This window comes from Myripristis murdjan, chromosome 20 (genome assembly GCF_902150065.1).
Source record: "Myripristis murdjan chromosome 20, fMyrMur1.1, whole genome shotgun sequence".
NCBI classification, from domain to species: Eukaryota; Metazoa; Chordata; class Actinopteri; order Holocentriformes; family Holocentridae; genus Myripristis; species Myripristis murdjan.
Window position 1 is genome coordinate 8,293,898 of NC_043999.1, and position 144,179 is coordinate 8,438,076.

General features: G+C 43.9%; 2 protein-coding genes across 2 annotated transcripts; one reads left to right on the plus strand and one right to left on the minus strand.

Annotated features, from left to right (window-relative positions):
* The first annotated feature begins 2,333 nt into the window (after positions 1-2,333).
* Positions 2,334-63,984, plus strand: LOC115378962 (E3 ubiquitin-protein ligase RNF152-like). Its single transcript, XM_030079558.1, has 2 exons — positions 2,334-2,508; positions 61,977-63,984. Exon 2 carries the CDS (start codon positions 62,241-62,243, stop codon positions 62,880-62,882), a length of 642 nt encoding a protein of 213 aa, XP_029935418.1. The 5' UTR covers positions 2,334-2,508; positions 61,977-62,240; the 3' UTR covers positions 62,883-63,984.
* A 39,030-nt stretch (positions 63,985-103,014) lies between these two features.
* On the minus strand, positions 103,015-129,650 carry LOC115379120 (cadherin-20-like). Its single transcript, XM_030079824.1, has 11 exons — positions 129,432-129,650; positions 124,279-124,573; positions 123,560-123,679; positions 120,588-120,755; positions 119,406-119,593; positions 118,565-118,818; positions 110,880-111,016; positions 109,428-109,549; positions 108,025-108,142; positions 106,283-106,534; positions 103,015-103,535 (listed from the first exon to the last, which is right to left on the minus strand). The coding sequence occupies exons 1-11, from the start codon at positions 129,648-129,650 to the stop codon at positions 103,015-103,017; spliced, it is 2,394 nt and encodes a 797-aa protein (XP_029935684.1).
* Positions 129,651-144,179: the final 14,529 nt, after the last annotated feature.

The following is a 144,179-nucleotide window of genomic DNA, read 5'->3' on the forward strand; positions in this document are numbered from 1 at the left end:
AGTACTGATCCTGATATCCATGTGCTACAGGCTCCTGCTCGGCTACAACACCGCTCAATGTGGGCAATCATGAATGGCTTTGAAAAACTAAGATAACGTGGCTATATAACGTGAAATAGGAAGATTCATTGTAGACTCTAATGGCGCTTTTCCACTAGTACCTACTCAGCTTGACTCGGCTCGACTCTACTCAGTTTGAGAGCTTTTCCATTACCTGGTAGTACCTGGTAGATACTATTTTAGTACCTACTCGGCTGGGGTTCCAAGCGAGCTGAGTCGAGTCGAAATGTGACGTAAACGCCGTGCAGGCCACTGATTGGACAGGGAGTGATGACACATGAGAGCGACTCCTTCACGAAAAGAAAACGGCAATAGCGACCATGCGCATTGATCATCGCTGAAGTTGACAAAGTTGGAAAATGGCAAGCAAACCGGTACCGTGGTCAAATGAAGAGGTGGAGACTTTTCTGTGCTTGGTGGCGGGGCCGCCTTGCTATGACAACTCCACCGACGGCGAGGTGGTACTCAATTGTAATGGAAAACCACCGAAACCGAGCCGAGCCGAGTAGGTACTAGTGGAAAAGCGCCAGAAGAACGTTCTAAGAAAAAAGTTTGCACACCAGTCATTAAATCAACGGAACTACTTTATTTCACAAACCAAGCACCACCATTCCAACTGTAACCTTCCGCGCTACAGCTAGACCCTGCGCGGCCAACAGAGTCTATGCAGAAGTATCGATAAAATGTTCGATATGTGAGATCAACAAGAGTCTACAGGGATCTCCCTGTTTCAGAAAATCAACCTTATCTTGATTTCAAACCCATTTACGATTCCCCACACTGAGCGCTGTTGTAGCCGAGCAGAACCCGGCAGCACATCGATATCAGGATCAATATCAGGATCAATACCGAAACGTCTGATAAAATGATGATGCTCTCTACTTCTGAAGATGCTTCCAGATAATCTGTAAATAGGGCTTGAACTCCAAAATAGTGAACTTGCCCTTTAATGAAATACATTTTTTTTCATAAATGAGGGATATTTTCTGCTACAAAAATGTATCAGTAAGCCTTTAAAGGTGCACTACGCAAAACTGGGTCGGTTAGAGTCCATTGACAAAAGCATGGAAGAAGCAAATTATTAATTAGTGAATCCTGCAACTACGATAACAATATCTACTCAACCACCCAGTGCTTATTCCATTTTTTCCCCATTTTCTTTTCTCTAATTGATATTTGTGTCCAACCGTTTGTCACAACATGAACACTGAAAGACATTTCCCAAATCATTTTCATATCATTAACATCCCCCACCCGCCAATACCACCCTATAACTCCATAGCTAAACGGTGCAAACAATACTGATATTAAGCCGAAGTACAAAAAAAGATTTTTCAGCATACTTGGGCTATTTTGCAATAATGTACCTTTACAAAAATAGGTCAAATAAAAACGTAGAGGTGTTTAGCACAGTAAATAGCTTTATGTTATAATGTGGATCACCAGCAAAACAAAGCAGAATACCTCCTTATTCACTCCTTCGTGACTTTAACCCTCTTGTCTTTGGGATCGATTGGACCCCCATTCAATGCTTAACGCCTCTCCATACATAATTAACAGAGTTTCTTTTTTTCCCGCTTCCTATTTAATGACTTCTCCTAATTTAGTTGGAATAAATTTATAATCATCAGAAGACTTTCCTCTGCTTTATGGCCCTAACCAAACATAACCACACCTGTGCTAGTGCCAGAACCACCTGATAGTTAATGTGACATTTTGGAAGGAAAAACCTGATTCCCACAACAGCTTTGATGTATAAGGGGGTTTCATTTTTATTTAAAGGGATATTTAGGTCGTCATAGGTGCATAGAAAGCACCAGACACATCATTAGCTGTTATTCTAAAAAAAATTCTGGAGGTTTAAATTGCTGGAGATTTAAAACATATTGGTAACAGGAGGGTTAAAAGCTGGAGTGGGACTAAAATGACATTGTGAGGGGTAGATGGACATTTTTTGCAGTGCAGGGGAGCCACTGGAGCCATCAGAGCGCAGCGGTGCAGCAGGACTCCTGGCTGTCTGATCGGGCTCAGCATCACACACACACACACATTCACACACACACATGCACAGACACAGACACACAGACGCTCCGACTCATTATTACCACTATTATTTTAACCATGTTCCGTGCCGGAGCGGTGCAGCCTGTTGTGCGTTGCCCTTCCTCTCCCTCCCCACCTCCGGCGAGAGGGCGTCTCCGTTTTTAGAGGCAGGTTTGAGCTAATAAGGTGCGAGCGGAGCGGTGGGAGGGCTCTCGGCTCCTCGGCGCTGCCCTGAAATAGGAAGAAAACAGTGACAGCCGCGCCACCCGCTAAACAAGGCGAAGCGCACGGCAACAAATCTCGCAATCGCTGCCCCGTTTAAATGAGCGGAGGAGCCGGCGGGAGGAGAGCGGAGCCAGACGGCGCACAGGATCGCTGCTCTTATCCGACACGGGAACCACAAGGGTGAGTTTGATTCATTTTCCCATTTTTTTTTTTAATTTATTATTTTTTTTGCTCTGTCTTACATGGTGGATTTTTTTTACTGCCTTCATGTCCGCTGAAGGGCTTGTGTTTTAATGAGGAAACGGAACAAAGTTATTTCCCACACGGAGGGGTTTGCTTTGGCGTGTGTGTGTGTTTGTCTCTCTCTCTCTCTCTCTCTCTCTGTGCGTGTGTGTGTGTGTGTGTGAAGAAAAGAATGGGGCAGCATCACCTCTCGTTCTGATTCTTTGGCTTTTGTCCTCACACTTTTGCATGCATGTGTTCAGTCATAACGCGGAATACAGCGACATATGCAATTTTATTTTGCGGAACCGGACATCAATTTGTGCGGGCGCTTTTAGAACAGCGTTAATTTACGAGCAATTAGATGGATATAATTAACTTTTTTAGCCATCTGCATCCGTAGTTTTGCACAGATTCCACAAACGACATCTAGGTTTTTTTTTTTTTTTTTTTTTTTTTTGTGATATGCCTGCATACTGTTTAACACGGATATTTAAACCCTCTGACTGCTGGCTTTTAACCGAAGTCGTGTTTTATTCTAGCCAATATATTCTCCTCTAGTTCCCAGTCGCCTCCCAGCCTCCCTCCACTACAGAGCAGAGGTGATTACTTTCTTTGTCTTTGTATCACAAGCCGCTTCAATTGTCATTCAGATGCTATACGGCACCATTGTGGTCTAACAGCTCTGTCACATGAAAGGTGATGTGTGTATTCATCAGATACAATGGCCAGCCGGGGTCATTGTCACCCAGTGGCACAGTGGTTTGCTCCAATTATGCCAGGCGCAAGAACCAAGCCACCTCTTACCTTCATGTTGGGTACTTTGGGCATTTAATTGGCAGGGACTCGGAATGAGTAAGGTGGCTGGTTCACAGTCGTGCTCATGGGCACTTTGGCCACACCTTTTTCAAAGTTATTTGAGGTCTGCAAGGCAGGTTAACCCTCATCCGCCTCTAGGGCCAGGTTGAATGTAGTGATGTCATGAGCCTTGCTGTTGAGTGAGGCTTGTTTACTCCAGTTTGCTCGAGAGGGGGAAGCAGGATTGATAGCCAGATCCACAGCCAGCCACATACAACACTCTCATTGTTTTATTTTGGTGAGCAAAAATAACTGGGGCGCTATTAGGAACAGGATGAGGAGGAGATTTCTAGCACGAAGCTGCGTTGGAGAGTCTTAAAAGTCTTGGGTGCTGTTTCCCCACTAATCTAGGTTTCACATTTGGCAGAAACGAAGACGGACTTCTTTAACTTGCCTTTGTTTGCAGTGCATTAATATGTCATTTTATAGATTGCCTCGATGTTTTCTGCCTCTGTGAGCGCTGTATGGCATAATTTACCAGTGGAACTAACAAGCAGCAATTCCTTGTTGCCTTTATGAGCTTTCACATCTTTTCCCCGTGTCTATCAAATCATATTCCTCCATTTTGGTGTCATGCACTTGAAAGGGTGGCAGTGCACCAGGAACGAATTGGCATCCAAGCGTTGTGTGCATGTGCTTATAGCTGAACAGGCAGCAGCACGGCTCGCTTTCCCATTGTCTCTCTGACTTCCTGTGCAGCCTCTCTGCAGAGGCCTTCAGCATGGCATCTACCTTTTTTTTTTATTTTTTATAAATATATAAACACTTCTCTATTAAAATAAAACTGTACTACCAAAGGCATTTTGTGTGCTATCAAATGCATACAAGAAACTAAAAGGACAATGCGAGCGTAGTCAGAGGTGGCAGGCAAGACGAAACCAAGGCTGCTTGAAACAAATTTATAACAAAACATGGCATTTGCTACAAAGCTCGTGGGAGCTTTTCAGTCAGGTTTTTTTTTTTTTTCTGGTACTGTGCTGCAGTTGCATTCCTGAATAATGGCATTGTTGTACCATTATATACTTACAATCACGATGGTTTCTTTGCCAAGTAGTACAAATGTCCAGGAGTCTGTGTTGGTGACTCATATGGAGGACTGGTGTAGTAACAGAAGTACAAAGCGGCACACTCAGTACAGGAACAACAGGACCTCACACTGAGTGCAGGAGGACACATATATCACTCTGTGCATGTTCATGATGCACTCAATCACCATAGGCCCTATTGGCAGAATGGTATATGGTGTTGCTGCAGCTGAAGAGAAGGACGGAAAGAGTCCAGCAGTGCTTTGCACAGGGCTTCTCACTGACTCCCACGTCTTACCTGGAGTCACACGAAGTCTCTTCCACAAGCCCACGCTGGGCGCCATCACACCCACGGTTTGTTTTCTGTGGTGCAACCTGAAGAAGAAAAGCTGCAATTTTGGGATTTGTATTTTGCTCAGGATCACAGAAAGCAGGGCTGTTAAACAAAGGGGGCTTGGGCTCGCAGAGGGGCTCGGGTAGTAGAGTTTTCATAACCTGTCATCGCACCAGGTTAAGACTTTTTATATTTGCAGGTGTTTTTATTCCCTGTAGCTTCAGCTAAATGTGATAGACTTGTTTTTATGTTTATGCACTTGCACCCGTACACACTTTGCATTCTGGGTCATTTCTTGTAGCTGGCCTGCGCTGCGTTCTCCCTCCTAATGAAGCGCCCTTCAATTAGCCTCAAAAATGGAAGGAGCCCCAATTATTCGGTGCCACCTGAGCCCAAATGGCACAATTCTGCAGTGAACAAACTGAACTGAAGGAGTAAACGTGCAGGAGTTTGTTGCTTGTTGTGAATGAGCCCAGGCATGGTGAGCACCACAAGCCATTTAGACATTTCCCCCCAAGACATTTTAGTCTTTGTTTAATTATATAGAAGGACAAGGCTCTGAAACTCTTATCAGAGTGATCGTTGTTTATGTTTGTCTTAGTCATTCAAACACATTAGCAAGATTAATCTGCAATCATCGTTGGAACAAGATAAGGGATTTGACTTGCATAACATTATTCAGCGCTTGCATTCGTTGGCGGGGAGCACATGGTGTTGTGGAAGAAGGAGCCGTGCCATGCCAGGAAAGCTAATTTGGGACATTATAATAGAGAAGGTCAAATCAGTGCAATTTTTTTTTTTTTTTTAAAGTAAACTGTGCATGTGTCATGTAAAAGGCACACAGCTGAGCACCGTCCCGTCCTCCAACAACTTGGAAGAAGTCCAGATTATTCACGACGATGGAATTCAGCTGTTTTCGAGTCTCTAAATCCCCGGAGGATGTGTTTTCTGCACGTCACCTACACTTATCAATATTTACTCGGCTATATCTAACAGCTGTCTGATGCCTTTTGTGAACAGTCAGAGGGAATGGAAGTAAACACTGCCTTTTGAGCTGGCTGAGACGGGGGAAGCGTAGACACGTTCGAAGCTTTGAAATTGTCCTTTGGAGCTTAACTTGTACTGGCAGCTTATTCTAGCTTTTTTTTCCCTCACCGCTCCTCACTTTTGACGGAAGTGAGATATTTGAAATCTGATGCCACAATCCTGGCATCAGAAAAGATTACAGAAAAGGCTTTCTTCTTTGTCAAATTGAAATCGGCAGCTCTTTTTGTGGTCCCGGATCTTAATTTGAACATGTTGTCCGGCGTGTAAAGAGGGTTGAATCGGGGCGATTTTTTTTTTTTTTTTGGGTGCAGCGATTTTTAAGCACTTGTTTCAACCACAAATTAATATTTTGATGAGCAACAGCAGCAGCAGCTCCAGCAGCTTCTGGCCTAGTCACTGGATCAGCTAAGTGGATATGACAAGACATTCATTAAGTAGATAAATTGTTTTATGTCAGCTTCAAATTAAATATGTCTACTGATCTTATTTTACAGTGGGATTATACTGGTCGTCTGATGCTACAAGCAGATAGAGGATTCAGTGCCTGCGGGATTAGCCTAGATTACATCCTCCATGCTCAGACTTTTGCCTCTCAGGTTGGTGTTTGTGCAGCGTCTCCAGGGATTCCTCAATCCAACCCCCCCTCTGTCCTCCATACATCACCTCCCACTTTATTCTCTCTCTCTCTCTCTCTCTCTTTCTTTTCTTTTTTTTTTTCCAAAACTGCACCTCGTCTGTCTCCTTCATTAATTTTCCCCTCTCCCAAGACATCGGCAGGTCCGTTTCCACCTTTTTTCCTCTGCTTCATTTGCATCTTGGCTCCACACGGCTGCCCAAGTGTTTTCTGGGAGTCAGGTGGCTAATTGGTTCCCATCTGTTGGGAGAGAGCGGCCTGTATGGGATCTCGGGCAATTTGTGTCAGGAGTTTTACCATATTGATTCAGTTTTTCCTGGGCCCCCGAGTTCACAGCCTGCGTTAAGGCTTTGTTTTCCTCATGTTTTGGGAGGAGTCTGGCTCTATTTTTTTTTTTTTTTTTTTAATTTAAGACACTTTCGGACAACCTCTGGGTAGGGTTGGGCGATATAACAAAATTTTTTATCAATATTATGATATGAAATTAGACATCATCTGGGATTTCAGGTATGATGATGTCTTTTCTTGGTTTTAAAGTATGCATTGCAGTAAAGAAATGCAGTTTTCTTAACTTAGACTGTTTCAGCTGTTTTTATTATTTCTCTCCACCTCCTTTCTCATTATATCCACATTACTGATGATTGTATCGCAAAAGTCTCTCAGGTGTAAATATCTTATGGTCGTCACAATATTGATATCAAAGCATTTGGCCAAAGATGTCGTGATATTTGATTTCGTCCAGCTCTTCCTCGGGGGGTTTGCTCTTCAAAATGAGACAGATTGCAGAGTGCTGGGAGAGTCTGTGGAGTAGTGTTTGTGTCTTATGGCAATGCAGAAGATTTTGATCCTTCTCGTCCTGTAAAGTCCTTCAAAACTGACACAGTGTGTGTGTGTGAGAGAGAGTGAGAGAGAGAGAGAGAGAGAGAGAAATGAAATGCAGTGATCTGCTATCCTGATGCGGCACTTCTTTATCCTGCAGTCAGGACTTAAGAAGCACTTGAGCTCGGCGAAGATCAGGGTCTCAATTGCATATATTCAGGCCTGTTCTGGACGCGGAGGAATGAAACAGATAATGTGTGACCGGAGTCATTGCCTGTAATTTCGCGATCACTATCTTCAGCCCGAGCTACTTGCCCTAAAAGGTAAAAAGTGCAGAGGAAGTGGTCAGGTCTGGCACATGCACAGCAAACCCAAACAGGAAGTTGCAGGAAATAGCGACAACGGCGAGATACCTGCTCCGACAGACACAAGCCAGCGCGAACCACGGCTCTCTACTTCCTCATGTGAGGCACGCAACATGAAAACATTTTTTGTATGCAGAGGGCCGCGCGATGGGCAGGCCATGTACACAGTCTCTGCTGGCTCTCGGCCTTACAGCACTTACCGCACCTCCTTGGCGTTCAGTTTCAGTGACGAATTCGGCATCTGGCCTCCGTGCGGCTACATTAATGGCCCAGGCTGATTCGTTTTGTGATGAGATAAACCAAACGCCGGTATTTGATGATATCCAGCTCGTGTGCGTTGTTTCTTTTCCCGTGCAAATCGTCGCTTAAGCGGTGTCGACTCCACTCCGGGCGCGCTTTTGTCTTCATTTAGGCATTCGGCCGATGCTCGGTCCAGTCTTCCAGAGAGTGAGCAGGTGAGCATTTTTATAGTCTTGCTCAAGGACACGTCGTCAGCAGGACACGTGGCTGTTAATGGACATGCATGTTTGGGATGATTGACCCTGTGGCCTTCTTGTTACAGGGCGGGCGGGCGGTCTTGCTTTAAAGCCGCCCCGCTGCCAAAACCCGGTGGCCACCCAGAGCACAAATAAGTGGCACACAGTGAGCGAGATGGATGGATGGATGGATGGATGGATGGATGGATATATACTGTAGGAGCTCCCCAGGGAGGAATTCTCACAGCAGCTACTCACTTGAGACGTGGGGCACAACGTCGCAAATTGCTATGATAAAGCTAAATATAGCTGGACAGCAGAGATTGAGCGGGAAGGAGGAGGAAGTGCTCAGGGCTGAGGAAGGCTGCCCTTTTTTTTTTTTTTTTTTTTTTTTTTTTTTTGAAACTGACTGCAAGCTGTTGTGTTGGTGTCATTCTGACTTGAGCTTCACGAGAAGATTTTTGAAGGCTTACATCACGGACTATATCATGGCAGTAAATTTTAAAGGTGGCTGTTTTGAGTCCTTTGAGGCAGAATCACTCCGAATAATCAGCTACAAATGTTTGCCAAGGTGGTCTGGGCTCAATAATTGATATTATATCAATATCTTGATTTCGTTTTGTGGCATAAATGCTGCCTTTTTCTGGTTTTAAATGCTGCATTACGGTGAAGGGTATGTAGTTTTCTGAACTTATTAACACTGCTGTAGCCGCTCTGGTTATCATATTCAAATTACTAATGATTGTTCATCAGAAACTGTGTATGTAAATATCTTATGAGCGCACCAATATCTCCACAATCGATATCACGGTATCTGCTCAAAGATATCCTGATATTTGATTTTGTCCACATCGCCCAGCCCCAGTGCCAGGTTTCAAATATCTATCTGTAATGGTGAAATGGGGTGGAAAGAACGTCTCAATTGGCTACAATTCAAGAACACAAAAGGAATTATGAGGAGGTTATTTTAATTAATAAGCCGGGTCTGACCACACCCACGCATTTCAATCTGATTGATTACTGTGGCATGGTTTTACCAACCAGTTAAACCTTTTGTGCCAAAACTTCCAAAAAAAGAATCGGTCAATAACTAATGAATCAATAACTTTCCTTAGCTGCTACCTTAAATTTTTTTTGAGAGTTTTTTTTAAATTAAAGTTGCAGAAACTTTTAAAGCTGGTTTTTATGGGTCGTAGAGGCAAAATTACTCCTCATTATCACCAATTTATTTGTACCGATTTTCACCTCTCTGTAACTAATGGGATGATACGACTAAGCTGTGGAATTTGGGGCCTTATTGTAGCGCCCCCTATGGTCCCATCGCTGCAGACATATCTCCATAGCGGTTGAATGAGTTATTGCACAAATACAGGAAATGATAATAACGGTCATGATGATAGCACAGAGTCTATGATTTCTTGCACTTAAATAAAATAAAACCTAAAACATGAAACAATAAAAGCGTTGACGCAATCACTCATAAAACCTCTGACTGATGAAATCTCAGGGTGAGTTCTCCACTCTGACCTTTGCCATCCCTCTGTCTCCTCATCGCTCTGCATCTCTTGAATTTTTATTCATAATGTTTCTCGCACGATCCCCTCCGAGACAGCTGTTGGTAATAAATCAGTTTCAAGCGCTTTTTTGAGCCGTAGCTGACAACTGATGGGGTGCCAGTGATGACCTTCTGTAATGAGGTAAGGTCTCCATGAATCTGCCAGTGGGAAGGGGAGAGAGGAGAAAAAAAATAAATAAATAAGTGGAATTTTTTTTTTCCTTGGCAGCAGGAGAGGGCGAATGGGTAGAATGAGCTACAGGAATGCATTGCCTGGGTAAATTTCATTTCCCAGAAAAAAAAAAAAGGGGGGGATTGGGATGAAAGAGATGGGAAAGGGGGTGAGGTGGAAGCTTGAAGGGGCAATTGCGAGAAGACAGGAGGAACTTGGAACGCCCGACCTTCAAGGTTATCCCGCTCGGGAGAACTGAGCCACGGATTGAGACGTGGCCGGACGCATCATTGATGAATTATTTTCATTTATTTATGATGGTTTTGTTTTCAGTTTGCTGCTGTCGAGGATTTGGTGGTGATTGTCCGCAGCAGGCGTGGGGGCTGATACTGGCGTGTTTGTATTTGATTCTCTTTCCCGGTGCCTGACACTCAATTTGTTTAGCGTCTCTATCTAAAATGAGGCTTCTGTGCATACGTACCGCCTTATTGATACACCCACTGACTTCGCCATTTATCCTTAATGACAGTATTTAATGTGTTTTTAGGGAAACCTGTGGCACTTGTGTTTTTTTTTGTGTTTTTTTTTGACCCAGGATTCCTGACAGGGATCCAATTTGAATCGATCATCGCCTCTCTGGTGTTCCTGTTGTTTTGTGGGTGTCTTTTTTTTATTTTATTTTTTTTTCTCCTCTGATGAATGCTGTTATTTCAGCTTCCAGGATGGATTGTGAAGGGTGACGAATGGTGAAGGCTAATGCACGCGCTGTTGTCAGAGGAAAAATCATTTGCCTTGCTTCACAATCCATTAAGTCAATGAGGAGAAGGAAACTTAAATCTGCAGCGGTGGGCGCGTTCTGCACACGGCCGCCGCTGACAGGATGTGGGCAGGCTGTTATTTGTGGATACAACACACATACCATTATATACATTACCTGCTGTATTCAGAGTGGGGAGGGTTACAACTAGCCAAGTGGAGTAAATTGTGCCTGTGGCAGCTAAGTTAGCCCTCCTAACAGCCACGTTGGCAGGCCAGCAGCTGATAAATAAGTCCTACAGAGGAACGTCAGGACGTGTGAGTCGTGACACACTCCAGGGCGGCCATATTGGAGCCGTGTCCTCTGCGATAATAGCAAACAGCTGCTTGGTTTCTAAATGTGTCATTTCAGAAAATTTTAAAAGATGTGGCTAGGTTCTGTTCTTTTTCTTTATTATTATTTTTTGACTGTGTCTTACTGTATGTTTTTCTGTGGTTTCATAATCTCAGCTTGTCAGCGAGCGGCGAACTAAAGCCAAAAAGTGGATATTTGTGACTGAATTGGCTCTTGGTGGGTTCCAGAGGGTTTGGGCTAAAGAAAATATGGTAAAACCGAACTACAAAAAAAAAAAAAAAAAAAACATTTAATCCACAATACACCCTGCAAACACACCACTGTACGAGAGCCATACAACCACCCACTTAACTGAAGAATTAATGAAAGTACTGAAAGTATTTTTTTATGCTTGTTTTAAATAGACAAAGCAGCACTTACTTTGCCTTTGAAAGAAGATCTCATATTGTTTTCCCCAATCTCAGAATGAACAAAAGTTATTTTTGCAAATTACAGAGAATATAAGAAATGGTAGTGTTTTTTTTTCTCCCTAAGGTACAAAAGAAACCGAATAAAAGCTGAACTGTGGGTTTATTGAACCGTTACACTCCTAATTGGTTACCTGTGTCAGAATAACCTGAAATCACTTTGGGCTTCAGAAGCTAATCTCCTGTGCCCACATCCGTTCTAAATTCAATCGGACATCCATGAAAATTTCCATTATTTGTGAAGAGCTCATTCTCCAGTGGACCTCTGTGACAACACCAGATGTGTTTGCTGGAAGATTTGTGATGCAAAATCCAAAATAAAAGGCTCTGTTTAATACGAACGGTCTACCTTGGTTTGCAAAAGTAACTGGTGGATTTTGGTGTTTCCGATCATTATGGTGGACAAAATTCACCGGAAAAATATCGGAAGCCACGTATCGGCCGCCTAATAGAAACTGTTGGATGCTCAGGTGTGACAAAAGGTGGGTGAGGTGATGTTTTGGGCCCTCGGCAGTCTTCGGAAATATATCGATCTCTGTTACAATCACACATCCTCTTGTTGACACGAAAGGGTTGGGGGGGTCGCCTGTGGGAAAACCTCATGGTGGCCCCCAAAGGGTAAAACTGCTGTGGGACGCTGCTTCGGCTGAGCCACAGGGGTGTCCGTGTGGGTTTTCCGAGGGCGAGCCGCTGCGGGGTTGTCCTCGGAAAAACCTCACCGGGGCCTCAAGGGGCAAAACCGCTTGAGGGCCCCACATGAGCTGACCCACATGGGGCCCACGTGGGATTAGTGTGGGTTTGCCCTGCACACACTGTCCCATGGTCAGCACCAGGAGTTTTTTTTTTGGGTGGAAAATGATGCCATCTGAAATCCATCTAATCAAGAGAGCTCCTTCAAAAACACACATCTCTATCCCTGACAAAGACAACCGTTTCATGAACAAAGACGAGTAAGGATTTAAAAAGCGACCCGTAATTGTGCTTTTATCTCCGTCCCGACCTCCGTTCGGCGAGAATATTTGTCCGTGTTTGACATCTGGAAAGAAAACACTCTCCACCTTCCTTAAGTGGATTGAGAGCAAAATGAATAAGAGAGAGTTTTGGAGTTAGCGAAAACACAATTTGCCAGTCAGTCAAGCAGACATAGAGACAATTGCTCATTTGAACATTCGGTTTAAAGGGAGTACAATAAACTCACAGGAATTTGTCTTTGTGAAAGTTGGTGCAAAAAATGTAGTCATCTGAATACACACAGGCGTACACGGTGCTGGGCTTCAGAGCCAATCTAAGGCCACAGTACAAGATAAATTAGACTCTGCATATCTTATTAAACAGTGTATCTATTTGAGATTAGACAGCATGACACACACTGCGGTTGGTACATATAGTCAGGGGCATAAAGCCTTCGGAAGTCATTAATAATCATAGTTCTCATTATTGACCCGCATGTGTAATTGGGGTTTATGAGCAGGGGGAAAAAAAAAAAAAGACCAGAAACGACTCTTTATTTCTCGGGGTTGATTTCAATACAGTGAGAATTGTTGTTATTACCCCCAAACGAGGGGCTTTAATTTGTCACGGGTGGGGAGCGCGATTTGTCAAATGGTCCAGATACGATTGATGAGCGCGCCGGTGCACGGTCGATTAACGCCGGGACGTGCAGGCCAGACCTCGTAAATAGCTGCCCGTGTGGGATTTGCGTGCGAATGCGATGCCGCGAGCGATGCCGCCGCCGGCGCCGCCGGCCGGCCGGGGACGTATTTCACCGCCGCGCTCGCCGAGGCTCCGTGTGTCACTTCTGATCAGATGCCGGCGGGGGTGAGCGGCGCTGGACGAGGAGAATACATATCTGCGGCAGATAGAGCGTGATGGATGTCTGGCATTTTAGACGGATGAGTCTGTACAATATCCGTCAGCTGTGAAGGTCCACAGAACATAACTCCCCTGCACTATGAATGATGTATCGACAGAGATCTGAGCCCCCCCCCCCCCTCCCTTTGGGAGACGGGGGTCATTTACAACGCAACATGGGTGGCACAGCTCCACACCTGACTTCCTGACCTTTTCTGATCAGCCAAATGATGAACTGCAGCCACCACACTCAAAACACACACACACACACACACGTGCTTGCTTCATTGTGAATGGATACCTGTGTGATCTTTGCGTATAGATCGAACCAAAGGGGATTCCTGGAAAATGATAATCTTCCCCGTTCTTTTTTTTTTTTTTTTTTCGCTGCAATCTGCATGTTTCCGCCGCATCGCCTGATTAAGCAGACTAATCAGAGCTGTCGACCGGCTTGTCATGTCGCGCTGTGGCCGCGCGGTTAGCATCAGCGAGACACCTGACCCACTTTCTTTTATTCCAACATCTGGGGCTGTCTGCCTCGCTGGCTCTCACATGCCTCCATTATTTATAATGGGGACGTGACACAATCTGTGACAACCCCTCTTCATGAAAGCATCATGAGAAACATTAGAGGGAATGTCAACACTGGGATTTTTTTTTTTTTTTTTTTTTTGGCACCGGTGGCATATGGTAGCTGTAGGATTGCGCTCAGTTATGCAAGATGCAGCCACTTATTTTTTATTTCATATATATTTTTGTAAATTTTAAGATTTCTCTGCCCTGTGTTTTGTGGCCAGGTAAGCAGATACCCTCCTCCTCCTCCTTCTATCCACTCTGCCTTGCCATGGGCTGTCTAATTTTACTTGAAGATTTGACTTGGGGATTGAATCTGAAAGCTATTTCACCTCGTAATAAATGGCTTGCAGTGGTGGCTTGCTTGAGCCGGGGTCAGACGGGGTGTATTTTTTTATTTTTATTTATTTTTTTTAATAATCTATGTTAGGTTCCAGCATGCTGGGGGGCTGGGACGGGAGTCGTTAATATAGTTGTTATTTTTATTATTTTTTTATTTTTTCCAGGGTGACCTCCCCTGGTGAACCACGTGGTGCCTGTTTGGGGACGTCCTGTGGAAACGGCTGCATACTGTGTTGTGTCTGTAGGGTAGAGGAGTCACAACACACGCCTGCCGTGATTGAGATAATGTTTTTTTTTTTTTTTCTCCCCCCCCTTTTTTTTTTTCCTCCTCTGGTTACACAAGGACATGGCCCCCACAGGGACGAGGCTTGGTGGAGCCTTGGCAGTGAGTTCAAGTGAGGAAAGAGCAGAGACAGAAGAAAGAGGATGGAGGAAAAGACAAGAGAGAGGGCGGGCGAAGGAAAGAAGAAAGGGTACAAGAGGGAGCACGGAGTACACGGGCAGATGTGCAGGAGGGTAGAAAGAGTTTCTTTCCTTGTTTGTAAGTCTTTGTGGACTTTTGCAAGAGGCAAACCAGGTTTCCTGTCTCTTTCTCTCTAACGTCATCCTTAAAGTGCCAGTCTCTATATATCTCTTTTTATTTTATTTAATATTGTCTTCTATTTGGTGCAAATTAAGTGCTCATCATTGTGGTGTTTCTGCACTGCTCTTCCTAAACATCACCTGTCAATCAAAGAGTGTGGGCGGGGCTTGCATTTTCTCTTGATGGAGTTTGAGTTTGTCTTTTTTTTGGTGCTGCACTACCCAGCTCTTCCTCCTCTGTTTATTCCAAATAATCCTCTGTTGCTGCCAAAAACAAAAGCTGTGTCCCAGCAGCGAGCCAGAATGTCCAACATGTGTAGTGATGTCATTCGTGCCTCTTGGCGTCAGCTGGAAAATGTGAGCAACTTGCTGAAACTAGTGGAGATACTCTCTGTTCGCAGCGGCTGAACACAACATGGGGAGGATGTCAGTGTTTGGAAAATCCAAAAATCCACATATCAAACAAAAATCATGGCATTGCAGTGAGTATTTACTGAAAAAATAAATGTTTATAAGGCCCATTTTGGAGTGGCGTCTCGTGTCAAGATGTTAAATTTTGACTGAAAATAACGTCTCAGAGATTCACAGCAGGGAATAAATCACCAGTGTTGGGAAAGTTACTTTTGAAGTATAATAGGTTACAGATTAGTGGTCATCAAAGTAATGCAACTTAATGCATTTGATTACTTTTTGATTGCTTTTCCAGCAAAAAATGTGTTGGTAAACAAGCTGCTAAACAAGCTTCACACTGTACGGTGACACTCAAGCCCTTTTCTGATTCCAGAAGGAAAATATTGTTGAATTTCCAGAGCTGAAAGGTGTTTTTGTCCGACGACATGTCAGACCAGACCGGCTGCTCAGAGCGACGCGCTTTGATTTGATTGGCAGACGAGAGGCGGCGCCAGTTCAAACAAGAGAACCAATCGGAAACAACGCTCAAAAATTTTGAGATCATACTGTCAGATGAATGGAGCCTGTCTTTGATGGTTTTGCACTCAAATCTGTCCCACCGGCTTTACTGACCCGCTTCCTCGTCTGGAAATCTGCCAAATGAAGGTTTTCCTGCACAGAGAGAAGATGCAAATCAACAAAATGCACGTTGCATTCTACAGCTTTTGACCAAAAATAATATATTCGTATATTACCCCTTTGCAATCACCTAAATTTTGATTAGTAACTGCAATTTAATAACATTTTTTTCTCAGTATGTGTAAGTAGATGTAGGTAGTTACATGCGAGTTACTCCCCAACACTGTAACTCTGTGTAATGTTGACCGACGTTACTGCTAATGTAATGTTATGGACTGATGGGACGATCTCTATTAATGTTATTTTATGTTATCTATTGTGTTTGGTTGCTGCTGCTGTAAAAATAGTAAAAGTAAAATTCCTCCATCACACGAGTGTTTTGTAAAAAAGTTTTCACAAACTGGCTCCGAGGAGTGACAGATTATTTTATGTGAAAAATTTACTGATCCATTTTAGCTGTTTTATGCATAATTTATTGACTTGAGGTGACAGATAGTTGTTTCAGATCCAGATGAAACTTCCAAAGAACACTGCATAAAATCTTCTCTCTTGTCCTCATTTTTCCTTTGCCTGTTTCACCACTTAACATTTCCAATTAGATCGTTCGCCCTCTCTCTCTCTCTCTCTCTCTCTGTGTCTTGCCATTCATTCATACCATAATAAAGATGTACTGTTGTTGGATTTATCACTGCTGTCTGTGTGCTATGCTGCCAATGAGCCTGTCTTCACGGCCAAATTTATAAGCTTGGCAGTTCCTCCGCCGATCATTATTGGGCATAAAACAAGTCATGGGTGGTGGGGTTGGTGTTGGTGTTGGTGAGGGTTTGGAAGGGAAGGGGTGTTGAAATGAATCATTTTGCCTGTCCTCGTTTTTTTTTTTTTTTTTTTAAGCCGGTGAAGACACAGATCGGTGCAGATCGGTCGTAGAAATCAGATATCGTGTACGGTTGTATTTGTCTTTCTTGTGGTGTGTTTAAGCTGCATGCTGCATCTGTTTTTCTGCAATGTGCAAAGAAAATACATCTGGAAGTTCTGCACGCGCTTCTGTGCGGACACCCACTTAATTGCATAATGGTGACTGTGATTTTTGGCTCGTAACTAAATTAATGTAATAAAACCAGGAGGATTTACATGATGTTGCCTGCACTGCTGCTGACGAGAATCTTAGAATATTAGGAGCTGCACACTGGGAGTTGGTGTCAAATCATCGTCTGTTGTTGGGAAAAGTTTCAATCATGACCATTCAGTGATGTTGACTTGCCTCGATCCAGCGAGTGAATCACCACGGCCAGATTTTTGAGTTTTCCCGGGTTGAATCGTGACGTTCGGAACCGCTCTTGTTCCCGCGGGGCGGATTTGATCGGAATCTGTGCAAGATGCCTGATTGGCCGGCCGGCAAATTTTTCTAACGACAGGATGTGGTGAGAGCGAAAGAGACATGTTGTGATGCTCCAGACAGCAAAACTTATTTTGCCGATTTAGATAGATAGATAGATTGATAGATAGGTATACTTTATTGATCCCAGACTGGGAAATTCACACGTTACAGCAGCATCATCAATAAAAACAAAAAATTAAAAATTAAAATTAAAAGTATATACAATAGAGACTAAATATGCGAAATATATACACTAAAGACACTAAGGGCCCTATCTTGCGCCAGACTCCCTAAACCCGCTATTTGCGGATTTAGGATTTAGGAAGAGGCGTTCCCCCGTAAAAGTTGCTATCTTGTGCACCTCCCGCTATCCGCAAAACACCTCCGCTACCCGCTATATTATGAATAGGCGTGTTTTGGGCGTTATGCCAGTTAAACCAATCAGTGTGCCAGGTGCCATTGCCTTTAAGGGCAGGATGCGCTATCCTAAATCCTAAATCCTAAACCCGCGATGGAGAGAGGGAGGTAGATTTTCTCAGGGCTTCTACTGAGGCTAAAGCAAGTTGGCTTTATATACATATTATATATTATATTATAGGCGAGTTAATTCGGGAGGTGGAGCCACATGTGTCCAAGTGGACGTGTCACAAGGTTGTACTGATTGAGTAAAATCCCCGGCCACACCACACACACACAAGAGGCAGAGGTGGAACTATGTGTAAACTAATTTATTGACAAGGTAGATTGGGCAAATAAAATATTAAAAATAAAAATAGCCTATAGCACAGCTGCTGGCTTATGATAAAACAATAAAACGTGCTGGCGTAAGTGTCCAATTAAAGCAGTCTTTCCTCTAAACAGTCTATATGAGTAATATACTCAGTCGATTCCGGCGGCGTCCCGGTATCAGTCCGACCGTGTGCGTGACGAGGCTCCGTCGGGGCGCGCATTGAAGCCGCCTGGGCGCGCTCTCGTAACAGCCCAAACTTTAGGGATAGCGGATAGCGGGTGGTCCTGACCACCCGCTATCCGCTATCCCTAAAGTTTGTGCGCAAGATAGCAACTTTAGGGAAAGCGCATGAAACATGCCCACGAACACACCTCCAGGCGCAAATGACGGAGTCGGCATAAGGATAGCGGGTAGCGGGTGGCGCAAGATACCGTTTAGGGATAGCGGAAGCTCCTAAATCCGCAATTTGCAGGTAGCGGGTAGTGGCAGCGGATAGCGGGTGGCACAAGATAGGGCCCTAAGGGCTAAGTATATACAATAAAGTAGCCTGAGAATGTGAGATGTTTAAGTGTTGAAATGTAAGAAATGTAAGATATACTGATGAAAATAATAAATATGAAAAATGAAAAATACAGATAGTAGATTTCTTCTTCTTTGAGAAATTTAAGGCATTGATAAAGGGCGGAGGGCAGTGTGCCAGTGATCACTGATCCAGTATCATTGATGCGAAATGAATGAAGACATCAGTCCATAATCATTTTAATATGCTTTTATTGTGAAAGTCCCATGGCACATTCTTGTTACAGTTTCTGTCCTTTCCTAAAGAAATTAAAACAGACAGGTCAGCCAAGAAAAAGACAATCAGGATATTTACTCTCCGGATGGGAATAAAACAGTGTGGAAATATTTTGGATTTCAGTGAAAATTCTCCCGTCTGGACTGAATAGAAGCGACGGGTGACTCAAAAATCCCGCTTAGAAAAATGGGAAATTAAAGTTCTCTATAAGATGTTAAAACCTTAAAGCTCTCTAAACCACTGAGCACGCAGAAGAACCTTGTAAATGATCTTTCAAGGTCATCTCAGGGCTCTTAAGTTAAGAAATAAAACATTTCCACTGAAACCGGAGAAAAGTAGCACTTCATAGTGAACAACATTAAAAAGTTTTTCAGAGGTCTCTTTTGAGATCAGAAACAATCTGTTGTTTTCATTTAAATGTGCGGAAGAGTTCAGTGATGACATTGTCAAATCATATTTTGGTCGCTCTTTGTGTTTTGGTGTAAATGCAGCTGATTTTGTCAAACGTGCACATGACATCGTCTCATGTGGATCGTCGGCCTCGAAATTGAACTGAATTGAAATGGCATTGTGGCAGAGTTGATGTCGGCAAATATCGTGTGGTTGGTCAAAGAATGAATATCGTATTGCGATGAAGTTTCTGATTTACAGCCCTACTGATGATGCAAGCAGTTAAATCATTAAATGATCTCTGATACACACGTGACACTGAATTACAGCTGGGAACCAGGCTACATGTTGACCAGAAGAGATACCGTGCAAAATTTTCCTCTGCATTGTATTTGCGACTCAGCCTGTTCAACCTCTTGTCAAAACATCACCAAGTGCATCGCGTGTCTTTATTTGCTGACACTGCATCTTTGTCTCAAGTTTAATTCTGTGGTTGGGGTCCAGTTCTGTTTAGCTGTAAGTATAGGTTCCTCAGAATTGCATTGTGGTTAGAAAGGGAACTGAGAAAAAGGAACTGATTTTGCTCTGTAGTTTCTGTTTGAGAGAGAAGTTGCAAGAAAAGACAAAACATTCTGAACAATAGTGTTAAATCCTCATTTGGAAATCTAATATATGAACATATATGCCTCTGTACCAGAGTATGTCTAATGATAATTTTTCCATATATAGTCATGTATGAACCAAACTCATATACCTCCCTCTGTTATGTATATGTGTAGCCCAAATGTATAACTTACATATGTGCATATATGAAAACAACATATTGTCCTTATGTGGTCATATGTGCACCCATACCTGCAGCTGCTGACTCAAAAAATTAGAGAGGACACCTGTACTTGCAGTATGTTAATTATATGTGTCGTATATGAAAATGCACATATGCATATATGCATATATGCCTTATATGCACGTATATATTTCTGTATAATCAGGTTGTCAGTACCAAACATGTGGGATTAGGTCTGTAGTTTTAGCAGTAATGGTGCAGCCCTGTGCTTTTGTGTGGACAACTTAGAAATGCATTCAAATAAAAACTGTTATCCTCATGTCGTCTCGGCCACCAGGGAGTCTGCAGCAGCAGCAGCAGCAGCGGCGGCGGCGGCGGCGGCGGCATCCCATTTAGTTCATCTAGCAGAAATCCGCCGCTCGACGCCCGGGCCTCTAATGTGTCTTTACTGCTCCGGGAGAGCGCTTCATTGACTTTGCCTCCCTCTTTTCGCTCTACCTAGTTAGTAAGTCTGAATCGGGCACACGAACACAAGCGGCGGCGTGGGGGCCGCTCCACGTTCCCTTCTGCTACATTAGGCGCCTCCATGTGTGTGCATCTCCATGGCAGCCAGCGCGGCTTTGCCTGGTACCTTGCCAGGGGGGAGGTTGACAGTCACATGTGGAGCAGTGGGACCTGACCCTTCCAACACACACACACACACACACATGCACACACAAAGAGAATTTGTCATAGCCATGTTGCCGGGGCGATATCAAAGTCCCCGTGAAATGAACTCCACTTCCTGGAAAACAGTGTGTCTTTAACGGTGAGCTCATGCTGCACCAGTGGGCGTGAATAAAAATTTCAACCAATGAAACCTTCACAGATGTTGGAAGAATCCCGCCCACTCACCCAGCCCAGCGAATCAAACTGCCTCATTCCCTGACTTCCCATTGGCTCACACATATCAGTGATCTCTCCCTGTGATGTTTCCTGTTTTCATGCTCTTTGTTTTCAAATATTCCAGTAAGAACAAAGTGCTGTTCCTCACGTCAGGCCAATAAATTGTATTAAAAGTGCACGTCTGAAGAGTGGACGCTGATTGGCCAACCGCAGTAACTCCTTGAATTCAAATCATGCTGCGTTCGGGTCTTCCTTGTCAACTTACAAAGTCAGAAAAATGTCACGCCCACATTATATTTACACCAGGTGTTTGTGCTTGGATCGTAATTTCAGGTCATTTGAGGTGTCGAGAGGCTGGACCAATGATGTCGTCCTGAAAGTGAGCACACATTTTAATGGAAAAAAAATCCTAAAAAGTTACCATTTACCTGACTTTGTTTAAAACCTGTCCGCATGTTGAGGCGACCATTCAGATTTACAACTCAAATGTCCAACTTTTATGAGTTGACGAGGTCTGCATGAACGCATAATGAGGTAAACGCACCGAGTGGAGGCTTTTCAGTTCACAAATGCTGCAAACTGGCCTGATTAGACACTTGCATTTAACTGGAATTAATCCGAACCGCTCAAACTACCACTAAACTGATTTAAGCTGGAACCAATCCCAATCCTGTTTTTGACAGCGTCGTCATGAAACATCCCTGATCTCACACGTGTGATGGCAAAGGGACATTTTGGAGCCCTTTCATGTGACGTCGGTGGCACTCTAAATCACCGTGATGTTTTGGAGTCCCCCCCCCCTCTCGCCCCCGACTGTTCCAAAAAACCGTTTTGCCTTTTGTTAATGGAACAGGCAGTTGTTTTTCTCCATGTGAGCGTGTTTCCACACAATTTGAATTAATTGGATTGTAAATTGATCCTACTTCAGAGCTGAAACCCTGGAAGCCGGAGCTTTGGCTGCATACAACAGTTTAATCTGAATACTAAATGTTATTAAAAGCCCTCCCTGCTTCCCCTGTGTAGGACAGTGTGTACCTGGTAATGAGAAAAAGCCCCTAGGGCCTATTGCATTCATTGTGCACCAGCGTGGTATAATTCAGTAATTAATTGCCTTAGTGCCTGGATGGTGCTGTAATGGTTTGAAGATAAACAGTATGACTTGCCTTCACAAGGTGTTGTCAGCGCTCCCGTTCTCGTCTTTCCATCCGAAAATGTAAACAGGAGGAGACGGAGTCAAACCAGCAGTGGCTTTATAACGGAGCTCGCAGAGCGCTATGCAAAAGGTGCATGTTCGAGATGTCACACTGACTCTCTTCATCTAAAAGGCTCCATTCCAAAACACCATATATTGATTTTGAAACAACAACAACAACAACAACAACAACAACCAAAACCTGCCTTGAATTCATCAGTAAATATTCAAAAGCACTGCAGATGCTATAAAAGGCCTGAGGAGCTGGAATACGCGATTTCTGCAGCGACGAGTTAATTTAACCCGTATCTGCATTCAGATTAGACTGAAGTCGTCAGAGACAGGTGACGAATCTATATGACGGCGTCTTTGAGAGGGAGAACGGTGACACATCTGGCATATTTATAGTGGGAGAGTGGTAATAACCATAATCATCATCGCGTGGCAAGGAGGTCATTCAGTCTCTCCATCTTCTGTTTTTGCATTGGAGACGTGGTCTTAAAACGCTAGCTTTCAGGATAATTCGCATAAATCGATCGCTGACCACGTTAATGCGTTTAAAATATGCAGAACGTTTTGGAGTGAAACGTAGCTGCGAATGTTTAAAGACTGGATGCCACTTGTGAAATAGGAGACGTCTCATTAGTGGTTTCATAATGCATTCGAATGAATGAGTTGAGTGTTACACACACACACACAAAAACACACACAGTGATGCATGCTCTAGATAGCAAACAGACTTGGTGTAACGCTATAGTGAAGATGTAAAAGCAGTGATATTATGATATATGTTATGTTTTTAAAGACAGCACCTCCAGATGACTTTAATTATGAGCCATAATTGTTTTACATTGATCCAATCATTTTTAATGGCAGTTGTCCCTTTAAAACAGGAGATATCTCATTTTGCAGTGTTTTGATAATGAATTTTTAAGAGTGTTATGCAGCAGTGCATGAAGAGATGACTTTAATCGTGACCTATAATGTGCTTTGCTTTCATGCAAACTGTTTTTTTTTTTTTTTTTTCTAAGAGCAGTTGTCACTTTCACATAGGGGATAATCTCATTTCGCAGCAAACGTCTTGCTTTAGTGGATTCGTTACCGGCTAATTTTAATACGAGACGCTGCTGAAACGTGCTCAGCCGCTGTGCTTCACTATTCAGAGTACAGCGCCTCTGCCTCTGCCTCTGCCTCTGCCTCGGCGCCCGCTCTGCTTACACAGCCATGGCTCAGAGGAGCCCGAGACGCGTCGCACAATGTAGATGACAGGATAAAAAGAGAAAGAGACAGAGCGGTGGAGAATGAATGAGGAAGGGAAGCGGAGAGCAAAAGAATGGAGGGAGTGATAGAACGAGAAGCGAAAAGGCCAGGGATGGAGGATAAGCCATGTGTGCCTTGTCTTGACATTTCTCTCTGTCTCCCCTGGGAATGAATACCCGATATAAACGCTCCGAACTGATGATGGAGGGGGACGGGAGACGAGGAGGAGGAGGAGGAGGAGGAGGAGGATGGCTGAGAGTGGGGCTTGTTTGAGCTGCATTAGCTATTACACACAGCAGAGTTGGCCTATAATTTGGTTTTAAGTTGATGTAATTAAGGGGTTTGGGCCTCAGCAGTTTTCCCCGGGCTAATTTGTTTAGAAAAGCGCCGATTTCCCCGCCGGCAGCCGCTGACGACGGTCGGCACGGTGACTGCGCTGCTGCCGGTGGTGGTCATGGCAACAGGAGGGCCCACAGGTGTCCATATTGATATCTTTGTCTAGCTAGCTGCTCCCTGAGTGGTCTGGGTTTACCTGCAGCACCCTGCGCCGGCTGCTGTTTGTCCACACAGCGGCAAACGATGTCAAACCATAGCAGCTGGATATCGCATGCTGTTTTTTTTTTTTTTTTTAAAGAATCACTCCAAAATGAAATGTACTCCACCTCTGTGGGGGAAAAAAAAGGAAAAATCAAGGCACTCCACTTGAGACTTTAGAGAGAAATGCATTGCAGGATTTTTCAAAAACGTGCTTTTTCTTTCAGAATAAACTCCATGTCCTCCACCTTCTTCTCTGTTATCACTTTCAAGACGCTCACCTGTGTATGAAATGCCCTCTATTTCAGTGATATAACTTCTGCTGTTGTAAAATAACGGCGCCACAAAATAAAATCACAAGAAGCTGTGGGCCTGTGTGTGTGGGGGGGGGAGCATTCCAAAGCGGCTCAGAATATAATCAAAGTTACAAGGTTGGAAGCTCTTGCACATTCATTAAAGCTTCACTACAGCGCCATCGTACACAAGCACATAGAGAGAGCACAGGCGTGTGTGCTGTGTGCACCATAGTGAGGCTTTAATAACTGTGTGTTTGCAAGCAAGAGCTTCCAACCTTGTTATTCTGACAAAATAAAAACGCACCACTGTGGGTTTTTAAAGCTGCACAGAGCGAGAGAAGAAAAAAAAAAAAAAAAACCCCGACATGCTATCAGCCTAAATCACAAAGTGGGGCTGCAACAGAGAACAGTGTCCCATTTCCCCCCCTAATTGAGATGCAGTAGATTCACCCTACTTGGCAAAATGAAATCCTGGCACCGAGGATGGACACTTCTCCACTCGGAGGAAGTGACAAATTGAATCTTGAGAGTGAAATACAAACTGCTCCGTCCAGCGGAAGCCGGATTCGCCGGCGTTACATCTTCTGCCTTTCGGCCCCGTGGGATCCTTTTGATATAAAGTGATGACAGGCCGGCTCGGCTGGTAAACACGAGCGTGCTGTCTGCAGTTTGCCGACATCACCGGCGCGCTTTATGGCTCATTGAAGTGAAATTTTTCAAAGGCGCTGCGTTATCTCTCGCTCGTCTAAAGCTGCACTTTGCTGCTTAACACGTTAAAAGATATAACACGGATATGAGGCGTATTTCCTCGGATGAACGTATGATAACGTTTTTAAAGTCGGCTTCTTCTTCATTTCGGAGTTGTGGCTATGATATTTGGCCCCCGCGAAATGGAAATGTAGTGTTTTCAGAAAATGGACTCAATTTAATTTCTGAAAGCTCCTCGGAAAAGGCCTGGGATTATCCTCAGGCGGCGTCATGACTGTAACTGTGCCATTTCCCCATTTTTACCGGAGAGAATCGGTTAGCGCCGCCTCCCCACCTCCACACGCCGCCTTTCTCCGCGGCCTTTACAAATGACTGCCGACGCCGCTCTGATAATTTAACCACTTTTCTACATCAAGTCTGGCGGTTCACCCGTGCCACGCTGCAGTTTTTTTTGGGGGGGGATTGGTTTTTCCCGGGAAAGGGAGAAGCGTCTTATGAAAAAGGAAAGCATTATCTGCGTCCAGAGGGTGAAGGCGTGCGGGGCGGGAAGCGGCTGTGCGGCTTCTTCCTCAGACAGCCGGGGATAATCGGTCCTCCCCATGGGTGGTCGGGCTCACTCACAGCACGAGTGGGACGTCTGATTAGGGTTGCAAAGGTGTGGAAAATTTCTGGTAAATTTCTGGAAACTTTCCATGGGAAGTTCAGCTGGGGAATTTTGGAAATTTTGTTTTGTCATAAGCAGACATGCGTGCAAACTCATGACATTTTTGACTTTGACTTATTTTGAGTAGATTTTTTTTTTCTCAGTCCTTCAAGATTGATGGTGGATAAATGAATAGAAATAGGCTCAATGAATACATGAACACTCCTCAGTCAGCAGCTGAATCAAACTATAACCTCCATTCTTATATGAAAACTGTATTTCTAAGAAAAGTGGTTTGCAGAAGGCAGAAGAACCAGCATCACAGTGGAGCTCGCTGGCTGATAGAAAGCCTCTTAAATAGCTACTAAACACATTTTGACTTATTTTTTCCAGTTAAACTTTAACACCATAGGTCAAATATATTTACCCCAGTCATATCATCAAAACCTCCTTGACTGGATGTCGTCCGTGGGCTCAGATGGAGGCCGAGCCGTGTGGAAATTCAACTGAATTTGTATTAAATCGCGTTGTTTTAACCAGGATTATGCTGCAAGACGATTTTTCTTCAACTACATTAAGTTCCCGCTTGTAGGCCAACATGCAATTTTGCAAATTTCCATTTTATTCCTGTAAATTCCTGTTAATTCCCATTAATTCCCATGGAAAGTTTCCGACTTTGAAAATTCCCGGAATTTTGCAACCCTACGTCTGATCAAACAAACCATCTCTTCGCTCCCTTCCCGGTCTAATGGAAGATAAATAATTTAGATCCTGACCAATACGCCGTCCAGCTGCTAATATCGGCCCATACTGGCTCAGCACAGATATCAGTATCGATGAAACTGCGTTAAAAAGCACTTTAGGTCATTTAAATTCACTGTTTATCATGAAATCTTTGGTCCAGCAGACTCTTTACGATGCAGTTGTATAGCAGCGAGTTAGCAGCCAATCAGGTGGTGCTGCAGACTGTGTCGAAAGTTTAATGTTCAGCTGTGAAATATCATCATACGTGTCTCTATTACAACGATTCGATTGCCAAATTTGGCGTCTCCTCAACACAAATGCGTGTAAAAAAAAAAAAAAAAAAAAGAGATCGGCCAATGCAGTGTCAGCAGAAGTTTTTATACTTGCAGATGTTGGTGTCGGCATGGTATAGGCCGGGCTCTAATTTTATTTTTATTCAGTTTTGCTGCATTAACACCATCTTTCTTAGCTGATGGGTTCGTTTTGCTGGATGCCTGTCTGTGGAAGGGACGGGTTTGATTTATGTGAGAGGAACTGGAGGCTTGTTTCGGCTGCTCGTACACACCAAAGGCAGGACTTCATGATCTCGCCGGAGGGCATGTTGCATCCTTAACGTGATGTATTTCCTGGTGCAACATAACGTGCAGGGAGAACCGTCACAGAACAAAAAGTCATTATTTAATGGGCGGAGAGGATCGGCTAGGATTGTTCAAAAATAGATTAAAAAAAAAGTTTTCTTCTGTGTGATTTTTCTTTTCTTTATGCGTGCCTCCTGATTCTTTTCTTTTTTTTTTTTTCTCCATTTTCTAGCATGTACAGGTGAGATTTTGACATAGAGCTGCAATAAAATCAAATTGCTGTTGTTTTTTTTTTAACAAAGAAAACAGGATTCAAACTGGATCTGACTGAAAAACCCGGCTGACCTCAGGTGCAGTCGCTTGAGGTTGTAACTAATATGACAAAAGGAGAAATAACCTTCACACCAGTCTAAAGTCAGCTTTTTGTACTGTTGTGAGGCCGCACAGCCCTTCCAGCTTGGTGTGCAGGTTATTTTTCCTTCTCGACATTTATCTTTTTGCCACACATTGCCAAATAGGTGTTCGGCTTGATAGTTAAAAACATCATCTAAAAATTAGACGGTGCAGACTTTCTGTCTCAGTACAGTCCCGAGCACTACCATGAGCGTGCTGTTTTGTTGTTTTTGTTTTTTTTTTCCTTGACAATCCAATGACAAAAAAAAGATTTTTGAGCACCCAGGCTGGTGACTTAATGTGTCCTGGCATGATCAGATGATCAAAGTCGCTTTGAAACGACAGTTTCAGCAGAATTCGGCGGCGGGGAGCGATGGAGGGGGCAAAGGGCCCGCAGAGTGACAGGACTGATGAGCCAGAGGAGGAGAGAGAGGGAGATGAAGGGAGCGGCTGAGACGATATTCATGAGTGTGTGTGTGTGTGTGAGAGAGAGAGAGAGAGAGAGAGAAGGAGAGAGAGGGAGTCAGTGTGTTAAGGCTGCCATGATTATCAGCCCCAGAGATGTATGATCCTCGCCACCTCTCGAGAGGCTTTGTTTGCACATTTTCTCGCTATTTTTCGACCCGGGTTCATCCACCTCGTCTGGCTCGTGTCTCTCGCTCTCTTCCCCCTCTCACGCTGAAGCTGATGTATGGCTTCTCCTCGCCGCCTCGTATCTCAGCGGAGCCGGCTGAAGTCCTTGGGCGCCTCGGTCCTGCCTCCGTCCCGTCCCGTCAGCTTGTCCGTCGGCCTGTTGATTGAAACATGCCCGCGGTGTGACTGGGCCGCCTGGCCGGGGGCACGGCGAAGCCAAACTGCTGATTTATGACCCCTGTAGTAGAGCGACGCCACGCTCTCATTCTCCCCTCCCATCTGCTTCCGTTCGAACGGCACCACAGTGTTTTGTTTGGGCGAGTCAGTGCTTTTCGTTTGACATTGGCCATGTAAAACTGGGATTTTTTTTTGTGTGTGTGTGCCGCTGCTGCAGGCTGTGCGGCTCTCCCTCGCTGAGTTTGCATTGTGCTTTTCATTGACTGTGGCGTGAGTCCTTGCGCCTCCCATCGACTCGGCCTCCGCGCGTGTGTGTGTTTATCTGCCGCTTTACGACCGTCCCGTCGGCCGTCATTGTCATTGATTAACACCGCCGGCCTCATCAGAGCTTGTTAGCCTGTCAATTTTTTTCGCGCCAACTGCTCAAGTTATTAACATCTAGGTTACCGTGCAAAGCGGCGCACCAGGTGTTACTGTCGCTCATCTCATTCACCAGAGTCCGTCTACACCTGTGCTGCTGTCAGACTGTGGAGTGTGATGTGTGAATGAGATGGAGGGATGCAGCAGAACCAAAGCACTGGATGGTCTAGTCCCACGGGCCGCCCGGGAGAGACGTTTGGATTAAAGCTGCATCAAGGCAAGGGTTTATGTAAAAATGCGCCAGATTTTTTTGCAGCTTATTTCACAAAGTGGGGTTCATTAAAAAAAAAAAAACGTCCTGTCTTCTCTGACTGAGACTTCTCTCCGTTTGCCCAAATGAAATTCTGGCGCTCGGTTTGGACACAAGTGGGATTTCTTGGCATGCAGTCAGCCGCAATGACTGTATACTTAAGAGCAAAACATAAAAATTAGGTCATGTTCAGTGTTTTTTCACAGCTCTGTCTTTGCGTTTCGAAAACAAAACAAAACACGTTTTTTTGGCTGTTATATATAAAAAAAATTCAATGTAGCCTAATGTATTTTTATATCCAGTCTGTTTGTGATCGGTTGCCTAATGATTTAAAAAAGAAGGTGGTAGCAGTGGAGAAGAAAAAATGCAAACTGTGAACACAGCAGTGAAAAAATAGATAGATAGATACAATAGAGTAGGAGCTAGAGAAGGTAAAACAAACCAAACAATGCGAGCCGAGTACATCAAAAATTACGTAACGCACTAACTGAGCCAAAGAAATGTCGATGTCATGTAATACAGTGATAAGACCAATACAAGAAGGTAAATGGTAAATCAAATCCGATTGGGGCTTTTGAGAAAAGCCTTCCCAAAATACAAATGTGTTTTGTCCCTGCCTCGGGACTGCAGATGGAAATTAACCCTCTGCTGCATGGTGCTGCCATATGGCAACAATTACTTTATCTCAATTTTACTACAAAGCAGCAATATAAAATACTTTTTTTTTTTTTTTTTTTTACTGTTTAATTGTGAAAAGGGGGTCTTTTACTTTTAATTAATCACATCACTTGACCAGGACATCCTGTTTGCCCTCCTTTTCCATGGAGTCGTCCCAGATTTGACTGTTTGGTCAATGTTTAGGCAAAATTTCCTCACAAAAACAAAAATGAAATGCTATCTGGGGTGAGTTAGTTTAGATGGAATACTTTTTTTGTCAAGGGAATTTATTACAAGATAGTGACTCTGTGCGAATATGGAAGTGAGGCTGGAGGAGAGAAGATGCCCAGGAGGGAGTGGAGGGAGGTGGGCGGATGGCTGATGGTCAGGCCTGGCTCTCCGGCCTGGAGGTCCAGGACGGCTGGAGGCTGGAGGCTGGGTGGTGGAGGGTGAGTGGGTGGTGGTCAGTGGGGGTCTTAGGGTGTTAGGATCTTTTATTCATTATTATTTATTTTGTTAGTTTATTTTATCAGAGACGATGTACAGTCACATTAATCTCACAGAGGAGAGATGCTTCATGCTCAAGAGAGAAGTCCAAGCACTGGAGAAGGGGAGAGACGCAGGCAGTGCCTCTGTATTTTCCCTTCTCACAGTGAGTAAGTTTACATGCACACCATATTCCTGTATTATTCCGAATATCCGCAATATTCCAGTTGTGCACGAGTCATGTAAACACGCACCGAACCCGATTAAGGTGGAAAATCCCGAATCAGACCCCTGGCATATGCCTGTTCCAACCGGAATATTGGGGCATGTAAACACCTTACACTGCAAAAAGTCAAAATGTTACCAAGATGTCTTATTTCAAGTAAAAATGTCTTATTTCTAGTCAAAATATCTCATTACACTTAATTTTGCCAATGAAACAAGCAAATTTTTGTGAAAATTTGCTTGTTTCATTGGCAAAAATTGTTTCTTGTTTCAAGCTAATTTTCACTTGTTTCAAGTAAATTTTCACTTGAAACAAGTGAAAATCGTCTAAAAACAAGTTATTTCTGAGGTGATCATGTCTTATTTTAAGTGTAATGAGATATTTTGACTAGAAATAAGACATTTTTACTTGAAATAAGACAAATAATCTTGGTAAGATTTTGACTTTTTGCAGTGTAGTCGGAAAATGCCCCAAACCAGAATATTCAGTTACGTCTGTGCATGCTCGATTCACGATGAATTCTGGGGCGTCTTTGTTGCTATGGTTACTGCAAGCGGGGAAAACGACATGGTGCACTCTACAGCATGGCGAAAAGCAGCAAGAGCCAGGAGACTGCAGTCTGCCTTCAGCTAATGAAACTTAAATATCATGGAGTATATTGATGGGAGAAAACACAGAACTAGTGACAGAAGAAGAAGAAGAAGAAGACTTCTTCTGTATTTCCGGCAGACCAGACGCCTATATGCGTGCTGCTGGACCCCGCGGCTGAGTTTCGCATTACGTAAGAGAGTGGAATACGCCGAAACACGCGGGCATGCCAAGTAACATGTAAAGGGAATATTCCAGTTGCCGCGGCGCAGTTACCTTAGCCGGAATATTGAGCCGAACCGGAATATGGTGTGCATGTAAACGTACTCACTGACAGGCTAAAAGGTGCTTTGCTGGAGTGCGGTTGGTCTGATTAAAATCACTGGGAGAAGGACGATTACTAAATCAGCGGCTGCATATTTTCCCTGTTCCCAGTCTATTCCAAATAACAACTGAAATGATATTCATTTAACTGCGTAAATACTGGGTGCTACATTTCACCAAGTTGGTTTTGTTTTCTCTTGTTTGGAATAATGTTTTTAGAGAATGTTTTTAGAGAAATAAAAATAGATTTTCTGGTAGTTTCCACCACTGTGCATTGCTGCCATATGTTTGCCACATCTACCACCTACCTGCTTTAAAAAAACAGCAACTTTTCGTCTTTTATTTAAGCAATAAAAACACAATAAATGCCTTTTTCAGTCATGTTTGTAGTAATAATTCATGCAGTAGAGCTAAATCTGGTACGAAGCATGTCTCTAACCCTCTGTGAGTTTAATGTAATTCTACATTGTCCCTGATGCAATAAACAAACTGAATAAATAATAACGAATAAATACAAAGTAAAAGTGGATGAAAGTTTTAAAGATGGTTCCAGCAGGAGCTGTAATGAATTCATCTGACAGTGTGTGTGCGTGCCTTTGTCTCCAAGTGTGTAGGAGGAAGTGTTGTCTTCAAACACGGGGAGATTTATTTGCATGGTAACAACATGTTGTATAACCTCTGTCGACATGCAGCCTCCCAGTTGCGTGCATCAAGTTTCACATTTCAGTGTTTTCCTTCTCGTGTCAGCTCCATGTCACTGACCGCAAATGTGGCAACCTGAAACCAATTCTGTTTTTTTTTAATTTTTTTTATCAGCCACTCAAACACAGAAAGGCTACCGGTTTCAGCAGCTGTACCTTGAAAGCACGTGCACAAAGCCATCCATTGCGGGATGTGTGGTTGAACAAAGGTGGCCTTTCACATGTTGGGCCCCAGGGGAGCCGCATGTTGAAGGTCATGGGTGTCAGCTTTGTATGTACACTGATTGTATCTGCACATGTTTTTTTTTTTCTCCGTTCCAGGGCTCTCGTATCCGACAAAATGTATATGCAGAGAGGTGGGAGGGAGGTTCAAAGAGAGAGAGTGGTGATCATGTTGGTCTACTTTTGGTGGTAAACTAGGAATTGAACAAGCTACATTTTCAAATTAGACGATGCAGTTACAGGCGCTGAAATGTAGACAACACAGCCTGTTTTACGGATTTTGCGATTTATGATCCAACGCCACCCGGCTTTACGGCGACGCAACGAGTGAGTGAACCGATCAGTCAGGATTTCTCTGCACATGGCGGCTGAAGGTTCAGACATTATGGACATTATTATGGACATTATTTTTCCTTCCTTGAGATCAAGGGCAAAAATGCAGGTGTGAGAACTTTATTCACATCAAAACATCAGTCGTTCTAATCCTCTGTAGCACCTCGTTAATGGTGAATGGGCTGCATTTCTATAGCGCTTTTCTAGTCCACCGAGCCCTCCAAGCTCTTCACGATGTATGCCTCATGTTCACCCGTTCACGCGCGCATTCACACTCCGGGCTGCCGCGCAAGGTGCCAAGCTGAAGGTTCAGTGTCTCGCTAAAGGACGCGTTGCGAGACGACCACTCTGCCTCGTGGGCCGCGCCGCCCCGTTTCAAACAACAAAGCGAATCGCAAAAGGACGCCGTGCAGGAGCTACTCCATCCAAACAGCCAAGGCTGGATTTTAAACCCGTGAATTCGTCTGCACAGTCTGTGAGCCAGGTGCAGCTAAACAGGCTAATTGTCAGGTGTGCAACCTTTTGTTGAGCCCATTGACTTGCAAAACCTAATAAGCAAAATACCAGGAACAAACAGCATATGTGTACATTAATAAGAGACGTGAAGCAGACACTTAAAAGTAAGGCAAAAGCTCCTCCCTCTAATAACTAATTTCCTTTATGTGCATTAAATGGTTAAGCAGTTCAGTTACTTTTGAGAGAAGTAACTGGAGATGGAGTAGTCCAGTAATTTTAGGCCAAAATTGGGGTCAACCTAGGACAAATTGCAAGAGAAGCAAACTCAACTGATTTTGTATCCTCAGTTTGTCCTGAGTGAGGGGAAAAAAGTCCCAAGAAATCCCATTGGTGGAAAGTTTTGAAAATCACGTATTTATGACCACATATTACCAAAAAACACTGTTTTTAACACACAGGGGAAAGGGGTTCAAAATTTTACTTTCAGATATCACTATAAAAATTCACAAGTTGATTACACACACAAAGACAAGAAAAAAAGTCAATTACAAGTTCTTTGAATTATTCTGTTTACACATGCATATCACACATTATCTGATTTGATATGCGCAAATAAGGAATATAAGGGATAAATGCCAGAACAGATATTTAAACAGTGAATTAAAAGGTTACTATATGTATAGGTTTTTTCATAAAATGACTGGACTAGAGAGGAAGATGACGAGGGAGATTATGGCTGGCTCATGTTGTATGGAGAGCGAATCATCACTACAAAACATATCCATAACAAGTCATTTAATTAATATGAAGGCATAAAAAGAATATTTTTCTTGAAAAAAGTGGACAAAACTGCCAGTGGGTGAAATAATCTGACTTGTTTCCGATGTACGTCAACTTGCTAACATGTTCGGGTGGAATTATTTTGGAATTTTTCACATTTTTATAGAAATTGTAAAATTAAATATGAGGCACGCCAGTCGTCATGCCGTCACAAAGTGGCTGGCTCTGAAACGCATAATCCATTCAAGATGACTGAGCCTCCTTTCCGCATTAATATTAGTTGCATTTCCTGTATCGAGCCGCATTAACCCACTTTCATAATAATCAGAGCAATCATAATCAATGATTATCAAATGCAGCAGAGTCATGCAAACATTGTTAAGCATTTTAAACCAGCCCGAAGCCTTCACGACAGCTGCATAATGATTTTAATTGCCGGCCGATTTGAATAATCATCTGGCTTTGTCAGAGTAAATCTCTGATTTAATGACGCTTGTGTAACTAGAAGATCTAACAAGTCAAATTATTAAACAGCTTTGGCCTAAACTTGCGGTCGCTCCAGTGTTTCCACGCCTGTTTTTTTCCGAGGTGGCACGGCGGATGGAGCGTATTTTCAGCAGCAGCGACTCTATAATGAGTGACTATAGACACACTCCAGGAATACAACAGGCAGCGGTGTGTGTGTGTATGTGTGTGCTTTTGTCTCTCCGTCCATGACCACACGTTGTTCCTTGTGACTTTGAACATGAAGGCGCATCAAAAAACAGGACGACCGCTCGGCTCAAAGAACCTCAGTCGACGGAAAGATTTGACGAGTCACCTTTCGTTAAAACGGACATTCTTTTGCGGCGTAGCAGGGTTTTGACTGTGGAATTATCAGGATTATCTCTCTTTCTCTGTGTGTGTGTGTGTGTGTGTGTGTGTGTGTGTGTGGCAGGCCCATGCGGCTCAGCGTGGCGGATGAAAACTTGGCCTCAGATGGCCTCTGATTGCATACAGATCACTGGAATGTCCCCCCAACAAACTCAGGATAATGAACAACACCTAACGCCAGGACCTCACACACACACACACACACACACGCAGTGACAGACGCCATCCTGCTTTAATCCTGACAAATTGCTACCACGGGTACAGTCCCTCTCTAAAGCCCTTTATCTGTTTTGTCCCTCTCACGCTGGCATACAGGAGCTCAGAGATTCATTTTCCAATCTATATCCTCGCCAACAGCGCCCATTATCTTAAGTGCATGTCGATAGGATGCTAAGAGGCCGGCTCCTTCTCTTCCCCATGTACAAATGAGCCGGCAGAGTCATTCTCAAGCCACGGTGTGTGTGTATGCCTGTGTGTGCATGTGTGTGTATTTGCTACGGGTCTGATTCGTAACCTAACTCGTGTAAGCACCGGCGAATAACTCCAACTTCTGGCCTCGCTAATCTGCTCCAAATTTCCCCGTGTGCGTCTGTCGGAGCCGCGGGGCTTTGATGTTGAGCTTCTGTTGTCATCCCTCATGTTGTTACCGGCATCACAGGGTCTCGCTCATCTGTCAGAGGCACCGGCGCCGTGTTCCCTTTAAAGACTCCGAGCTTGCCAGTCAGGGATAAGGCATGTGAGGATATCAAAGGCTGTTTATTTGGTGACATCTGGGGACATTTTTTTTTTTTTTTTAAGGGATGATTGGAAGAGAAACTATTGAAAGGTGTCCTTTTTTTTTTTTAAGTAAGAATTGATTGGCTGGTGCATCTCCAGGGAGAGTTTGTCTCGGCATTTGAAAGAGCCAGCGTGGCTTATTTACCCGAATCTTATTTCCAAACCACCTCTGCATTTTCACTTCAGTGTCCTCTGGAGAGGCGGCGGACACTCTGCTGGTGTGTTTGCTGATAATGTGTGGAGGCTGAGAGCGTGCGGTGATAATGACGGCGGGTCCACACCCACAGTTTGTTGTCTTTGGTCTGAATCAGGATGGAAAAGTTTACTTTATTGCATTTTTTTTTTTTTTTTTTTATATGGTTCATCTGAGTTCACGCCGCCCAATTAGAAGCTGAAAAGGGCTTGTAAACAAAAGGCACTTGGGCTTGCAGGTAATTTGTTTATTGGGCAGAGTTTTGGTAATCTGCCTACCAGTAAGGCTACAGGAAAAATCCAACCAGGGCTGCAGCTAATAATCACTTTCATTGTCAATTAATGTAAATCAATTAATCAAGTAGTCCATGAAGTGTCAAAAATAATGAAGAAATGTCTTCAAATTGTTTCCTTAGTCTGACCAGCGACCAAAAAACCCCAAAGTATTAATTCTGTAATGTTATGAATAGACAGGGGAAGATCATCTTAGCATTTTGTGATCTTAGTGACGCTGGAATCAGCAAATGTTTGGCTTTTTTTTACTTGATAAACATCTAAAATTATTAATCAGTGATCAAAATATAATCTGGTAATTTTCTGCTGATTGGATAATCCCATGGTTTTCAATTTTTTCCTTGTTCTGGACCAACAAGTGGACTTTTGTCAGGCAGCAGACGCACATTTGAAGTGAATTTGCCCTGACAATTTGGTTTTTGGAAAGCATTAAATTGTTTATGTGTCGTATTTGAACACTGACAAATATGATTTATTGTGGTGAGATCAACAAATCGTATTTACATAAGCACTCATACTTTCAAGAATTCAATTATAATGGAATTAAACTAGTCCTGATTTTCCCAAGGACACCGTGGAAGCCCTTCAAAGACCCCAGAGGGTCCGTGGACCGCACTTTGTAAACCGCCATACCAATCAATCAATTGATTTATCATTTCAGCACTAATTTCAGAAGGACAGAAAACAACTCAAATCTCAACCAAGACAAGAAACGGCGCTCAGAAATGAAGCAATGAATATTCTTCTATATTAATTTACACGTCGCACTAATTTCCAACAGCGACACTTTGACACATTTCAGCTCTTCTTTTTATACTGATTTTATCATCATCAACTCATTTTATTGCTACCATTAAGCCATTTTTTTCTGTATTTAATCTTTTTAGGCTTTTATTGTCTCATTGTTTTTATTTTCCTTTGTACATTTTGCTCCTTGTATCTTCTGTTTTTTAATATGTGCATTTTTTTAAAATCACTGTCATTATTTTTTTCATGGCATGAAAGGTGCTATATAAATAGATTTTATTATCACGATCACAGGCTTGGTGTTAAGTGTTGCACTACTGATGATTGATTTGAGGTGGTTAAAAAAAAAAAAAAAAAAAAAAAATCTATCGTTGGGACTCAAATACCACAAATGCCACTGAATAAATGGCAGTAGAGCAGCTTTTGGAGGGAGAAATGAGGTTGTGGTTTCATAAGTGAGTCTATATGCGGCGCATCCTGATGGATTTGTCTCCGTCGCTCAGAGGAAGACCTGGCTCGTGACTTGGGAAGCTCTGCCAATCACAGTATTGATCCATTTGTGTTTTCGCCGGCCAGAGGTGTCCACGCCGACATCGGCCTCGGTGAAATATTCCTCTCCTTTGGCGGAGCGTCAAATGTCTCCTCGCCCCTTGAACGTTCCTTCCTCTCTGAAAGAGGCGAGGCGAGGCGAGAGAGGCGGTGTGTGAAAATAGCCGGCAAGAAGACATCGCATCCGCTCCTCAAACTCCAAACTGTAGCAGCAGGTGGCCCGGCGGCGTCCTCCTGGCACCGCGGCCTCGCTTCCTCCTCGCCGTTTTACAGCAGGCACAGGAAACGCTCGCCGCCCACCGTATCTGGCTGCACAGGCTTCCACCTCCGTCTAAAATGGCTGTTTAGTCCTTCAAATGTTTGCGGTAATGTGTGTTGGAGGCATCTCACGTCGCTTTAATGTCTACGCAGTGCGGTTTAACAGCACAGCCTGCCTCGCCGCGTCCTTCCAGGGACAAACACAGCTGTTACTTAATGATTTCTCCTCTCCAGCCCGGCATACTGTAACAGATTTTCCTGAGAAATTATTTATTAATTAATTTTTTTTAAGATTTCAATTATATAAATATATATTTTTTTAAACTTTAAAGCGGAGGATTAAATATTCTTAATTGGTTTATTCTCAAATGAAGTATTTCAACTTGCTCGACAAGATGGATTTATTTTTAAAAACTGAGCCAGCAGTCTCAAAGGACAGCAAAATGGGAACTTTCTGCAATTATCTTCAAGCACACAGAGACAAGCGACGGGGATTTTACCCTGAAACGGTCGCCCGCAATCCACTCGCTGCTAAGAAGCACCATTGATTGATAATTACTGTGCAATCCATGGCGCTATTTCATTGATTCCTCATTGATAGCTCTCTTTGAAGCCCCCCCTCCCTCCCCAGCTTGCACTGTCACTGTTAATAGCGGCCATATGGCTCATCCATTGTGTTGGGCTTGTGTGCTCGGATAAAGCCTGCTTACATGCTCTTTATGTGGCTGATCGCTCGTCAAAAAGAAAGCAGGCTAATTGTTTAGTCACTGCCTGCCTGGCTCCCTTTTAATGATTGGAGGCACGCTGTTTACAGAGTATGGATTACTGCATCTCCGCTGCCATTTGTGTTAGAGATACAGTGTGTTGCGGAGCTCGGGTCAGAACATTTCTCGTTTTTTTTTTTTTTTTTTTTTTTGGAGCTTTGTATTGCCTGGCAACAGCGCACACACTCCCATCGACCTGAGGCTTTTGTTGCGATCCTCAAACCCACTTGACCTTGAGTCCTCTTTCATGTCACTCACAACGATTTCCTGTTTTTAATTGGTGTTTTAAACTTAATTGTGTTGAATAAAAAAAAAAAAAAAAGCCTTTGTTATGCGCCGGGCTTAGCGGGGTTAGCAGGGTTAGTGGCTTTATGCGGATCGCAGCTAATGAGGGGGGGAAATGAGGGTGTGTGTTTGTGCTTTTCCACGGGCGCCCGCTGTCAGCTGATCACTGACTCCTTTTTAAACGGCAAGTTTTTGTTTGTAATGCGGCTTATTGACCTGGAAGTGATCACTGTATTGATGTCAGGAGCCTTGTAAATGCATATCAGATGCATCTAACTGTGTCAGCTCTTGGTTTCACTCTGTTGGGATTTGTTTAATCCTGCCTGTCCAATCAGTGGGCTTTTGACCTTAAAAATACAAGCTGGGCTGCAGAGCTTTGTCTGAACCCACAGAACTGTATTTTCACTTCTGGTGGAGATCCTAAAGTTTCCAAAGATACCAATGTGTCCTGTCGAAATACCGGAAAATGTGTATAAAATGATGTTTTCAGCTGTAATGGTGCAGCCACAAAACAATTGCATCTTGGGTTTGAATTTTTCAGTCTAAGTGTGATGCAGCTTCAGTGAAGACCTACAGAAAGAGAGAGAAAGAGAGAGTTTATCAACTGACCTGTGGCTCAAAAATCGAGGTTTGAACCGAACCGCAGATCTGGGGAATCGTCAAGTGCAATTAAGCAAACAACGTCCAGGCGATTAAAAAACTGCTTTTAAAGTACAGTTGTCCCTCGCTATAACGCGGTTCACCTTTCGCGGCCTCGCAGTTTCACGGATTTTTTGCAATTTTGCATGCTTTTTTTTTTTTTTTTAGCAGCTCATTGTGTTCTGCATCCTGATCGGCTAAGGGACTGTAGACCATTGTCAATCAATCCCCTCCGTGCCATGTCTCCTCTACAGAATGCGTTCAGCTTGCCAAATTTACATAAATCTTCGATCGCTATAATACTGGACTTATTTTTCTACGAAGGTTTGAACTTTGAGAGTGTTTAAACAAGAGAGAAAAGTGAGAAAATGTTAATGCCTGTCTGAGAAAAGTGTATTAAGTGTGTAGTGAGGGGTTTTACAGCCTTAAAACATCTATAATAATTGTAAAAAATAAAGCTGACTACTTCGCGGATTTCGCCTATTGTGGGTTATTTTTAGAACGCAACTCCCGCGATAAACGAGGGACCACTGTATTAGCCTCTCACCATCGATTCAAGGTCCGTTCACAACAAGCACATTTAAAGTAGTTTATTTATTATTTGATTTGATTTTTCTGGCCAGGTCAGAGTAATGCCATTTGGACTGAGGTGGCACCAAATTACCGCACAGAGAAGCATTAAAAGAAACCCTCTCAGTCTTCTTCCAAGTGAAGTTTAGGAGACAATAGAATGTAATATGCACCACTAAGAGGAAACAGCCCCGGAGCCAGATCAAATCAAATCAGATTGTCTCTGGTGTCACATTAAACTTCACATGAGCGTAAGGTGAGTAAAAACTTAGACCCACAGCTGTGCAGTGAAATACATACAGGTATACACACCGTACAGTCATATATTGTGGAGGATGCACCGTACGCCTTCTGTTTTGGTGAAATATAAAGGCAGACGTGCACAAAACATATAATTGTTGACATCTGATCTCCAGCAGCTCCTCGTAATTGGAGAGCTGAGCGTAATGAAAGAAGTCTGGGCTTGGTGACTCACATTCAGCCGTTTGTCCAGGTGTTCTTACCTGGGATGAACAGCAGAGAGGGTCAGGTACGGCGAAGAGCGGTGACAAATCCGTCTTGTTTAGCCGCAGTTACAAGGGACTGGGATCGGATTTACCTCTGCTGCCGAAAATCTCCATCTTTGGTCCAGATTTTTCTCCTTAACGTGCTGCTTGTGAGTCCGTGTGGCCTGGTTCACAGATACAAAAAAACGCAGCAAAGGAAGCATCCGCCAACTGTTTTTACACTACATCCTTTGTATTATACATATATATCTTTTGTTGTTTGTTTTCTGTGTCTACAACATCTATTGCACGTCTGTCCGTCCTGGGGAGGGATCCCTCCTCTGTTGCTCCCCTGAGGTTTCTTCCTATTTTTCTCCGTGTTAAAGGGGTTTTTTAGGGAGTTGTTCCTCATCCGATGTGAGGGTCTAAGGACAGAGGATGTTGTATTTTCCTGTAAAGCCCTTTGAGACAAATTTGTAATTTATGATTCTGGGCTATATAAATAAATAAAATTGAACTGAACTGAAATTGAATTGAAGCTTCCTGTTATAGTTTATGCCAAAGAATGCAACCTGCATATGTTTATACTGTACACAGATCCATGTTTCTCTGCTCAGTGTGCTCAAGACAAACAAGACTCTATAGAGACTCTTATCCAGACTACCATAGGCCCCCTACTTTAGGCAGGAGGATGGTTTGTCTTCTGTTATTAGGGCTCATGCCATCTGGTCGACTTTTTTGGGTCTTGGTCGAACAAAGCTGCTGATGACAGAAGAAAAGACACATGGAAGGAGCCTGGATGCATTTGACTTTGCGAGATAATAATGTGTATAATGGCACATCTGTGGAGCTAAATGTTGTTTTGATGTGTGACACGACAGCAGCTGAGCAACGGCAGCAAAGACTAAACACCGCAACGGCGGGACGCTGAGCTAAGTGGCACAATGTCACGCTTGCGCCTGTCAGTTTTATGCTTTTGTGTGTTTGGCGCCCGTTGAAGTCTGATTTTTCCCATGAGTTTCCCCTTAAGCGGCTTCGGAGTTTTTTTTCTGCATATGGTACGACTGTCACATCCATATTGTGTCTTTGCCATTTGCAGCTTCACAACTCAGTTGAGTGAAATGTTCAAAGCCGAGATGCCGTTGTTTTATGAAATAGAAAATGCCTACATGTCTTTTGCATCATTTTACACATATTTTCCTGGAGTTCAGCAGGACATGTTTGGTATCTTTGGACACCTTCACTGCAAAAACTCAAAATCTTACCAAGATTATTTGTCTTATTTCAAGTCAAAAATGTCTTATTCGTAGTCAAAATATCTCATTACACTTAAAATAAGACATGATTACCTCAGAAGTAACTTGTTTTTAGACAATTGTCTCTTGTTTCAAGTGAAAATTTGCTTGAAACAAGTGAAAATTTGCTTGTTTCATTGGCAAAATTTGTTGCTTGTTTCTAGCTAATTTTCACTCATTTCAAGTGAATTTTCACTTGAAACAAGTGAAAATTGTCTAAAAACAATTTACTTCTGAGGTGATCATGTCTTATTTTAAGTGTAATGAGATATTTTGACTAGAAATAAGACATTTTTGACTTGAAATAAGACAAATAATCTTGGTTTTTGCAGTGTTATGATGGCAACTGGAACCTCAAATGAAGTTCTGTGGGTTTGAACAAAGCAGCATGCATTTGTAACGATGCATCCTCCCTCGGGATCACCGTGGAGTCGAGTTGGAAGAGGTTGAAATTTGTTTAAACCGTTTTCCTTTTGGCAGAGTCCTTTGTGCACTTCTGGAAAGCATTGGTGTGTGTTAGAAAGAGAGAGAGGGAGGGAGAGAGAAAGAGGAAGAGAGAGATTGATTTGTGAAGTCTATCATGTTGCATGCCTCATTTGCTTGGCTTGGCCCCGTAATTAGCTTGCCAGAGCGCTGCCGACGACGGCGGTGACGTGTTGATGGTGACAAGGTGACACGAAACCGTTTGGGGGCACCTCTAAAAATGTGCCACAGCGTCAGCCCGCCCCCCTCCCATCACCTCCGGCCCTCTCCGCGCACCTCGGAGCTCGGTTTTGACAAAAACAGCAGCGGCGCGACAGCCTCCGTCTCCTAGCAACATGCCAGATCTCCCATCCGCGCTTCAAACGGACTGATTGGCTGTTGAAAGCGTCTCCTTGCAGCGGTGCCGTGAGAGCGATGGATGTCCTGGCGGAGGTGAATGTGTAATCGGGCTTTTTTTTTCTGAGCAGCGTGAAAGTTCAGGCAGAGAGCGTGCACTAAAAGTTGCCTGCCAACCCCTCACCACCACCACCCCGCCTCCCCCGGTGCTTTCCTGCTGTACTTCATAAAAACTCAAACTGGGTCTTTCCATGCTCGTATGCACAGAAAAACACACATACACCCCCGCATACATACACACACACACACACATATACACATTTAAATACAAATATGCACACGCGCGTGCAGACATCAATGCATGCCCACGCGCTCCTGCTGCGCTGCCTGCCGATGTGTGAATGATCTCACACTCAGGCAGAGGAACAGCGGCTGGTGTGTGTTGGGTGCCCGCTGCGTCGCTGCATGCTGGAGCGACAGGAGCGGCAGCAGGAAGAGATGCACAATGTTAAAACCTGTCCGCTCAGGCAGCAGCCATGAATCTTGTTTACCCATTCCTATCAGACTTAAAGGAATACTCCAACATTTTTTGGGGGGCAAAATATCCTTTTTCCTGATTTACCCAGACTGAGACAAGATGTTGGATATCATTTTCACCTCTGTGCATCCAGTTGGTTCGGTTCCTGTGGGCAGCAGTTTGTGTTAGGCTAACGACTCCCATACACTTCAAGTCTTTATGCTAAGCTAACACGAAATGCTACCCGTAGGAACTGAACCACCGGACGTACAGAGGTGAAAATGGTGTCCAACATCTGGTCTCAGTCTGGGAATTTGTCAGAGGAGTATTTTGCCGTAGATGTTGGAATCAGGGCTGTCACGATATCAGATTTTCACTTCACGATTATCATGGGCAAAAAATGTCACGATAACCATATTATCACGATATCAACAAAAATTTAAATAACAGTGGTGCAATCAATGAAATTCATCTTTAACTTTAATTAGGTGGTTTTCTTTATTTTGGCAGATGAACTGCGCTCAAAATGCATACAAAAACTGTAATTATGCTCAATAACCTCTAGTTAAAAGGTAACCAGATGAACTGATAAACAGATCAAGGTGCAACATCTGCTATATCTACAATATTAACGGAAATAAAACCATTTGTGGATAGCAGGGGGACGCAGAATTTGTGTACAACTGAAGAGTGACAACTAATAACTTTGGAATAATCCTGGCATAATTTTCTTTTTCCATTCTCTGCCTATGGAAGATTTTTATGAAGCAACTCACTCTCTCCGCTGTAGCAAAATCTTCAGGGTGATGCAGGCGAAGATGGGAGAACAGGTTCGTTGTATTCCCCCCTTTAGCCGACACTTTAGTCTGGCCTTTTTTGCAAACCGGCGTGTCGTCAAACTTCTCCGCTTCCATTTTTCGGAACCCGAAAAACTCCCACACCGGCGAGTTCACTCTATTAGGGTTATCACACACTGTGTTCAAGCGGCACTGGATAATTTACACGATATTATCATATGCACATTTTTAACACGATATTGATATTTCATTTTTTTAATCCCACGATTCTCATCAATACCGGTATACCGCGACAGCCCTAGTTGGAATATTCCTTTAAAAACCAGAATTTCAGAGGTGGACTCCCAGGTGAACTTGGGAGACTAAACCTTGTCCATAGTTTCACGTTTTCTCCACACACTTTTCTCTGTGAATGCTGCTGATTTGAATCCTCTGTTATTTTCCAAAGCTGTCATCATCAAAGAAACAGAGCCATCGGGGTGCGCTCGGTTATTAAATAAACTAACTGGAGTGTGGAGACCGGCTCTTTGCAAAATTAAATTACAATTAAAGTTATGAGACATCCTAAAAAAATCACTTTTGAGCAAGTGCTTCGGAGCAAAAGTTTTTTTTTTTTTTTTTTTTTTTTTTTTTTTGGTAACATTTTGCAGGCGGCAGTTGGTTTTTCCAAAGTGGATGTGAAACAGTTTGGAAGGTTTTGACGGCGCCATTGTGTTGCAGTTAATCGTTTTTAAGCACTGCTCATTTGCAGTTTTCATGAGCGGTTTCCTCGCTGATGAGCTTAATTGAAAGCATCAGCTCATTTGAGGTTGTGGCAGAGCTGCCGGCGCCTCAGACCCCCCCCCACCCCCGGTTCTGAATCTGAATGCGGAGATGGAGATCGGGCCTCCGGCTGCTGAACTCACCCGCTTCACCTCTTTTCATCCTCTCTGCAAACCGGCCTCTCGGTCTGCAGGCGCCTTCCATCAATGAGGGAAAGACTTCTGATTTGTTTGGCTCATGAGCACTTTTTGGACTCGGTGTGACCTCTCATAGTGGCTCTGTCCCAATTCAAAGGCTGTAAACTACCTAGGTCGTATTTGTAGGCTGCTTACGTCACGGCGGCGCGACAAGTGCTGTCCCAATTCAGTTTTACCGCGCGGGGTCCTGCAAATGCAGCCGACTGATCCAGCCTATTTTTGACTCATTTGCAGGAAACACCTCCACGATGCTTCACGGCCGACATTACAGCCTACTTCCCAGGGTATCTTTCGGTCCAGTTGAATTTTTGCATCAGCCACCATTCCTGGAATTATTAAGCATGTTTCAGACCGTCTTAATGTTTTTATCATGACGTTTTCATGCCTATAATTACCACCATAGACTCGGTTTAGCTGTTACCTGTATCTGAACAATGCCTGTAAATGCAAGTTTAGTTAGATGAGTTAGATCAGGCATTTTGCATGATGTTTCCATAGCAACCATCAGCGCATCAGGTGCGTTACAATGTAGCCGTGTGTACAGTTACTTTAATTGGGATAGTCTGTTGCAATTTGTGAGGTGTAACAATTATCTTAATTTTCTGCATCTTCATGAAGACAAAATAAAATAAAATACATAAAACGACAGAATCAATGTTGTCCATCTTGAGAGCGTTGAAGCTGCTTATCGTTTTGTTTCATGCACAGGTGTTCACTGACACACTTCCCAAACCTACTTCGGCATTTTACGCTGCATCACTCGAATGCGCTTCGGGAAGCCTCGATAATAATGACGTAGGAATCCTCCGCAGGCTACACCGTCCCAATTCACTAAATTTTTAGTTCCGGTAAACCTGATATCGGCACCTACGTCAGACGCCTCCTACGTGGGCACCGTGGGCTGCGACCTAGTTGTCATCTAGCCCTTCGATTGAGACAGACCCGTTGAGTGTGTGTGTCTGTGTGTGTGTGTGTGTGTGGAGGGAGCCTGAGCAGGTGCAGGCTTGTCATTGTCGAGCACACACGCATGCAGGTGTGTGAGCTCACGCGCGCACATTAACCTGCCAGAAACATCATAACAAGAAGAACAATACGATTGTGATGACGCATTAATATTTGGACAAACCGCTATTCTCGCTGTTAATAAAAAACTAAAGCCCAATTCGCACGGGACGACTGTGATACTGGGACCTCGTGAAATTAATTAATGACTCACCAGCCTCAAATGGGAAAATGAGATTTGGCCCCGGATGCAATTAGTATTAGTAATATGTTTAAGCAAAACGTGAATTTTGCACCAAAAATGTGTTGGAAAAACAACATCTTATGACTTCACTACTGCATCCTTTGAAACTGCACATGAAGAAGCAGAAGCAGAAAAATAAATTAATGAATAAATAAATTTTGTGCCAGAAATAGATTACAGCTGAAATGATCCAGGATTCGGTTTGCATGCAATTAGCAGTATCAGGGGACCTCGATACTCTGTACCAGAGGTTTTACAAGTTAGACATGAAGATTAGCTTTTGCATACTGACCCTGATCCTTCTCTTGTTATTAGGGTGGTCACTATTCATCCATTGCATCAGTGCATCAGTTGTAAATGCTGCAGGATTCAACTGCATCCATCTGCAAGAATAAATAAATTAAAAACTAGGATGAATCACTCTGATTTTGGCCTGCATTCATGTGAATTTTTCCAGAAAAAAAGGGATAATTGTTTATTTAATGGGTGTAGAATTGTGGCTGAAAATGCTGAATTGAAACTCAATCGGTTTTCAACCAAATCAGGAATTTCTTTGCACTTTCTCTGCTATGAAGCCACATTGTAGTGGTCCCGCTGTTGCAGTGTGTACAAGTTTGAGCAGTTCTCATGCCGAAAAAAAAAAGTAAAAGCAATAAAAAAAAATAAATCACGACTCAGCAACAAAAAAATGGACCCAGAAGTGGCAAAGTGCATCACCAGCAGCTGTTTTAAAGAAGTGTTTCAGTGTGGATTTTTCCTTGAGGAAGTTAGCCACAAAGTGTAAAGCCTCCACGACCTTGGGAATTACGTCGTGCGCGGTTATCACAGCAGCAACAACCGCAGTGTAACTCTTGCCCGAGAAACTGGGGAACGTGTCGGGGGAAGTATTTACTGACGCACCGGCCACATTCAATCAGCGCCGCCTCTGCTTTCTCCTCTTTGCTTTTCCGGACTTTCTGTTTAGGCTCCGGCCAGAAAAGATCATCCGTGGTCAAATATTGGCTTTGGAGAATGAGACGCCGAGTAACTGGAGAGATATAGTGGATGAGCAGCGGCGTTCTCTCTTAGTCCGGTCGCCTTCTCCGGATGGGCGGCGTCCCAGCGGCGTGTGCCGGTCACGCTCAGGCGGAGCGGAGGGACCGAGCCCGTGCAGCGGCCCTGCCAGCTCTGACGCTCGCTGGCTCCTCAAGCTGGAAATTGCCATAATGTGTCCTGCAGTGGTCCGCTGCACAGGCCTCTATCAGGGGTTCCATCTGTGCCAGGCACGCTCACACACACACACACAAACACACACACACACACTTGATGGTGCATGCAGAAGTGCACGCACACTCCAGTACATTCGCAGCAGCACTCACACACACAAACGCACATTACCTGCAACACACATGCACATTTTCTGCAATACATTCACACACACACACACACACACACAAGTGCAGAATATTCACACCAGCTCTGGAATGCATGACCTTAAATCCATATCATGATATATTGTCACCTTTACCTCCTCAGCCCTAAATTAATATATTTACATATGATATTTTTTAAACCTTGGTGAAGAAATACTGAGCGTGATACATTTCACAGCTGTTATGCAAAACCGCCGGCTCAGTTTAGATTTAACTGAAACATTCACAGTGAAATACATATATTTTTTTTTAAATGCATATATTAAAGAAAGGTCCATCTGCACTGTAACGTTTTATTTCTGGAGCGTTTCGGGGCGTTGACCTTGCTCAGGCGGCGCGCACCGAAACGCTGCATAAATAAAATGTTGCGGTGCAGATGGTGCGTGGGAGTGTGACCTTTGTGTGCAGATTTCATGCCGTTCTGTCATTCAGGTGCGCATAAGGAGGGGTGGGCATGAGTCGGTACAATGGGGTCAACACAACAACTTACAACTTAATGAATTCCACATGTACAGAAAAAAACTGCCTCGCTCGCTCCGTCTAATTGTAGCTAAAAATATGTGCTGGCAAAAATCTTTGTCTTGAAACACCGATGAGCAGGACTGTAACAACAAGTGAGCGAGACACTATCTGCCTATCCATCCGCCGTTCGCCGTGTCAAATACAGGGTGACACAAAAAAAAACGGGAACTTTTTAACAATCCAGTAAAACCAAGAGTGATGGAAGAAAAACATTTTATTCCTAGTAATTGAAACCTTAAAACATGCCATTTAAGAAACAATGATGGAATATTCATTTTTTTAAAAATTGTGCTGCCATTTGCTCATGTCTGCCAATACGCACTTCAAAGATTCCCGTTTTTTTTGGGTCACCCTGTACAAAATGCTTGTTGGCTCTCAAGGCAGGCGTGGTTGCAGCTAAAAAAATGTTAATATTATTGAACTGGAAATCTCCATCGCCCCCATGTTGCACGAGCCGGTTCAGTGAAAAGCTTTCTGTTGCTAAGACGGGACAGATTCCTTTCCTGAGGGCGTGGAGGCCGTTTTTCGGCGTTGCTTGATGGGACCCAACTGTGTAACTCGGCCTTGTTTGGGATACGGACTGATATTTTGTCAGTTCCCCACCCATGTGATTTTTTTTTTTTTTTTTTTTTTTTTTAAAATACCAGGTGCTGTTGTTAAAAAAGTCAGAAATAAAATAATAAAGAAAATTCTTGATGGAAAAGCAAATGACAAATAAACCCCCCCCAAAAGGCGACTACAAGTGTATAGTTTGAAGTGGATAAACTTTTTTTCAGACAAACGAAATGCGATAATTTGCAATGGCAACACATTTGTCAGAGGAAAAAACACCCCAAAAAAGAAACGAAAAACAAACAAACAAACAAACAAACAACGTCGACAGGTACAGGTAGACAGATCAAAATCGAGAAATCGAGACATTCCTTTGTGGAGCAGCAAAATCAGACGAGAAACAGAAGCTCGGTGTCACTTAGCAAACAAACCGGTTGCCCCTGACAACAGACAGAGGATGAAGATGTGCATATTTCAAAAGATTCGTCATCATTTGGCACCCACAGGAAGAATTTTAGTTGCCTGAACATTCATGGAAAAGCACCTCAGTACGCTCGTTTTTTTTTTTTTTTCCCCTCACTTGCAACTAATTCAAATGGTTTATGGAAACACAACTTGTGCTATAGTAAAAATAATTTGCCTCACACACACACACACACGCACACACCCGGCGTTACATATGCCCGTTCACATACCCTACATACTTGGTGGCCCATAGAGAAGTGCAGACTCAGGTACATACAAAGCAGCACTCAGTCATGTGTGCTCTCTTTCTCTCTCTCTCTTACACACACACTCTCACACACTCTCTCTCTCACACACACACACACACACACACACTTACTGTACACGATCTTTACCGTCACACCTCTCTCAAGGACAAAGTGCACTCTGTCCTGCTTGCTGTGCAGTTAACATAGTACGTATATGAAAAATGGGCCGCAATTTAAATTAATTGATGAGCGTTGGATTAACACAGAGGCTGACTACGGAGCGTAAAAAGCAATTGGCCACTCAGTCAAGGGTTCACCCGGCCTCTCCACTGCTTTGCTGTTAAATGCACTCAGGAGCAGATGTTGACTCCCGTCCAAAGTTTTCCTCCTGATAGGTGGGCGAGGGGAATCTGCACGCCAACTGTATGCAGATGCCGGCCTGGCAGGCTGCCCGCGGCGAGCGCCCCGGACTCGGGGAGCACGCTCGATTTGTGATGTTTTAATGTCGCCTGCTGCTTTTCGCTGCTGCAGACAAAGCGAAGCTCCCACTGCTCGACGTATCCAGATTCCATTGATTAGATGTGGTTTCTGATTGCGCTGTTACGGCATACATTTCCGCTGCAGCCTCGATCCCGTGATGATATTCATGGTGTGCATCACAAGAACAACGGGGGAGTTAATATTCGTTTTAGCTTATTGCATGCAGCGTCGATGAATATTTAGTGTGAAATCAACGCAGTGCAAAGGCGGCATCACAGTACAGTCCATCTGCACTGGAAGGGTTCAAGTCTGAGCCCGGTACCTGCAAATATAGTGCCTTCGCTGCAACAAACCTGTGCAAATTTTACATTGCACCAAGTATTATTGCAGCTATGACACAGTTTAATTATTAAGTCATTATTTTTTAAAATAATTATCAGAATTATTAGAAAATGATTCAAAATGGGCTCCTTTTAACTGGAGGCTGGTTATCAGTTTCAAGTTAATCAGAATCAGAATCTGAATCTAATTATTGATCCCTGAGGGGAAATTAGGTCACTTGCAGTTGCACAAATTCTCACGAGAAAAGTGTATGTAAGCAGAAGTGAAATTATAAGAAAATAACATGTGCATTAGAAATTTGTGAAAAAAATGATATGCATTGCGTAAAAATATATGAATTTATCCTACTTTGTGCATTTATCCTCATTTGTAAATATGTGCATCATGTAAAAATGTGCGCATTAATCCTACAATACAGTGGTCCCTCGTTAATCGCGGGAGTTGCGTTCTAAAAATAACCCGCAATAGGCGAAATCCGCGAAGTAGTCAGCTTTATTTTTTACAATTATTATAGATGTTTTAAGGCTGTAAAACCCCTCACTACACACTTTATACACTTTTCTCAGACAGGCATTAACATTTTCTCACTTTTCTCTCTTGTTTAAACACTCTCAAAGTTCAAACCTTCGTAGAAAAATAAGTCCAGTAAAAAAAAAAAAAAAAGCATGCAAAATTGCACTAAAAAAAATCTGCGAAACTGCGAGGTGAACCGCGTTATAGTGAGGGACAACTGTAATTCAAAAATTCAAAGTAAATTTCCAAACTCTGTCAACGTCACAAAATCATTTCGCTGTTTCTTGAGCAGCTGCTGCCGTGTCCCGGTCCCGGATGAGGCGCAGGTATGGCCGGTCAGCAGGACGGGGGGGAGGTGCATGTGCAGACAGGCCGTGTGAGTGACAGCACCAGGACATATTGGCACTCATCACAATGCCTCGCAGCCAATCAAAATGAGAGATTTGAAGTGACAGGCATGTACAAGCATGATTAATTTGTCTGCGCTCTGTGTCATAATTGACCTTCCTGTGACCGGAGTGATGTTCACACCGGCTAAGAACTCGCAGAGCAGCAGTCCAGACTTCACCGAGTTAGGACTTAGACTGTGTTTGAAGTAGAGTTCTCATATTCTGCCCGAACCCGACCCGACCCGGCCTAAAATTTACGTGAATTGGGCGGGTCGGGTCAGGCTTCAGGTTCTGTGGGGGATTTTTTTTTTTTCCCAAATAAAAAATAGAATTATGTGTTCTGTTATTGATTATGACGTTTCATTTTTATGTGACTGGTGGAGAGAGTGAGAGACTGGATTGGATTTGGAGGCTAAACTTTCAGTGACAAACAGACAACCAGCTGTGCGAGCGCAGCGCAAACAAGCGAGAGAGAGTTGCAGCAGTATCCCGCTGTGCTGGCAGACTCGGCAGCAGGGACGGTTTTTGCTATGGGCAGTGCAACTGCCCAGGGCGCAATCTACTTGGGGGCGCACGAGAAAAAAAAAAAAAAAATCGCCAGTTTTCTAGACTACCGTATTGACCCGCACATGCCGCGGCACCATCAGTCGGCATCAGGCGGGCCGGCCGCGGCACCGTCCGATACCACGCCCACCCGGTCAGGTCTGCCAGATCTGACAGGTGAGCGGCCTGATGCCGGTCGGTGTGGCGGCCGACTCGCCTGATGCCGACTGATGGTGCCCCGGTGCCGTGGCCGACTGGTGCCGTGGGGGCGGGGGGGTTGGAGTAGTAACATGAAAGGGCGCAAGCCAGTAATTTCGCCTAGGGCGGCAACTATAGGCAGAACCGCGACTGCTTGGCAGAGTCATAAATCAAAGACACTTTACAACAGAGAAGTAGAGAACGGAGAAATTAATAGCCTACTTTTCTGTTTTATGAACAACTGAACATTTGAAGCTGCCTTTCGCCAACTATTATGTCCATTCTCTCACTGCTACTAGAATTTGAGCCACCTGCGCTGCTAAATAATGGCGAATTTGGCGATTTTTTTTTTTTTCGGGCTTTATCGGGCTGTCGGGCCTAAAGTTTGGCTAATTAGTCGGGTCAGGTAGGGCCTCGGGCTGGCCCAGTCGGGCCCGGGTCAGGTCGGGTCTTAATTTTCAGGCCCGATGAGAACTCTAGTTTGAAGTCATTCACACTGAAGTATATGGCTAAGTATCCCAAAATGCATTTCACAGTGGCCGGCGTGACACTGGGACTCTAAACCAGGCTCCAAAAGCTGCTATACTTTTCATTCTGACACTGTAAATATGCCACTTTAATAAGTTTTTAAATGTTATCAGGTGACAAAGTAGCCATGTAGATGACCGATATGTGATCGGTTTATCCAAATAACACCTGTTTGGAAATTTGCGCCGATGTTTTCAGAGACGCCAAACAACTCTCAAGCTGTCCGCGGTACAAATTCAGCCAGTTGTTTACAAAATAAAAGCGTTATTCACAAACGATAACCAAGAGTTTGCTTTTATTTTGAAGGCAGGATGTAGGTCTGGTCTCAGTGAGTCGGCTGCTGCCAGTGTATTAATGTGATGTGAGCAGCTGAGAGCAGAGAAACACTCACTTCAGTCTGAAATCAGCATCAGCATCACAACACTGATCGCACAGTCTGGGCTGACGCAATGCATTCTGGGAAGCTGAGTATAACCAGTAAGCTCATATTACAGACACAAAAATATCTTGCAATTCTAGTTTCCGGGCATTTCTCACATGTTGGGGGTGTCCCTGTCTTTGAACACTTCAGAGAGTCCGTTCTGTCCGATGTTACCGACTCCTGTGGAAGGAAGGTCGCTATTGGCTGTCGGCGTCGCCATCTAATTTGCATACCAGGCTGATCTGCGTGATTGACAAATACATAGCGTAAAAACAAAATCATCATTTGTGATCGGCTATAATGAGCTGTGCATGCGCTGTTCATTAGACAGATAAATACTGGAGGAAATTTAGGCATCCAGTAGCTCAGTGCAGTAAATACAAACAATATAATGAATACACTCACTCCAAGTTAGAAATAAAAAATTAGAAATGCTCCATAATTAATTACACTTTCGCAGTTTTGGTGGTGCAGGATAGTCTCCCAGAGATCGGAAGAAGCCGCTCGATTTCTCACCGGTCGCTTTTGAGGACTTAAGTCGCCAAGAGGGTCTGAAAACTCGCTAAATCTAACGACAGTGACGTCAAGTCGGCAACACCGGTTCTGTCGCCTGTTGCCACTTTAGTATGATGTTAAACTGGAAGATGCTGTGACACCATGTGCATGAAAATCCCCTCGGAAACAAAATTGAGGCCGGATCGAGGTTGCAGTGTTAGTTTTGCATGGCTGAGTTACTGGCAACAGCCCAAAAAGAGGGGGTATTTTGCCCAAAATGGTGGAATAGTCCTTTTAACAGATGGGTTGTTAGGGAAAAATACCTCAATTTCCTTTTTTTTGGCATTTAATCCTCTTGCAGTTAATGAAGATGTTTTATGGAAATGCAACTACCGGGTTTGGCTCCTGGTGAACAAAGTTTGTGCTATAATAAAAAAAAAAAAATTCCCTATGAAATAAACAAGTAAATAAATAAAGAAATCTTCAGACGTCTCCGTTTGGTTATCTGCTGCTGCCTGATATTAAAGGGCATTGTTCACACCTGCCAACGTGTTGTTACGTAAGCTGCTCCGAGCGCGCGAGGTGTGAGCGCTTTTGATGATCTTTCTGAAACCTATATGCATATACTTTTTGCAGTTTTTCTTTGATATTTTCCTATGAATTGCCCGAGTGTTACAACATACGTCGTCAGCCAGACATTTCTCTGGTTCAAACCACCTCGGGGATTGGAGATTAGCGAGCTTCTCCTCCATGCTTCTCACCCCCCTCCTCCCCCTGCTTGTTCCAGGTAGTTTATTATATTGGCAGAGTTTGTGTTGAGCTGGGTGGAGTTGCTGTGTGTGTGTGTGTGTGTTGGTGCCTGAATGTGTGCTTCCCGCCGTGGCAGTTATTTTTAACTGCTGTCTGCTAGGACGAGTGCACTTTCTCCTCGGCTGATTGTGTGTGGAGGCCTAGAGGGACTGTGTGCGAGTGTGAGTGTGTTTGTGAGAGTGTGTGTGTGTGTGTGAGCCGAGTTCAGTCCTGTGTGTGTCCTTTTTGGTTAGTCCCAGCAGACCAGAGGCATGTCGGGGTTGTAGAGGCCACTGCAACGGCACTCTGCATCATTACTGAAACCTTCCGGTGAATTTCCATGGGAAGTTGAGCGTCGGGAGCGTCGCAGTGTTTCGCTCGATTTCAGTATAAAACGCCAGCTTGTAACAGCGCGCTCCAATTTATCTGGATCGCACTCGGTTCTAGGCAGCTCTAGGAGTCGCAGCGTGTTTGGGTTAAGTTGAACAGGACCCCTATTGAGCCCTTAGAGGAAGAAACCCATTTAATCTCCAGACTAAATGTCTTTTTTAGAAAGGCATTTTTGTTCCCCGTAGTTAAAGATCAGTTAAGTGGCTACAGATGGGGCGCCGTCCATTATTTCTTGCGCAATTTCCGAGCCGGTGCTGCTCGTTTTGGACTGAACCCGGTTGCACTGATTGACGTTGACGCTGGAGTGAATTTAAACCGGATTGTCCCAGCACAGCGCCACCACCAGGCCAACACTGCAGGGTCAGATTTGAGGAACCTCTGGGGAATGATGTGTTTTTAGTTTTTTTTTCTTACACTGATATCCAGCATCCACATGAAGGAAAAGTCTAAAAAAGGCTGGAAAGTCCCCAAGCTTCAAGTGGCTTTGCGCACACACACACACTCACACACACACACACACACACGCAGTAAAGATTCCACCCAGGGTGACTTGGATCGCTGGGAATTCATCCCTCGAAATCCCTGTTTTCTTTTGTGCAGTGAAAAAAGTCCCATGTTCAACACATAACTAAAATTGTTTTTAAGTCATTCATGTTAGTGTTTTGCATTTTTATTTAAAATAAGATAAGATAAGATAAGATATTCCTTTATTAGTCCCACAGTGGGGAAATTTCAAGCATTACAGCAGCAAAGTGGATAGCAAAATATGAAGCATAATTTACATTATAAACAGTATAAACAGATAATAAATAGCAAAAAGCAATATAAACACTATAAACAAGGAATATAGAAAAACCTGAGGAACAACCCGCTCCGATGGAGGTTCAGAGTTAGTGTGAAACCATGAGACCAAGTGACAGAACCCGACGCCCGGTACTGGGATTCAGTTTCCTTATGATAATAGATTTATGTTTCTATATGGATATGATACTGTAGAGCTTCTGCAAGGAGCAGCCACATTTCCAATGAAAAGCCTCCATCTCTTAATATTCCCAAAAATGTTGCAACCCCAGAACCCACTATTGGGATTAATGACAAGATGTTATGCATATGTCTGCTGGGAATAAGGATACATGTCATGTGTGTGTGTCCATCCTCGAAGCGGCCGAGCTGATTTATTCCCAGTTTTGACTGTAAATCGGCTCAGATTGAATTCCTTACGGACGCCGTTTATATTCAGTGGCTGCTCCTGGACCTTGTGGGGTTTTTTTTTGTTGTGGTTGTGTTGCTGTGTAGGTGTGATGGAAAATGGGTCACAAACTGAGCTTTTGCCGAAAAGCCAGGTTGCCCTGGTTACAGCTCAGTTGAACCGATAAATCATATTGTTGAGTTGCATCCATGGTTGCTCTTGGAGCCTGCTGTGTTTCATGACCTCGGAGCGCTCGGCGAGAGTAGCACTGTTATTATTAGTATTATTATTATTATTATGCTTTTTTTTTGTCCAATTCCAAAAAGAAATTTGAAAAAAATAATAATAAATGAGAGGAAATAACAGGGGACGACTGCGTTTGTTGGCCTGTTCCATGCAGCTGATTGGTGTGTCATCAAGGCTGCAGATGGTTGGAAAAAAAAGGTTGAAAGCAGCAGCAGCACTAAAGCTGAAAATAAATTCCCCAGCATTGAACGCTGCACTGTATCGACAAAAAAAAAATCTGCTTGAACATTTGCCTTAGTGAGATAAATTGTGACACAGCTTTTCCTGTGTAGTATCTTTTGCATTGCTTAAAAAAAAAAAAATGTCAATGTTGAGGATGAGGTGTGCATATTGATCGGCAGGCCTTGGGTTCTGCACGGCGCTTATTTAAGAAGTCTGCAACGACTTTCCCCCTCGGAGAGAAAGCGCTACCTCTTGTTCTTCGTAAATTGCAGCGGCCGATATTGCAGTTTCGATATTTTTTTTTTTTTTGCATTTACTGTGCAGCCCCGTTCGGTTCCTCTGCCTCTAAGCGTCCGAAATCCAAGGGAAAAAGCGTCGAGAGGGGAAGGGTGGAAGGTGGGGAAATACAGGCAAGGAGAGGAAATCACCTGGAGAAAAGTATGAAGAACTGATTTGAAGAAGCAGGGGAAAGGCTTTTCAGTCAAAAGGGAAGAAGAGGGAGCGAGCAGAGGATGGAGGGAAGAGAGAGAGAGAGAGAGAGAGAGAGAGAGAGAGAGTATGGGAATATTGAGCCACAAAGCATTTATGTCAGATCAAAGCTAATCCTTATCTTTGGGAAAAGGATTCAGTAATACCCAGGGCTGTCTCGCTCCCTCAAGGGCAGGTCTCTCTCTCCCTCTCCCCCCTCTCTCTCTCTTTTTCTCTTTCCATTTCCCTCCCTCTCTACATTTTCCTCTCTCCCCGTTCCCCCATGAAATGACAAGGATTTCTCTGCACTTTCTTCGACTTTGACTCGGCGAGGGTGTGGAGAAACTAGGTCAGGCAGGCAGGCAGCGCGGAGCGAGGCGCGAGGCGTGAGGAGCCGGGGAGGGTTTTTTGGCCTCCGGTCCTGGCCGGGGGAGGAGGTGTTTTGCCTCGGGCTGCTGGTGCTGATGCTGACGGCACAGGGGAAGAGATGCAGGTCTGGTTGCTGAAGCGGCTGATGCTAACCAACACAAATAGGTGGGACTCCTTTTGTGGCTTTGGCAGACGAATGGGGGTTCAGTGGGTCTGTGAGCAGCGTGCAGGGTGCAGTCAAATATAAAAGGAGCTCTCAATTAGCCTCCTCAAAAAGATAACAGTGAAGTGTTGATTTATAAATCAAGCCCATGTGTTCATAGCAGAAATCTCATTACAACACTGGGCTTTTCTTTGTGCATTATGGCTAATATCATTACTAGGCAGCTGTTAAAAGTGACAAGTTAATTAGACAACACAAGGCACATCCATCCCTTATTATTATTATGATTATTATTATTATTGTTTGGCTTTGGCAAGAAAATCATAGGTTTTCTGGTCCTCTGTTGCCAGTCATCCTTAAAATATGTTGAATCATGACGATAGGAGGGCCACAGGGTTGATCCATTGCATGTGTGACCGACTTAATTTATTGTTAAATGAGATATTTGCTGTTAAACTACTGAACTGAGATGTTAATTTCAGTGTCCAGTAGATTGCCGAGCTAACTAACGCATGTGATTTGTGAAAATAATAATAATAGTGCTGTCTTCAGACCTACTTCAAAGCAGGAGTTTTGCACCGCAGTGCTTTTTTCCCATTCTTTTACCAAATCACTTTAGTGGCCTATTATAAACAACATCAACATCCACAAAGTTCACTTCACAGAAAAATCGTTTCATGAAAAATCCCAATCATTTTTGACGTTTCACATGTTCTGGTTGCACGTGAAGAAAACACAATCGAGTCGCAGGTACAAGGAGGCGGCGGCTGATGTTTGGATAGCCTTGCACTGCACGCACCAGCCAGGCTAGTGTTGAGCACGTATTTTTTCCACCATGAAAGTAAAGGAAATGCAACCTAAAGCAGAGCAACGGAGCGCCTTTTAGATTTAAACAATATGACATGATACTGATTATCGGCACAGCTGTGATTACCTTCAGCACGATGTGGCCTGTGACCGAATCACAGCATGACCCTGAGTGTGATAACACAGCCGTTTTACAAAAGGCTCCATTTATTAGTTTATGGTAATAAGTGACAACAGCTTATGAAATCGTTGTTTAATCCATTTGCGGCCGCCGCCAACACAAATAACTCGAGTTTGCCTGGAGCGGCCACATTCGGACTTCTCCCCGCCGCGTCGTCGTCTTCTCCCGATGACCATTCGCAGCTTAACTCGGGCGCCGTTTTCAGACAGACGTGTCCGTTTTTGTGCCGTCGTGTTGCCGACCGAAGTTCTGGGTCTCAGAGGTTAACGAGAACAACGTTTACGGCCTGTAAAGCGGAGTGATAGTTAACGGCGAAAGGTCAAGAGTGCTGCTGTACAGAATATCAGCACTCTCGTCCATTGAAATCACTCGGTCGGATCTAAGTGTTGCGTAATTAACTGTAAATGTGAGAGTCGGGTGAGGGATTCGGCTCAATCTGACTCAAACGTTAACCAGAATAAACCTTTATCTAACCGTTGACCACCATCTGGTGTGGTCGGCCAATCGCAGCGTGCGGCGATGGAGGACTGGTCGAGGAAAAAAAAAAAAAAGATGCACCCCAGTTCTCTTGGAAGAGGATGAAGTTGCATTTCCAGGCATCTCCGGTGCCCGCTTAGCTCAAACGCCATTGTCCTCGGTCGGCCCACAAAGAGCCAAACTGCAGGAGTAAACGCTTCAGACGACGAATTAATTGCTGGTGCACATGCTTGGTGCGAACCGTGCTCTTATCTGTCATTTCTGTCGCTGGTGTCCCCGCGGGGAGCTGTGAGCAATTTAATTGGGTGAGATCTTGTTTTGATAAAGGACCGAGATGTACGGCGTCGCGGGGGCAGTCTGTGGTCACCTTTTTTCCGTTTCTATCACCACGTTTTTCTCTCCCTTCCCGTCCCTTCCTCTCGCTCAGTCTGCTCCATCTGTCTCGCCGTTCGCTCGAGCCATCTACCCACAGTTGTGCCCGGGGGGGACGTCGCCACTCTTGAGACGAGAGAGAGAGAGAGAGAGGAGAGAGGAGAGAAGAATCTAGACACACTTGTCCTCCCCCCTTCAGCAGTTTTCACACTTGACAATTTGGACGAAAAAATAAAACACAAAGCAGGGGACGGGCCCTCTTTGGTATTCATTGTTTTCTCGGTGCTATTTTGACAGGGTTTAATCATCTGTAAAGGCAAACTATCACAGCTTCCGCATGGATTAATGCCGTAGACGTGATTATGCAAGGGAAGTAGGAGGAGGAGGAAAAATGTTTATGGAGACCGCGTCCAAAAAGGAGACAGTTGAAAGAATTAAACGTACTTACCGCCGATATGGAGGCGAAGGGGGCCTCGCGAACGCACCTCTACTGCAATCAGCTGGCTGCTGATATGTGCGATATGTGCCTTACATAATAATGACTCCGATCTATCATGATGCGTGGCGGTTGCTTGACAACCGCCTCCCCGTCGTTGGGGGTCCGTGCGAGGCCCCCCGCCGTGAGATAAGTAGTCTGCACAGTGCCATTTGTTATTCCTGTTGGAGGTTTGGAGTGTTTGGCGTGACGGGGATGGAAACTGCAAGCTTAAAGGTCTCGTTAGCTCTGGCACGCTTTTGTGTCCACAGCGTGTGTGTGGGTGTGTGTGTGTGTGTACTTGTGTTGAGAAGCTTGGGAGAACAACTTTGAGTTTTTCAGCTTTTTTTTTTTTTTGTGAAGTGAGTTCATGCCGGTCGGTCTTTACTGCCTTTAAGGGTTATTTTTGGACTCACGGTTAAAAGGGTACGTCACCCAAGAATTTGATGTTATCTGTCACCAACACCCCCGCGCGAAGAGGGCGTTTGATCGCACGCCTCACGGAGGGCTGAGCGCCGACTTTGACAAACGGCGGCGAAAAGGAATGAAAACATTTTCATTTCGAATTCCTGACCCTCGATTCGGTGTTGAGTGCATTCCAAACCAATGTACTTTTGCTAAAATAACACACTTCTGTGAAATGCCTCATGCACGAGCAGCTGTGTGTGATTGGCCCGAACTGAAGCCCCGCCTCCGGCTGGTTTTACCAGACAGGCGCTTCATGCCTTTGTCCTGTTTGTCCAGTAAACCAGCTGGAGGAACGTCTTTTTTTTTTTTTTTTTTTTTTAAGGCAAAATACACTTTTTTGGAACATATTCAGCAAATGCATAGAGAGTCAAGTTTGAGAATTTGAAACAGACCTTTTCACATGATTTTTTTTTTTTGTCTTGTATGTCAAAGTTTCTGATCAATTCCGCTCGAACATGATTGACCTTTTTTTTTCAATCCCTCGTTTACAGTGACACACGCAGCTAAAACCCCTTTTCAATGCTGAGTAAATTTTATATTTTTTATGTTACTGTTTATTTGAGAAGGGACACTAATCAGCATTCAAAAATGTAAAATGCCACTTTTTGTCAGGCAAAAAATACATTTGAAGAGCTCATTTGCAAAAACAGATATCTCCATTTGAATTTATTAAACCTTTTTGAATTTTATTAAAATTTACTTTATATTTATTTCTATTTTTTATATGTTTATTTAGCCTGGCATAATGTTTATTATCCTAAATCATGCTTTGTGTGTGTGTATGTGTATGTGTGTGTGTGTGTACTCCAAGCAGTACCAGTGAAAAAGGTGTATTCATTTTAAGAATGGCTTTTATCTGTTTTTGCAAATGAACTCTTCATTTACAATTCTATGTTTTGGTAAAGAGTCCAATCCTAAATCCAATACAAGCTTCGGGCCAGTAAAATGGTTTTATACACCTACCACATAAATCATGCAACACAGAGATGTAAGACATAGCTATATAAGAACATACCAAATTGTTAATGAAATACTAGTAAATATTCCACTTATACCCTCTTGCATACACAATATGCAATACAATATACAGAGTTTTTTGGGGGAAGTATTCCTTTAAGTGCAGAGTTATGTGCAGATACTGGGTGAAGGTTAAGGTTAGGGATTAGAGAATGAACAGTCAGTGGAGGCTTTCACAAGTATAGCAATGCAAGCGTGTGTGTGTGTGTGTGTGTGTGTGATGAGCGATAGAGAGAAGATGCCTACTTTGCATCCTTCAAAAGTAAGCAGGCTTAAAAAGAACAAAAAGCAGCCTCCTCCTCCCCTCCCTCCCTCCCCACCTCCCTCCTGCCCGTTCGCCCGACTCTCTCCACAGAGTCAGGAGTGTGACAGGAGGGCTGTGATTCCTGCTGATGTGGCAGAGTGTTGATCGGCCCAGGGAAGCTCACTGACTAATCTGTGTGAATATGAATAAGAGAGATCCTGGATGATGAGACACGCCTGCAGTCTGCACACACACACACACACACACATGCTGTAACACCAGGTTAAATCAGATTAACCGTCACAAAACCTTGCTCTGTGTTTGCCTGGGCTGCAGTATTCCAGTTTTAACCCAGTTAAGACAAAACAAACAATAAGAAACGCCCGCCTTAACAGCCTCGCTTGATCGCCTTAAGTCCAATTAGGTCATAATCAGAGTGAGCAATTTTCAAATTAAGAGCACTCTAATTGTAGCCGGGTTATTGCAGGACATTGCAGACGTGCATGCGCTCGGATGACGAAGGTTGGATCTCTGTCGGGAGTTTTTGTGGCCGTTTGTGACGAACGTGGCCGGTCCATGTCTGATCTGGTTTTAATGTATGGCCGTAAATAAGCGACCTGAAGCGGCAGTGTTTTGCGAGATTTGCAAGAAAACAAACAGCCACAAGGGTAAACCGTCGCGGCAACCTTTACAGAGAGGAGGTCGAGTGCTGGAGCGAAATGTTTGCGGTGTCACATCGCATGTAGCGCCCGGTAGAGAGAGAGAGAGGCTGAATCGGCGTCGCTGCAGGAGAATATAAGCAAACATCTTAACCCTAATATTGTTTTATGTAGAACAAGGCGAATAGATTATTGTAGTTCATGTAAACAGTGATTCATTGATCCATTGAGCTCTCCTGTACAGTTTTGAATCGGGCATGAAAATTTGGACCTGCCTTTAACCCTATAAAGCCATTTGTATCATATATGATACACATTTTCAATTCCGTTTTTCGTTTTCAGTTTAATCAAAACTTGACCAAAACACTGTTGTATACCTTTGAACACTTTCCCTGTTCACCCTGGACCATACCATTGGCACTTCAAGTACATATCATAGATCATACACCAGAAAGGTCGTGTAATAACATATTTTTTGAATTTCTTTTTTTTATATATATATATTGTTATAGGACTAAATAAAGGGTTCAATTAAAAAAAAATGGAATTTTCTGCCAATTCTTTCATAGTTCAGGCTTTATAGGGTTAATTTTTGCGTGAAATTCTCCAAGCCCGAACAGCAAGTGCGTTTGATGATGTTTTTAGAGATGTAGTTGACGTCGTTGGCCTGTTTATCAGCCGAAAAGACCACCAAAGTCAGAAAGCCGCTCTACGAATTGAGCCCAAACACAGCCCAATTAAAAAATGTGGGGCTCCGAGCCCGAGCGGACTCTGACCAAGCCCCAGGTTCAGTGCGTGATTCAAAATTTACTCAACAGTATCCGTCTGCCGCGGTGCCCCTGTCACTGCCCGTATTGGTGCCCTTGCCCTCATCATCTCAACAGCGCTCTCCTCTCTTCTTTTTTGCAGATGAATCACCATGTGGCCACCAAAGGGCTGTGACATCACCGTGAATCTGTGGACGGAGGCCGAGCGTCGGGCGCCGGAGCTAACTCTGCTTTCCTAACCTCGCTTTGGGAATACTGCAACCCCTTATATTGGATTTCTTTGTTTGTTTTGCTGCTGCAAAATAGAGCCGTTATCTGCCAGCGTTCCCGTTGAGGTTCAGCTTTAAGATCAGGAGCCGGTGATCTTTAAAAAAAAAAAAAAGGACTGCCCTCCCTCACCTCCACAATGGAGACTCTGTCCCAAGATTCGATTCTGGAGTGCCAGATCTGCTTTAACTACTACAGCCCGCGGCGGCGGCCCAAACTGCTGGATTGCCGGCACACGTGCTGCTCGGTGTGTTTGACCCAGATGCGCAGCAGCCAGAAGGAGATCCGCTGTCCCTGGTGCCGCGGCGTCACCAAACTCCCGGCGGGCCTGTCCGTCTCGCAGCTGCCGGACGACCCCGACATCATCACCGTCATCGCCATCCCGCACGCCTCCGAGCACACGCCCGTCTTCATCCGCCTGCCCAGCAACGGCTGCTACATGCTGCCCCTGCCGGTCGCCAAGGAGCGGGCGCTCGGCCTGCCGGGGGAGCTGGGCTGCCGCTTCCTGCCCGGCGGCCAGCAGAAGGGCGTGACGGTGGTGACCGTGCCCGAGCAGCAGCCCCTGGGCCTGGGCATGGGCCTGGAAGGCGTGGCGGTCGGGCTGGAGGGAGGAGACGGCGAGAGGAGGAGCGTGGGGCCGGTGGGAGGAGGGAAGGGCTCCACGTGGTCCGGCGTGTGCACGGTGATCCTCGTGGCGTGCGTGCTGCTCTTCCTCCTGGGCATCGTGCTGCACAACATGTCCTGCATCTCCAAACGCTTCACCGTCATCTCCTGCGGCTGAGGAGGTGGGAGAGGCCGCCCGGACTGCCACGGATCCCCCCCTGGACTCCCCCCCCGTCTAGCCCCGCGTCTCCTCGGGTCGGGACTGTGCTGAGGAGAGGGGACTAAACTCACATCACGGGCATCCAAGGAGGCTACCGAGAGAAAAGCAATGAGACAGATGGAGTCAAAAGACGGGGCACGAAAGAAAACCACAAATTGGAAACCGGGTCCATCATTGCCTCCCCCTTTTGTTGTGATTTGGAGGATGCTTGACACGAAATGCATTGTAATATTTGAATGGAAATATACACACACACATGTCCCTGCCCACCTTGAACACCCTTATTTTCTTCTTGGACAGCAGCATTTTGCAGACCCTGAACCCTTTCTGATCTTTCCATTTTCTCAGAGAAAAGGCCTTGGTAATGACTCGAGATTTTTTTTTTTTTTTTTTTTTTAGGCTGCCTGTGGCTAAGGGTTGGGCTCACACACACACACACACACACACACAGTATCGGTGGGTTGCCTGTTTAGTCTGTGGTCTGTAGAAGTACATCCGTTATCGTTGTGTTGTTTAGCCGAGTGTCGGATCCCAGAGCGGTGTCTCCAGCTGGTGCTGCAGTACAGAGTGTCTGGACTTGGCTGCGCTCTGTTCTCTGGCGCTGCAGGAATTAACTATGTAGAGTCCACCTCTGGCCCCGGCTGAATCACCGGGGGGACTCAGCAGAATCAACACCGCTTTCATTTTCTCGCTTCTCACGCGCTCACAAACTGTTTCTGCGGTGGGTCCATGTAGTTTTGTAGAGCAAAAAAAAAAAGAAAAAGAAAAAGACACACGGATCGTATTGTGATTCATGCCAGCGTAGTGTGTAGACCCACCCTGAAAGCACAGGCCTTTAACGGACATGCAGAGGTAACACGTATTGAATCGCTTGTATTGAGGCTTTAAATGTTTTGAATATAGGGGCAGATGTGCCACTTTGTGTAGCCGTCTGGTCGGGTGCTCTGCCAGGAAATTAAACGCTCGCTGACAAAATATCCATGAAATGTCCTCACGCCCACAGAAAAAAAAAAAAAAAAAAAAAAAAAAAGGAAGCAGAGACATGCAGGAATGGTGGCACTCCTTAAAATGCAGCATCAAAACAAGTCAAAACCCGACCTCAGCTATGCGGCGTTTTTGATTTGTGCGGCCGCAGGGAGGACGGCGTCCCGTTGCCCCGCGTTTTCTCATGGATGTTTTGTGAGTAATCGCCGCTGTTACACACCGGGGTTTTATCGGCATCATCCGCCGGCCCCCCGCTTCACGACGTCTCCGGCTCCTCGAGATGGACTGTGTGACTTTGACCGGGTCGTCGCCGTGGCGCCCACACACTCACACACACACACACACACACGGCGAGATCCCATCACCCTGATACTTTCTTTCATCTATAATTGGAGGACGCTGCATCCACGGAGAGGTGGTGGGTGGGCGTGTACATGTGCGAGTGAATGTGTTTGTATACCGGAGGGGTGGGGTGGGTGGGGGGTGGTGGTGGTGGTGGTGGTGGTGGTGGGGGGGGGGGGGGGTCATTAGCAGGTTAGGAGTGGGCGGGAGCTGCGGGGTTAATGATGGCTGTATCGATTTATCTGCTTTTGAATATCCTTCACATGTGCAGAAATGGATCTTTTTTTCTTTTTTTTTTTTCCACTTTTATATGTTGTGGCAAAGCAATCCATCCATTTACTGTGTCATTAATTAAAGCAATGGAGTGTACAGTGCACACAAACAGGGTTGAACTAATTTTGTATAGCCTGGTCATGTACAGGATGATTGTAATTTCCTCGTCTTTTCTGATGACCTTTTTTTTTTTGTTTTTTTTTTTTGCTGACTTTGTTTAGCGATAGGAGCCTGATCTAAGATTAGGGCGCTCTCTGTGTGTATGTTTGCTCTGAAACATAACAAGCCAACTCATTCAGTACTCTTCAATAGGGAGTGGGCATGACACACCAGTGACACAACATGAAGAAAGCAAAATATTGAATCCTATATTACTCATTTTGGGTACTCGGCTTACCAAGAATTCTATACCAAAATGTTATTATATACATATATATATCGTATATATCCACTTGTAAAAAATAAAGATGAAAAAATATTTCCCAGAAGTTATTATTCAGTATCTCTAAGATGAGTCTGTGAAAGTGACTTAAGCAATCATCGTTTCCATCTGTCATTTGATTACAAGAGAAGGCGGTGACTTTCTGTCACATTTCGTTTTTTGGGACGAAATCCTCATGTTCTGATTTGGTATTCTGTCTCCCGCCTCCCCGCCTGAACACGCTCCACCAGGTTTCCTCCCTCCTCAATAACCAGACGGCTTGGATGTTTAAATAAGGATTTGGGATAAATGGGTTCATTCTGAGGACACGCTGTAGCCGTTTTGTGCGTCCCGCCGGAGCGAGGATCCTCGCTGGAGCCGGGATCCTCACTTTGGCAGATTATGTGCTGAAAAAGCACTCGGGGTAAGATGGTACATTTAGAGCCACCTTATTGGAGGATTAGTTGTTTTACAGATGTGCGAGACGGAGTAAGCCCCGGTCTCTGGTAGGGACCACTTTCTTCTTCTTCTTTTTTTTTTTTTTTTTTGGCAAGCGCCGCCAAACTGATGCATGTGGGATGAAATGAAACGCCGGTTGCGGCTCCTTCTGTTGCTATGAGACTTTGAAAGCCCCTTTTTGAAGCGGCGTGCTCCTTTGCTGAAAGTTGAAATATTGGTAGCTCGCAGCACTCAGTGTACCGAACACTAAAAACTTGCTAATTTCTCAGCACTTGAGGTGGAGAGATGGTTTTTGGCACACCACCCACTAACAAGACAAACACACACTGCAAAAAGTCCAAATCTTAACAAGATTATTTGTCTTATTTCAAGTAAAAATGTCTTATTTCTAGTCAAAATATCTCATTACACTTGAAATAAGACATGATCCCCTCAGAAATAACTTGTTTTTAGACGATTTTCACTTGTTTCAAGTGAAAATTAGCTTGAAACAAACAAATTTTGCCAATGAAACAAGCAAATTTTCACTTGTGACACGTGAACAAGTGAAAATTTGCTTGTTTGTCTTCATTTTCACTTGTTTTAAGTGAAAACTAGCTTGAAACAAGTGAAAATCGTCTAAAAACAAGTTATTTCTGAGGTGATCATGTCTTATTTTAAGTGTAATGAGATATTTTGACTAGAAATAAGACATTTTTACTTGAAATAAGACAAATATTCTTGGTAAGATCTGGACTTTTTGCAGTGCACAAGGTCCACGAGAAGAAAGCCCAACAAACCTTTACAAAAGGCCACATGCTCTTATGCAGCGGTTTTACTGATAAAGCTCAATGTAAACTGTTGATGCAATTTCCTCCTTCCCTTTTCATCACTGTCATCAACATTCAAGTGCGTCCTCTTTGTTTTAAAAAGCAGCCATATTGGAGGTCTTTCAGCCGAGGTCGACACTGGAGTGAAACTGTGATCCCGTCTCGCCCAATCTTGATTGATTTCTTCCTCTTCCACCCAGGATCCATGAATTTCACCATAGCCAATCCCGGTTCCATCCTGCTGACCCCCAAGTCCACAATCATCCTGATTATTTCATGCTTATAGTTACAAAGCTTCTCCTCAAACCAGATCCAGGTCTACAGAAGGGAGGTGGAGGCACACGTGGGTGTAGGCAGGGGAAATAAAAGATAATCAGTGACGGTTTTACAGATTTAAAACAACGTTCAGAGGCTTTATTCTCCTGGGATCCACTGGATTCCTGATCCAATGTCGTCCTCCTCAACCTAGTTCTTGGTAAAAAATGGCTGAAAACATCTAAATGTGCTTCTGAATGTACAATTTGGCCACATGGACAGAATTCAGTGGAGGTGGTTAACTCCTGCGCTATTCATGATCAGGAATAACTTCGGCACTGAGGTATTGATTGGTTTTTGTCAACTTGATAGCCATAAAATCATAGTATCTGGTCAGCCAACCATCACTGTCTTGCAAGACATTAACATTTCAAGTAGATAACCCATAGAGATTAGCATTCATAGTGGCTAGGGTTATTGATTGTTTGGTAAATTAACTTACTAGCTGATCTCTTGTCAAGGTACAACTGTTTTTTTCCAATATTTAACAGTAAACCCTAACCCTAACCCTAACCCTAACCCAAGGCAGTATAATGCAGCACAATTAACCTTTGGAAACAAATCCACCATATAGACTTGAAAGATTTACTTATTTAGCATTGATTGTACGCCCACTCCAGCACAGCGTTCCTCAGTCCATGTCCAGTTTTGATATATGTAGAAATACACAGCCGCCGATGCAGCTGCAAGGCTTCCTGTCACCGGCCGAGTGGATGTTTGGGGTGCGAGGGTGCGAACCTAACGTCTTCCATACGACTTGTTTCCATAGCAGCTGCTCTGAGGTCCCGAGGGTTGGCCCAAACAGGGGACGACCGTGTAATCTGATCGCGGTGTGAAAAGTTACAGGCTCTCGGTGGCTGTTCATGTGGTGGGGTGAACCTCCCGGGGGCCGTAGCCATGTCAGCTCATGATGGATGGGTAAAATGTTGGATGTGTTTTTGCAATTCATGTGATTTTGGCCTCTGAAAGCAACACACGCGGATGAAGACAGAAATGCACTTCCTCTGTTCGGTATTTTTTTTCCCACCAAATAATAGTGTCTGTGCGACGACTGAGCGATGAGATTATTGATCTTAAGGAAGGGAAATCCCGCGGTTGTCTTGAGGCAACACTGTCATGCACAAAGCCGAGGAATGTAGGTTTGAAATACCACTTTTTTTCTCCCCAAGTGCTTTGGTTATGACTCCTCTTTCTGTTTTATTTATTTTCTTTAAACCACATTCTGGGGCCAAGAGAGGATCTTCACAACCACCTCATTTTTACGATTCAGTTCCTGCCATAATCTGACCTTTCTGTCCATCCATCCATCCACTCACATGAGATTTGCTCGTGATTTGAAAATGATTGGGGTTTTTCTATTCACGGGAGAATATCGTGCCCTTGAATCTCCCGCCTGTCCAATGTGCTGTAGTTTATTTTCCTATTAGAGACGGGCCCTACGCTCCGTTGTACACAAACTATGAGTGACGGCGAGGGAAGTTCTGGAGGGAGGCTTGTCATTTCTGTGCCTGTGTGTTCGTCAATGCTGTAAAGTTCCTGTTGTAGTTTCCTGTTTGTGTCAGGTTGACGGCTGTGACGCCAGCAGCCGTTTCTTGGTGATCTATTAAAGCAAACGCTCTGAATCTGACCTTCAAAGACTCCAGCAGTCTTTATTTTTTTAGACACCATGCACCCATGTATTTACAAAGGTTTTCTATTCCAATATCATATATATATATATATATACTGTATATAAATATGTATGGATATATTCTGGGAGTGAGAGATGTCACTTATTTATGGCTCTAGCTGCATATTCAAACCCTGGGATGATGGAACACCAGATTTGGTGCAAAAAAAAAAAAAAAGTTTTTTGTATATCATGATTTTGTTCATAGCTTGATCATGATTCATTTGGTTTGTGCGTGGTTACGGTCTTAAATGTGGCAGGGTTTTTTTTTTTTTTTGGCTCCTCAGATAGATTTCTTTCGATTCCCAGAACTTCCTGTCCTGTTTTTTTTATCCTGTGCTATATATACATATTCATGTTGATATGTGATTTTCATTTTTCATTTAAAAAAAAAAAAAAAATAGAGGATATCTTCCTCTGAAATGCTGAAATGTTACCTTTTTTTTAAGTAAGCAAGGACAAACAGCTCCATATGGCTGCTAACCTCAACAGCCCACATTCCCGGGTTTTACTTTAATACTTTAATGCAAGAAATCATTTTGTCACCAGGGATGCCCGTGCAGAACGACAGCTGCACGGCTCTGGAAAGCCACACCACTTGAAAAGCTTATTCTCAGTAGCTTAATTTATCATAGTCCCATGTCTCATGGTTGGGTTAAACTGGTGGAAAGCAGGCTTTCTTTGTTTCCCCTCGGGAACCTCTTGTACTTTTCTCCTCAAATATTTATTGATATTATGTCTGCGAGGTAATTAACACTCTCCAGGGACCAATTGCAGCTAGCTTTGCTCTGGCAAAAACACCTCTATTTTTCACAGGCAGTGGCAGCCTCTAATGATAACCACACTCTCCCTGAGAAATCACGGCCTGCACAGCGCCGGCCACTCGGCTCCATTCAGCACTAATTACAGGTTCTTTATTCTGATGACTGTTTTTTCAACTACATCAATTGTTGTTCTTAAAAGATGTGACTCACATCTGGGAATAATGTCCATGTTTTCAATTTCATATTCCACCCTAACTCAAAAAATGGCCTCAACAGCTATTAAAAATATGTAAGTGTTTACAAGGTTCATTTTTCCCCACCAAATACTGTTATCAGGAGCTCAGGCAGACGTCTCTGAAGTGGAAAAAAGCCCACAGAAATGTGTTTTATATTTAACCTGGTGCAACACCCTTTTTTTCCCAAGCAAAAGACAAAGACTGAGGAAAACACCTCGGCGAAAAAAGCAAACAAACTAAAAAATGAACTTTTGAACTCTGCGGAGCAAAGGCAGAGTAACACACAACCAAAATATCACTGGATCGCTGGATCGAGTTTGTTTTCTCTAGTTTTCTCCGACCGCAGTCATGCACAGCCAATGACAGTTTCCATGGGAGAAATTGCGACGCCGTCAGTGGCCGCATTTGCTTTGCCGGTGATTATCTTTTACACGCCTCAACGGAATGACATTTCCTCAAATCCCACTCACATATTTACAGATCTGGTTGTTTAAATGCTGACTTTGGAGAGAGTCATGTGTAATACAAACAAGAAAAAAAACAACAACCTAGAAATAGAACAGCTGAATTATGATTGAATTAAAATGACACTGAGCAGATTTTTGCAAGTTGAGATTAACCCGTTCAAATCCGCTGTCCATTCCAATGGGCACGTCTTTTCTAGGATGTCTAGATCTATAACTACTTTAAGCCAATCACAGTGTCCCACATTATCATAAGCGGACCGCCGTGGTGCCACACCCCCTTTTTTTCAGCCAGCATGGCCGCCCATGTGCCGAGGAGGAAGCTTAAGGCAGATTTTAATCTATTAATTTTTAATCTAATCATTTGGTTAAAGTGCATAATTTGTGTTTGAAGTAAACATGATATGTGCCACTATTTGTACATGTTTAAATATCACATGAAAGATTTATAGCATCCGTTGGAACAGACAAGGATGTGAACTTTCACTTGAAAGGAAACCGGGAAACGAAAAGGCAAATATTACTTTGATTTATTCATTTATTCTGACTGTTCTGATTTGAGTTTCTAATAATACAATCGACTTTTGAACATGCTGCTTTCTGGAAACATTTTTTTAGACAATAATTTTGTTGAAATGATACAAAATATATGTGCAATGTGTTTTAAAGCACCACTTTAATCACTGATATCACCATTGATATAAAATAAATATTCATGTTTTTTTTTTTTTGTTATTGTTGAAAAAAGGGTCTCTTAGGACTAGTGTGGTCTTTACTATCAGGATAGAAAAAATAACACTTAATAAAATATTGTAATTAGTTTTTTTTCTTATTCCTAATGATTTATTAGTGCGTCTAGAGTAGAAATCCCCCATTACACAACAGGGCAGGACCAACACTAGCCATGTTGGATGACTGATTGAGACTGATTTGAAGCAAAAGACTGTGGCTGATGGTGTAACAGTAGCTCCCTCCTAATTTAAGTTCACCTCTCAGACACTTTTACTCACTTATATATTTGACCGAGACGTGCAAGAAGGCCTTGTATTGGCATAATCAATTAACTGATTTGGAGGCAGGCCAGGAGCTCATTCTTACATTACAATAGGACAGGCTACCAAGGACTGGAGGGGCACTAGAACACAGATCGGGCCGCATATTTTTGTCCGAACCCAACCCAAACCTGATAGGCATTCTTGTTTTGTCTCTGAACGTGACCTGAGCCTGAGATTTGGCTTGTCCTCCATCGCGAGGTCACATTTACCGCCTGAAATAGCCTGCGTGTCACGTAAACTGCAGCACTATGCAGGAAGTTACCAAGAACAGACAGTAGGTCCATCATTTTTATTCATTTTTCACTGGAGTTTCTCTAAAATAACGCCAAAGTGTCCAAACCTGAACATAATTTCAAAATTTTCATCCAAACCTGGCTTGGCTTGAGTATCCAAACCCTAATAAGTGCTATTTGTACTTTTTTTTTTTTCTAAATTTGATATATTTGGATGAATCTGATTATTCACAAAGAAGAGGTAATAAATGTGTAAAAGGTGTAAAATAAATAAATTAATTTAAAAAATCACTCACTGGATCAAGTTTAAAATCACTAACCCTAACCACCAACCCTAACCCAATGCCTTCGCGGACCATAAAGGGGCCATGGACCAAAGTTTTCTCAAGGTGCTTTATGGAGCGATTTTATTATTATTTTTTTTTTTAAAAAGTGAATGATGTTCTCCTCATAAATTCAAATATCATGTAGGCAAACATCTTAAAATACCTCGTATCTTCCCATAATGAGTTCTGCTTCAATGTCAGCAATAGAAAATAAAAGCCACTTATACGGTGAATTGTGAATGCCTCCTTTTGATTTGACGCTCTTCAGATGCAAGTTTGAAAGCACAAAGATTCAAGCCGAGTGGACGCTGTGGTTGTTAGCGTGGTGAAGTCCTTGCACATGGCAGGGGGATAATTTATTGCAGGGCCGCGGTGACGTGGCGGGGAGCCAGGCCGAGGCATAACGTGGAGGTGGTTTGTCACGGCTTGTCATCGTCCTGTTCTGTTTCAATGGGAGAGCGCACACAGAGCCTTGGCCGGACGCCGTCAGCGGCTCACACACGGCTGATAAGGCGGCCGCCTATGAAGCAGTCACAATAAAGAGGAACAGGAGCTGCCTTACATCTCTGTAACAAACACCGTGTCCCTGGCTGGGCGGCCGGTGCTCACACAGACAGAGATAGACAGACAGAGAGAGAGAGAAAATCCGGTAAACTCGGGCTGGGAATTAGAGAAAGAAGTGTCGTCTAAGTTGAAAATCACAGGTGCGATCGCCTTGGCAGCAGCTGGGGTTTCCATTCAAAGTGTCTTTGAGGAGGCTCTGAACCCCCCCCCCGACCTGCTGCCTCATTACCGCGGCTTCACCGTGCCACATAAATGAAATGAAAACCGTAACATCATGTGCTTTAATAATATGTTATTTTGTGTTCCGTTCAAAGTCAAAAGTAAAAAATACCACAAAGAGATTTTCTTTCTCCGATACCGTTCCTCGTCGAGAAACCAATGTTTGGATAACTAGTTAACATGGAATGTATGCAGCAAGTGCGACTTTTCATTTCAAAGGTAGATGTTTTCAAAAATAGGACAGCACTCTGATTTTTAATTAGTTATTATTTTTGCACAAACATAAGACTGCATAAAATCCAGATCATAAATTAAATTAAAAAGAGAGGGGTCAAGGATCCAAAGAAAGGACCTCCCCTCAAATTAAGCGCAGAAATATTCCTACATTTTTGCGGTTTAAAGAGTTATTAGGATGAACGAAGTCTTCCTCAGTGAGCCGATAAACCTTGAGACCACCAAAAATGCGAGTGCTGTCCTCTTACTTTTGAAGACATAGACCTACCTGGTTCTTTATGATTCAGTACCCATGAAAAAACATTTTTCCTTTTCTTTCAATTGAGCTTGTTTGAACTGTTTGCCTATAAATTCAGAGGGTTTCTGCTCTCAGTACACTGTGTATTGCCATGTTCAAAGAATACAAAAAGAGCTTTAAAATGAAAGCAGAGTGCCTTGGTAATTTTTCCACAGTTGTCTGCGCTGATATTCCTCCACCACAAAAGGTAAGACTTCCAGGATCTTGTATTTTTCTATATGTGCTGTTGTTTGGTGTATTATATTATTGATATGGGTTATTAAAATAACTTTTAGTTCTTTTTGATGTGAAATACTGACGTGCCAATTCTGGTGCTCTTGCCTCACCAAAAAAAAAAAAAAAAAAAAAAAAAAATGGCAAAACAAACTGGGCTTCAAAATTCCTGCTTCAAACTTCCTTTACTGAGAATCTCTGAGAAGTCGACGCTGAAGTCTTGGGACATGTGGCCAGTCCTAGTTTGATCGCAAACACATACTTAAAAATAGATTAGTTTGATAACACTAGTAAAAGATTCATCCTGTGGTCTTTCTAATGACAGTTTAATGTATTCAGGACAGAACTATTGGCATCCAGGGGCCAGCAATTCACTTTCACCTCAGACTAAATGAATAAATAAATAAAGGAGGCTGATGATCAATAATATTCCTATATATTTTGCACATGGATCCACACCCTTATTCCATTTTCCTCCTATTTAGATTCACATTTCTTTGAATCCAGTCTGTCATGTGGAGATGAATGTTGCATGTTTAATTATGCAGTTGCACATGTGCAGGACTCGTCTGTGTAGGTTCTCACTCATCAACATCACAGTTATTCACATGAGGCTGAACCGAGATCAACTGGACTATCTGTAGATTCTTGAGAACGTTTACCTTCTCGTCCAAGAAGCTTCTTCATTTCTGACCGACTGGTGGAAAGTCCCAGGCATTTGACTTGTGTGGGGATGTTCTTCAGGCTGTCGAAACTGGAGGTCCAACTCCTCAGGTCTTGACTCGGCAGTCTACCTGCACCTGAAAGAAAAGCGACACTCCTTCCAGGACCAGAATGTCCACATCTTGGATGGAGAGGACAGACGGTTCAAAAGAGGAGTGAAGGAAGCGATCAGTGTCCAGATATCCCCCCTTTCCACCAAAAAGAACCCGGTGCTAGTTCAGTGCTGGTGCTAGAGCCAGTGCTTAACTGGTTCCAACAAAGAACCGGTTTGCTTTTCCATCGGCCAAGAGCCAAGAGCCAAGCGGTGGAAAAACAAAGAACCGGTGCTAAGTCAGGCACTGGCTCCAAACCAGCCCTGGAACCTCTTTGGTGGAAAAGGGGTAATAGAGGAACCAGCTCTCAACAGAGGAGGAGGTCTCAGACACCATCTCACAACGCTGTCCTATCAACCTTTCACAAGACATTGAAGCACACACCCCTGACTTCTGGTGACCTCAACAACCACCATTCACTCCTGGACTTAACATGAATCCACCAGCGCCAGTGAGGGTTGTCTAAAATGGGACTAATGCAAATGACCCAGTGGTTTCAACACCTGCAGAACGTCCCCATACAGAAGAAGCTTCTTCAAGAATCCACTTATAGTTCATTTTTTCGTCCTTTTGTGCGCAGGAAGCTCCTTTTCTCTTTGAGCTTCTTTTGTTGCCGCACCTTTGAACGGCTATATGAAATCTACATTCAATTTACCACATGGACATTTCCATGGATTTAAGGTCATGCGATGCTCAACGTTGAATGAAGTGTATTTCAAGGAGTATGAAGCTGTTAAAATTCAGTGTTCACTGTGTGCTGCCATGCTACTGAGATCTGAGAAACCTCGGGGTTGAGAAATCTACCTCTGCTACTCCACCACTTGTAATTACAACCCAAGGCCATTGCATTTCTCCAAGTGAAAGTCAGAAAAATTCCACTTGCTGACATTTGTGGAGTGCCGTATTATACGCGGGCTTTATCACAGGAAAGCTATAGCACTTTGTTATGTGAGCGGTGTCGAAGATGTATCATGGGTTCTTGGCGTAAGCTTGGGAGGCTTTCATCCTTTTAAGTCTGGCAGTAGATGAGACTTCTCTTCCTCGTGCTGAAAAAGTTATGGTTCCTATTTGTAGAAGGCAGCGTTGGGTGACAATGTGCAATGGAGTGAATAAAAGCAATATCAATTTTTCAGAGAACACTCTTACAGTATGTCAGGTGGCTGAAAACTTAAATATTTGAAAAGATTAGAGGACAAAGTTCTGTGTTACTCAAAATGCACAGGAGGGGGAAGGCAGTCTATTGTGCTGAAATACATTTTTTTTTTTTTTTTGAACTCGGATCCTTTTTTGATGTGTCGTGCAGAAGTGAATAATGACTCAGAGTGACAGTTTTTTCCTCCGCCTCACCTTCTTATTCACGGATGTGTCGGTGACATGCTTTTATACGTGATTTCATATATTTTCATGTGTGCGGCACTTTGACTTTAATTACATGGCCTTCGTTGTTGACCTTACACAAATCCGCCAGATTGTCCTTACCATAGACTGCACACAAAAGTGTTTTGTGCCGCCGCGGTGATCCGCTTCTCTAATCAAGGGGGGAAAATGGCCCTCGCAAATTTGCATATTCATGTATTTCTGAGCTCTTGTTCTTGCTTCCAAGAGAGAAACTTGAGCAGGCCAGGCTGACCATGGATGATAAAACAAATTGAAATATGAAGGCCTCGCAAAATGACCCTCTCTCTGCTGGCGAATTCAGCGTACAGTGGAGGGAAAATCAATTCTGTTACTCGTTTGATCGTTCCTTCGGAGCGCAGGTGTGGATAATGACAGGTTAATTAGTGTGTGTGTGTGTGTGTAAGTACTGGGGGCAGCATGACCTGCTTGCAGTTCCAGGAACAGCAGGGTAACTGATGACTGGTTGGTTGCCAGAGTACGAACGCCCTCATTTAAATTTTGACAGTGTCCACCATGCACGAGAAGATTACCAATCAATTCTTGCTCATGAAATTCAGAACCCACCAATTTTCTGGAGGCTGATGCCCAGTGAAAGGCTTGATTGAGTGTGTTTTTTATAGAACAGCTTACGTTTGTTTGCGTGCGCGGCGCTATCAAAATGCTCTCTGGACACTCACTTTATCAAATAACGCAGCGGTACCTTTAGCTGCCACCTGCTGTGAAAAAATAGAGCAAGAAAATGGGAGCAGAGGAGGAAAGCGGCTGGATAAACGCCTCGCTGAAACATCAGGAGGAGCAGACGAGATCTTGGAGAGCAATTTGGAAACACATTTACTTTGCGTGCTCTGTAAATGTGGCTGATTTCAAAGCTCTTATCAGCGCTGTCTTCGTTTTGGAGAAACAAGCCCAAGGTTTTACTGCCGGTTTTAAACACCATCAACAGAAGCGAGTGCAGTCATATGTCAACACACCAAGTCAGGGCAAAATTAATTTAGTTTCCTTCAGCGATGAGACAAAAAAAGATAACACCTACTCTCGTTAAATGTTTGCTGGCATGAAAGCAAACACATCATGGCTGGCTCTTAAACTAATGAGACTACTTAAGACCTTTGCTTAGAAAATCACATAATGTTTTTAATGACAGAGAATCTGCTTTTGGAGACACTGACAGATGACATTCAGGTATTTTTTTCCCCTCCAAAATGGATATGTATCCTATAATATTTTGAAATTAACCACTTCAGTTGGATTTTTTTCCTGCAATTATTCTGCCTGAACCACTTAACTGCATGTACTCGCGAAGGCCGTTGTGTCTGATTTACTCAGAGTCAGTAGTTATGAACCTCGCCTTCAAAAACGGCCTTGAAGGAACATCTGAGTTGTTTTGCTGCAGTGCTCACTTTGGATTCACAGTAAAATGAATCCAGCAAAGTCTCTTTGACCTACATGACCTACCTACTCAATGACGCTGAGGGATAATGTGCACATTTCCAGCGTATCAGAGTAACCTGACTACTGGCCATCATCTGGTTAAAGCAGATAGGTTGTTTGTACAGCAGCTCATTACAACCTGAGTTACATTTTAAAGTGAAATGACCTCTAGTGATCCTGTAAACTGTAGTGTAGTATTAAAGGAGCGACACAACTAACTCTGTGGTCATATGGATTAGAAGACTTGTTGGGTTAAAGTGACAAACCATAATTTTTTTTCTTAGTTAAAGGCAGAATGAGAAGGATTTGTCGTTGTGGTTTTTCGTTACAGTCAAATTTGATGCTTTCTCCCTGGCTTAGCCAACCGCCGGCAGTGAGTTTTCGTCTTCTAGGATGACAGTCCGTCGCCATCCTAGGAAACTTTGGTATGCCAGCGCCTCCCTGGCCAACACAGTGTCACTCTTCATCCTCCTCCTCTCCCTCAGTGTTCGTCAGCAGGTGAAAGGCAACCCCAGATTTGCTCTCGTTGCGGAATTTCGCCTTGCTCAGTTTCCGTTGTTCTGCGTCCACGATTTTCGTAGCTTCCTATTGGATGTTGTGCTGTCAATCTGGCACCATGCTGCGCTGTGATTGGCTGGAAGCCCCACATTCACCGCCCAAAGGCCGACGCCCAGAGGAGTAACAAGCTCAGCAAAACAAGAAAATCCAGGCAGAATCTATACATTTTTTCAGGCAAATTCTACTCATTCTGTCTTTAATTGAGTACTTTATTTTGTGCGGAACACATAGCGCCCTCTAGTGCCTCAGCAGACCAAGCAGGTTCACTACTGGTCTTGTGCAACCAGCCTGTTTCCTCTCAAGAGACCCAACATGCGTCACGGGAGCTCGTTTCTTGACCCATGATGCAAACTACAGAGCAGAAATATCGAGGATGTGAGTTACACTTTTACTCACAACAACATCGTCCACCAAACCTCAAAGAATCTGCTCTGCAAAAAGGATGCAACCAAAAAGGAAAGGCAGAAATGTCCCAGAGTTGTAATTGGGACGGCATTAAATTTGTGCAAATTGTGCACCAGCAGGGAGTGAAGACCAGGCGGGAACGGGTGGTTTTTTGCTGATCAGGTAAGACCAGGTGTCGCATGTGTGCACACACTGATCTCAGCTGACCTTTACGGCTGTGTGTTACGTTATGTTCTCGGCCACAACACACAGCAGTGCTTAATACATGTTGCTGTGTTCTTCGGTCTCTGGTGTGTGTTTGTGATGACCTTGGTTCATGTGCGCTGTGATTAATCATGATTAATCACATATTGGATGTATAATATGTCCTGCTTGCTTACCCTGTCTCTGCTGTATAGTGTGTTTTCTTTTCAAGGTGGTGTGTATGATGGATCCCTTGATGTAATCTGATGTTTTTCAGCCTGTTGTCTCCAACGTTGCCGGTGGGCCGGCAGTCCATCAAACTCCATTTGGCAACTGCGTCACCCAATTTGGCTGTGTTGACAGATTTGACCCATTACACACTAACAGTATGACAACTGGAAGGCCTAAATTAGCCAAAAAAAAAAAAAAAACACTTTATTTTAACTTTATCCTTTATTCTTAATTTGGATCTTCATTAGCTTCCAAAAAGTAGTTCGGAATCTTTCAGGGGTCCGCGCAAAAAACAGCAATGATACTGCAAAGATCAGCGAATAAGTAAATTAGCGATCAGTGATTAAAGCAAAAACAAAATTGTCAGATATACAACAACAACCAAAAAAATAAGAGACAGAAAGATGAGATCACAATAATATCTATAAGAAATTTGTTTTCTTTTCTTTTCTTTTTTTTTTTTTTTTTTTTAAGTAACTTTTTAAAAGAAAATCTACTTTAAATCTGCCTGATATGAAAGTTGCCATTCAGCAGGTTGACAAATTTAAGGTTTAGGATCAAAAGTGGGTCAACTATCATTTTTTTTTTTTTTTTTTTTTTTTAAATAATGCATTAAGGTCCTTACATTAATTATACGCATTAACACATTATCTTTAATTTAAAGCTGATTGATATCAGTGAGCTGTTTGTGCTGGTCAGACTGTGCAAGTAAGTGTGAGCGTGTGCAGAAGGTAAACATCAATATGTAAGGCAATGAGATGTTCCCACAGCAACCTGTTTAATGTGGGAGGAAAGCCAAGCATCTCAACCGGGTTTGTTATTTTGAGTTCACATGCATCATTTCAGTTTCTGTGTAAGAACAAAATTCTCTGTAAATGTGGCCAATGATTATCACCGAGCATTGAATTTATAAATATGAATTTAAAGTGAATCCAAAGACATTAACGTGAATGGATCTGTGTGTGTATTTGTGTCTGTGCGTCTGTTTGGGAGACAAAGTGCTGCTGTGCACGGTGCATTGCTGCTGTGCTATTTGTGTGCAGGGGGGCAGAATCGCTCTGTTGTTTACCTGTCTGGATTATAAGCTCTATTTTTTGCCACCTGGCTTCCAGGTCAGGAAATGATGCTCATCCCCTCGCTCGCGCCAGCTCCCGCTCTCGCTCCGGCTCCCTTCAGGCTCATCAGCTCTCTGAGCCAAAGGACCACACCGCGGCAGACACATGGCCTGATTCGAGGCACGGCACGTCCCAATCAGCAGCGGACCTCGTGCTCAGACATCTTTTCACCGTGACCTTTGCCACGAGCGGGGCAGATGGCGAAACGGATGCTGAACCGCTTCCAATTTCGGTGAGAGATGGCCCGCTCTCCAAAGGCACATCTGCTCTAATCCCCTACTCTTTGAAAAAAAAAAAAAACAAGTTTGGGGAAGTTGGATGTTGTTTGCGGCCGCTGCCAAATGTCACTTTAACACAAGCACAATGGAGTCGCAGGACTCACAAGTGAGCGCCGAGGACGAGAAGTAACCAAGAGCACATCGGGGAGCAGTAAAAGTGGAAAAATAGGCCTTGTAATTTGAGTGGATATATTGTCTCCCATGTGTTTGTTTGTCTCATTTTCTTCACAGAGGATGCCCGCGAGGTAACGATGGGGTATAAACAACAGATGGTATGGTTTATCAGCGGCGAGCACTCAACTCCTCCACTCAGCCCTCTTGCCATTCTTTGAACTAGAGTATTGTTTGTTTCAAGTGTAGCCCATACTGACTTCCTTCCTGCCGGAGCCCCTTATGTACCAGGACTTCAAGTGCGTACACGCAGTAATTTTCCATCCCCTCCCCTCCGCTTCACTCCTGGAAATCCCTTTCTGACGCCGACAATACCCCGATTCCCCCGTGCAATTACACTTCAAGGACTTAATCACACCGGTTGACACGCGCCACATTTTTTTTTTTTTTTTTCCCAAAGATTTTTTTTTTACCTCTCCGATTGGGCCTCTCACTCCCGCTCCTGCTCCAGCTTAATTACTGATTAAATAGATTTTTCGTTTTACCTCCTCGTCTGTCTCTCCGCACCCCCCCCTCGGTGTCTTCTTATCTTTGAGGAGGGGTGTCAAGGACTGGAGGAATGCCCGTTAAGAGAAGGCTTAATTAGGAGTTTAGACAGTCAAGTGCGCCGGTTGTGTAAGAAGCCCTTCTTTTGTGCTGCAGAGTTCTCTGTCAGTCTTAGCGCGGGGATTTGTTGATGTGATGGGGTTGAAGATGAGGAGGGAGAGGATGGCTTTCAGTGTGTGTGTGTGTGTGTGTGTGTGTGTGTGTGTGTGTGTGCATGCGTGCTTCCCTGCAGGCTTCCATTCAACCCATCACTCCCGCTTTGCCACTGCTGGGCCTTGTTATGTAACACGCAACATCCTCTTCCTCCTGCAAAACACTGTAGCCTACAGTTTGCAGGCAGTATTTCTTGGATTTGAGTATATAGGTGGAAAAAGATGCTCTTTCCCTTTCTCTCATGCACACACACACACACACACACACACATCACACATCTCTTCGAGCCGCTCCATAAGGTCTGCAGAAGAGCTGAGTGGCTTGTTTCGGCCTGACCCTTGTGGTTTGGAGAGGAGCCCGTCGATCGGCGACGCTCTTTGTGAGTGACTGCTCATCTTTCATCGGTTCAATATTGCATCGCCGCCGATGACAACAAAGAGAGTAAACAGTAAGCAGTTTGGAGAGAAAGTCGCCTACTCATAAGCTCGGGGCCTGCGGTCGTTATTCCTGATCTGACACTTTTCTTTTTTATGAGCCGGTATGGTAATGGGACAGTTCACATATGGAGTGATTATAACCCGATCGTCACAAAAGAGATTACAGACAAGCATAAGGCATGACAGTGTGTGCATGACATGAACTGTAAACAGTGACTGACAGTTAACAGAATTAATGAATCCATATTTGGATGGATAGTTTGGATTTATTGGCACAAGTCGGTGTGACTACTGTGATACTGAAGCACGGACGTTTCAAGGTGACCAGATTTTTGGGTGATGTTTGTGATTCGCTGACAGGAGGCATATTTCAGTCTGAAAAACAATTATACACCTTTTTAAATACTTCATACATCTTTCACAAGCATTTAAACACAAGAAGTCTGACGCTGATGCAGTGTTACTGATTTGAGGTTTAAATATATCATTTTAAGAATAGTTTTCCTTAAATTCTCATTATTGTTATTGTTATTTTTGGCTATTTTTAGGTAATTTTTGCAGATTTTTTGGGGGTGCCAGTTTCAAGTTTATATTTTTTATTCTAATTTTTTTTTTTTTTTTTTTTCTTTTTACTAACTTTCCGGTTATTTATTGCTCATTTGCTCATTTGCATCTTTTTGTGCATGTTTTTTTGAAAGAAATCAAGTTTCTGATTTTAATATAGTTTTACTGTAAAGAAAAATTTGGGGGTGATTTTGCTTTTTGATTTTTTTTGTGCCAATTTTACTTTTTACATTTTTTTTTTACTAACATTCTGGTAATTTATTGCTCATTTGCATATTTTTGTGCATGTTTTGGAAAGAAATCAATTGTTTGATGTTGATCCAACATCACTGAGCGGACATTTAAATATATTATTTTAATATTCAGCAATATAGTTTTGTTGTAAATAATGGTAATTTTTGCTTCTTTTTTTTTTTGCTGCCAATTTTAAATTTTTTTAAATTTTGAAAACATTTTTACTAACATGGTAATTTTTTTTTTTTTTCATTTGCAAATTATATTTTTTTCATGTTTTTGAAAGAAATGAAGCGTCAGGTGTCGATCCACCATCACCTGATCTGACGTTTGTCTGAAGTCTGTAAATTGAGGATCTGTCCTCCGCTCTTCCACTGGTTATGAACAAACAGGAGAACTGTATTTTCCCTGTAATGCATCAGCATCACTAGTAGGAAGGCAGTCCAGCACCTCGTGTCAGTGAATGTGAATTATCCCTCTAAACACTGCAAATAACTGTCCTGTGTGAATTTACACTCAGTGCACCAGACTTTCCTCAGAGACGCCGGCTTTTCATTACGGCTGCAGCTCGCTCCTGATTATTGGCTGCTGCTGGGACTTGTTTGTCCAAAATGGAGGGCTGACTTATTGCTCCCTGGCTGTTTTTTCTTTCTCCTCCAAGCCCATCAAATGTCAGGTAACCTCCCCTGACACATGACATCCGAGCCGGCTTTCATTTGTGACAGTCCGCTCGGAATGGCAAAACCTTTTCCCACAGAGCCTGTTCTCTGTCAAGTAGCAGTTCCTTCAAGCCGGCCTGAATGGCCCTCAGACAGGACCACTTGTCCCCTTCAGTCTCTTTCAACCAGATGCCCCATTTGGCCTTGTATTTGGGCCATTTCTCCCATCTCCCCTCCGCCTGTGTTGATCATCCGTTGATGGAAAGACACATTAGCCAATCGTCTGGCTAATATCTTCCCTGACACCTGCTATGGATTTTTTTCTCCCCATATTTTATCTCCCCATCTCAGTTTTTCTGCGGCCACAGCCCTGCTTGTCACAGAGAGAGATGCCATTTCAGATTTGCTCACCCCGCTCCTCTGAATTCAGCAAAAGCTGAAGCAAACACAGTGAGGACAATATTGATCCCCGCTGGTCCCGGGAGGGCGTTTAAATGAATTTATCTAGCTCTAAAACACTTCATCCTCAATTAGATTGTGTCTTAATTAGATTTGTGGCACAGATTATTTGCAGTCAGTGGTGAGAGGGCCGTAAAACAAGCTGATAGTGTGTGGCATGATCGATGCCACTGGGAGCTGACCTTTGCAGCAGGTGGTGGATATGTGCATTTACATATTTTTACATTGGGAATGTGCGTCTGGATTTCTGTTGCCCCTCCCCCTGCCTCCACCCACGCACACACTCTTAACAGCCTTGTGTGTTTTGATAGTTCAAAGAGGCATGAACTGAAATGAATTGTGCCGGTGCCAACAGAGGAGCAGAGCGCCCGCTCTCTCCATTGCACTTGAGGCTTGACGTTTTTGCCATTTGGAAATGTATTTCCCCGACTGTCCCATCGCCACTTTAATTTATTTACCCGCTTATTGATTCAGATAGTTCCCTGCGATGCATGCCCCTGTGCAAATTATTGGACTGTACTAGAGTATTGACTGTAGAAACCTTTATTGTGCCATCATCACATAGGCCTGCAAGCCGGTTTCTGCTAGCAATGCATTTTTTACGCTCACAATCATACAGGCAGACAAGCACAATTATGCACACACGCATGGCGCAAACACACACATACACAAACAGACACACACACATGCGCTTCTCCCTTCACTCGCCCTCTTTTACACTCCGATACGGGCGCATGCATATACACACACGGCTGAAAAAAAAAAAAAAAATCATACACACATGCGCGCCACACTTGTTTCTTTCATTGCCTCTTGAAATGAAGCGTGCAGTGTGGCTTGCTCGGTGTGAGACGGGCTGCTTTTCTTCACAGCCCCGCTCCAGCTTGTCTAATCCATCAGTTGTGGAGAAAGCGCTAGGCCAGGCATTTTCACTAAATCCCCCAACGTCAAAGTCATCAGCCCGCCTGTCTGTCCCCACCTCAGGCCCCTGCAAAGGTTTTAACACCTCACACATTCACACACACACACACACACACACACACACACACACATGCATGCACGCACACACATGCACAGCCTGCAAATAGATATGCATATACACATTTTCACAGATGTATACCTATAGTGCACACACTGTCAGTAAGGCCTGTCAGCTCTCATCTAATCAGACTGATAGACTGGGAAGCGGCTGCTGGTTAAGACATTTACACCCCACCTGAACACACTCACGCCGGGCGTCTGTCAGCGTGAGTGTGTGTGCGTATTCATATCATTCTATATATATTTATATGTATTAAAAAAAAGCCATTTGGAGGATACTTTTAACCAAATCGCCATACCGTGATGTGCATATATATATATATTTTTTAGGGCTGCCACTCATGATTATTTTCATTGTTGGTTCATTTATTGGTGATTTCTTTGGTTAACTAATTAATAATTTAGTGTTTAAGTCTCTATGAATCCCATGGGAAGTTAGCCGAGTTCAAAGTGATGCCTTTGAACCGCTTCCTCAGTCTGACCAGCGGCCAAAAAAACTCCAGAGTATTAATTTCATAATGATGAGAACAGAGCAAAGGAAGACAGTCTGAGCGTCTTGGTGATCTCAGTGAAGCTGGAATCACACAATGTTTGGCATTATCACTTGATAAATGAAAAAAAAAAAAAAAAAACATTAACTGATTAACAGAATTATAATCAGTTTTCTCTCAGCTGATTCATTGATCGATTAAGTTAATTAATCAACAAATTGTTTGCACCAGTGTTTTTATCATGGATTGGCCCGAATGGGAGTCAAACCCCCAAACCCTGACCCAGTGCCTTGCTTTATCTGAAATGAATTAATTAGAAGGGTTCTAATTATTTATTGACGAATTTTAAAGGCACATTTATGATTGGTGCAGACTTTTTTTTTTTTTACTTGTTTTGTGCTATATCATTGGAGGCTGTCTTATAGGAAATTGATATTTGGTAATTATGCATTTCTGTTGCACGTTGGTAATGTGATCAGTTGCAGATTTACAACCACTTCCTGATAAATTTGGTTTTCCATTGTCACTAACCTTGTGCCTGATGACAGTCTAGTACCAAAATGTTGCATTAAAGTTATCTCTGCAAGTTAGACAATGTGCAAGAGTTTATTTGCAACTATAAAATAAAGCAAAAAGCCCCAAAATGTCTTTAAAAAATCATATACTTCATGATACCTAATTCTAAATATACAGTTTTGTCACTTGCACAGTGCATGGATAATGTTCACAATTCATCATCAGATGCAACAGTTCAAATTCCACGAGAGCATTTTGAGATACGTGGTGTTATTGGGGTCACGGTCACAGGAAGAGTTTGCTGTGTGAATGCTGATGTGTGTTGCGTGTGACGAGCACCAGCGCTGATTGTCAGGAATGTCCCGTCCACCGATAAAGGCCTGAGCACAGCGTGAGGCGGATCTGCTGCTGTGACGCGCCTCACGCTGCGGTGATAAAGCGAGCTACGTGATTGCGCTTCCGTAAGCCTCCGTTCACCCTGACGGCACACACACACACACACACACACACACACACACACACACGCCAGAGCTGCTTTTTCTCCACTGGAATGCAGGAAGTGTGCATTTACAGGTTTCCTGTCCCTCCCCCCTTTCTGCGTCTGTCTCGGTGTTTACAAAACTTCAGGGACCAGGGCTTCTATTTCGAGACGGCCTGTAATTATCCTGCGATCTGGCGGTACAACATGATTGCAGAGACAACTGATAAAGCTAAAAGCCTGCAGGAAAAAAAAAAAAAAAAATCTGCGGGGCAACAAACGGCATTGATGTAATGTGTGCCTGTCAAAGTTGATGCATGTGTTTTCAAATGAGTGTGTGTGTGTGCACCAGTGGAGAAAGAGAGAGTGAAACCACACCAACCCACCTACCACTACCATTGTATGTCTAACATTTGCTTGTTAATATTTAAAGCTCCTTAAGAGTCACTATTTGCATCATGCTTCAACGCCGATACGTAATTGTCTAGTTGACTGTCAGTGGTGCCTCGCTATAATTCCTGTCGACGAACGAGAGCATGTTCGAGACAACCTTTGACCTTTATCTCACACCTGTAACACGTCTCGCGGCGTCTCCGGCTCAAACACTAACGAACGACCTTCATTCGCTGAAATTCTGCTGACAGTCGCCTCAGGAAAAGACACGTTCCTATGACGGAAATAGTGTATGAGTCAGCTGTCTTATAACCGCGACTTTCATCAAGTTCTTTTTTTTTTTTTTTTTTTTTTTTGACTTAACCTTGACTAAAGCTGTTGCCAGTCCACTTACGGTCTATTAATTGTTTAATAATTGAAGCAGGTGAGAAGGACACAATAGGACTTCCATGCAATGAGCTGCAGGTTGCCAATAAAATATTTACTGCTGTGCTGTGATATCACAAAACGCTCCCAGTGCGTGGTCTTCACTGGATGGAAGTCCTGCTGAAGGTTTTGGTCCAACACAACTGAGTTGCACTGACACATGCAAGTTGCACCTCACAGACACTTTGACCCACGGAGACTGAATTGATTCTGTCGTTGCCGGCAGGCCAGCTGGCAGCCATTAGAGAACCGATTGAATAACTTTAATGAAGGTTCCAGAATAAATGTTAGTAAAATGACTGTTACTGTGTTAGCCCAACTGTCACGGGCAAAAACAGCTGATTTAAGTACAATTACAGTGTCAGCTAATCCTAATTATCTTCACTGTTGTTAACAAATTTGTTGAATATGGTTATGGCAACCTACCCGATAACCAAGGATTTTAACTGTTAACGGAATAAAAATAAATGAGCGACCAGGTTATTTTCTGAATGCTCTTATACAGTTTCTTGGAGTAAACATATGTTTTCCATTAGCTGTGCATTGGGTTAGCCAGGACCTCTTCACCGACATGAACAGACTCAGTGACAGCAGTGAATGTGCACAAGGGGAACATTCTGGAAAGAGACTGACTTGCCATGAACCAAAAGCCCCTGTTGATTCTACTCATTTCTATATCTATGGTTGCCCTGTGTAAAGCCAGCCTTATAGTTATCCAACATCATAATTACATTTACCCATTTACTGTAATTCAGTAACTTATTGTGTATGTGTACTTTACTGATTTTTTTTTTCAAAGTCACTAATTTTACATTCACTTCAAGTTTTGTCCTTAAGTACATTTTAATTCACATCCATCACAGAGAACAAATGATTAATGGCAGAATGTGGAACCTTTCACAATAAAAGCACAGTCAGCAAAGATAAGAAGAGGAATCTTCTTCTACTTTGTTGGTTCTACTTTTTGTCATTTCACAATAAAAGCGGCACAAAACTGCAGCGAGGACGACTGAGACTCAACTGGTGAAAAAATGTGGGATACGTGTGAAGAAAAGAGGGAAAATATCAGTGAGGTGACCTGACGATGAGAACCATGTGGACTCACCCATCATAATTACGTCTTATTCCACATGTGTCAGCTGAGTCTACAGGGTCCTCACTTCAATTTTAGCGTAATGCCCCTTTAAAAGCATGTCGTGTGCATCTCTCCTCCTTTTCTAACTGCATGGAAAAGATCACAGCGAACACAGTTACTGTTTGGAAAAAGGAGCTCAGTCACTTTTACTGCCAGGACATTTGAAATGAGACACTTTGGACTTTTACTGCAGGAGATTTTTACTGCACTACTTCTACTTCTACTGCAGTAAATACCAGCAGAGGAACAGTACTTCTACTTCTACTGCAGTCAGATACCAGCAGAGGAACAGTACTTCTACTTCTACTGCAGTTAAACATCAGCAGAGAAATAAGACAATACCTCCCTGCAGCTTCCCTTTTCTGTCATTTTCAGTTCTGCTTCCCCATAAACATGCCGCAAATGATTTTTTCCTTCAAACGTCTGCTGTGGCCACAAACCTAGAAAGCTGTAGCACTTCCAGAACAGCGCCCTCTGCCTGTGTAGCGAGAAACAGAGCAGATTTCTCGCAACATGCGGTGCAGAGGCTGCGAGAGGCCGGCGCTCTCCTTGGCGATGGTGTTGTTTGTTTACTCTAATTATGCTAATCTCTTAAAGGTTACGTGGCATTGAAATGCTACGCGCAGCACCTTTAACACGGATGACCCAGTTGTAATCCAACCCCCAACCCCTCTCAGTGTGTATGTGTGTGTGTGTGTGTGTGTGCTGTGCTGCACTGACAGGACGGTATATGCACCATAGTTACATGTAAACAGAGAATGCACTTGACCCTGTTTGAGGCTCTACCTGCGCTGATGCCATCGATCTGTTTACACCTCTCGGCCTTAATGAATGCACCGGGGAGGCTGGAGAGGCGGCGTGTCGGATTAAAGGAGGTCATACTCAAAACAAATGTGGCTAATCCTGGGAATACGCGCCGTGCCGCTCTGTGGATTCAGTGGCCGGGGCCGAGACGCCGCCGATGCCTCTCTGCCCGAAAATCCACCTGTATCCTGGCGTCACCCCGGCCGCAACCGAACCGAGGCACGTGCTGGATTAGACCGGCAAGGTTATTCAGCCACATAAACAACCCAAGTGTCCTTGAGCAAAACCCCCTGAATCCCCCGGCGGCTTTGAACTCAAGCTGACCCGGCGCTGCGACCTCCCCGGACACCCGGAGGGCAAAGTTCCCCTGAATCAACATCAGCCGCCATGACGGAAACCATTTCAGTCACGAATCGCATTGGAAATCGGGGGGAAAAAAAATGACATTATTAGTGTTATATTATAAGATTGTCCCTTTCTGCCTGTTCTCCTCAGATGTTTCTATTCCCGGCGCCTCTCGGCTGTGCGTGACGCCTGCAGGGTCGCAGCGGGGAGCTTTTGCCGCGTGTTTCGTCAGGGCGCCGCGGCTCTGACACTTGGCACTCCTCGCTATCAGCTGCTTGTCACGATAGCGATGTCGGGATGTCGGCTTATTCTGCGGGTGCACTCTCTGTCAATTGCTCCCGATAAGAGTGACGGCTAAATTCTTAAAGGTGGGGGAATCAGTAAAACTTTTCCTGCCTCGCAGCACAGAATGATCTCAGTTTATCTGCTTATCTGGCGAGGATGCGGTTGTCGATCACAGCGCGGCGGCTCGGCTGCTGCTCGGCCAGGTGCCGGGAGGCTCTGGCTCTGAAAACAAACTGTCACACCTCAAACCTCACAACCCTAAACGCAGATTTTAAACCGCTTTCGAGGCTGAAGCGGCTCTGCTCCAACTCTGAAAACCGTCACTTCACTGTTTGGGTCCCCTGCAGGCCACCGTAGTCCAGGAGGCGAGACAGGACGACTGAACTCAGAGGTCTCATGGTGGTTCTTTTTCTAATTTCGTCTAATATCAATACCTAAATTCAGCTATGTCTTTTTTTAATCTCATTTTATTAGTACTTTATTATTTTTTTTTTTTTTAAATTCAGATAAACATTACTTATTTCTTTTTAGTTTTCTTTTATTGAATTTTCATCACATTTTACTATCACTTTATTGTTTAATTCCACTACGCATTATCTTATTTTATATTTTCTAAATTTTCTCATTTTATTATGACTCTATTCTTTTATTCAGTTAAGCATTATTTTTCTTTCTTTTTTAATTTATTGAATTTTTATCTTTTTTATTATTACTTTTTTTTTAAATGAAGGTTAGCTTTTTCATTTTCTTTTTAGTTTTTATGTCTTTTATTGTAAAATATTATTATTTATTATTGTTATTATTAATTCATTCATTTCCCCCCTTTTTTTTCTACCTACAAATAGGTCCGTTATCATAATCTAACAAACAAACTGATCCCATACGGGAGTTTTGATCAAAATGTATATAAAGTCGTTCATGTTCAAATACAATTGATTGTGTAGTTATAGATGTATGTTCATTGAGTTTTATTGTCTTTTTTTCCTTTCTTTGATGATCTGTTTTGTTGAACTGTGCACTAAAGTTCAGTTCAGTTCATTCAGTTTGATATTATAAAAAAGTGCCATGTAATTAAAGTTAAAGGTCACTGTCATAGATTCCTTATTGCCCCTGATGATGTGAATATAAAGTCCAGATCCATTCAGTTCCTGGGTTTTTCTGTGAAAACCTGGACCTGTTCTTTCACACAGAGCAGCTCGTTCCTGTCCTCCTATTTGTCACTGCGGCTCGGTCAGGGAGGCCGCGGCTCAACACCGCCGCTGCCGCCGCCTCCGCCTCCCCGGCTCTCCCCGGCTGCAGAGATACAGAGTCAGAGGTGAGGAGGGAGCTTCGCCTCACTCCTCCGCCTGGCAGAGCGGCGTGTCAGAGGGTCACGGCGAGGCTGTGGAAGATGGAGGCCACGGCGGCGCGTTGGCACATTCTTACCGACTCACCGACAGGAAACGTGGAGCGGATGTCAAAATAACACGCAGGCGAGTGAGCTCCGCTAATGTGCACAGCCTCAGAGTCGGTGATAATGAATTAATGGGCCGGTGAACACGGTGGATTTGTCTGAGCGAGGGCGCCGCTGGGAGATATTTCAAACTTAATTGACTCGCTCGCAGTTAGCAGTAATGTAAGGAATTACTATTTCAATTTCAGCAGCAACGCAGTTACCAATCAAGAAAACTATGCCATTTCATTTTTTTTATTGACCCTCTAAAGATCAAGACTGAAGTTGAACTGAAGTTAACCTTAAATTTAAAATAACCACACTCTGACTTTTTCCTGCTCGTGTTAGAAAATGTTTTTCTTTTTCTTCGATCAAAGAAAATATATAAAGATTGATCGATAAGACTCGTTAGTATCAAGCAAAAACTGGATCTTAATAGGCCAAAGAAGTGTGTTCTTTTTGTTTGTTTTTTCAAATATTTTTCAAAGTAAAGGGTATTTTGGAGACAGAGCGAGTAGGCATCATTTCCTAGGATGGTGACGGAATGATACGACCTCTGACAATGTAAAACTTTCCATCGTTATCCTAAAAAAAAAAAAAAATGTACGTGCCAGCACCTACCTGTCAAATAAAAAACAGGCCAACAGCACCTCCTTCCTATTCCTATTGGGTGTTGTGTTATCAATCTGACACCACGCTGCACTGTCACACACTAACACACACTTCTAGTGGCTCACAAGTCATGATGGAGTGGGATTATTGTTATTTATACTTTTTTTTTTTTTTTTTTTTAGGGAAAATTTGACTCATTCAGCTTTTAAATAAAACATTTTTGATTTACTGTGCTCCAGTGGCTCAGAGGATCAACCACAACCAAACTGGGTCACCTGCCTAAACAAAGCTCATGTCTTCGTGCGAAGAAAACACCTGGCTTTTCTGGGCTCACGCCTGCTGTGGTGGAGGAATGTCATCTTCACATTATCCGTGTACGTTTCGAGGCTGCGTCGGCGTGTTGATATGAATGCGGACGTGCAGGCGATCAGACGGTTCTCCGTACAGTAAGAAGCCAGCAGGTGGGACCAGACGGAGGCAGCTGCTGCTCCCTCGCGTTGCCAGATCTCGGCGAAGTGTGTCGATGAGTGATGCACGCTGGCAGCTCCAGTGATGTATGAAGCAGCGGCCATGCTTTCTCACAAGTAATCCTGGACTGATTATGACAGCTCTCTCTCTCTCTCTCTCTCTCTCTCTCTGCCTGAGGCACACCCTTCTCCAATCGCCCTTCACTGCCCGGCCGCCTCCCACCGCCCGAGGAACAGGGTGTGGGGTCTTGTCGTGATCTGACCTCTGACAAGGGGAATCTCGACTTTCTGCCCTCCACCGGCGAAGACTCCTGGGTAATCCCCTCCGGACGTTTGTGGAGGATTTCTCATGAAATTTGCACGAGCATCGCCGGTCAAAGGAGTCCCTGAAAGAACTGCCTGCTTCGTGCAATCAAGTGACACACATCTGCTGTTTAATTCTCATAAAATATGCCGCTCATTTAGCGCATACAGTGAGGGAAATCAATGCTCTTCTTGTTATGCTCCGGTGGAAGCACTGCAGATGCGGTGAATGTCTTTTCCTCAAGCCTGTGCAACAGACGCCGGCCCTCTGTGCTCTTCCTCTCAAATATTGATTTTTCAAAATGCCAAATACTGGTAGGAGTGAGGGGAGTCGTGTACATTGCCATGCAGTTATCCTCTGTCTTATAGGAGCCTCGCACTAACTAAGCAGACAGTGGTAAAGAAAATTGTACTTACTCTCCCTTAAATTTCATAGCAAATATCTGCAAAGTCTCAGTGTCATATTGTCTGACAGTGTCACATACATACACATATTCTGTATCTGCTGGTTGCAGTGCATCAGCAGTGTTTACATGCACAAAATATTGTTGATTTTTTTGCCTTTACTCTGAAAAGACAATATTCCCACTAAGATGTAAACCTGGCAAATGAAAATGAATACAACACTAATATTTCTGTTTACATGGAGCCGTGCTTACAGTGCAGACACAGCCTCCCGCTTTCATTTGTCTAAACACCTTATTGAAGTTATACTCAGATATTGGTTAGCAAAAAAACAAGCTTGTATATATATATTTTTAGTAAAATTCTCTCCCAATTATAGTGTATTGCACCGCTAGAGCAGGTGACGTCTAACGGTGCAATCATTTTGCTCAAATGAGACCTTCACGGGGACTGGATTTTTTTTTTTTTTTTTGCTAACGTCAATATGACTTGAGTCGACACATGGATATTTTAGGCGACTTTCTGATTTATCATTTTAAATCAATCATTTTCTAGTCGACCAGTCAATGAGAAACTGCATGTTGGCTCATGAAAATACCAGAAAAAGAGAGAAATGCAGCAAATATATAAGATACAGGTTTGCCATTTACCTCCAAGCAGAAAATAAGCGCCCTTTCCATCTATTTTTTTTTTTAAAAATCCATATTCCATGTCAACCATTTTTACTAAACTTACAGCAAGCAGACTCGCTCAGTGCAGCGGCAGGTCTGCAGTGCTAGGTCTAATTATTTTATCATAATTTATCATCAACAGACATTAGTCAGCTTATCGGTTTATCAGAGAAACCTCTTATTCTGGTTATTGCACATCGTTGATAATAACTAGATACAAATGTTTCAATTTAAAAAAAAAAGATTTAAGAGAATTTAAGGGGTTTTCAAAAAAATGTAAGGGCTGACAGAGACGTGCTCGAGGGCCGTATCTTTGACATCTCTGGAGCAGAAGGACTAGAGGAGGGTGGAGCACCAGGAGGGGTGGTGAAGGGAGGGGGGTGGAGGTCACCGGCACGCCCACGTCAGCTGGCACGGCGGCTGCCTGGCTGCTGATACGGTCGGCTGGCAAAGCCCCTGTATCGGCTCTCGGTGCGTTGTGGTGACTGGCCCGTGTCTGCGATCTGACAGGTGACGCCTGGATGTCCGCCGCTGGACCACACAACCGGCCCCCTCCATCTGGGAGCGAGTTTATTCGCCCTTTGAGCCGGGTCGTCCAGGAGAGCGAGGACGCCTGGCTGGGTGACCTTGGAGTTTTGGGCTGCATCCCTGAAAGCACGAAACATGTGGCGAGGACGCTGGCGTGGAGGTGTTGAGTGCGGGGACACGGTTTTTCTCGACACACAGAGGCAGGCCGGATTCTCTCCATCGTTTCAAACACATTCCCTGTGATTTAAATCAGCGGGACATGTTTGGTATCTTTTGAAACCTCGGGAAGTCACGCTCACGGTTTATTCCTTGTGTTTATAGTATTTGCTTTCCCCCTGTGTTTCCTCTCTTCCCCTCTCGTTCTCCGACTCTTCCCTCACAGTGCGAGATGAGCCTTTCTCATTCCCCCGACTCAGAGTTGTGTTTTGCGTTTGGGTTCCTCCTGTTGAGTGCAACATGGGATCTCCATTTCAATTTGAAATTTTAAAATAAAGTAGGTCTTAAGCTCAGCAATGCAGCAGCCAGTGGGTTTCGGTGGTTACGATTAAAATTTTGTGGGTTTTTTTTGGTCGTGAAGCTCGAGTGCCACTTCTGAATTTTCTTGTTTATCACTGTGCCATATCATAACATTTAAATTCAATCATGACACATGAAAATCAATATCTCCGACAGATCTGTGGTTTCCATCCATACAGGCAACACGCAGTATCGGTGGTGTTCTCAGAGGAAGATTATCAAAAAAGACTGGTTGTGTTGGCTCGCTTCCCGTACCTGGACGCAGCACGTTTGATGGATTCTTCCTGGTCTGCCTCATCCTTAGAAATGTTCTCGTTTTTCGTCTCAAAATGCCGTTTAAGACTCGACGTTGGGCAAACAAAAACAACATTTTCCAAAACTAAAATACCCAAGGCACCTCACTCCTCTGTCGTCTACGGCTGGAATAACCGAACCTTTGCTTTAGCTTCACTTTGGCTTTCACAACAGCCAATTTATACACTGCAGGCATTTTGTATAAGCGTCAAGTACACAGTGTGTAAGTGCGGTCTTCCTTGTATTTCACGCAGACACAGTGTCATTGAAACATCTTAATGAGATCCCGAGTTAAAAAAAAAAAAAGTCCTGTGAGTGCTATTGGTATGATGTGTTATTGACAAATCCTTTTACTTTAATATCCTGAATCCTATTACTTTTATTATTTAATCCTCTTCAGTGACTGGTTTGCATTGAGGGGTCTAAAAAAAACGCAGAGTGGGCAAAGAGAGACAGCGTAAAAATTTCAATGAATGATTTTCTAACTGTGAAGTGAGAAAAATAATTTACAGGGAATATATTTTTTTTAATTTAAAGAGAATGATATTTTATTGGCAAATCTTATTTCTTACTTTTTACCAATATGGGTGCTGGTATTAGTGTCCATCCAACAATATGGTATCAGGGATTTTTTTTTTTTTTTTTTTTTTTTTTTTTGGGTGCACAGAAGCCAGTGTTTCTCAAATGGTTGGAAGTAAAATAAAAATGTATATTAATTATTTTGTCTATTTTGTCCCTTGAACCAAAACTAATGGTCTGAGCTGTTCATTGAAAGTAATGGATTGGATCAGCGGTTGGTATCTGTTGATTAGGGTGATCAGAGGTGAAAAGGTGAAATTTGGGACAGGTGAGTTGGAGGAGGGCGTGGTCACATGACCAGAGTGGGCGTGGCCTCAGCACACTGCACTCAGTGAACAGTAAAATATGTAAAAGTCAAAACTCGACGTTGCAATTAATTATTTTTCCTCATGAAAATGAAGTCAACTGTCACTCATTAAGTCAGAGAAACACAAAGACTGTGTTGTATATAACAGCGTGGAAAATCATTATCCGTTACATTAAATTAATTTTATTTTGTTCAGTTTATCAGCGTGGTGCCTGTCACATCTGTCTGTGCGATGTCAGACTGCCTGCAGCTCCACTTTCTCTGTCCTATGACCAGAATTTAATGTTTTATCAGGCTATAACTAATAAAAACTCAAGTTAGTCTCATTTTCAGGACAAACCGGACAATATTCGGCATTCTGCTCATAATTTGGGACCGTCCCTAATGTCAGGTTGTACTGTCAGTATTTAAAGTTTTGTACCTGTTATGGCTATTGGCATTGAAAAAGTGGTATCAGTGCTTCCATAATCCTTATGTATGACCGGTTTACAAGATTCAGGATCTAATTATAATATAATATAATATAAATAGTTGAACAGTTGCACTGTACAAAGGGAAGTTAGAGATGTACCTCTTTACACTGTAAAAAATCTCCACTTGCCAGAGGGATGAGATAATCACACCTGTTTCCAACGCTAATGAGCTTGTTTCCAGAATTTCCTTTAATCATTCTCCTGATACTAGTGGGGCTGATTTGCCTTAAATTTGCTGAAACATATTCACACCTTTTTCCAAAAAAAATCCTGAAACATTGCATTGGAAACACGAAGGATTATCCCATCCCGCCGGCATGCAAACAAGATTTTACGGCTGAAAGTGAGCCTTGAGGACTTGTGTTTGGAAATAGTGAATTTTAAGGAATTTCCCCACATGACACACAAGTTCAGAGCTGTTTGCAGGTAAAGAGCATCGCATGTGCCAAGGGTGTTTGGCGGGCGTGGTCCACAGTGCGTTAAGGTGCAGCATGTGTGTGTGTGTGTGTGTGTGTGTGTGTGCATGCGAGATACACCGTCCACAGAAAACGTGCCGTGCTGCGCTCCCGCCGCCGCCGCCGGAGCATGCACAGCTGGAGTTTTGCATGTCTTCATGACGGCCTGCGGAGCGGTCGCGTGTCTTCCCTCTGATGTTCCATCTTAGGATGTTTAATGTTCGACCTGCAGCTGTGGGAGGGTCTAACCTCTGGATAGAGAGCGGGACAAGGGCAGGAGACCTCGGCCTCGCAACAGTGGCCCCCTCGCTGTTTTCACGTGACCCGACATGTGACATTTGGGCCACACCGGTGTGTAAAGCGGCTTATGGAACAACAGTTTCATATGTTTTCAGCATGAGGCGCTCCGGTGGAAAGCGGACCACCGAAGGCGCCGGGCATCACAAAGCAGACGAGACGTTATGACAGGGAGCCATATCTCAGGATACACATTGTTCCCGTTTTTTCTTTTCTTTTCTTTTTTTTTTTTTCAATTCAGTATCAGAAAATTGCAGAGGAGAGTTAGAGGAGAAGAAATTGTGTCTGAGGAGAAACACGGGAACCTTTGTGCGGAGACAAAGCTCAGCAGGATCCCCACGCGGTCGGGTTGATTTAACCCCCGCAGATACCTATCAGCAGAGAGTCAGATCCACACATGCACAGCCCCGATGGCTCGACAAAAGAAAGAAGGCTGGTAAACAAACGCTCCCGCAGGGCTTTGCAGGATTGGCAGCTCAATAAGAACCCTATCACGGTGACAACACTCAACGCCGCAGCCGTATCCCAAATCCGAGCCCGAGCTTTGACAAATACTTCCCATCAAGCCGCCCCTCAACACTTGGATCACTTTTTTCCGCCGTGTTCCTCGCGCCGCTTTTCTATTTGCGAGCGGCGTTCATCGGAAAGGTCCCAGATGCCTAATACGCCGCGTGCGAGTGCAATTTGTCAGATCCGGTTTGCGCTATCACACCTGACTTTTTTTTTTTTTTCCTGTTTTTGTCACAGCAGCGAGAAGCTTTCGGTTTCCTCTCTCGGGATGCTGTGTAAAAAAAAATTAAATAAAAAATAAAATCGGTCACTGTAAGGTGGAAGAGGGAGCGGACAGCGACATAAGATGGATGATTTTTTTTTTTTTAGGCTTCTTGCCTCTGACAACTCCAGTTAATGCCTCCCACCGTGGTTCTTCCCTTCTCCTCCTTTTGCTTCACGTGTGCAGGAGCCAAGATGAAGGTGTCTGCCGGTGTCATTAATAATTAAAAAAGTGCAAAGCGGGCAGGGCTGTTTTGCACGATACCCGGCTGTTTTTCTGGATGTTCTCTGAATGAATTATTTGATCAAATAAGCCTTGCATGCACAGAGGGACATGCTGTGCCTTGCTTAAAAACCACTTTCGATTATTTTTTAGTAAAAAAAAAAATGCAGGGAAAGCCTTTTTTCACGTCAATCAAGAAAAAAAATCCACAATTTCTACTTTAAATCGACTTTATGCACTCAGTATCATGGATGGCGTGACTGACGCGGCTACACCGGTGCCTCTGCTGTGCTGAAAGTTATTTCTGCCGAGTTATGAGCGCATATTTCAGCTCCTCTGTGATGTCGCTGTCGTCTTTAATTGGGACTACTTGCCATCCGCTATTAATCCTGTGTAAATACCCTGTGTATTTTGCTTTGTGTGTGTGTGTCCTTTCCGCGCTGTTTTACTCAATTTGCTGTTGTTTTCGGGGAGTGGGAGTGATGACAGATCTGGATTTGTGGCTCTTCTGTTTTCGTCCTGCTCCGGGAAATAGCTGTCACCTACTGTAGGCGTCAGTTAATGGGGATCCGTCAAGTAAACACAGAGTAATAATCTGTGACATTTCCATATTAATAAATGTCTGTTTTGCTAGTGTCCATCACCGGCTGGTGTAATACAATAGCGGCCCAGCTTATATCCACTGCAAGCTTTTACATTTTTGCTGTTGCTCGGCGTCTGGTGGGTCTTTCCTGGGAAAAATCCTCCGCTGATCAGGACGTGATGAAGCACCAGAGGGTTTTGTTTGCAATAAACAAAAGGACCATGCAGAAATGATAACATTATTTGAGATTTTTGAAATTTCTAGGACATTTTGACACTTATTTGTGTAGTTTTTTTTTTTTTTTTTTTTTTTTTTTTTTTTTTGCATATCTTGAAATTAGCTGCCAACAGCGAAGTGTCTACCCACCTGTTGCACATAACCAGAGTTGCAGATAAGTGTATTTTGCTGTGGTACAATAAGGAAAAAACATAAAAAAAGAAATAAATTGTACTATCTACTGTACTGTTATTGTTCAAAATTAACTGTGTTTATTGTTGTAAATCAAATATAATATTTTTCTCATGTTGAACTCTCATTTTGATTTTATTTCACCTCTTTCACCCCTTTTAGTGGTTTTGCCCTCTATAGAAACAGCACCCAGGTGTTCAAAATAACCTGGAAGGGGTTAAAATCTTGAAATCCATGTCAAAAGTGACTTAGTGTAACTCCATATGAGTCACTTCAAAGATTTTGAGGATAATAAGTACAAATAGCAACAATAACAAATGGATAAATGACAGGTGGACATTTTTGTCCACTTGAAGGATCATGGATGTGATAAAAATGAATTACAGGGCCAAAAAATGGATTTTCATGCTGAAAGTTGGGATTTTGAAATTTCACCCAGAATGACACCCCCTCACCAAAAATCAACTCTGGTGAGGATGGTGATTGTCTGTGAGGGAGTTTTGAATTTTGAAAATGGACAAAAATGTCCAGGGGTCATACGAGTTTTAAGAGGTTAGTCATCCTTACATTTACCTTTTTTTTATGCCTTTAGTACATTCAGCACAATGCCAAGGGGTGAAACCACTGAAACTGCCCATTAAAAAACACCAAATTTCGGGACTTCTGACCTTTAAAAGTTATGTTTTTGTAAAAAAAAAAATTTGGTTGATGTTTATGTCAGATTTTTGAGGCCTATGAGAGAAGAGCTCCATCAAGAGAAAATCCAAAGACAGAGGCGTCCACAGTCCCGCCCACACCGTTTGATTGACAGGCGACCTTCGGGAAGTGCGGCGCAAAAACACCACAGCAATTAGCGCCAAAGATGGAGGGCAAATTTTTTTGAAAATCGAGTCTTTTTTACGAGCATTTTCAGCTAAAGTCAGGTTACCGGCGCACGCAGCCGAGTGTGAAGCCGAAGAGTCGAGCTGCTTTGGTGTAAACCTCTGCCAGACGCCGGAGACGCTCGCTTCGCACGGCAAACACCCTGACGGCAAAAGCTCATGTTCCGCCGCAGCTTAAAGAGATAAAGCGGAAATAACCCATCACTGCACTGATGAGCCCGGCTGAAAGAGGGACGAGCAGCGAAAGGCAAAGGAGAAGAGAGGGGTGAGAAAAAAAAAAAAAAAAGGAGCACGGCGAGACTGTGTGCATTTAAAAGAGAGAGAGAGAGAGAAGCTGTGCATTATTGCAAGAAGAATGAGAAAGAGAAAGAGATAAAGAGAGGATCAGAGGAGAAGCCCGGCAGCGATGCGGGTTTGTATATACGTTTCGCTCCTCTAACTCCACATGTCAAATGGGTTGGACCTGCTCCTCTCTCATCCCAGGGCGAGGAGTTCGCCCGCCTTTCCTCCCCTCAATTTCCAGCAGAGCGCGAGTGTGTGTTTTTCCACTTCGCATTAAGGGATGATTCACCGGGTCTGCTGCGGTTTACCCTCGGCAGGATTAGAGCTGGAAGGCGTCTTATTAACTTCTACAGTTTGAGCTCCTTGTCTGCCAGACAGAACAGCGCAGCTTAAGACAAATTACCCCCACAGTGCCTTGCGGACGGCGCTGCTCCGGCGCGGAACTGGCATGGGAGGGGCCAGCAAACAGGGTGAACTGGGGAGGAGTGGGAAGAGAAAGAGGAGGAGGAGGAGGAGGAGGAGGAGGAGGAGGAGGAAGTGGCAGGGCATGTGTGCAAGGGTGAGTGTGTTTAGCGTTTAGGGTTGGAGGGGTCGCTAGAATTTAATTTAGGAAGGGCAAAGTGCAGGGCAGGGCGCTGGGGAGGGAACAGACATGAAGACAGGAGCCTTATTCGACAGGAGATTTGTGGCAGGGAATGATGGGAATAAGGTCGCAGCGAGCGCAGATCCTTCACGTCTCAGGAAAAGTAGACTGGTGGAGCGTTTGAAGACTTTTGGAGAATAATGCTTTCTAGGAATAATTAAGCCCTAAGCCTCTCTTGCAAAGAAAAAAAAAAAAAAAAAAAAAAAAACAGAAGTTTTAACATTAAGTTTCTCTCACTGGAAGACTCCATACCCAGATTTGAGCAGAAATGCATGACAAATGAGTCATAAATCCTTGCAATCCTTGGATCAGTGTGCTTTGCAGTGTGGTTCTCAGGCGCTGATGAGGAAAAGGGGATGCATAGCGGGATAAAAAAAAAAAAAAAAAAAAAAAAACGTGCAGATTTGCTAAGCTTTTTCTGCAAAGTTAAATGTTAAGACAAAGACAGGCAAATCAGAGGGAGATTGCTGGTGTGTAATTGGAGGTTTCTGCTCAGTATGCATGGGATATGAATGCATTTAAGTGGAACCAGAAATCCCGGGAATATTATGGGCCCATCTTCTGTGCAATTTCACTCTTGATTGCCACCCAGCAGGTAAGCCGGAGCCTCTGATTGCGGCGTTATTTCTGTTTTTTTCATTTGTTTTGGCTTTCTTTAATTCAAAATGGATATTGATTCAAAACACAGAAAAATATATCGGGTAAATTATTGCTTCTCTTTTCCTCTGCTCTCCTCACACCATGTCCTTACTATCCTTGTTGTCAGTCCTATTTCCTTTCCTTTCCTTTCCCCGTCTTTCCTTTCCTTTCCCCGTCCTTTCCTTTCCTTTCCTTTCCTTTCCTTTCCTTTCCTTTCCTTTCCCCATCCTTTCCTTTCCTTTCCTCGTCCTTTCCTTTCCTTTCCCCATCCTTTCCTTTCCTTTCCTTTCCATTCCCCGTCCTTTCCTTTCCCCATCCTTTCCTGTCCTTTCCTTTCCTTTCCGTTCCTTTCCCTGTCCTTTCCTTTCCTTCCCTTTCCCTGTCCTTTCCCTTCCCTGTCCTTTCCTTTCCTTTCCTTTCCTTTCCTTTCCTTTCCTTTCCTTTCCTTTCCTTTCCTGTCCTTTCCCCATCCTTTCCTTTCCTTTCCTCGTCCTTTCCTTTCCTTTCCCTGTCCTTTCCTTTCCTTTCCCCGTCCTTTCCTTTCCTTTCCCTGTCCTTTCCTTTGCCGGTCCTTTCCTTTCCTTTCCATTCCCCTTCCTTTCTTTTCCTGTCCTGTCCTTTCCTTTCCTTTCCCCGTCCTTTCCTTTCCTTTCCCCATCCTTTCCTCTCCCTGTCCTGTCCTTTCCTTTCCTTTCCTTTCCTTTCCCTTCCCTCTCCTTTCCTTTCCTTCCTCTCTGCTCTCACTCATTTACATACGTTTTGACTGACACAAGCAATTAAGAAGACTCACTTGTTTATAATTGGGCGATTTCCACCGGCAAATGCATTCTTCCCTCACGTAAACGTTATTGTGAGACAATGAGATGGAACGCTTTCCGAGGTGCTGCCGGGGCTTCAGGCTGAGGTGCACCAGGCGGTGTGGGGGCTGAGCTTTTAATCAATGCTAAGCATTATCTCCGCAAAACAAAATAAGTCAAGCAAATTAAGCACTTTGAGGGAAACTGTAATGAAAACCGAATCATCTGCAATAACACTTTGGAGGACAATTTAGTATATGATTGGAAATTTAAATAGCTACTTTATCTTTTGAAGGGCTTACATTTCTGTCATGCTTCAGGGGAATGCATAATGTTCTCCGCCGCCACAAGAGGCACTTTATCATCCCAAACTGCTCTGAAAAATTTCTGCCACCAAGATGTTCCCGAGGATTGTGTGTCAGTGTTGTGAACAAGACAGCGACAGTTTTCTTCAGATGTGTTTACGGAAAGAGGGACAACGGTATCTTTCCCTTTTTTTTTTTATTACCAAGAATACAAAAAAATATCTACATTCATATACCACTTCCTGTAGCGTGACTGACCACATAGATTTCAAGTAAACTCCACCCAATCACTTTATCAAAATTAGCCTCCTGGACCCCACAGCTTGCAAATCCCTTCATTTTTTATAAGTTTAAATCGTTATTATTATTTTTTTTTTTTGGTGGTATTTTCCGTATTTTTTTTTCCTCAAAATGTTCTTTTTACATTTGGCACTTGATGCATTTTTAGCAATGTCTCTTCAGTCCATAGGATTGGAGGAGTAAGCCACATTTGTGTGGTGGGGAGAGATACGACACAACTGAAAAAGGTAACACAGTTTCTCCGACGGGACACATCAAGCCTCTTCGCTGTTGGCTGGCACGATGGTGGATCCGAAAAAACAAAATACAAAAAAAAAAAAAAAACAGAAAAATGAAAGGCTGCTCGTTGGGTGAGTGTGGTTGTGTGCTCATCCAGGTGTGTAACGTGGAGCGACACGTTACTTTGGGTCACATCCAGCGCGATCACATCGAGAAGCTTCCCAAACGGCTCCCCTCGTGTCCTTATGTTTTATGCTTCTGGGAGTAAAAAAAAAAAAAAAAACCAGAGCTACGATACAGAGTTCAAAATGATACAAAAGTAATAATACAATAAACACATCGACCTTCAAAATCGTCGGGACACTCCAAGATGCAACGAGACGTGTGATTTTTAAAAATCCTCTCTGGCCGCGACATCGACAGTGACAGTGAGTACAACGCTGGTTTGAAGTACCCAAATAAGTTAGCGAAAATATAAATACAGCACATGAAAAAAAAAAATAATAATAAAAATAAAAAAATAAATTAGGACGGCCACATATGGAGTAAAACAGGACCAAACTGCAGTTTTCCGACAACGTAGCTGCAACAATGACAAGAAGTCATCAGTTGAATCTTTTTTTTTTTTTTTTTTTTTTTTGTGTGTGTGTGTGTGTGTGTGTGTGTGTTTCTCCCCTCATTGCGGCGGCTTGGCTCACACAGAAGTCCATCCCAAACCAAGCAGGAATAGCCGATCAGCATTTCAGAGTTCGTCTCCCGTGTCACCGCGGGTAAGGTTGGAGTTTCTGTCTCTCTCTCTCTCTCTTTTTTTTTTTTCTTTTCTTTTTGTTTTGTTTTTTATCTCAGGCGTGCATCGCCGAGCTCTTTGAACCAAAGGGCCGCGCCTGTGGCTCGGTCAGTCCGGGGGAGTTAACGTGTGCTTTGAAGCCGTTCCTTTGCTCGGCCTCGCGAGGCTGCCAATCCATCCCTCTCTGAAGCCCCTCCCTTGGGGGAGCGTTAGAGCTGGCTCACACCGCTCCTCCAGGCACCTCAGGCCTTCAAGGCTGTGGAGAATCAGGCAAGGTTTAGGCAGGAATGCTGGCGCTACAGTCGGGGATGTGGAGCTGGGCACACCCGTCGTACGGCTTTATTTCTTTTCGTCTTCTCGCTCGCTGTTTCGGTTTTTGTCTCGATTTTGTCCGTTTGTCTCTCTTTGTCGTTTTCTGTATCCAATCTGTGTGATTTTTTTCAGATTTAAAAAAAAAGAAAAGGCATGGTTCCGGTGTTCCCTCCTACCACAGAGGAGGATTGTTTGTATCCAGCACCCCGTACATCTCGGCTAGCTTTTTGAAGCGAGGCCCCCAGTCATTGAGATAGTCGTACTCGTGGTCGGTGTTGGACGTTCCCGACTGGAGCGAGCTGAGCGACTCGGCCACCGAGCCTTCGCCCTCGTAGGCGTAGGTCTGCAGGGAGTCGTACGGCGGGGCGCACGGGTCCATGTCGGCCTCCAGGAGCTTGGCCAGGACGTAGCCGTGGACGTTGCTGTCCCCGCCGCCGCCGCCCATCACGCAGGCCTGCGGGACGTAGCGCGACAGGCTCTCGATCTCCGGCAGCATGTCCTGCCTCATCTTGCCCAGGTGGTGGTGGGCCTCGCGCGGGTTCCACATGGCGGCGATGTCGAAGGCCTCCGTGTCCTCCTCACCGCCGCCTTCGTCGTCGTAGCGGACGATGTTCTCGTGCACGTTCTCCTCCTCGTCGCACAGGTAGGGCTTCTTGCGGTGGGTGCGCAGGGAGAGCATGAGCAGGATCATCACTGGAAGGAAGGAGGGAGAGGCAGCGTGAGCAGTCGGCACAGGAACGGGACAGAGAGATTTCAACGAAGCCAGAATCCACCCAAATTAACAGCCCACCTGACTGTGACCAGCCAGTATGGTGGTACCTTTAACAAAACTTGAACCTGCAACACTCTAACTCTGCATTATGTTGTACGGGATAAAATACAGGTAAAATGGGCTAATTTATCAGAGAATATTCTTCTGTATGGTCTTTGTGTTGTTATTATTTTAACCCACCTGTAATTATTGATAACTTTGTTTTTCTGGGCCATAGCCACCTGAATCCACAGGTGGAAATGAATCCACACGACTAAAACCGAGCAGGACTTTGTCACAAAAGTGAGGACTTGAGACAGACCCGACAGTTTCCAAATTATGCAGGACTCTTGTCACCCTCTCTCTTTTATACCTCAAGCGGTTACAAATTATGTTACTATTATGTTGATTTCTCTGCCTTTGATGTTGATTTCTCTGCCTCTTTCTGCTGTTTTTTATTGCTGCTGTTTTTAAATGTGTTCTGATGTTTTTAAATGTGTTCTGTATGGCTTGAGTGCTAAGAAAGGTGCCTTTAAATAAAATGTATTATTATTATTATTATTATTATTATTATTATTATTATTATTATTACACTTAAAATAAGACATGATCACCTCAGAAGTAACTTGTTTTTAGACAATTTTCACTTGTTTCAAGTGAATTTTCACTTTTTCCACTGGCAAATTTTGCCAATGAAACAAGCAAATTTTCAAGTGAAAATTGTCTAAAAACAAGTTACTTCTGAGGTGATCATGTCTTATTTTAAGTGTAATGAGATATTTTGACTAGAAATAAGACAAATATTCTTGGTAAGATTTTGAGTTTTTGCAGTGTAGGCAGCACAATGAGCACTTTAAACGTACATTTGGAGAACTTTTTTTTTAGCTATATGTGTGTGTTTAATGTTAATTTATTATCTTTGTAGCGTGAATCTGATGTGAATTTATTATCTTTGCCTGTTTCTATAGGCATGCATGTATTATTTACTCTTAATTGAGGTCTTTTGTGGGCGTGACGGAGGGAACAAGCACTGTCATTTCCATTTTTATGGATGAAATAAACTTGACTTGAAATTCTTAGCAACAACAACCTCGACGATGGCTTGAATTTGGCAGGGAAGGTGCTCAGATAGTGGGGCTGGGGAACTAGAAAGTTGAACCGAATTGTCAATTCCAGTTTAATTCTGCGACTTGATTTCACTCCACGGCAAAATCCCAAATCCCGTTCATCACACACCAATGGATCGAGGAACTCTGTATAAACAAATAAAGAGAAGTTTGATGTGTTTCAGTATTTAAAGCTGCAGGCTGAGGCTTATGATGAGAGTGAGGGATCGACAACTGATATTAAAACACCTGTACTGATATTTCTGACTCGGTGCCACAATTTGAGGTCCTGTGAAATCCCTAGACAGACATGTAGTCTTATTTTTTTCAAGCGCTGCTTTCAGAGGGAAGTAACAAAGGCTATATTCAGACAGGAAGTATAAATACACGAGCAATTTTGTCCACAGATCTGAGGCGACTGGTGTACTTTCAAGTCTGAAGTGAGAGAGAGAGAGAGAGAGAGAGAGAGATAGCGAGGGGACAAAATCAAAACAAAACATAACAGAATTCGTCCTTTTCAGACAAAATAGCTGGTTTTGAAATGCAATTCAAATGACATCTCTAAAGGCTGTGCAAATGAGGAGATTTCATGCTCTCATTCCGGAGGAAATATCTGAGCTAACAGAAAACATGACCTCAGTTGGCGCGCACACGCTTCTGCCGTTGCCATGACGACTAATGAAAGGAAATGACCGCCGTCTGAACACGCAAACCCGTCCCAGATTATCCAAAGCCATAATTTGGTTTTTGCCAGAGTTTTCTTTCTTTCTTTCTTTCTTTCTTTCTCCTCATCTCAATGTGCTGAGTGGAGTGTTTTTTCATCTCGGCGCTGCCTTGCGTTACGCTCTGCTTCCTGTCAATCACCCGGCGGCGACAAGACGAAATGAAAGTCTCCTCCAGGACATAATCCCTCAAAAAACATGTTGCCTTGGAAGCTTTATTGTACAAGAGCCTGCAATAAATATTGCCAGAAACATCCTCGCTGCGGAGTGTGACCCCGTGCGTTCTGAGCGGACGTAATCAAGTCTGTTTTCAAGTGACGCGCGTCGTTCCTTTGAAGAAAGACACTGCTATATGATTTTTTTTCCCAGCGTTAATTTTTTAATTAGCTGATACCCATCGGTGCTAATTCGAAACGAGTTTTACTTTCATGCCCGCCGTGATTTTGTAAGAATATGTGTCACATTTTCAAATTGTGGGTGTTTCATTCATTAAGGAACAAGACTCTTCAAATGTTTTTTTTATAAATATTAATTGAATATTCATATCGCCGCTGTCGTGTGAAAACCTCAGTAACCCCAATTTCATGTTTGAACTCCATTTTGGAGATTACATGGTTCCTCAATATGGCCTGATAAAATTCAAGCCTTTTTATGAAATGCTCCCAAACCCAAACTCAAACTTGCAGGAAGACACGACTGTTTTTTTGTAGTTTGTACAAAGTCGACGTGTTAGAGATGTGAAGTTGTAGCCCGACAGGAACAGTAGATCAGATCTGATGGGATGGCACAGCTTCGGTGACAGACGGTCGCCGGCTCCTCTCTCCACAATTGACTTCATCACGGCAGCAGATTATAACTCACCCAGCAGGACGAAGATGCAGGCCAGGATGGCGATGAGGGCTCCTCGGCTCAGGCTGGCGGGCAGGCTGTAGGCCTCGGCGTTGCAGGACATGACGTTGCCCTCCTGGTCGCAGCTGCACACACGGATGGTCAGCGTGCTGGTGCTGCTCTGGACCGGCTGCTCGCCGTCGGAGATGAAGATTGGCAGGTAGAAGACGGTCTGGTCCTGCTGGGACCAGCCGCCACGCCGCGTCAGGATCCACGCCGTGTTGTCTGGAGGGGAGAGACAAGGACGGGTCGGGCTCAGGTTAACTTCGTTTTTTTTACTGCCACACGAGAACAAGCCTCTGGAATTTGCTCTCAGCACAGATTCAACAACAATATCGCTGACATTTACAGATGACAAGCTTCAGTGCACAACTGAACGTGAACACAGCAGATAGACAATGCAGAGTGCAAAGCTTTGGGGAAAAAAACAAACAAAAAAAAAACAAAAAACATTCGGATTCACGGGACATGTCAGCTAACCGCGACAAAGTTTGGTGTCGTGGGAGTTTGAGTGGAGGATTTGTACAACTTGTGGGAAGAAATGATGATTAAAGGTGGTGCATACAGCGTTCCAACATCAACAAATCATTACCAAATAAACTCGGAGTCGGTTTGGTTGCGAGCCTTTACTGGCCTCCACTGCATTTTGCATTGTGAAGCTTCCTGAATTTGAGGGAAAATCTGCTGCATGGCACAAAAGCACGGAGAAAGCAGCAGTTCTTACAGCACAAACAGCGAGTTTCTCCCGGTGAGAGACGGTGGAAAGATAGAAAACCCTTTGCGCACGAGAAAATAAGAGGGTATATATGGGAAATGAGGTCTTAATATGTGGAAATTTCAAGCACTAACAGTATCATCGATGTGACACAGAGGCTATCATGCTGTATGATGCTGAAAATGATATATTAATGTAAAATTTGGAGTATGCATTTGAAAATAACCTTTTGTGTGCTGTGGTTGGAGGGTCAAATACAGTTGTCCCTCACTATAACACGGTTCACCTTTCGTGGCATCGCAGTTTCGTGGATTTTTTTTTTTTGTGCAATTTTGCATGTTTTTTTTTTTTTTTTTTTTTTTTTACAGCACATTGTGTTCTGCGTCCTGATTGGCTAAGGGACTGTAGACCATTGTCAATCAATCTCCTCCGTGCTGTGTCTCCTGCACAGTACAGAATGCGTTCAGCTTGCCAAATATACATAAATCTTCGATCGCTATAATACTGGACTTATTTTTCTACGAAGGTTTGAACTTTGAGAGTGTTTAAACAAGAGAGAAAAGTGAGAAAATGTTAATGCCTGTCTGAGAAAAGTGTATAAAGTGTGTAGTGAGGGGTTTTACAGCCTTAAAACATCTAGAATAATTGTAAAAAATAAAGCTGACTACTTCGCGGATTTCGCCTATTGCGGGTTATTTTTTAGAACGTAACTCCTGCGATAAACGAGGGACCACTGTAGAGGAAAAATGGTGCATTATCATCTTTACCTGGTGTGGACAAAGTGTAAGTGCCTTGCTCAAAGACAGCAGAGGCAAGCTGACCGGGTTTCCCCCAGCAGCGGCTTGAAAGGGAAAGCCTCACACTACGAGCTTGCCTCTCTAACCTTTAAGGCTACCAACCCCCCCCCCCATGCCAAGTGTTTGTTTGTCTTTGCAGCGGTGATGCGAGCTGGCAGGGCGGCGGGGCGACTGTTGCCAGGGGAAACCGTCTGGACCGCTACCTTGGTTGTCTCTCAGCGTGAAGTTTGGGTTGTTGGCGGCTTCCGGAGCCAAGCTGTAGTAGAAGTGCTGTCCGCCCAGGGGCTCATCTGGATCCACTGCCGTCACCGTCTGGATCAGCTGCATGACGTCAGCAGCACACACACACACACACACACACACACACACGGGCAGAGAGTCAGGTCACAGAGCAGCAGAGGCATACAGATTAGCGGCTTTGATGGCGCTCGTGTGCGCATTCAACCTGACGTGCAGTGTTAAATGTTAATGATCTTAAAATCTATTCTCAGAAACTCCTCATTCACCCTCAAAGTGCCTCTGCTAGACACTCGAAACATGCCATTCATGTTTGTTAACCTCTGTAAATTTACTGTAAATTCTATTTTTAATAAAGCTCAGAAAGAACTTCGGGACATTTTTCATACGGAAATCTAATACATGTACACCATACATATTGATATATGTGTTATTTGTACATGTGCACATATGAAAACAACATTGTTGTGGTGGCTGGTGACTCAAAACACTGGGGAGGATGCATATGATAGACTTATGTGCCATTTTTGAGGTGTATTTAATATGAATATACATGCCATGGAAATCCTCTTTATGTACATATATTACATGTCTGTATGGGCATAAGTTGAGCTTAATGGAACTGTGAAAGACTTGGACTTTAATAGACTTTGGAGAGACTTAATTAATAGCATTTTTAACCACTAAGATATTGTGGTCAATTTAATTTCTCTGCCTTGGTATTAATAAGAGTAAACAAACGAGACCATGTTGATTGGTAGCCTCTGTTTCATGCTGGTGGTGCCGTCATGTTTATCATATTTAAGGCCACGTTTCCCATAAACGAAGATGATATTGCTATTTTTTTTGTTTGTTTGTTTGTTTTCTCTGGAAGAACAGCGCCCTCTTCCTGTGTTGTGTCGTAAAGCAACCCAGCAGATTTCCTGGAGTCGTCAGGCCGATGGTCCCTCTTGCTGATTGTCTCGTTTGTTTCATGGAAATTAGACGAAGGCGATGATGATTTATTCATATTATCACTTGTAATAGAACTTTATGCCTTTATGTTTTCACGCATGCCCATCGAAGCTCACATGTTAAATCATTTTTTGACAGGCTGCCTGGTGGCCTGGCGGGGAGAGAGATCACCTAACAACCAGAGGTTCACGGGTTTGAGAGGATAAAGGACAGAGTGTCCATTAGCAGCCATTTGTCCCGTGAAGGTGTCCTTGAGCAAGACACTGAAACAGCCATTACCTGCTGATTCATGGTGAGGCCTTCTGGATAAGGGCATCAGCCACCAAGATGCCTCAAATGTCTTAAATGTAACCCGCTGTAACACACCGACCGCCTTGTGATGCAAAATGTGGTTAAAGCGAGAAGGTTTCGTTACCTGCCCCGCTTTGGCATTTTCGCAGACGTAAGCCTCAAAGTACTGCGTCAGCGAGGGAGGATTATCATTCACATCCATGACTTTCACCGCCACCGACACGCTCGCGATCTGCGTGGGGTTATCTGTAAGAAAACACACACACACACACACACACACACACACACACTGGTCAGACGTCTTCAGGCTGAGATATGGACTTCCAGGTCCTGCTGAGCTCGCTTTGTGCCTCTCTTCATCTCGCCCTCGTTTACAGTGAGCCGGCTGCACATTATAGGGCTCCCTCCCACCGCCATTACAATTCTATTATTCTCCATTACCAATCAGCCATTTGCATACCTTAACCAGCTGTGTAATAGGCAGTAGAAACCCAATTAGTGGGCAGTAACTACTTTCTCAGGTTTCATCAAATGATCAATCAATCAGTGGCATAACTTTGCCCCCCCCGTAGGTCGAAGCTGCAGGCAGCGATGTTGGCCTGTGTGTGTGTGTGTATATGTGTGTGTGTATGCATGTGTACATGTGTGGCTTATAGAGTCAGCACTTGAGAGAGCATTAAAATGTGCAAAAGTCAAAGCGGCGTTAATTTGATCGAGTTTCACGGGAGCAAAAGCCGCTTGAGTGAAAATCCAACGTGGCACATTTAGAAGCAGCAGCGTTGTGTGAGCTTCAGGTGTTCAAACACACCTTTCACCGCACACAAACACCTGTCTCTCTGTCACCTGTGCGTGTCTAGTGGAGCAGAGCACCTTTAAGGTTTGACCTAGAAAGATAATTTGTTCATTTCTATTGTGATTTAATTAATAGAAACTTATAAACGACACTGGGACCAAATGCAGGGTTAAAGTGTAGAAAATAATGATCATCTGGAGTCTGAGCTGAGATTTTTGGTTTGATAGGTTTGATAATGTGTTACTTCCTTCATTAATATGTGTGCTTGAATACAATAACTGTCTCTTTATTGTTGTTTTTTTGTCTAATTTTCCCTCCCTCATTATGTCTGTTTCTCTTTCATTTTCTCTGTGCCTGTTAGTCCATCACCGTCCCCGTCTGTGCCCTCTCTCGCCCTCTGTGTTTCCTTCACATGTTTAATTAGCCACGGTGCGGGGCGTTATTTAATTAGTCATTAATTCAATTACCCTCTCCTTTTAGGTGTGTCTACCAAACAGAGACAAACAGACAAACAAAGCAAAGGGGGCGGGGGGATGAAGGTGACTTTCTGCACCCGTCGCTACCAGCTGTGTGCAGATCTGCAGGACATTTCCTGCTCTAGATTATATAACCTCGCAGGATTTGTTTGCCAAAGCGTCGTTTTTTTGTATCGTGCGTGAGTGTAATGCGTGTTTATTTCCATCCATCTGGTGCTGCATGAGGTCTTTTCTAGGTACAGGTAAGCTGTGATCATGAAAAAGCTTTTTTTTTTTTGTCTTTGTGTGTCTGTGTGTTGTGACCTACTCATCTCCATGGCGAGGACGGTGATGTTGTGCCAGGCGACTTCCTCTCGGTCCAGCGACCGCACCGTCATCAGCGACCCGGAAGTGATTTCGATGTAGAAGTACTTCCCGGGGTCGCTGGATCTCTCGATGGAGTACCTGGTGACACGAATACAACATATTACACATTCAGTATCAGCGATGCCTCTGCGTAAATCTCACTTTTGTGTTTCGGAGGTGATAATCCCAGCTCAGGGAGTGGGTGGGCATGTGGCGAGCACGCACACACAGACGCATACCAGCGTGTGCGCCATGTGTGCATCTCTGTGATAAGGCGTCAGGCAGCCAGGTTTTGAAGGCACAATAAGAAGAAGAAGCTCATCCACGGATGTGATAAGGCTTAATCAGAGAATCTGCTCCTTCTGCCAAACCAGCGCCGGGGATACACAGACCTGCAGCGTGCCGCGCTGGCTCATCTCCTGCCACCGTGGGCCGCTTTCCAAAATGTTCCTCTGAGAGTGACACGCAACAACGGGCAGACACACAGAAGGCAGATGAGGAGGAGGAGGAGGAGGAGAGGCAGGCTAATGCGGAGCACAGCCTCCTCCAGGCTGCCGCAGACAAACCTTTGGCACAGAAACGTGTTTGTGTAACAGTGAGATAGCACTTCTCCATACGTGACCACCGCTCACTGGCAGACTTTCTGCTCTGTCCCTGAGCAGGTAAAGGTGAAGAAAAAGTGTGTGTGTGGGTCTGTTTTGACTACCTTCAGGGACACACACCAGACTTCAGACCCCACACTGCAAAAACTCAAAATCTTACCAAGATTATTTGTCTTATTTCAAGTCAAAAATGTCTTATTACTAGTCAAAATATCTCATTGCACTTAAAATAAGAGATGATCACCTCAGAAGTAACTTGTTTTTAGACAATTGTCTCTTGTTTCAAGTGAAAATTTGCTTGAAACAAGTGAAAATTTGCTTGTTTCATTGGCAAAATTTGTTTCTTGTTTCTAGCTAATTTTCACTTATTTCTAGTGAATTTTCACTTTTTCCACTGGCAAATTTTGTCAATGAAACAAGCAAATTTTCACTTGTTTCAAGTGAATTTTTACTTGAAACAAGTGAAAATTGTCTAAAAACAATTTACTTCTGAGGTGATCATGTCTAATGAGATATTTTTGACTTGAAATAAGACAAATAATCTTGGTAAGATTTTGCGTTTTTGCAGTGCAGTAAGTGGGGACAGCTTGTAAAATTGGTGACAAAAGTGAAATCCCCATTTAGAAAAAGCTGCTTTTTGGAGTCAGTGGTTAAGGTTAGGGTTAGATTAAGGTAAGGAGTATGTAGTTATTATGGCTGGGGTTAGGTTACGTCTGCAGAAAATGAATGAAAGTCTATGTAATGTCCCCCAAAGTGACATAATAAATCTCTATCAGATATGCCGTTTTTCATCAATTTCAACTGAAGCCTGGTGTGTTTGCTGTACAACCTTGGTGTGGTTCATTTGGGTGAACACAGCCATGGCATTCAGGTGTGGACCAAAACAAATACACCGCTTGCAAGAGCTGATCTCGGCTCACAAGTAAACCCAAGTGTGATTTGACCCGAATGCAGGAAGGGAACCAAACGCGCAACATTTAATTATTACAGGTTGTGGTAGGGAAGCGTTAAGTCTCCAGACATGCCGATGTGTGACTGCAGCGTGTCTTCTTTGGAAAGAGTGGATCAACGCGTCCAGCAGCATCTTCCAAATGTGTTTGGTCCGAAAACCACAGCAGGATCAGTGCCAGTGTCACTGACTGTAACTGCGACATGAGCTCTGTGTTCTCTGTGCTCGCTTGATTTCCATGATAGCCATGTGCTCTTGCAAAAAAACGCGTTCACATTTTCTACTGGTTTATATTTCCGAGCAATGCATGAAAGATTTTGCAAGTACCTTTCCGGCCTTGTCCCTTCCAGCACGGCCCTCAGCAAATGTTTTCTATTTTCTGGTCTGCTTGAATTTGTTTGAAACCAAATCGGTCCAAATAGAAAACATACCAAAAGAATGAATTTCAGTTTTCTGATTTGCACCAGGCAAACAGACTTATGGGTGAGGAAGCACCCAAAGTCTGTTATCATTATTTTTATTATTATTATTCTTATTGTTGAACCTTTATTTAACTAGGTGAGTCCCGTTGAGATTACTGCATCTCTTTTTCGAGCGAGCCCTGCATGGTCAAGATGGCAGAAATACGATATTTCAAAACAAAAGCACACAAACAAACATGAAAAACACTTAGAACAAAACATTCGCTGACTCAATAAAATCCAATGCCTTAAAGACAAGACGAGACAAGAGAAAGCAGATCTGGCGAGGGAAACAATTACAAACCTCCAACTGGAGCAAAACGATTCCTATTCAAAACCAAGACTGAAGCAAGCAGTACACAGCGTACCTGCGGCTGTAAAGCTTTAAGATGAAGGACTTTGTTAAGCATCTAGAGAGACGTAGATCTATTTACAGGAGCTGCACCACAATTTTCAACATCCAAGTACTCAGTGCACAGAAGACTGAAGACCACTGTATGTCAGTATATAAATATCAAGGTGGAAACGATTCTTAAATCAGCATTTACACCATCATGAGACACCAGAACTCTCCACTGAAACCCCAAATTAATGAAACTGTTAAGGGGTTAGCAGCTCCTGAAGTCACCCATTTAATAGTAGGAAAACAGAGGCTACATTACTGCCTTTAAAGGAACAGTTAGTCAAAATAGAAAAAAAAAAAAAAAAAAAACATAATCTGATCATCCAGCTGATCCTGCGCCAGTTTTCCATTGCAAACTGTATCGATCCGCATAGGACTTTGTTTGACTTGTGGGCGGATAGATACAGTTTGCCGGTGCAGAAAATAGTTCCTAATGAAGCTCTTCATCACTGAGGGCTGAGGATTATGCTCGGTATTCAAGTCATTGTTTTTGGAAATGACAAATACCCATCCAGCCCCACTGTGTTAGGGTGATAAGGAGACAGACTGGAAACCTCACCAAATCACATAGAAACCACAGTATCTGGACGGGTCGATTGCAATAGAGGCAATTAGGAAACTATCTTTGTATTTTTGGTGAACTATTCGTTTGATTTCAAAGATGGACACCATGACTGGCCGATATCAGATTTTTCTTAAAATGCCAGCTTCAGCTTGATGTATTGGTTAAAACCTTGCATCTGTGCTCTTCTTTCTCCTGTGTGTGTGTTAGTGTGTATGTGTGTGTTAGTGGTTGCATGTTGGGTTTGCAGAGAACAGTGTGTATTTTGGACTCTGTGCCAAAAGGAAACAGACCCAGTCGTGACAGGCACATCCACGGCTGGGAAGGATCCCCCTAAAGGTTCTCTATTAATATCACTCCTACAGACAAGAGGAGGGGCTGGTGTGTGTGTGTGTGTGTGTGTGTTTGTATGTGTTTGTCATATTGCAGGTGAAGCCAGCGCATTATATGGTGCGTTTGCTTGTATGCCATTTACGTGGGCTTGGATGAGTCTGCCAGCCATACTCTAAAGTGCAGGACAGATCACGTAACAGGGAAACGAGGCAGACAAAGACAGAGAGACAGAGCGAGAGAGCAAGGAAGCCGCCTCTCGCACGATGTTCCTCCTCGCTGTAAAGGTCACCTGCTGCTCGTCGTCCTTATCTGTCATGTAGTGATGTTCGCCGCGCGATTTGGCCGCGGCTCTGCAACTGTCACCCTGAGCCATGCTTCCTACTGCTGCGCTTGCCGGCACGCCATTGTACTGCAAAACCTCTCAGCTGATTCCACATCAGCTATCAGTAACCGAGAGGCTTCAGCTCCACTTGTTCCGCAACTCTTTTCGGCTCTGTAGAGATCCTTTATGCATTCAGCGGCGGCTCTGGGGATTTCAGTGAAATGTGATATTTAGATCAGGGCTGACAGCACTGATCTCCCTTCTCTTCAGGAATCAGCTGTTTTTCAGTTAATTGTCATCGGCAAATTTCCCGAACTCAACTCAACTCAACTTTATTTATAAAGCCCTTTAAAACAACCAGAACTGCAACAAAGTGCACTGCAAAAACGCAAAATCTTACCAAGATTATTTGTCTTATTTCAAGTCAAAAATGTCTTATTTCTAGTCAAAATATCTCATTACACTTAAAATAAGACATGATCGCCTCAGAAGTAAATTGTTTTTAGACAATTTTCACTTGTTTCAAGTGAAAATTCACTTGAAACAAGTGAAAATTTGCTTGTTTCATTGGCAAAATTTGCCAGTGGAAAAAGTGAAAATTCATTTGAAATAAGTGAAAATTAGCTAGAAACAAGAAACCAATGAAACAAGCAAATTTTCACTTGAAACAAGAGACAATTGTCTCAAAACAAGTTACTTTTGAGGTGATCATGTCTTATTTTAAGTGTAATGAGATATTTTGACAAGTAATAAGACATTTTTGACTTGAAATAAGACAAATAATCTTGGTAAGATTTTGAGTTTTTGCAGTGTGCTGTACAAAAATAGGCAATAACAGGAAAATAAATAAATATTAAAATAATTGTTCATTGTTTTTAATGTTTCTAAAACAACTTAAAAACAATAAAACAATTTAAACACAATAAAACAATTAAAAACAAATAAAACAATAAATAAAACAAACCATAAAACACTAAAGCAGAAGCAGAGTCTCATGTGGGGTTGAAGGCCAAGGAATAAAAATGGGTTTTAAGACGAGTTTTAAAAGCATCAAATGCCAAGTGTGAGCGAGTCCAGAGATCAAGTTTCTCATGTGAAGAGAACAGCAGGTAAACAGAGTCCACATGTGGCCCCTTTTCTGTTGTGTGGCACCGGTTTGACTCGACTTGACCCGGCAAGGCTTTTTTAGTTTCCCAATGAGCAAAAGTTGGGGATTGTACCTCGACCCAGGCGCTATTTTTGGAATCGCCTCTGTCAAGGTTCCATGTGAACTGAGGCGATACTGAAGGATGATGTGAAAACACAGCAGCCCACGAGTTAGTCATAGAGAAAATAAGCACCTGTGTACAAATAGGGAAATACCAAAGCAAGACTCATGAAACTTAAATCGCAGTTGATCATCTAACCATCTAAAAAATTACTATTTTTTTTTTCACAAATCTCTCAGTCACACTAATATTGTTTATGTGAGGTAGCTATTTTGAGTTGGTCTTGCTGATCTTTTAAAAAATAAAACGTGTGTGGGGAGACAGAGGGAAAAGCATCTATGCAGTCAGAGGAGACAGCACAAAGACACACACACACACACACACACACACACATGCACGTATGCACACAGCATAGAAACACACTCACTTCAGCTTTATGTCACATACACACAGGTATATACACACAAACTGATGCACACACTCACATACACAAATGCACACTGACTTGTACATGCACGCACATTCACACACACTAAAACACACTAAAACACACAGTATTTTACCTTTAAAGTCACACACACACGTGCACTTGTTCACACACACATGCACAACACGTAGACAGCTAAAGCACAGTTAATGCACTCGCTATACACACATACACACATACACACGCAAACGTGCAAACACACGCATACAAGCCTACGCACACATTCAAAGACACACACAGCACACAAACAACACAAACACCCTTTTATGTCACACACAAATACACAAATATACACACACACTCATACAGAAAAGATGGCAGTTACTACAGCTGCCATTATCACACACACACACACACACACAAACACACACGTGTGCACACGCACTTAGAAATACACATATATGCACGTGCATAGACACAGGCAAGCACACACAAATACAGAGCACACAAACATACTTACATCATCTTTTATGACACACACACACACACACACACACACACACACACATGCACAACACAAAAGCATCTAAAATACTACTTACTACACTTCTACTGTATGTCACACACACACACACACACACACATTCATGCATGCACGCATAGACACAAGCAAGCACACAGTTACCTCAGCGTTTATGTCACATTCACACACACACACACACGCACACGCACACAGCAGCAGCAACTATATCATCTATATCCATTTCCTGTGTACTACTTTTAGCCCTAATAGAGGCTGTAAAACGGACAGCTGGGACGGGGTGCAGCCTGAGCCGTGTGAAACACTCATTTACTGCAGCAGTCATTGATTCCTTCAGATGATTAATAGCCTAATTAAATGCTTTATGTCTAATTAGTTCATGAGAGGTTCGGTCTGGACAGTCAACCCACCACGCTCCCCGTACCGCAACATCTGTTCTATTAGAGCACAAAACATATTCTCCCTAATTGAGAGAAGAAGAAAAAGTCCTTCTCTAATCTCTGTATCCTGACTAATTGTCGGGTCTTTAAAATTGTCAGTTTATGATCAACATTATTATGTTTGCCCTCCTCATCCTCATCTCCATAATTATTAGTCTTCCGGTGTGGCATTTCCCACCACAGATGTTGATAAACGGTGGCTCAGATGTGCCCCCTGTGCAGGAGCTGCCTGTTGGCCATGCGCTGTCCTGAGAGAGGACGTTGTGATGCTGCCCCCAGCTGGCTGAGAGGGAGCATTACATCTGGAACAGCCCTATGAATGTGTGGAGTGGAATTATTTGACCTTTTTACTGTAATTTACAGTTGGAGAGACTGATACAGGTTTGATCCCTCTTGAGCATCTCGATAAGACCCTTCAACCATGTTTTTTACCTCTTTTAATAGCATTTTTGTTACCTTCTTAATTCATTTTCATGGCCATTGACGGCTGGGAGCATGCCAAAGGAAATTCTGAACAACTTGGTTGCAGTGGCGATAAAATGAATCACTCTATCTCTATGTCTGTACGTCTGTCTGTCTTATCTCTTGACAACTCTCCAATCTCCAATCCATCTTGCATGTCTCTGGAATGGAGGAAGCTCACCTGAACATGCAATAAAAATGAACGGAACTAGTAATTGAACCCGGGCTTGACCCTGTGGATAGCAATTTTCCTGCATGGTACCCATTCTGATAATAATGCAATGCTTTCTTTATCCACATGAGAAAAATTCCTCAGGTGCTTGCTGACAAGGAGTCTTGAAGTCCAATCCTCTAGTTAACAAATTATATCCTGACTCACTGCGTAAGCCAGCTGCCAAAGTTAAAGCATAGCCCTGATCGTTTTCAACTAGGGGCCTATTTTTCAATCTCTTTCATCATACCAGTCACCCAAAATCTCATCAATTGCTGCACTGTAGAGCTATTAAGGTCTTGCTTGCCTGACTGCATCTCTCCAACCCAGTCCCATGGGGCCAATAGACAATTCAAAAAACAACCTGGTAAGCCTTCAAAGCCTGTCTTTTTCAAAACACCAATTGCCTCAAAGTAGTGCAAAATAATGAAAACTGTCAGCTCGCAGATAAACTGAAAATTAAATATAAATGTAGCATTACAGAGAAAGTGTCGATAATGATGAAAATTGCATGCTTTGGGTGCTTTTGAGGTCGTATTCATTGGCCTGCTCGGAATGTATGAAGAGCTGCGCGCCTTCGCAAAACAAGACACTTTTTAAATATTCAGAATCGATTGGTATCCTAGAAGGCAATGGGAAAATATGTTCATAAGCTCAGAGTTGTAAAAACCACATGAAAACAGGGCAGTGCGGGTGAGTTTGTTGTCTGGCTGTCATTGTGCTCACCTCACAGTGTTGTTGGCAGCGTCTGGATCCCTCGCTGAGACTGTTTTCACCACTGTCCCGATCTCAGCATCCTCTGGCAGCTCGATGTAGTAGGCCGGAGAGTCGAACACCGGGGGCTCGTCCACGTCCTCTACGCTCACGTGTACGATGGTGACGTCCTTGAAGGGCCCGCGGTGGCGGAGAGCGGGATCCAGGTGGATGTTGGCGCCCTCCACCTTGAGAGTGTAACTGGGCTTGTTCTCAAAGTTGAGCGGCTGGTGGGGAAACGCACACAGATCCAGGCTAAGGACTCAGGGTACAGTGTGAGGCATCAGAACATATGACGTTTACAGATAGCACAGATGTAGCCAAAGGACAAATGGTGCTTTATAAACTTCTACTGTAATTCCCCTCAGTTGTAAAAGGGAATTTCCATCATGAGTTGCTTTTTGTGTTGTTATATTGTTTGCATAAACACCCACTGCCTATATAGTACTGTTCTGGATCAATGCATCGACACAAGGAATTTATAATAAACTATGCCAAAATAAGGATTGATATCTCACTGTTAACAATGTTATCAGATGAGAGGAAGGCTCACAAACGTACATAATATTATATGAAATGTCTTAGGCTTTAAACATTGCAATGTCAATGCATTTAGTTGCAGATTGCAAATAAAACTTATCTTGCTGCTATGCCACTGGACAGCTCTCCTACAGAACTCCAGCACCAGTAAATTACATGGAAGTGAAGTGGTGTTTTAGTTGCACCATGTGAATGCATCATGGGTGTCATAAATTCAAAATTATGACTGCCACAATCATGATTGTCATAAACTCCCTTGTCTGTGACCATGTACCTTTTTTATAGTGATGATGCCGAATAGATTGGTGGGGTCAGTGCTGATGTCAAAGGTGTCCCTGCCATCTCCATCAATGATGCTGTACTTCATCTCAGCGTTGGGCCCAGTATCCCTGTCTTTAGCCCAGATACGACCCACCACTGACCCCACTGGAGCCGACTCTGGGACGCTCATCTGATAAAGCCCTGGGAGAGAGAAAGAGAGAGAGGAAACAAGTGAACAGACTGAAACGTTCTGCTTTACACATTTGTCCTCTAGAGGGAGCCAGGCCCCCTTCAATCATCTCCACAGCTACATTCCAGACAGAATCACATCTCAGACAGCCTACAACAAACGGCTCCGCGGACGCCTCACAACTGGGTTATATACCGTCTCGTGGGTCAGCTTGAATTTCATCTACTATTTAACCTCAAAACGTAGGTGACAGCTGTCCAATTTGTGTCTCGTCCCTACAGTCCAAAGCGAAATGCTCACACATTGTGCTTGTCAGAGGGGAATCCCTGAAGCTCTTCAGAATGGATTAAAGCTCCATCTAAGTGATGGCACTAATTGGGAGAAGAGGGATGGAGGTGGAAGTGGAAGTGGGTGGTGGCAGGGTGCTCTCATTGTCTCCGGGTGAAGCCACCCGTTAGCCAGGCCAAGATGCCTGTGGACAGCTAGACAAACCCCTGACCTCCAGAGCAGGATAATGACAGCAGCAGAAATGGGGATAATCAAAGAGACAGCTTGGGGCGACTGGTGACCGAGGGAAGGAGAGGAATGTGGGGGTGGAGGAGGCTGGGGGGTAAATGGCTGGGGACTTGTGGCCAAAGACGGGAGGGAGTAGGACGTAGGAGCTAACCAGTTGGAGAGAGAAGAAATATGAGGTGGATCGCGAAAGGACGTGTGGTATTTCAAGGCTAGTCTCTGCCACTGCTGTGGTAAGGGGGCTTAATTAGAGTGGGTTTACCACCCATGTTAAAAAGCACACTCTCACCGTGCGTCACTAGGGATGAAAGTCTTCATCCAATGGATTACAGATGTTGCAGACGTAGAGGTCCTACTTTTTACTGCAGGCACACTGCCACAAATTGTTCAGACCATTTCAATTTCTCTGCCTTTTGAGACGTCAGAGTATCAAAAGGGACTGGAGGAGGGAAGTGAGGCTTTGGTGCAAGGAAGCGTTGGCCAATTTCTTACTCTGATCAAACATGGGTGGGTTGTCGTTGATGTCGGTGAGAGTGATGTTGATGGTGGTTGTCCCGGCCAGCCCACCCAGCTGGCCGCCCATGTCCTTTGCCTGGATGACCACGGTGTAGTTTTCCTTGGTCTCTCTGTCCATGTCTGCCAGGGAGACACGGACCAGGCCTGAGAAGAAAGAGAAAGAAAAACAGTGCACACAAAGTAAGATGAGGTGAATATAAGGTCAGCGACTAGGAACTGGTGACACAGATTAGGGTCATGTGTCCGAGCGACGGATGGTTTCAGGGAATGTCAACACTCGCAATGAACCAGACAAAATTCAAACGGGTTGACGAGACTGTTTTTGTGATGAAACCTCTGGTCCTATTCGCCATAAGTAGTTATTTATGTGAACCCGGGGGCTTCAAATCAAAGCTGCAGAAGGCAATGTTTTTATGAAGAAAAACAACAGCTATCTTATCAACCCAAATCACAAAGTAGGGCTCCGTCTGCAATTAGGAACCCACAGATTTGGTCTTCTTGCCCAAATAATATTCTTAATCAAAAACAAAATCTGTCTCCCAGCCATTGTGAGAACATGCTCCAAAATAACCAGAGTGCCTCGCTCAGTGCCTAGCTTCGTTTTATGAGCAGCAGGCCGGGATGAAGGCCCAGGACATTCTGGAGGACAGAACTCATGTCCTCCACCCTCGGTTTGAAACGCCCCCCCCTCCGGCGCCTCCCGCACCTCCCCGAGTGTGCTAGCCGACTGACACAGCATCATTTGTCCCCGATGCCGTTCCACTTGTGAACGAAACGCTCAGAGGGGACTCTGACCCCTGCATGCCTGCCTTAACGCCCGTGGACTTCCATCATGGTCATGTTGAACTATATTTATGCTCCTTTTTCAGATATTTACTAATGCATGCGCACTTTGAGACCCATATTGCCTCGACATTGCCTTTGCTTCATTTACATCTGTGTTTGTGATTGTTTTGTGTATGTTTTTACCATGCCCAAAATCAAAATACCCTGTGTGGATTACTAAGATTGTATTAAACTGAATTGATGTTGAGTACAATCACTTGTTCGCCTACAAAAAACTGTCTCTTAAACATCAGTGAGCACTGTGAGAAGGCTGGACTCACCATGTTAGATATTTTGCCTCTGTGACTGTCATCCCTTTGGTATCATTTGGTAAAAAGTGATAATTTTCTCAGAAATGGGGTTGCTTTTCATTGCTATTTGCTAGTTTTACATGTAAAGCGTATGGTATTTTCTACCTGATTGCAACAAGTTTAAACCTGGCAGTTCGATTTGCCTTAGAGAGAAAACTACAGTGGTGATGTCACTCTAATCAACAATCCATTGTTACTGCTGAGATTCACACATGCGAACCCTTGCAAGATGGCGAAAAATTCAGCCAAGCTCTAGCAAAGTTTATGTTGGAGTGGGAAATAAAGGGAAAAAAAAAAAAAAAGAGTGCATGTCGGAGAGTTTTGGAGTGTTAGCGCTCAAGTTTTACGTTGTGTTCACAGTGCCAGCAGCCAGATTGCTGTACTTCTGACCAATTTGGACTAGCTGATTGCTGGCTGAAGTGCCAGTGGTGTTTCAGTGATAGATGGAACATACAGCAAGAGCACTACATGATTGGCTGCTGATGGCCAATGCCGTCTCAATCCTTCAGCTGCAAATTTCTATGCTGACAAACAGTGAAAAGAGGGGGCGGCGGTAAACATTCGCTGATTTTACCCCGGTTGTGGAAAATTGATCGATTTGCTGGAGCCTGGTGACTTGAGTCGCCGGAAAAGTAAACGCACAGTTCCTATAAGTCGGTCTTTCAGTTTCATATTCACACTTTGGGGATTCGGCTGTGCAGGGACACTTTGACAGGACATACGGGGACTGACGGACTTGTGGTTGGGGGAACTGAAGCGGCTGACCTTTCTGTTGCTTAAAATGTGCTGGAGTTTTTTGATTAAGGTGTTTTTTTTTTTTTTTTAATAAGATGAGCTGCATGCCTTTCCCGCTTGTTATTTCAAGTGGAAAAGTCACACTTAGACCTCAGCATGTTATTAAAGCTCAGAGAACCGGAGTGCCAGAAGTTAGAAATATAGCAACTTCCAACAAAAGAGCACCACACTTCAAACAGGTTTTTCAGTAGTCTCATAGCAACAACAGGAGCAATGCTGAGTGCTTCCCACATTCAGAGGTGCCTGACACACAGCAGCTCAAGGTGTGGATTGCCAAAATCAGAGTGGTGTGTTACAGACTCAGAGACGGGGTTGGAAATGAACACTGGCTTAATTTTACCTGTGGTTTGTAAGTTTGAATCACATTATGGCAGTGTTGTTAACCAGCAGTCGCTGATGCTGTTCCAAATTCATCACTAGCTCGTAAAATAATACAGTAGCGGGTGAAATTTGGGATCGTCTGACACAAAAACCACGACAAGGTAAGGAACGCCACTCTAAAAAAGAGAGCTAGAAAACACGGATATGTAACTACAAAAATATTCTAAGGTTAAAAAATAAAAATCCTTTATGGGTAGGGCTACATCATAATATTAAAAAGTACTCCAAATGATATTGACAAAGACTGTACAAACAGTTCAAGTTGAAGTTAAAAGTTCAATGTCCTTAATGACATACTTAACATGAGAATACTACAATAAATTCAGTCAAAAAAAACCTTTTTTTTTCCTTTCAATAAGTTTTTTTTCAGTCAAGGAGAAAAACATCATTGATGTTTCTTTAATGGACTTCTACTTTTCTACTTTTTTTGTTTGTGGTTAATCCTGGAATAATAAAAATTGGATGAAAAAAAGCCACCTTGGAGTCGCCTCGGAGTATTTTTGTAATTACTTCTGCCACTAAATTTGGAGGATGAAAAAGTAAGTTGCCCTTGTTCCAGACAGAGTTTTTTTTTTTTTTCCAGTTAAAGTTTGTAGTGGTTTTTTGGGGAGTCTTGAAGCAGTTGCGCAGCCATACCGGTCTTGGCATCCACCGAGAAGTACGGCTGGCCCTCCAGGATGCTGTAGACCACACGTGCGCTGTTGCCATATGTGGGGTCATCCGCATCGGTAGCAGTGAGCTGGATCACAGATGTTCCTGTGGAAAGATGGAGGCGAGGAGGGAGAGGAGCGACAAAACGAGGGTAAGGAGAAAAGTTGATGGGGGTGCACGATGAGGAGCAAAGAGAGGGAGGAGAGGGAGATGAGGAGAGGCCGGTCATTTAACGGGGTTATGATATGAACTAAGTTTCTCCATCTCCGAGAGAGCGGCTGCAGCTGTTAAAGCTCCAAGAATTAACTATGCTTATTTACTTCAAGGCAACTACAAAAGTAGGTTTATGAATAGTGGATGAAGCAGATGGAGACTAGTCTGTAAGAACAAGCAGTCTCAAGCAACAGCGGTAATACTGCAGGGCTCTTATGCACTTTGCTATTGTTCACCATGGCTGCAAACTCACAACAGCAGCGGCGGCGGCAGCAGCAGCAGCGGCGGCGGCTTTTCTTTAGAACAAACAGCACAAGTGAAAAGGCAACAGTGTACTTTCTGTCTCTGTCTGGAAAGTCTATGCCTGTTCATCTGTCTGCCTTTATCTGTCGGCTTGCCTGCCTACCTGTCTGCCTGCCTGTTTGTCAGCCCCCCACCTGCCTCCTTCTTCCCCTTCCTGCCTGCGTGTCTGTCATTCGCAACCCACTTACCTATTTTGGACATTTCAGGTACGGTGGCCTGGTAGGGTCCGTCCAGGAACTTTGGCTCGTTGTCGTTGATGTCCTGGATCTTGACGATGAACTCGGACTCGGGCTCCAGGGGCCTGTCCGTCAGGCGGTTCCGGGCCTGGGCGCGCAGGACGTACTGGGCTTTCACTTCCCTGTCCAGCCGCTGGATGGCGTGGATGTCGCCCGTGCTGTCGTCGATGGTGAACGTGGTGCCCGCGCCCTCGCCCGTCAGGATGTACTTAATCGAGCCGTCTCCTTCGTCCATGTCTGAGTGGAGCTGGAGCAAATGAATCAAATAAAAGTCTTACTCCACGATGCAAAAACGGCCCATTTTGGAAAAGAAAAATCACAATCTGTTATCGTTTCAGTGGCAATCTGCACGCCCTGCATTTGTGTTCATTGCTGTGGTATTTTTGCACTGCACTTCCCTGAATCACCCGTCAATCAAACAGCGTAGGTGGGCCTGTGACGTCGCTTTCTTTCAGCGTTTCTGCCGGTTGGAGTCTGAGTCTCTGTAGGTTTTCTTTGTTTGTTCAGTCATGGTGGTTATGTTCATGCGAGCTGCCCACTTCTTCTACATAAACCGCTGTTGCTGCAGCTGGAAATGTCAAACACATCACTTCTGGTGCGCCTGAAGATTTGTTTTTCCAGGTAAGACCTTCCCTGACACTCCCTGACAGTGTTTTCCCACAAATTCTCATAAGCCGGGTGTGAGCGTAAGTACAGGAAAACGGTTATTTATTTATATGAAAATGCCAGATTACATTAAAGGTGCACTACGCAGAATTGCCAGGGGTGCACTGAAGTGTGGACCCCGTGCACTCACCTATCAAAAACTGGAATCATCATGTAATTTGGTGTTTGATTTGTTTGGTGATTCCATGTTTTATTCCATTTTTTTTCTTTAAATGTGAGGGATATATATATGATATATTCCTGGATATATTGTAGATGTATGCAAATAGGCAAACTATATATAGATATTATCAACGCATCGCTTAATTGGACGATTTTGTCAATTAACCAAGGACATGCAGAGGTGATATGTGGTAATGTGTGCAATTTAATAGCTGTAAGCAGAGATCTAATCACGGCTTGCTCCCCTGATCAGTTTCATTGTTGCCATTGGCCCTGCAGTGCAATCAGAGGCCTTTTGTGCCCTGTGAGTGCAAATGCCAGCCTGTTGATGTGCAATCACCTCTTATTTTGTCCTTAGAGGGGTCTCTCCGTGTGATGAGCACTTGCAGCCCTCACTGGCAGAGCGGAATTAAATCCCCCCATTGACGTCTGTCTCACATATAATCAACCGGCGGATACAGTGAGCCCTCTAAGTGCTGCACAACACAGCGCCCACAAATCCGGCGCCGACTTTAAAACACTATACTTTGGTGATGCTTCAGACAGAGCTGCTAGCCCTCATGCACGGTGTGTGAGTCTCACACAAATGAGCCTTCTCACACACACACACACACACACACTCGGCAACACACTTCCCATTTGTCACGCTGTGAATCCCCAAGTCCTGTTTCCCCCCCAAATTAATAACAATCAGACATGAAATACAGCCCTCACACAGTGCTGAGCTGCGAGTCCGTTACGCAAATTTGCATGTCCTGGTACAGTGATGTCACTTCTAATCGGCTTCTGTTCATTCTCTACAGCTTTTCCTTAATGTTAGCCATAACCAACGTGTGCCATAACCCAAGCCTTGATCCTCACCTTGACAAATAAACCAAAATGACCATCCAGAATGTAAAAAATGTCATCGTTGTACTAGGAGATGCAAACTTGCGCCCTCTACAGGCTGAGCTGGGAGCGCGCCACAGGTTGCCATGGTGAACAGCTGAGTCCGCCTCACACAGGCAGGGTGATAACCATGGACGAGGTCCAATATTAGGACATTTTTTCACAAAAACTCTAAAAACTAAGTAAGTTGTGAGCCACCAGCCAATGTTTTTTTTTCGAGTTTACTCTTAGAAGTGTTTGCTTATTAATCTTATGGTAATCTTTCTTGTTAGTTAAGCATTATCTATACTAATGAGCTGCAGAATTGGATGTTATTTCCATAATCATAAATTCATACGAAAATCTTAATAAATAGATGTTTTCAACAAGAACATGAGACTTTTTGGTGCAATCTGAGATTAGAGTATGTTTTTAGGCTATTATACTATTATAAATACTATTATACTATACTATAATTATATTTAATTAAGGAGAGTTTGTGAGTTTGGTCTCCAACTATGGAAGGCATTTTTCTGATTCAGGCTGACCACAAGCAGTGATGACATGATAGCCACTTAACTGTGGTTATCTGTTGGGTTATTCATAAATTCCTTCCTTCAGGACATCACAGGAGGCAGGGAGAGTGCACTGGAGCTATCATCTGAATTCTCTCTCTCTCTCACATTTGATTTGTGCATGGATTACGTTAAATTATGGCATTTTAAATGTTCTTAAATGTTAACTCCTTGCGGGGAGAACAAGTTGTTGAGGCAAAGAGAGGTAGAGAGAGACAGAGAGAGAGAGGTAGAAGGTAAGAGTTAAGACACTATAGTCAGGATTCCCATGGTCATGAAATTGCTGGAAAGTTTTGCTAACTAATTTTGAGGTAATGTTCCCTTGTCTGACCATAAAAGCTCGATAGCTGCGCAGCGTAAATCATGCCTGTGTGTGTGCTGACTCAGCAGGGCTAATATTAAATGAGAAAAGTGACAAAATATGATATTATTATATCCATGTGATGTCAGCCAAGTCTCATTTTTTACTCGCCATGCTAAAGATAGAAGAGCGAGCACAGCTTTTATTGGCTCTAGGACTGAAGGAAAGTTTAAATTTCATGCAGGTATCATGGTATCTGAGTAAATGATCATCTTAACATGAAGAGTTATTGAGATGTTACCTCTGTTTGTCCAGAGAGACTAAAATGGGGAGGGCTGGGTGATAGGAGCGACCCGGTGAGGAGCATAGATCAAAAATACTACCCAATAAATGCAAATTAGGAAAAAGAAAAAGTCTTATGAAAAAGGTCTTGGTGCTTAAGGCAAACAAAATAAATAGGCCCACTATGGGAAAAAATAACACTCCCACTCCGACCCCCTCCATGGGAGCAAATCTCACTCTAAGCTGATGTCGAAAGCTGGCTGCCCTGCTTCAGATTAGCCCGCTCCCTTTTCCCCGGCGACCGAGAGCGGCATGACGAAGCGAAAGTTGACGTACCGCCGAAACTTCGCAACTACACCGCTCGTTGTTATTATTCCGGTGATAGCTGCAGCTGCAATCTTCACAATACCTGTCATTGCAACGAAGCAGACAATGCAGCTTTCCCTATCTCCCTGGACAACATGCCCACCTGCACTCTCCTCCCAGCAAAAGCTTTGCTCAGCTCAGCTCGGCCCAGAATAGATTTTTTAATCAACACCCCATTGTGGGCTTCAGCCCCGTGTCTCCTGGTGATATATCTCAAGCCGATCCCTTCCCTCCACCTCCACCTCCTCCTCCTCATCCCCTTTCTCCTCCACTGATCCTTCCTTTCCACCCGGGCCTATGAAAGGAGGGAGTTTGACACTCAGGCTATCAATTACCTGCTTGGTCTCGGCCCCAGCCCAAAGCCCAGACCCCCGACATCCCTAAGGCTCAGAATACTAAGTCTGCACCATGCCTCGGCAGACGGGAGGTAAGGTAGGCGAGCTGCGGGGAAAAACACAAAAAAGGAGATGAGGCAGGCTACATCTCTCTCTCTCTGTGCCTTGTCATATCCCACAATGCCTTCCATCCTGAGTGGCTCTCTGGGTAGTAGCCCGGCCTGTCAGAAACACTCATTTCATTCAAGCTCGGAGGGGTGGGAGGGCACCGGCTTTAAAGGAAATCAGTGGAGGAACGCTAAATGGGAAAGAGGAAGAGAGGTGGTGGGGGTGGAGAGGTGAGGCGGATGTGAATGTGCCGCGGATACCGTGAGGGATTTTTCATGCTACAGATACTGTGAGGGTTTTTTTTTCTTTTGGCAGGAGATGCACTGCACGGGCTGTGCTCCCTCAGGACTTGTTACTCTTCAATCCAGTCAGAGCAGATGACTTTTGGGAATCTCGCATTCCCTCTGTATTCCCAAGTCCTGGCAGCGAAATTATTCCGTAACACTAATTAGGCAGGTTTGCGGCGATCCCAGAGGGGGATTTCAGAGGATGGAGAGATTACCGCTGTCGCATTTTAAAGTCAATGTAGTCGACCGAGGCAGCAGCAAATTCAATCAAAGATCTGGAGCCGCAGCCTCATAGACAAATTTTCAGATTAGGAAAGCGGATATTTAAGCATTTGCGAGAAGAGAGTATATTAATGTCTTACATCCTAGTTTTGACAGCATGCTCCATGGGATACTGACTATATTCAGTGCAGTGCAGCACTAGTCAGTTTCTTATTAGGCCATAAAAAAAAGCACATATACTGAAGTTATCTGATTTCAAAAATGGCTTGCAAGCAAAAAATATGACAACTCTGAGAGCACAAAGAAGAGATTGTTTCAGAAAGTTAACGACTGTTTCTGCGGCAGTTTTCCAGATTGTTGTGTCTTGCGGCGGACGATGACTGGATTTACAATTATCGATCAAATGTTCAATCCACTTTAGCGGCTGAGCGATCAAAGCGCCCCTTTGTGAGCGTCCCCCCCCCCCACCCGTGTGCCCGTTCTCCGTCTTTTCAGAACATGTCAGTCGTGTGTAGATGTGCCGTCTACCTCTGTGGAACGGGGCCGACTGAGCGAAGCCCCGGTTCGACTCAATTAACTCAGTCGCTATTGTCTGGCTTCCCATCAAAGCGGACAGAAGGGGGCCTAACGTACTATGGAGGCAGTGCATCCAGGGATTAAATTGGGATTTCTTTTTTTTTTTTTTTTTTTTTTGTGCAGGCAGAGGAGCTTGCTTTGCACTTGCTTGCCAGCCATGATCTTTCCTTTTGCGTTCATGCACTTAGCTGCAACCCGGCAGCAGCTAACCTCCTGCACAGATCTTTCAAAACTCTTAATAGTGACCTGTTTCTCTACTCGGCCAGGGAAATCGATACAAGGCCACGGTGTCTGTGTTCTCCGCTTTGCACCTTGATATACGCGCTTGTGTATGTCCATAGGCGCGGTGGACACCGACCTTCCCGATGTAGAGCGGCTCCAGGCCGGTGTACTCCTCCAGGACGAAGAACTGGTTCCACACCCAGCCTCGCTTCACCCTCTGGAGCGGCGCCGACCCGCTCGCCCTGCCGTTCTCCGCCGGCTCACCCAGAAGGCCGTGAGGCAGAAGGGTCAGCACGCCGACGGCCACGGGGAGCAACATGCGGGCGACTCTCCGGACGTGCAGCCGGTCTCCCATGGTGAGGTGCAGCGCTGTGCTGTGCTCGACGAGGCCCTTTTCTCGCAACGCCTCGGTTGTGCCGCTGATCCTGCAAGAGAGGAGAGCAGAGATGAGTTTCTATTTCCATCAGTCTCTCAGCTTTAAATGTCATTATGGAAATGACACCATCATCCTTTTGTTGGACTCTTGATTGGACTTCTTTTTTTTTTTTTTTCTTTTTTTTGGGGGGGTTGAGCTCCTGCTTATATTGCAGTGTGTGAAATGGCAGGGAGTCTGTGGATGACACATATCCTGGCCCTTTCTATTTTGCTCCAGATTAGCACTCTACTGTTGGGTTTTTGTCGAGTGATAATGAGCTGAGTCTGTGTGTGTCCTATCATCGCTGAATGAGGGGCGCCTCTTGTGCCACGGATGAGGTCATGTGGAGGAGAGGAGAGGGAAAAAGGAAGAGAAGAGTTCGCCGGAGAGAAAACAGGCATGACGACGCACCCGGATACCAGCTTTAGCCCCCTTTTTTTTTTTTGTCCCCCCCCCCCCCCCCATCTTAGATTCAGCAAATTCAGGTTTAATTACCTCCTGGAAACCTCGAATGGTGGAGGTTGCTAAACAAACACGGCGCAGCGCGGTGCCTTCTGGAGAAAAGAAAGCACTACCAGACACTCACTTCCTTCTCTTCCTGTCTCCTCCTGTCATGAGTAGGTGAGAGGCGAGGTGCGCTCCTTCGCACCTCCTGTAAATGGCCCGAGGGTGTGATGTTCTGAGATTGTAGTGTTTCTGTTAACACCCCACCTCAGCTTTGCTCACACGATGTTGTACAAGTTCCCCCTAGCCCTGCACGCCGCTCATGACAAGTGCACAATGAGACAATAGCTTTTGCCGTGAAAAGGCTGCAGTCTAGGCGTTTTACCGTGGTTTTTTTTTTCCCCCTCCTATATCCAATATTTCAGGATCCCTATGGAATTGCTTGGATGTTGGTTTTTTTATGTTTCTAAATACATTTTCCCTCTGAATTGGCCTTTTTTGATATGATAGAAATCTTTAAGATCAGCCGGGTCAACTCCACAAATTTCATCGGCTGTGGATACTTTCTGAGGTTACGTATTGATTTTTTTTAGCGAATCTTCTCGCATGCTGCACATGCACCTACGCTGCCTCGCTCTCCTCTCCATCTGCGTGTTGTTTTCATGCACTGGGAGGACAGACGCATCTGCCTGCATTAACAAACTGGGGGGGAAAAAAATAGGCAGATTTACGGTCAAAAAAAGCCAAAAGGCGAGCGCGGAGGGGGGGAATGGAGGAGAAAAGAGGGCAGAGATGGAAAGTTTGGAGACAAAAAATCCAGCGGAAGAAAGAGAGACTCTTTGACTCCATTATGTTTTGTAAGAGAGAGTGCATTGTGCGGCTGTGGACTCTCTCTGAATCGCCAAACTCAGTTAATCATTGTTAAAGAGGCACAAAAGGCAAGGAAGGGTGTGGGGCGTGGCTGTATTGTCAGCGGGAGGCTGGGCTGCGGGGTTTGCATGTGTGCATGGATGTGTGTGTGTTTGTGTGTGTGTGTGTGTGTGTGTGTGTTGCGCAGTGCGGCCCTCGACTCAGGAGCCAGATCCTGCGAGAGCCGCTTGGCAGGAGGGGTGAGACTTGACCCCGGCGCTCCGCTCTATTCTGTCTATTCAAGTGCTCCCGTTGGCATTATGAAGTAAAATTAGCTGCCTGGTCCCCCGTCTATAAACCTCAACCTCCCCTATCCCTCTCGGCTCCGCCTCCCAGGGGTCACCGCCTGCACCCGTGCATTTTGCTCCATTTTGTCGTGCCTAATGAGGTGACATGCTACATAATTGTGTTGGCAAAACATTCCACACATCTTTTCCCCTCCGCTAATCTTACGGCGTTTCAGCTCGTCAAAAGGAAAAAGCAGCTGGCGTTTGCCACACAGGCTGCCCTCTGTGAGCGGCCCGGCCACCAGGAGGGAGGACGGGACGGAGAGATGAAGGGATGAAGGGATGAGGAGTGAGGTGGAGGGTGGAGGAGCCGTCATATGAGAGGGCTTTGCCAGACTTAAGGCGAAGAGGTATTTTCCCACCAAGCTGACACTTTTCCCCCTGAAAATCTGAAAATCTGCCTTTGTATTCACAGGAAAATAACACAATTCGGGGTTGCTGGCAAGAAAGAAAGCACTTTTCCAGAGGAAACGCAGTAAATATGGCGAGAGGGATAAGGGCATGCGATTTGTATGCTTCCTGTGTGTTTTAAAAGGCAAAAAACGTGGGTGTTTGCAGAGCGGGAGGAAGACGAGAGACAATGAGTACCAGGGGGAGCAGCTGGTATGACAAAATGACGGGCCATGTTGTTGTATCATCTTATTCCAAGTCCACCTGCTGCTCCATTAGCTGCTATCTGACAACAACAGACTATATCAAACTGTGCTCTACTTGAGAGAGGTGAATGCTACCTTCCGTCAGAGGAAAACAAACATCAATCAAGGCCCCAAATGCTGCAGCTGACCACAACTGTGATCAAAGAGAATTCCTGACTCAAACTGAATGGCTCCGCCGGCCGGCTCCCGTTTCTGATGTTCACATAAATGAGCCGCTAATAGATGACAAAACTCAGGAACGCTGTGCAAACGGGCTTATTGCAGGGCATTAACCTGTTGGAAACCCTGCTCGGCCTGTGCAAACACGCTCAACAGGCCTTTTACTCCCATATCCAGGGTTAAAATCTAAAAAAAAAACAAGGGTTGAAGATATCTGCTTGTTTCAAATGCAGTTTCACTTGTTTCAAGGGGGAACGAGTTTAAATGTGTGGAAACAAGGCAGAGTAAGGCAGATTACCCACTAGGAAATGACACTTGAATCAAGAAAATTTGATTAGCGTTGGAAACAAGTCGGGTTATTTCATCCCACCGGCAGATTTGGTTGAAATAAAACACATTTTTAACGCCGAAGATGAGATTAAAAGACTTTTGTGGCAGCGCATCAGCAGCATGACTCGTCCAAACCATATCTTAACAAACAGGTAATGAACAAAATCTTTAAAAAGTTAAGTTTTTCTAAAAAAAATGCCTGTTCAAGCCCAGACTACTTTACTTTTTAAAGAAAATCCCACCCATTGAATGAGGATGGGAATGATAGCCAACTTAGTGTGCGGTGCATTATGTGCTGGCCCCTATTCTGCCCTGTTTAAGTGCTATGTGGAGCATTATTAAGCCTTAATTTCACAGTGGCCATGTCTGCATGCTCCACTCACCTCGCTCTAAAGAAGCCCTCTCAGACTCCCTAAAAAGGTCCCTAAAAAATGGGTGGACCCGTGAAAAAGGGGGCCGACTCGGGCTCCCATGTCCCTGGGCCCTCCTGGCGGGGCGAGACGTCATGGCCAATTTGTTAACCACAATTGATTTTGCACGGTAGGAAAATGCGGCCACCGCGAAGGCGCCTCGTATCTCTGACGCAGGCGAGGGTTTGCATCGACGCGCTTTAAGGGGGAAGACTTCTGCTGCCATGAGAAAACTGGCTTACAATAAGCCGAGCTCACAACACGGGCGCCTTTGCAATGCATCGCTTTTTTTTTTTTTTTTTTTCTCTTTAAATGCGGGCTGCTAAATTTATCTCGGGCGCCCTTGCCTGGCACCCGGCGTGTCATGCCACATATCCTCAGAAAAACAGATATTTTAAATGTGGGGAAATGGTTGTTTACTGATTTATTCATGATTAATCGCGACTCTGCTGCTCAAAACTTTGTTAACACTTTACAACTAAGTACATCAGGTGGTTCTTGAGTAACTCCTAATCAAATTTTGAGAAGCTAATGGCTGACTAATTGAGAAATGACTGTTATATATCGTGTTAAGGAACTAATATGTCAAGTGTTCATGGGATATCGTCCTTTACTGAATGCACAGTGCTTGATTACCACTGAATAATGAGCTAAATGGCACTTAGCTGTTTCTGTTTTTGTGTCTCCTGAGGTAAAACGGGGCGTCATGAGTTGTTACTGAGCACCGAATCCTTTCCTTCATGATTACATTGTCCATTAGAGTAAGGGGAATGCACCACTTCACTCGGGTGGGGGGGAAAAGGAGACTTGCTAACTAACGGACAGGTGATCATGAAGGAAAGATTCGCTCTAGTGGACACAAACTTGGTAGGTAATGAACAGGTAATGATTCGGGGCTCAATAACGACGGCCTACTTTCCTCGAGGAGACACAAAAATGGAAAGGAACAGGTGGGTAATAATGAAGTAATGATTTGTTTCTGGCCGAGTGCTGTTTAGTTAGCTCATTAACACGATATCTAACAGTTGTCTCTTAATTAACTAATCATTTCGTCATTCCAGTGGACTAATCATCTACCAGGGAGGGGTGTGATGGTTCAATCAACCCGTGGTTCGGTTTGTATTGCGGTTATTAGGTCACGATTTCAGTTTTTTTTTTTGGTACATCAGGGAGAAAAAAAAACAAAAAATCACTACCATCTCCAGTGTTCTCTGTATGACTTTTTTTTTCATCCTGAGATTTGAGATAACAATATAAAATCAACAAAAAGTGAAAGTGCTACTTAGACAAACATAAAAAAAAAAAAATACTTTCAGTACTTTCATTAATGCGTCATCGAAGTGCTCTCATGCAGTTGAAGTGTTCACACTGCACTTTTTAGGGTGTATTGTGGACTGAGCGATTCAGGTTTTTTTTTGTTTGTTTGTTTTTTTCCGGTTTGTTTCACATCCCTATCAGCTACCTTTGACGAGGAGGTGCTACAGAACGTCTTAAGTGATGGTTTACCAGGCCTTAGTTCCTCATTTGTTCCTCATTTGTTCCTCTGGTAACTACTCCAGATTGGGTTGTACCTTCCCCGAACTTTTAATGAGCAGACCATTCCGGCTGAATGGCCTCTGGTATGTTGTGTGTCTTTTCAAGCTGGAATAAAAATGACCAGGTCTTCTGATATCTACAACAAAGGGCGTGTGCCCCTCGGCGCCTGCAGCAAGGGCCCGGTTTTCTCAGCCGGTTCACAGAGAGAGAGATGGCAGCCTTCAAAGGCGGTCCGGGGCTAAAGGAGGTGTAGATTCTGGCCGACTGTAACTCTCGCAAGATCACACGGTTGTTTGTGTGTGTGGGTATGAATATGAGGATAGGGATCTGTGTGGACGTACAGCCTGTGTATGTGTATGTGTGTGTGTGTGTGTGTGTCAGCCCGCTACCCTCTACCCGTCCTCATTCCTCTAACCCCCCCAGGACAGAGATGCTGGCATGGGGCAGGCTTTGAACCTGCCTCTGCCATGCTCTCTAATTGTATTGAGCTCTTTGCGGCTATGTGCACTGCCACCGCTGTGCCGTGCCGAGCATCTCCCTCCCCGCAGCTCGTTTACTGTAAGGTGTTTTTTAATTACCCGGCCCTCCCTCCACTTCCTGTCTGCCTCAGCTGCAGCTTTGTCTACCGGGGGCCACAGCTGGCTTCAGAGACCCATAGCTTTTTAAAAAAAAAAAAAAAAAAAAAATCTGCCTTTCTTTCTTTTTCTCTTTCTTTTTTCGATGCTCTGCTACTTCTGCTCTAGTTCCTTATGTGCCACCACCAGCAGCAGCAGACGGACAACATTAATTTCATTTCTTTTCATTTTATCCCTCTTATTTCTCGCAGCAATGTAATTCTATCCCCTGCTCTGTCTTTTTCAATCTCTGTGTCATTGTCTCATTTTAAAACTCTTCTGGCACTCATTCCACTTCTTTTTTTTTTTTTTTCTGCCTGTTTTGCCTCTCAGTAGCATAAACTACATTCCCGCCCCCCTCCACCACATCCTCCTCATCCCACTCCCTCCCCTTATGCACATTTAGTTCATTCATTGCTTGGTAGAGGCTATAAAAGGAGCCTTGTCATTTATGGAGAAATTAAATCACACAAACTGGCATTCATCCCAGGCACTGGTGCATGGAAATGATGTCACCATGCATAAGCGTCATCTGGAAAAGTTTGCAATCAGTGTCACTCCATCGCAAATTAAACCACTGGAGTCTTGGGGACAGCGGGCTCCATTCAGATTAATATCTAACTCATAATCTCTGGGGGATTTTGGCGGATTGTTGTGCAAAAGGAGAAAGGTTTTATTTATCCACGGCTGCTGGAGATTCGTCCTATCCATTACACCCTGGCTCCTGTTCACTTCCCCTCTGCTGCTGCACTGTAATGCAGTTGGAGATGGCTCAAACCGCCACAAGGAGCGTGGAGCACCATCACAAAAAGCCAAGAGATGTTACTATGGAGCCGATGCGTACAACGCTCATCATTCAGAGGATCCTTCACCGCCACTCACTGACACTGATAATGACGAGAAAACTCTTGGCGCCCCGCTGAGAGTGCACTTGTCGATCCTGTGTCTTATTTGCCGACCCCGAGTTGCAAGACATGCGACAGCTTAATGGGTTTGGGGAAGAGAGAGAAAAAAAAAAAAAACTCAAAATGAATCTGTCCTCATCTTGAGAAATTAGAAGCTTGGCTCCGGCTCGGGAATGAGCTCTGAATGCCAAACAGAAGTCCGTAAAAGCAGATAGGCTTTCCTCTCCTTCAGCATGACTTGTTTGAAGTGGCGACAGTCCAGACGTGCTGAGAATTGAAGCCGCACTTTGAGCCCGAGCTCGTGTTCACAAAAAGTTTTTTTAATGTGCCGCCGGCCCCTCTCGCCTCTGAGGTTCACGATGACCTACTTTTGACAGCCGGGCGCACGAGGTATTTATGTGTAAACACCGTTTATCAATTAGCAAAGGATGAACTATTGATTTTGTGCAGTAATGATACAGTACACACTCTTCATGTCTTATTCATCCCAGTGTTTTCCATCTCACCCCGGTGACGCCGCTCGCAAGTGTTGCAATGTTCAGTTACAGCTGACAAATCCCCAGTCACCCCTAAATCATCCCCAGCCGCTCCCGGCTTACAGTTTGAAAGCATTATTGGCATTTCTCATTGGCACTATTGTGTTTCAAAACAGGACCGAATGCCGGTGAATGTCAAGGATTTTTCAAAATTCCATGCCTTACCTTTTTCCTTTTTAACTTTATTCCTCTTTCTCTCTCTCTCTCTCTCTCTCTCTCTGTCCTTCTTCTGTGGGGGAAAAAAAAATGCTCGTTTTTCTTCTCCTCTTATCTCTTTGTTCTTCTTTTCCCCGCACGCTCACTAAATTTCCCTTGTAAAAGTTGTGAAAGCAACTGCCTGCAGTGCATCAGTTTCCCTAAAGTCACCTTGAGTCCATGCTCTCTCACTGTCCTCTTTGTAAAGTTTCCTCTCTCTCTCTCTCTCTCTCTCTCTCTCTCTATATATATATATCCTCTTTCTCTGCCTGTACTCTCCTGTCACTGCTGCTTTTTGCCTATTTCTATCTCTCTCTCACACACACACACTCTCTCTCTCTCTCTCTCTCTCTCTCTCTCTCTCACTCGTAGCTGTTTGCACACTCTCATCCCTGGCGTCACAAAGCTATAGGGACTCAGTCAGACTAAAGGACCAATTGGCCCTCTTTGTACAATCAGTGGGACGGCCTTCCTGTGGCTCCATCGTCATCCAGCAAAATACAACCTGAGGCATGTAAAGGAGCACAAGGCAGAGGGGAGGCAGGCGAGAGAGAGACAGAGAAAGAGAGAGAGGGAAGAGGAGGAGGAGGAGGAGGAAGGGGGTCGGTGGTGTGTGACTGTGTGTGTGTGTGTGTGTGTGTGTGTGAGTGGTGGTGGTGTGTGGAGGGGGGGGGGGGGGGGGGGGGGGGGGGGGGGCGCAAAGTCAGGCGACAGAAGAGAGGGGGCTTTTGCATGCACCACAAAAGCCACTCACTTCATCTCAGAGTATTTGCATGCGAATAAAGTGACCAGCGTGGTGGAGAAACCTGGTCTGTGTGACAGGACTGTGTGTGTGTGTGCGCGTTAGTGGAGGGTGTGTGTGCAGTGAAGTGGTGTGGGGGGGGTGAGGTCCTTGGATCACCGACCAGCGAAGTAGAAAACGCAGAAAGTGAAGGGAAAAAAAAAAAAAAATCACCTTCCCTCTCACACTTGCGAACCTGCCCTAATGCATTTTAATGAGCCTGTGTTGTACACGGCTGGATCTGGCAGAGGGGGATTTATGGGCATAAAAGATGAAGCTTAAAACTACATTATATTTCACTGCCTTGCCCAGTCAGAGTCAAAGCAATTAGTTTTCCAAATTGCCAAGAAAGATCTCGAGAAATTAGGTGCATGCCAACACACACACAAAGCACATAGCGCAAGATTAGTCATGGTCACGGAAATCTGATCCCTGTTTAGAATTGAGGGAGACTTATCAGAGGAAAATAGCAGTGTTTCATTTAAGCAATCATGGAATTAATGCGGCAAAAAAAGAAAAAAAGAAAAAAAAAAAGGTTTTCGGCGTTGGGGCTCCTGTATATTTCTCCTCGGGAGTGGAACAGTCGGGGGAAGTGAAATCATATTGGAGATGAACTCAACCATGTTTAGATAGAAATGAGAATACATTACGTGGGAAAGAGAGGCGTTCTAGGCTGTTGGTCAGGTTCTTCTTTTGGGGTTTCATTACATATTTTACATATTTTTCCATTTGCTTATTATTTTTTATATTCGTAAAGAAAGCCGGCGAACCCTCGGGTACTTCTTCGCATATCATCCATCCACGTATAACCGTCTCCTCGGTTTTAAGCAAAGTTAAATTTTGAGTTTCTCGACTATTCATGGCCCGCCGGGAAATCTTTGCTCTTTTTTTTTTTCTTTTTCTTTTTTTTTTTCCACTCTGCAGCCCTTTCGCTCTCCTTAATCTTCCTGACAGAGTAATTTGGTGTGTTGTACGGCTCTAAAAATACAGATGAAGGCTGTTGTCGCCCATCGAGCCAGATGGTCAAAAGGTTGTTCTCTCCATCGGTTCAATATGGTTTTTTTTTTTTTTTCCCTTTCTCCCCTCTCTCTGTCCCTTTCAATATGTCTTCTTTCTCATTTGGCAGGTCATTCTTCTTCACCGGTAGCCCCCCTCACCACCCCCCACCCCGCACTCCACATCGTCTTTGTCTCTTTGAAGACCTGACTGGTTAGTGCCCCAGCCAATCTGTCAGCGAATGCTTGACTGGACCCCCAGAAAAAGGCGAGGGGGCTCCCTCTTTGTCGGGGCGGGCTGCGGCGGGCGGCATTCGGGCTCATTGAACAGCGCCTTCCATCACTGTGGAGGAGCAGGGGATAATAATTGGCAGAACAAATTGAACGTACGGGGCCTCTCTTTATAAAAAAAAAAAAAAAAAAACTGTTATGGCGATAGACGTCCGGAAAACAACTCCCCGCGGGTTCCTTCACAATAGCCTCGATCCGCCGTAGCAATAGATTGGATACAGTTGTGTTGTGCACGTAGCCGGACTTTGGTTTGCAGGCGGCGTGCGGGGTGTTACACGGACACGGTGTTTTTCCACGCATAGGATCAACAACGCCTCCTCCTTTAGGTTGAGGGCTGTGGGCTTAAGACGCCGTGGCTTGTTCTTGTCAGCTCACCTCCAATGAGGCTCACAAAGCAGGGAAGCAGATTTCATGGCTGTTAAAGGAACAGGACACTAAAAAAAAAAAAAAAAAAAAAAGACTTCATTGTGATCACTTCCGTCCTGTGAAGAGACGGATCTCTGCAGAGTCGAACGAGAGAGGTTTTTTTTTTTTTTTTTTTGCCGGGGATTGACATGCGTTCACATGTAAAATTGGAGCGATGACACCGCGACACCACCTTGGTTTTTATTCGTCTTGCCGCTGTTTGATTGACTCTCCACCTCTTGCATCCAACGACAGTCCCATCAGAGGAGGACACAGCCAGCGAAGCACTTTGATACGGCCTGACGCAGCGCTTTGGTTAGAGCAGTGGTGGATTTAAGAAATTTGGGGCCCAAGGCAAAGGCAGGCATGGGGCCCTCTGAGATGAGAGGACAACACACAAAACAGGGGCCCCGAGACACACATAATACGATAGGCATTCTGCTGACATTTTAGCGAAAGTATTTTAATCAGAAACATAATTAATGTGCGCAAATAAGTAATAACTGTATTAACCATAAGTGTATGAGGAGTTTTATGGGGCCCTCAGGAACTTGGGGCCCTAGGCAACCGCCTAGTTTTGCCTAATGGTAAGTCCGCTCCTGGGTTAGAGATAAGACATGATAAGATAAGACTTTATCACACTAACTCCACCACTACAAGCCTACCAGTAAGCACTGTCAGCCAAGTGCCATTAGTTGGCACTTAGTTAGCTAGGGAAACATTAGCTAACGTGTTTCTAGCCAGGAAAAAAAAAAAAAAAAAAAAAATAGGTAACATGTTAATTAACATATTTTTAGCTAGGAGCTAGGAAAAGGAAAACAGTAGTTGGCACTTAGTTAGCTAGGAAAACTTTAGTTAGCTAGGGAAACATTAGCTAACATGTTTTTAGCCAGGAAAAAAAATAGCTAACAGGTTGTTACCTAGGAAAACTTTAGTTAGCATGTTGTTAGCTAGGAAAACATTAGCTAACATGTTTTTAGTCAGGAAAAAAGGTAACATGTTAACTAACATGTTTCTACCAAGGAAGAAAATGGGTAGCAAGTTGTTACCTAGGAAAACATTAGTCAGCACTTAGTTAGCTAAGAAAACATTAGCTATTATGTTTCTAGCCAGGAAAAAAAAAAAAAAAAAAAAAAAAAAAAAAGGTAACATGTTATACATCATGTTTCTAGCTCAGAAAGTCAGGTCCACCAGTGTTAATTTCATCAGCTATTTTCAATTTAGTTTCAGTCTTAGTCTAGTGTCAAATGCCCTTTTTACTTTTAGTCATATTTAGTCAACTTGAATTCTTTTTTGTTTAGTCACATTTTAGTCGACGAAAAGTCTTGGCATTTTAGTCTAGCTTTAGTCGAAGAAAATCCAAAGTATTTTAGTCTAGTTTTAGTCAATAGTTTTAGTCAATATTCTTTTTTAGTCTTTGACCTGCATCATGTTGGCTTTTTTTTTTTTTTAATTTAACAATATTTTAAATTATTATTTTAAAAATGTAAATTACTTATCAAACAGACCTAACAATTCAGCTACCAATGAATGAGCAGTAGTATGCATGTGGTAACATAGATTGAAAAATAAGCCTAAGTGATACCTCTTCCCTGAATAGACAAGCTAAGTCAGTGTGCTGCTGTTAGCCAGTGACTTCAGACAGCGCCACACACACGCACTCTGGCATGAGCACACAGCAGCACAGGAGGAGAAAAACTAACGCGCATCCAATTAATGCACTTTCTGGATTGTAATTTAAAAGTCTATGACGAAAAATATGACTGATATCGATGTACAGTCCGGGCCAGCGTTGCGTTCAAGTGCAACTCCAAAAAGGAGGACAAATAAGCGTCCGGCTTGAGGCTGCGCCGGACGCCGGACAAGGCATTTAAATTCCGGACTGTCCGGCCTAAATCCGGACGTATGGCCACCCTAGTGTCCAATATTGTTAGAGTACTTCTACTTCTACTATTACTAAATTTTTTCAAAGTATTTGACTTTCAGGAACTCACACCTTGGTGGACGACGAACACAGTACCTCAGAATAATACTAAATAAAAAAAAGCCATATTTTTTTCCTGGGTTTTCCATCCATCAGAGGTTCATGTCTTTCTGTCAGTAATCACTCCTTTCTCTCTCTCTCTCTCTCTTTCTCTCTCTTTCTCTCTCTCTCTCTAATATTGGAAGTTACATAAGCTTTAGAAACCGCTGTGAATTCAGCCGGCAATCAAAAAATAATGACAGTGGTTGGGTGTGCAATGCTCATCTTGATGAAAAATAGAGCCGAGGAAGGTACCACCTTACTCGCTCTCTGACCCGTTTTGCGATGACTCATCATGTAACGACTCTGAGACGGGCTAACGCTGGGAAAAAATAAAATCAACCCGTCTCATGCTGTGTGTATCACTTTGCTACCACAACCACCACTGGGGAAAAGCATGAAAGAGGGTTAGATTTCAGAAGAGCACAACGAGAGAGTACCAGAGAGAGGCAGCAAAGCCTCCATGTCATCTAAGATAAGAGGAGCTGCTCTCTTCCCTTCTGCCCGAGATTAAAAGTGGCATGGAGCAGAACAAGCCCGAGTACAAAGAGCTCTTCTGTGTCTTTGGGGTGCGCAGTCAACCCTTTTCATGTCTGATTTTTGGCTGCAGGTCGGAACAAAAGGAAATTAGAAGAGGAAGCCGCCGCCGCCGCTGCTGCTGCTTCTTTGTCGACGAGGAGATACATCTACGAAAGCGGGGATTTGTATACAGAGAGCCAGGTTTACAGTCCAGGCGGTAACCTTTACAGTAATTGGGAGAGAAGACGAAGATGAGATGTTTGGCCTTAATTGCGAGACATCAGAATTGGCACAGGGTCGAAAAGAGTGAACCGTGACATTAACTGCCTGCCCGGCATCCTCCGGCCTACTGCTTCGCGTGCTCTCCTCAGACGAGCTGTGTCTTTCCAGATCCCATTTTCCTTGTGACCTTTTCACCGTTTCCTCCGCCCTCCGCCCCCCCGCCGCCGCCGCCTGCCTGCCTGCCTGCCGCCCGCGTCTGAGCTACGCCACCTCGGCAGGATATTGACTTTCACTCCGGCGTGTTAAACTTTCCTGTCTGCGTGCAGCTCGTTGCAGAGGCTCTGCGGTGACACGGGGCGGCATTCTGTTTGGGATAAAAGGCTCCCCGGGCTGTTTGATGCGCTACTCCGGTGGGGATAGGCAGGGACTTGGCCTTGATGAGCTGACAGGAGCCGAGGAGACACGGGGGCTCAGAGCAGCAGGGCCACAAACCTCAGAAACAGCATGCCTTGGCTCTGATATTTACCCCTCCCTGTCCTGTCACTCCCCATAAACCCCACTTTCTCCTCTGTCCCCGTGACCCTGTCTGCTCAGTCTGAAACGGAGGAGGGGTAACTTTTACCGTCAGATTAAGAAAGGAATGCAGGAGTGTTGTGACAAATGCACACACAAACATGAGACGCGCCTGAATTATGAATGCATTCTGTCTGCGATGCTTTTCCTGCTTAATTATTTACATGCATCCAACAAATATGGGGGAAAAAAAGCCTCTCCAAATGAAAAATAATGTCCCATTACGGTGTTTTTTAAAGTCAACCTGGCAACGTTTAGAAAAGTGGAGTCTGTTTCGGCTCAAACATCAGGGCTGTTTTTTTTTTTTTTTTTCTTTTCGCTAAATGGAAGAAGTAGTTATCTGTGGTTTAAAATAGCAGGGCTCATGCCCCGGTAGCCAAGAGCCGCGTGTCTCATACCAGCAGGTTTGGCTGAGGGTAAGTCCCTGCCCCCGGTCCCCGAGTCAATAGAATAACAATTAGGGGGAGTGAGCGCAGTCCATTACACGTTTGGTATGCGTGGGGTGTATGCACAGTCAGCCATGTCTAACCAGAAACAAACAGACGCCGGATAAATGTCTCCTTTGTTAGTTTCTGTGTGTTTGTGCTTCCACACTGATCCAGTGATCAGAGGGGAGAAATGGTTGAGCGGGGGGTTTAAAGGACGCCGTCCGCCGCTTGCCGCCCAGAAACAAACCTGGCTTATCGCAAACGGAAAAAAAAAAAAAAAAAAAAAAAAAAAAAAGCACCGGCTCTTTCCAAAGCTTTCCACGTGAAAAGTTTCCATTTTCCTTTTCAGCAACGAAAACATGATAAAAGTTGAATCTAAACAGGGTACGGCAGGAGGAGGGAATGTTTTTTTTTTTTCTTTCTTTCTTTTTTTATCCGCTCATAATCATCTCCTAAGACAGCCTGTAGCACACAGCGCTGCAGGTGAAGCTATAGGCCAGGCTAAATCCGACTCAGAGCACCGCGTGGATTTACATGAGAAAAATCTAATTTGATAGTTATGATAACCTCCTTCCACCTGGAGTCTTGCTCCCAAGGTCTGAAACAGCACGCTGGGTCATACTGTGGGAGGGAAAATATGTTTTTCCTCGGTCACCTGGCAACTAAAAGCTTCAAAGGACCTGTTCATCTTGGAAGCTCTTAGTTCCACAAAACTCTCTTTATTCTTGTAAACATCAAAGCTGGGGTCAAAGAATCTTAAACTATGCCACTGAACCCTTTTACCAGAGCGCATGACTTCCTCCTCTGTGCACTTGCAGGGATAATTTTGAGGACTGCCCTGCTGGAGATTTTTACAAGGTGCTGCCTGATAAAATGTGCATGTGTTTTGTTTTCTGTGTGTGTGTGTGTGTTTATGCAATTGTGTGGCATTGAAAAAAAAAAAAAAAAAAAGTATCGATAGCACTAAGCATCCTGTACTGTCCCTGGACAGCTGTGCAAGGAAAAGATTGACAGACAGCAAAATTTCCATCTCAGCAAGACATTCAGTCTCACATTCAGTGTTAAAATTGTTTTTTTTTTTTTTTTTTTTTTTTTTGTGTGAGGCAAGTGCCAAAATCTGCCAGTGGAATGACAAATTCCCACTTGTTTACAATACATTTTTTACTTGTTTCAGGATTTCTGTTTCCCCCTAGTATCAAGAAAATGAAACTTGATTCAAGAAAATTCTGAAAACAAGTCGATCGGCGTTGG

Bases quoted from the DNA above. Each gene is read 5' to 3' on its own strand.
- LOC115378962 (XM_030079558.1), top strand. From the start codon at position 62,241: ATGGAGACTCTGTCCCAAGATTCGATTCTGGAGTGCCAGATCTGCTTT.
- LOC115379120 (XM_030079824.1), bottom strand. From the start codon at position 129,650: ATGGGAGACCGGCTGCACGTCCGGAGAGTCGCCCGCATGTTGCTCCCC. The intron at 123,680-124,278 runs GTAAGTGGGTTG...ATCTTTCCACAG, and splicing joins ACCTGAAATGTCCAAAATAG to GAACATCTGTGATCCAGCTC. The intron at 119,594-120,587 runs GTAAGAAATTGG...TCTCTCTCCCAG, and splicing joins CCCACCCATGTTTGATCAGA to GGCTTTATCAGATGAGCGTC.